General features: G+C 40.7%; 2 protein-coding genes across 4 annotated transcripts; one reads left to right on the top strand and one right to left on the bottom strand.

The window, feature by feature from the left end:
- Nucleotides 1-9,316: 9,316 nt before the first annotated feature.
- On the top strand, nt 9,317-68,890 carry LOC310914203 (neural-cadherin-like; the record flags this gene model as incomplete). Its single annotated transcript, XM_083870185.1, has 33 exons — nt 9,317-10,325; nt 23,701-23,898; nt 24,982-25,207; nt 27,651-27,855; nt 29,563-29,674; nt 30,870-31,119; nt 34,031-34,173; nt 36,441-36,613; nt 37,612-37,780; nt 38,623-38,793; nt 39,324-39,496; nt 40,490-40,657; nt 40,850-41,099; nt 41,192-41,319; nt 42,162-42,348; nt 43,117-43,260; nt 44,350-44,633; nt 45,154-46,768; nt 47,831-47,924; nt 49,102-49,286; nt 49,499-49,728; nt 52,616-52,887; nt 53,703-53,917; nt 54,918-55,045; nt 55,586-55,713; nt 57,433-57,556; nt 58,120-58,300; nt 59,171-59,337; nt 60,000-60,264; nt 62,593-62,773; nt 63,717-63,961; nt 65,484-65,638; nt 68,546-68,890. 33 exons carry the CDS (start codon nt 9,317-9,319, stop codon nt 68,888-68,890), a joined length of 8,520 nt encoding a protein of 2,839 aa, XP_083726311.1.
- A 3,750-nt stretch (nt 68,891-72,640) lies between these two features.
- On the bottom strand, nt 72,641-108,686 carry DPY19L3 (dpy-19 like C-mannosyltransferase 3). Of its 3 annotated transcripts, none has more exons than XM_083870095.1 (19): nt 108,098-108,686; nt 106,282-106,424; nt 104,667-104,800; nt 98,051-98,141; nt 97,074-97,195; nt 96,725-96,870; nt 94,934-95,057; nt 94,339-94,473; nt 92,555-92,686; nt 91,510-91,611; nt 90,981-91,054; nt 90,602-90,760; nt 89,015-89,137; nt 88,547-88,658; nt 87,979-88,035; nt 83,700-83,782; nt 76,977-77,109; nt 76,166-76,324; nt 72,641-75,558 (listed from the first exon to the last, which is right to left on the bottom strand). In XM_083870095.1, the coding sequence occupies exons 2-19, from the start codon at nt 106,382-106,384 to the stop codon at nt 75,397-75,399; spliced, it is 2,151 nt and encodes a 716-aa protein (XP_083726221.1). In that variant the 5' UTR covers nt 106,385-106,424; nt 108,098-108,686; the 3' UTR covers nt 72,641-75,396. The 3 variants fall into 3 exon arrangements, with proteins under 3 accessions (XP_083726221.1, XP_083726220.1, XP_083726222.1); XM_083870094.1 differs by lacking the exon at nt 108,098-108,686 and adding an exon at nt 107,724-107,844; XM_083870096.1 differs by lacking the exons at nt 72,641-75,558; nt 76,166-76,324; nt 76,977-77,109; nt 108,098-108,686 and adding exons at nt 80,778-81,579; nt 107,724-107,844.
- Nucleotides 108,687-111,022: the final 2,336 nt, after the last annotated feature.

Genomic DNA, 111,022 nt, shown 5'->3' with positions numbered 1-111,022 from the left:
GTTAATTTGCTTTGGCTCTTCCCCCGTCGCAGGCTCCAGATGGATCACAGGAGCCCGTCCTTCGTGCCTGAAAACCTCGCATCCATCCCCCTGTCCTGGGGGGCGCGTCCAGACCCGTTGACAGTCAGGGCTGTTCGGGGATGGCGTTTTTGGCGGCTCAGAAGGCAGGATTTGGGCTGTCCTTCCCCGCGGGCAGCAGAGGGAGCCCTCGTTCTACACAAGAGTTTTCCTGCTCATCCTTAAACCAGAAAACAAAACAAAACAAAATATTGTTTTGTTGGGGGGTTTTTGTTTGTTTGTTGGGGTGTTATTTTTTTTTTTTTCCGTGCAGTATGTTCTCCCAGATGAAGCTTTAATCTATATCGTACATCTCTGCTGCTGTAAATTCATGCTCCATTATACCACCATATGCTTGGCTTCGCTCAGAGAAAGCTGCAGTAATCCTAATACTTCATCTCGCTTTATAGATATTTCTGTGGCGGCTTTCGCTGCATATTGTTTGCTCACACACTTAAAGGTTATGTCTTAATAAGTTGTTCTGGATGAGTTTATTAGCAGGGAGCTGGCAGTTGATGGGTTTTTGTGTTTTGAGAAGGTGCTGTAATTATTGTCAATTATGATACGAAGCTCAGGAAGCAAAAAGGGAGAGTTTGGTTCATTAAAGAAATCTGGAGGCAACTGTGCTTTATGTTGTATATAATTTTTGGCTCATCAGCCACCTGGTTTCTTTTTCAGCTGCTCCCAGGTATAGATCATTTCCTCTGCAAACTGGGCAGCTGTTAATGCAAAAGCATGAAAGGATGGACCAAGATTTTTCAGAATCCTGAAAAGCCTTGGTCCATCCTTTCATGCTTTTGCATTTCATGCTTTTGCATTGTTGTTTATACTGTTCAGAACCTTTAGCTGTGATGCAGAAATAGTGAATTCCTGAAAGCTCAAGAACCTTTTGATATATCCACAGAATTCTGTGTCTCGTTTATATTGATGAAGGATGGTAAACAGAAAAGAGATGCTTTAAAAAGACTGTTTTTTTCTATTCTTTAAACTTATCATCTGTATTCTTTAGGAATCAGCTATCAAAAATGCTGAGTATGAGTTAGTCTGCAAGTAATAATGCACTTTGTGTACATTAGGAATTCAGCAGAGTTCTCAGGACTATTTGAGATATATAAAAATCTCCAGGAGATCCCTTTCAATATCCTTCACAAGCCCTTTGAGACTCAACTTCAAACACTAGAGGGCTCAAGAAAAGCTGCTGATTTTTTCCCCCAAGGTTCTAATCACTATAAATGGTGTCTTTCTTTAAGTCATGCTCACATTGACCTCACAACCATCCTCAGAATGACACCTTATTAGAGTCATAACAGAATGCATGGAAAAACTCACAAACAAAACATCTCATTCCTCAAACAATTGTAAATAAAGCAAAATACTGATGGTTGTGACAACACTGCAAACTCTGTGTTTAGCACTTCTGCTTGGAAGATACTGGAAATCCTCACTTGATGAAATCCTCACTTGATGAAATCCTTGCTTAGTCATCTCTGGCATAAATTAAAATTTTAATAGAAGTTAATCACAGAAACATTGCTATAAAAATTGGCAAACATTGCAACATTGCCTTCAAAATAAGCATTGCAAGATTTTTCCACCTTACAGAAGCCGAAGTAAGAAACTTTAAGATAAGTAACATTGAAAAAAGAAAAAAGAAAACTGGATTGTGTTTGGTGAGAAAGAAATGAAGAAAAATTTACTGCAAGAGGGGAAATTACAACCTTCAATAATTAACATTTAATTTTAGGCATCTAATTAGTAATTATACAATAACATTGTGCCTGTTCCAAAGCTTACTGAAGCCATAGATTTTCCCTTTAATTTCCATTGTGCCATAAACAAACACACCAATGCAGACAAGGATTATTTGCAATGCAACACTCTGAAGGATGCCTCAGCAGTGGGCACTAATAAATAAATAAATGTGTCATGACAAACACTGTCAGGCTGGATCATGGCTTTACAATGATTTGCGTGCAATAATAGCAAAATGCAGTAGAACAGATTTGGAAAGGGAACAATGTTCATGTGTGAGAGGATCTCAGATTGTAAAAGACAGGAGTGAGAAAAGGAAAAATATTACTCTTTACAGTTTTGTTGATAGACCTTTTAATTGCATTAAATTCCAAAGACTAAGCAGCAGATGTTTTATAGGAACACAATCCATATAATGCCATCAGATGTGAGGAGCACATTCAGGTGTTTCCTTATGTTATATACATGTATTTAAAGTGGGATACAGAAGCTGTGATAGTATCTTACAGATCTCAGTAGGAACTGAATTGGGGTTTAAGTCCAACCTGTAAACTACTTGAGTTCATGTGTAATTTTCAGTCCATTGAAATGACTATACATACATATGCATATTTCCTATTTTTTATTTATTTTCCATCACTCATGGATTTGCTCTGCTACACAGGTGTCCATAGTTATTTTAACCTGGCTGAAGCCATTAATGGGATTTTTTATTACTATATATATGCCCTTATGCCTTAATTAAAAAAAAAAATCTGTGTTAAATTTTTTCCCCCATTATTAAGAAGTAGAGCATGCAAGTCTTTGAGTTTTCTGGCTAAAATCTTGTACTTCAGGTTGTTCATTCTCCTTCTGGGTATTGTACTTGTGCCCATGGGAAGCAGCTGTGTGTAATGAGCTGGAGCACAGCAAAGCCAATAAAACAGGAACTCTGCATTATCAGCACATATATGGAGTGAGGGTGGACTGGGGCTTAAACCAATTCCTATTTTTCTTTTGGAATTGGAATATTTTCCTCTAATATTTACTGTATTGTTAAATTTCTACAAGATTAAACACTTAGTCACTCATTTGTTGGTTAATGAGGAATGCTGACTGTACTGTTTTACTGTCCCTTCTTAAAGATTTTTTTCATATTTCAGGTCCAAAATAGGAATTAACTTGAATGGAACAACTCTATTGACAGTTCAGAGCCATTGCATTCAGCTGAGCAGGTTAAGCAGTGCCTGTAAGAGAAGATCAGGATTGTCCTTCTTCCTTAGCTCTCCTTGCAGCTTGTTCTGAAACCTTCCCCAGCTCCCAAAAAAATCTGAACTATGAAGTTACAGGGAGTAGACAATTTAGAAATATCCCTCTAAGTAAAAGGTAAGCTGTTGCAGTTGCCAGTAGTATTGTTTTATTTAGTAAAATTAGATACTCTCACTTTTATAGAAGTGTTCATTTAGGAGTTTTATAAATGTTGCTACATAAGTTTCCCCTTGTTGTCCACCAGAATTACTTTTCCTTTAAAAAAAATCAAAACATAAAACCTGAAATGAACCCTTCCATATTCTTTGAATTTCATACATTTGAAGCATGGCTCTATTAAATATAACACTGTATAAAAAAGAGATGCATTAAGCCAGCAGTTCTCTCCTGAGTATGTACTTGCTTTAGTAACAGACATGAGCTAGTGCTGGTTTTTTACTTATTTTAGGAAATGACACAGGTATGAGATACAATAGATTTTTTTTTTCATTGTTAAGTATTTATTGCATTTCAACTATTAAATTTTGCAGTAGCCTATGGAATAATGTCTACTTTAAATGGTCTGGAATACTATTGGTTCTAATTATTTATTTAAGAGCCCATGGAATAAAAAAATGCAAATTAAAAATACTGAAGTTCCCCACTTTACCTCACTGTCTGTTCCCCCTTTTGGCCACTGTTTCACCGAGATGAAAAGAGAGACAGGAACAAATGGAGGGCAGATTGCACAGTAAGCTAGAGGGGGGTGATTGAAACACTAGAGCTGAGGAAGGTGAGATTGGGGTAAAAAATAGTGCTTGCTTATGTTTTACTTCTGTCATTTCCCTTTGCTCAGGTCAAGGTGTGCTGAGGAGGCCTGAGCTGACCCCACAGAGCTTTGGCTGTTCCACACCCCTGTGAGCTGTTCTAGGAGAGGGGAGAGGAGCAGGACAAAAGTGAATATCCCAACAGAATGATGAGGAAAGCAGGGGATCTGCTGCCTGAGCAGTGCTTTACCTGCAGTTATTTCCAACAGAATTAAACAAGAGCTAGACTGACTGCCTTCAGCTTGTCTCACCACACTTTCATATCAGATGAAAGATGAATCCTTCACAGAGGTATAATTCCTCACTGATTCCTTGGGCGTACAAACAATATTTTCTCTGTATCCCCTGCACAGCAGCCATAAGCTTTGGTTTCCAAATTTCCAGCATTAACATGCTTGAGTATTTTTAACATGTAAGAGCACAAAATGTAAGTTAGATAAATCAGAATATTAATTTAGGTTTGTATCACTGTTGAATTTCTTTAATTTTCAAAGATGAAGATGAGATAAAGAATAATATACCACCAACAAGGGCAGAAATCACCTTTAAAGTAATTATCACTGACTAAACCAGAATATTTCTTATAATAACTGTTCTGATTGACACCCTTGCTAATTGTGATGTACAGTATAAGATACCTCAAATGAACCAGGCACCAGTGCATGGTACTGTCACACTGTTTGGAGTTATTTAAACAAAGGTTATTTTCCAAGGATTGTTTATAGAAATCTCCTGGAAGTACCTTTCTGTTAAATGTGCTGATGTGTGAGACTTCAAAGTTTGCTTCCTTCTACCTGGGAGCAAACCCCTGTCAGACCAGGAGGTCTCTGCAGAGGAGTGTTGCCCTGGACACTGGATCTAGGTCAGTCCATCTGTGGCTTTCAGAGCTCCTGACCTTGGCAGATGTGGGCTCGCTGATTTTGTGGCAGTTTTCTGCTCCAAAGCCTGGGAGCCTTCACATCCCAAGCCACAGGGCTGCAGTCCAGTGATGTCCTTCCCAAAACTGGGCAATCTGGAAGACCAGGGTTGTCAGCAGCCCTTTAGGCCAGATGCTGGGCAGCTCACCAGGAGCCTGCCTGGCTTCTGCTGGAAGCTGGGCACAATGGAATCAGATACATTTTCTTTGCCAGATCTGCACATTCTGACAATGTAATTTGTTCTTCTGATTAGTTCTGCTGAGGTAAAAATAGTTTGGGTTTCACACACAGAGAAATGTGACAACTAAAACAAAAGATACCGAAGTTATGGAGAATTACACTCCATAAAAGAAATAGAAAAGGAATAGGAAAGACAAGCAAGAATGAGTGGTTTCTTTATGTTTTTTGAGCATATACAAATAATTGAAAAAAATTGGGAAAAGGTTTACTAAGATTTAGTGTTGGACATATGTATTTGTCGTGTTTTGTGTACTGAATGTGAAAACAGCAGTCTGCTTCTCACAGATATTTTATTATTAAGGCAGTATGAGGATGGAACATAGTTTTGAGAAAAGTGAGTGTTTAGAGAGTAGTTTAAAGTCATGCAAAAATCTTTATTTAAAAAAACCTTAAATTAACGTGTCAGTCACATGTCAAAAAACTTGATCATGTGAAGACTTAGGGGCTTAAGAGAAGCTTTTCTGTAAAGGTTTTCAAACTGTTTAGGGACTTTATTAAAAATGTGTTCCTATTGGTAAGCAGGAAGGCACCAGCCAGGGAAAACAGAGTATACCTTTAGAGTGTGATTCAGTGACAATTGATCGTGACTGTGTTGTCTGATTTCAGCACACCTCAGGTTTAACTCTCTGATATGGCTGTGTAGCTGATTTAATTTGGTTATAAGTGATGTAGGAGGAGGTGTTTCCAGCTGCATAGGTATGTCCATTTAGGTACATATTTATAATTAAAACATTTGCTCTAACATTCTAGGACTTGTATATAGCACACCATGCTTAACAGCAGAAAGGGTCTTCCAGCTGGTTGAAATAATCTGGAAAGTAATTGTTATAAAATAATGAAAGATACTGAAAATGTCACTAGCTTTTCCCTTTCGGAGGAAGAATTATTCTTTTACGATGACAGAAGGTGTTTCTTGCACTTATTTCAGTGCTACATCCCAAGAAAAATTTGTGGCTTATAGAGAGAAAGCTGCATAAAGAACTAGCAAGGATTAGACAACAGCAGCTGTACTTCTGAATAATTTAGGTTTAATTTGCAAAATTATACAGGAAAGGATTATCACTTGTACTTGCATTTGAGAAAATGGAGCTACAAGTGTTGTTATGAAAAGTGACAATGTACAAACCATCCCAAATCTCATGGGGGCTGTTGTGTCACTCTGGGCTGGATCCTGCAGAGCTGCTTGCCCAGACACTTGTAGAATCCTGAGTGAGGAGAAAATAGTGTAGGAAGAGCTTCCTTTGTCTGGATATGCAGCAGAGCAGAGCCCTTCTGGAAGGTTTAAACTTGTGCTTGAGAGGAATGCCAAGTGCACCTGGTGACACATACAACATCTTGCTCCAGAGGGGTCAATTAATTCTGTTATGATTATATATTTACAGTTATTTATAGTAAAAGATCTTAGGGGACTTCCAGCCCCTTTCTCCTCCTGGAAAGCCAGCTATTGAGTATGTGGCAGTCAAGAGCACTCGCTGCTTCAGGCATATTTGCCTTTTGATCAAAAGCAAAGTTGATTGTCCCACTTTTCCCTAAGCCATCCTGCTCTTCAGCTACAAGGTATATGCAAACCAGGAAGAATGTCTTGTTCTTCTCTCCTGCCTCGATATTGACATTGCACTCCCATAAGGTTAAGGCAAGATTCTCCTCAGAATGTTCCCTGCTCGTATTTCAGAGGAATTCTAATTTGTACACTGCAAATTTTGCATCAAATACTTGCCAAGATGTTTCTGTAAAAAATGACGTTTATATATAAATCACTAAGTTACAGACTGTTACAATTCAGTAATTTCCAAACATGAGTTCACAGCACTGACAGAGATTCTGATTTTATCTTGGCCTTGCCATCACCTGGTTGCACAGGTGAACATCAGTAACCAGCAGGTTGGTTGAGCCTGATGCTGTGTGTGACCAGGAGATATCTGTGGTCACGTGAGATCTCTGGAAATGATGCTCACCTGCACTTCATGTTTGCAAAACTGTGTGCAGACTGTGAGTCTGGGCAGGAAATTACTCTCTTGGTTTTAAATCCTGGATTTTCCAGAGAAAAGAGGGAAACTTCAAGTTACTGTAAGAAAAGATGTGCACTTGTAATTCAAGGCAGGACAAAAAAAAAAAAAAAAAAAAAAAAAAAAAAAAAAAAAAAAAAAAAAATCTTCCTTTAGTGACAAATCCAAATTTAGAGGTAACAGAAAGAAAAGTTTTTGTAAATGGGAGAATGGTCTGGACATTCAGAGAAGCCTGATGAGACCTCAGAGAGTGTTGTTCAACAGTCAGAAAAAGGAAGGAAATTATGTGTAAAGTTTATTATATTCTATATCTCAACAAACCTGTGAAATAGAAGACCTGAGGAGTTTGTACTGTAAAGCCATCATGATCAGGATTTCTGGAGGTGGGCTGAAGTCAGAAGGATTCTGACTATACAATATCCAGGGCACCAATTCAGATTCCCACTGATTTGCAGAGTTGCTAATAGGATTAGAGAGTCTCAAGTATTTCTCTATGATTACCATAGGGCAGTGAACTAGAAAACAATATCCTTTTATTTTTTAAATAATCAATAGTATAAGGTCTCTATTTTTGTCTAAAAAACCCCTTGTACAATCTCCCAGTTTCCTGTCTACATGCTGATTAGGATAATGTAGGTTGAATTCTGCATTTGAAATCAAGAATGAGGCTGCTCTTTAGTCTGTTAAAACCACATGTGTGTTTAAATTACTTATCTGTTGAATTGCTGATGCAGAAGTGAAAGATAGTATTGTTCCTCGTTCCTTGCAAGATATAATATAGTTCTTGGTATGTTTTTACAGAGGGAAATCCTAGTGGAGGTAGAAAACAGAACTCACTAAAATGCTCTCACAAAATGGTTTGATCAAAATTTGACCAAATACTAATTGTAAATTCCTTGTAGTATCCTACTAATTAGGAATCTCTTGGGGAAAAAAATCCTTTTATCTTGAAGCCATGTAAATCTCTGTGACCAAATTATGGGTTCTTCCCATCCTATTCCATTCTTTATTGCCCTTGCTCTGTACATATCTACAGACCTCACAAATTTTCTATTTTAAGGCCAAAAAAAAAAAAAAATCCCCACAAAAGCACTGAAGAAAACATCCCAACAGAAGGCTGCTTTTATAGAGACATTTCAATGTGAGGTGTAAATGGAGAGAATAGATTCATGTGTGAAGTTGACAATTTGTATCCCCTCAATTGCTCACAGGATAAAATGGAGACGGTCACTCCCCTCTAGTAATAGTAGAGCACTTGGATTTTTCATTCTGAGTCTCCCATAGGCTTCCTACTTCATCCTTTCCCCAAAAAGATAACCAGTTTCTCTAAAAGGAAGGCACAATTTTGTGTCTATGAACTTTTTCACAGCCTAGGGTGGCACACATAAAGGAAATACACTGTTTTATATGAAATGTAAATATTATTCAGTCTCATGAAGTTTGAGTAATGTGACCAATAAGGAGTATCTTTTATTATTTTGCTGTTCTTTAATCTTAAACGATTCATGTACTACATAAACACAGCCAATTCCCATTTTATATTGTGTTGGACTTTATTCTTGAAAGCGCTGATCTGTTTTGAAGAGGAATTGCATAATCTAGTAACTTTTTCTACAATATCCCTGATTTATGTAGTCATAACATGGCAAAATTTAGTTTTATTGGGTTTTTAGTTTTACTTCAAAAATCCAAACAGGCAAATAAATGTTGGATTATATTTCTCTCTGGTTATCACCAGAAACATTCTTGAGTCAAACTACATTTCGTCAAGAATTTTTTTACCTTCAGAAATCGGGAGGTAAAAGGGAGCTTATTAATTGTGACCAAAGATGGGATTTTAGGTCAGTGACAGCGCCCAAGGGCGAGCTGAGAGCAAGACTGGCATTTTAGACTAGTCAGCTGTCTAGAAACCAACGATTGGATGTTTTCAGGGGACACCGGGGCGCTGCGGGAGCCCGTTTGACAGGCGGCAGACGCAGGACATCCCTGTGCGCTGGTGCCCGCGGGGCGGGGACGAGGAGCTCCCTGTGCGGCTGGGGCGGGCCGGGCCGGGCCGGGGGAGGCACAGCGCTGTCCCACCAGCGGGATCGCCCGGCGAGGAGCTCCCGAAGCAGCGCACGGGACGGTCCGCCCGGCGTGCCCTGGACCTGGGGAGAGCAGGGCGGGGCGGGAGCGGCCCCGTGTGCCCCGGCCCCTCCCCGCCCGCCCACTGCGGGCAGGGCCGTGCCGTGCCGGGCTGTACCGTACCGTGCTGTGCCGTGCCGGGCCGGGCACCCGCCCGCAGCCGGCAATGGGCCCCCGCGGAGCCGCGGGCTGCCTGCTGCTGTGCTGGGCTCTGGCCGCCGCCCGCGCCGCCCCGCGCAGGACACCCTCGTTCGACGGGCACGTCGCGGAGAACCGGCCGGCGGGCACGCGGGTGCGCGGGCTCAGCATCCCCCTGACGCGGCTGGGGCCCGAGCCCTGGTGCGCCAAGGTGCAGGGGCGCCGCTGGCACCTGCAGCTGCTGGGCGAGGGGCACTCGCACTTCCAGGCGGCGCTGGAGGCGCGCACGGCCCGCGTGTGGCTGCGCACCCGCCGCCCGCTGGACCGCGAGGCGCGGGCGCTCTACTCGCTCCGCCTGGCGCTGTGCTGCAAGCGCTGCGCGCCCCGGGGCGCCCCGCCCGCGGAGCTGGCCGCGCTCACCGTGCGCGTCCTGGACGACAACGACAACGCGCCGCGCTTCGTGGGGCCCGGCTCCGCGCAGCTCCGCGTGGAGGAGACGCTGGCGCTCAAGTCGCAGGTGTGGCAGGCGCGGGCCGAGGACGCGGACGAGGGCGCCAACGCGGAGCTGCGCTACTTCGCCCTCCCGCGCAGCGCGCACTTCTTCGTGGTGCCGCGCAGCGGGCGCGTTGTGCTGGTGCGCTCCCTGCTCCACCTGCGCGCCCCCATCCCGCTGCGCCTCTACGCGCGGGACCGCGGCCGCCCCGCGCTGCTCAGCGAGCCCCTGGAGCTGGAGGTGCTGCCGCAGCCCCGCCGCCTCCCGCCGCCCCCGCCCCTCCGCCGCCGCCGCCGCCGGGCCGCGCTGCCGCCCCCCGCGCCCCTGGCGCTGGCCCTGCCCGAGGACGCCCGGCCGGGCACCCGCCTGGCCGCCCTGGCCCCCGCGCCCTTCGCCTCCGCCTGCTTCGAGCTGCTGTCGCCGCCCGCCCAGGAGTCGCCGGTGAGCGTGGGGCGGGAGAGCGGAGAGGTGACCCTGCGCGCCGCCCTGGACAGGGAGGCGGTGGCCGCCTGGGAGATCGTGGTCCGCGTCCAGCAGCGCCCAGGTGCGTGTCGGCCAAAGGCTGAGACCAGGCAAAGGCTGAGACCAAGTCACAGGGACAAGGTCTTGTCCTGTCAGGGAGTCGGAGGACAGTTTCCAGCACCTCACACTGGTTTAGCATCAGGTGTCACCTGCGGTGTTGTGGAACGTTCTTTTGGTCTTTTAAATCTGTAAATTATTAGTATTAAAACCACTGGAAGTGAGGAGAGGCAGCAGGTAGTGTAGGAAGAGTGGACTGTACAGTGAAAATGCTCGGAGCACTAAGGTGTTCAGCAGCATTTAAGTGTTTCACCAGTCAGAATTGTTAGTTGTCAGTGAGTGGTGAAGGCACAGTGTGTTAGATACAGCACGCTTCTTACACACAGGTGTTTGTTATAAAAATGTTCTCTATAGTTCCCATCCTGTAAGTGCCTAACTTGGAGCTGAAGCCATTGAGTTTTGAGTCATTATTAAAGGTGAGCGTGTTTGACTCACAAACATGATGTGGGGTTTTGGGGGACTGGAGCCTCTGTGTTTAGGTAGCTGTTCTTTTCTAAAAACATCTCAGGAATTCAATGTGCACCATTAAAATGGCACGCCTGTGACTAAAGTTGTCAGTTTTCACAAGCACTTACTGAAGTTAAATGGAATAGCTGATTTCATTTACTGCTTTTTTAAAATTCTCTTTTCCTTTTCAGTTGTCATCTTGGTTAATATTTTTCACTTACAAAAATACAGATTAGTTTAAGCATATTTTTAATTTATGAATGGTGGATATCTCTGCACATTCACTATGTTGCTTTTTAAAATATTTTTATGTTACTTGCGATTGTAACAAGGTTCCAAAGATTGCCCAGAATGAGTATTCTGAAGAATATCTTATCAGAAGAAATGAGCTGGTTGGCCTGATTTCACCTTGGAAAGGTTCAGGAAGGGTTTGGTGTGATGGGACCCGTGGTGGTTGTGGGAACGATGAAGCGCTCAGCGGTGCAGTGCGGGGGGTGGTTTCCCTCCGCCACAGAGCAGCGCGGGCGGGAGAGATGAAAAGCTTCCCACGCCTTTGCTCTCCCTTATCTCGCCTGTTTTCTGAGGGGCAGCCCACAGGAGTGAGAGGCAGTTTATTCCTCGGTGTCTGTGCGATCCCTGAGGATGCCTGCAGGGCTCTAATTAGCGCTGACAGTTCCAGTGACACGGGCACTTCCCCCTGTGAAGCGCCAGCAGCTCCTGAGGAGCAGCTCTCAGATCTCCTCTCCATCCTCTGGGGTTTTGTCGTGCTGTCGCTGTCTCGTGTTGGTGCCACTTGCACTGGCTCTGTGCTGTTCCAGCCTGAGCTTTGGCTGCAGACTGAGGGTTTGACAGACCAAATTCCAAACCCCACAGCATTGTAGCAGGGCATTTCCACACCCAGGCAAATGATTCTATTTGAAGAAATAAGCTTCGGTTTACCTCTGGACATATAAAAAAACCAAGCTAGAAAGTTCTGTGCCCCTCTCACTGGCACTGGCTCAGTGCCAGCACAAGGACACTGGTTGAGCTTTAGAAATGTTCCTCAAAACCTGCAGCTGTTTCTACTGACAGCAAACCAAATTGTCCCTCCCTGATCGCTGTATACTTAAGGATGTGCTCAGTGCTTTTTGGGGGTGTCTTAGTCAGGTGTCAGATGCTTCTCTGGCACCTGCACACAGCTTTTGTTCTTTTGTTTCTGTATCATTTATTATTTTCCCTTTTATTAAAACCTTTGCTTTACAAAACACACCCAAGGAGCTGTCTCACAATATTATTAAGCCACTCTGGGAGGTTGCAAGGTCAACCCTCAGGCCTGATACATCTTCACGGAGCTCCTGACACCCTGGCCATGTGTAAGACTGTATCCCAGCACTCTGGGTGTCCTGCCCTCCCTCCTGGGTGTTGAGCAAGGCTCCCTGCCGAGGGGAATGTCACAGCTCCGGGGCGGTGACAGGATCCATCGGCTCAGTCTGGCCCTGCTGCCGGGATGTTCACACACACTGGTGTGTAGCTCCAGCCCTTTGCTGGTGTCACAGTTCCCTCTGTCAGGATCAAGAGGATGTTGTTAGAGAAGTGGTAGCTAACCTTGCCCCTGGTTACTGTGGTCTCACCTTTGTGATCATTTTCCCCCTTACCTTGTCTGAATGTAGAAGTCTGAGATTGCCTGGAACAAAACTTGTCATTCTGTCATGCCCGAGATCTCACTTCCAAGGCAATACTTGCTAATGCAGCTCAAAAAATCCTGAAACAAGTTTTAACTTAATTTCAGGGACTTTTTTTTTACCATCATGTACTTTCACTAAGTAGTTTGGAGCATTTTCCACTAGCCTAATGTATTACTGCTGGCAGCATGTAGTAGTAAGAAAATCAGTCTAAAAATATGTAGGACTAAGTTCTGACTCTGAGATTACGTAGACAGCAATTAATTGTGGACAGTCCAAATGCCATACTTTAGACAGTGGTGATTTTAAGTCTCTTGGTTTAAAGGGGACTAAATTCAGAATACATCTTATTAATACTATTGTTTTTCATCAGTAAAGGTTAATAATGACTTGTTACTTTCAAAACTCTTTCAAGTTGCAGAATGCTTTCACACTCCTTTTATAGGAGTTAAATACATTTAACATAATGCTTTGAAAGAGATGTAGAAAGTTCTGTCTGTCTCCTTACTTACAATCCAAGCTGCAGTAATCTGAGAAAAGAAAACCAAAAGGAAGGGGTAGGAGAAAGATGCTTAGCATAACTATGTGTTTTTCTTAGTCTGAAATAGATGCCAAATATTGTAAAAGCTCCAGGAGAAAACACAGTATTGACAGAAGTGAACTTTCAGGATCAATTAAAGTATGGAGATGGGTACACTTAATTTTGTTCTGAATAAAAGTGAAAGTTCAGATACTTTCTCCAGTTTATTTACTTTGCTTTTAACATTTGTGGTCACTTATTTTACATTACACATAACCATAAGCATTTCAGTAGCTGTGGGTTTCTAGTATTAGAGCTTATTATATCAGATATGTATTCATTTTCAAGTGGTATAAAGTTGTATTAATTACTTCATTTTTTTTTTTCTTCACTTTCCACTATTCTTGCTGCCTGGTAACTGAGAACTGAAAATGAACCAATAATTAATTCTGTCATTACTCTCTTCTTCAACCCAGGCAATGATGTCAAGAATAAGACAAGGTGTTTAAATACTTTAGCCTATAAAGTCTACTCTCTTTTCCTTTATCTTTTCAGTGTAGTTTATTGTGGTTCATTTGTAAGGTGCACTTCATTACCTTTATAGCAGTAAAAAGTGCTTAAAAGCATTGTGCCACAGGTGGTCCTAATGCATCTCTGGGCACAATAACTGATTTTTTTTTTTTTAACTGATGGAGCATTCTCAAAATAGTAACAAGAAGATGAGTATATGGTAATAAAGCAACATCGAGTAGTTTCTTCCTAGTTTGTGACAGCCCTCACTCTTTACTTCATTAATGGGATTGTGTAAGAGATGTCCTTTGCCTGAATTAACTTTTCTTCAAGTGGCATGTAACAGGCTGTATATTTATTAGGTGTTTTTTTCCCCCCTTAAGCTAAAATAGAATTTTGAATATTTTCCTGTTTACTTCCTCTCAATTCTGTCCTGGATAATCAGCACAGCAGTTTGTGCAGGGCTGGTGTTCCAGATGCAACCAAGACCTTCAGCATCTCAATGTCCAGGTATCTCCCTTGTTGATGACAAGGAAGGGTTTTCTCTCTCTGAGTTGAAGAGGGTTTTCTCTCATTTTGTTGAAGGTGTGAGTTAAGTGAGCTCACTCCACTTGGCCTGGCAAGTACCTGCCAATGTCACACACCCACTCATCTCTGCCTGGAGTGTTTCTTAGTAGCCCACAGGCTTTGTGCTGGGGTATGTTTTACTGTGTCAGAGGTAGATTTGAGGGGCTTTTGCAGAATGAAGAACTTTTCAGCATTCAGGGTAGAGGTTTTTTAGCAAAGCTGCAGTGGAGCTCCAAGATTTTTGGTAGTGATGTGCAGAAATCACTAGTATAATTATTATTATTATTATTATTATTATTATTATTATTACCAGTGCATAACATGCTGTGGTTGCTTTGTGACTGGACATGTTTTGGTTATTGATGTTACAGTTTTATTTTAATGTAGATGCCAAAACCAATCCTTTTTTTATCCTTTGAAATAACAACTTGGTCTCTTTTGCTGCTACAGGAAAATTAACTGCAATCTGTAGAGGAAATAGCATGTTACTAGTTCTCTTTATTTGTTGTGTATCTTTCTGGTTTTATGACACTTTGTAGACTTAGTTTATCACGCGTTCTGTTTTCTGGAGGCAGTAATTAGTCACCAGAAAGTAGCAACATTAGAATCTGGACCTGCTCAGTGTTTTTTAATGGAATGGATTCTCCTGTGTGTGTGGAGGAGTTTCAGGGCCTGGACAAGAGAGGACACAGTGCCTTGGTTGGTATTTCGGCTTCAGGTGAGCTCTTACCCAACCTGGGCTGGAACACTGCCAGGCTGGGATCATCCACAACCTCCCTGAGACATCTGTTCCAGTCTCTCACCACCCTCACAGTAAAAGGTTTCTTCCTCACACCCTAACCTAAATTTCCCCTCTTTCTCTTTGTGCCCATTACTCCTTTTCTTGTCACTGCAATTCCTGACAAAGGGTGTCCCTCTGGCTTCCCTTCAGGCTCCTTCAGGTACTGGAAGGTGCTGTGAGGTTCTGCCTTGAACACTGGATAGAAAGATCAATCTTGAGAGCTGAAAACACTTGAAATTGAAGTATGGCCTGGCAATCTTTACATTTTTTCTTAATTAGCAAACATTTTATCCAAAAGAAGAGAAACAAAACCACAAACTTTACAACACCAAACCAAAGGGAAACACCAGGAAAACCTTATGAATTTCTTTGTGCCATGAAATGCTAAAGAGAATGCCAGAATTTCAGGGTTTAACATGTTTTTTGGCACATGGTCCTTGAGGAGGAGTTTCCTCTAGTGACCCCACTGATCACTCAGCCCTGGGTTATATTCTTCAGTTAACTCTGCCTGGAAGGACTGACATGGTTATGCTCATGGGGTTTTTTTGTGGCATTTCAGGATTTTATGCCATTCAATTCATTGGGACACAATTTATTCTTCATGAAAGCATAATGCTATTTTAAGTTTTTACCCAGTGAGCAGAAGGTACGTTTTCTTAGACTGTCATACACATTAATATTTCAACATGGGGTAGCATTTAATTTGAGAAGGAGCCATTATTATTCCATTAGTGCTTGGGGGAAGTGCATTAAAGATCCCTCCTCTCTAATCCTGCTGTCTCAAGCTCCCTTGACCTTACTTGATCCATGGGCATCAGCTTTGTAATCTCCTGTCGTTCGTTTTTTTTCTTTCCAGGGGATTCACTGAGGGTGATGTTTGACTTGCCTTCCAACAGTTAACAGCGTCACTTGTATTTTAAATATATTTATAGTGTTTAAATCAATATAGAGAGTGGAGATACCAATTCTAGTAATATTTTCACCTTGAAGGATTTCATGCTTGGAAGTCAAGGATGATCTGTTTTAATTTTATCTGAGGCCTTAGTCCCTTACTGGCTGTATTGATTCTGGGGGGATCATCCCTAAGAATTAAGTAGCTTCTGCGTGGTGTTTTTGCCTTTTACATTCCTTATTACCTCTTTCATGAATTACAGCTGTCAACAGTTACACTTGAAGCTGAGCTTAAGTTGAAATTGTCATCTATTTTCCAGCAGATGGATTTCATTAAACTGCAGTGGGTTTCATGCAATTAAGTTTAAAAAAGAAAAAAAAAAGAAGCGTGTTCTGTTTGCATTCAAGACAGCGATGGGTGTTTACAGACTTGGAATGTTACTGATTTGTGGTAGAAAGAAATGTCTGAGGAAGCTGTGGAGCACCATCTTGATGTTTGATCAGTCTGAATATTTTGAAATTTTCTACTTTCTATTCCAAGCAGATTAAAAATATCTTTCTGAGACTGCTATGACTTGAACACCAAAGCTGTTTAGATCTTCTGGCTGTTTATCATCTCAAACATTCAGTTTCTGCAAAAGAAATGAACTTCTTTTTTTTTTCTCAAGATCTAACTAAATTTCAGCACAGATTTGACAATTTGCTAGAACTAATAAATTATAGAACATACAGGCCAGGTTGGATGGGGCCTGGAGCAGCCTGGTCTAGTGGGAGGTGTCCCTGCCTATGGTAGGAGGTTGGAAAGAGATGAGCTCCAAGGTCTTTCCAACCCAAACCATTCTATGATTCCATAATAATCCAAGGAAATACAGCAGGCTCACAATCAGTGAGGCTACTGATTGTGGTGGCATTTTTACATTTTTTTGACTCCTTGCACTTGAAAGACTACAGAGAAACAAGCTGGATGTTCCCCAAGAAATTCTAAGGAAAATTTCAAGAGAACTTCCCATCTCACAGTGGCACAGTAGCAGCTCCTGCTTTAGCCAAGTTCTTTACTTATGATAATGTTTTTTGGCAATCAGTAGTAATTCATTAAGACACACGTTTTGTTATTTAAGGATGTCTGTTGTGATTATTAATTTGCAGTCATTATTTCACATCTGGGCATGCTTGGTTTCCCTCACTGCCACCCTCAGAAGATTGATGCCACACTGGGAAGTCCCTGATAACGTGATCATCACCCTAATGTCTTTTAATTGGTTATTTATACTAATGTCCTTTCTGCCACGACCATTCAGCTCCTCTGATGCTCTCTTTACTTTTGTTTTCTGGTTTGCTTTAACTTCTGTTTTAAAAGCAGTATGATGGTAAAGAGCAGAGACATGCCAGGCTGTCATTATTCTGTCTGCAAAAAAGATGAGGCATATTAGGAGAGAACATGGGCTGTCCCCAGCTTGAGCCCATCAAAGTTATCTCTTTAGAAGGTTTATGTTTTATGAATGAGAAAACTACTGTACTTAAAAGTAGCCCATCATATACCTCAGGAAATTTCAGAAATGACAGTAGAGAAATGTTTGTGCATAATTGTCCTATTTTTTTGAAGGATATACAGTAGGACTGGATACAATAACCAGTAGCTTTTATCTCATGGTATGAAAATGGGAAAAGAGATTTCTCCTGATTGCAGCTTAGGGCATTAAGTTTTTTTTTTTTTCTGAAAATGTATCTTCCCAAACCCTATGTCAGTAGGTATTTTGCATGAAGACATATTATAGAGTGGGGTTTTAAAATAGCACAGTATGATATTTGGAGACAGTCTTCAAAACTTCTATATCCTCTCAACCAACTCCAAACATTTAACTTGGAGTAACCCAAACAAAAACCCCCTGAGTTTTCCAGAAAATTTGTCTATTTAAGGTAAGAAGTGGGAGCAACCTAAAAAAAAACCCACAAGGCATAAACAAAAATACCAGCTTGGATACTTAATTTGCTGATGGATGTAGGGCAGTATGTAATAGCAATAGTAACCTCAAGGCTTGCAAGACTTTTAACACTCTCATAATCTCCTTTTAAAAATAAATTGTAATGACCTGAAAATGCCAGGAGCAATGCCTAGCTTCTCACCCATTATTGTTTAATCATGATAATATAATACCTCTTCCCTCAGTACATTCAAGGAATGTATAATGTTTGTCCACAATTGCAGAGACATGTTCAGTCAACTACATATACTCTATTGTCAGTTTTTTTAAATCAGAATGTCTGGCATTGTCAGTTTTATCAATTACACTGATGCAGAGAAGCCTACATTTGTAATGAATATAAGGATTTTATTTTCAAGTCTCATCTTATAGAATTATCCATTGGATTTTTGAGAGAAAAGACAGTCATGTAATCCTAATGCAATCAGAAGTCTGAGAATATGTTGGATTTCACAGATTGACAGCATCTTTTAAAATTTGACATGGTGAAAAGAGATGGATTTAGAGGCAGCTCTGACCTCCAGTGTTGGAAACTGCAGTCAGATTGTTTCAGCAGGCAGGATTTTCAAAGCTTGGTTTAACCAGAAGAGCCTTCAAAAGTTGCTGTTAACTGAATGATTAATATTAAATCCTTTGCCTTCTTCCTGCCACCTTTGGTGTAACTTTATTGGTAGGTGGGGGAATATTTTTTTTCTAGTTGCTGTATGAAGTGACAGGATTTATCAGTTTGCAATATCTCTCTGCAAGCCAATGAACTTTTACAACCAGCTGCAATAGCAGGTTGGAGGAACTGGTTCATGTTACTTTATGTCAAAATCCCTTCCCAGAAAATTAATGGTGACCGTCACAGAAGAGATTTTTCAGATAAACCTGAATTCAGTAAAACTGTAAAGAACCTAAAGAGAACCATTGTCCCATCAAGATTCCTGATTGCTTTTTATAATTTTCAGTATGTTCTTCAGTTTTGACAAGCCTTTAACTTGAACTGTCCCAAGAAGTTCATGATTTTTAGAGGTCTTTCCCTTTCTAAGTTCCTCTATATATCTTAAATTTGATGTGAGAAGTGTAATCCAGTTTTCTAGTATATGAGTATTAAGGCTTTTTTCCCATTTTGTTTGTTTAGTTGTTGCTATTGCTGTTTAAATGTTTTAGAGTCTTTAGCTATTTTTTTACTGACTCATTAACATTTCCATTTTTTCTATGATTAAACTTCCCTGCAAGTTACTTAATTTTTTTGTTTGTGTTTATTTTTTTTTCCAAAGGATGAAGATTCTGAGTGATGACATACCATACATTTCCTGTGAGCAGAAACGTGGCCAGCTCATGTATTACCTTACCTAACGTGGCTGGATTTCAGAGCAAGGCAGTATAATAAATCCTTCAGTTTATCAGTTTTCAACCCCAGATAGGCATGAAAAATAAGCAATTATAGATAGATACCTATGATGAGGTTTCAGCAGTGGATTATGAAGATCGATTTTGGTGATAGGGAATGAATTTCAGTGCTGCAGCTTTTGTCAGTAATATTAAGCTAAAAGGAAGTAATTTCAACTGGAGGGAATATCAGAGAGAAAAAAAGCAGACTTCAGGATGAGCTGCCCTAAGAAGGATTTTTGATGATACACGAGTTGACTCTAATAGGGAATTAAGCAGCTAAAGTAGGAAAAACCTCTGGACTAGAGTTTATAATTTTAGTTTTAGTTTTCTGTATAAATTGAAAAGAGAGCTGTAGAGGGGGCTTAGATTTGATACTGCAAAGAGCAAATAAGTGGTGTTTGCAAATATGTGGGAAAAGCAATCTGCTTACAGAACCTGTTTCCATTAGTTTCCGTACTGAAGAAAAATAAGAGGAAAGATACTTTCTGATTAAATAAAAAAGATGATTTTACCCTTTGGAATGTGAAGTACTATTTTCTCTATGACTCCTAAAAGTAGAAATTTTTGACATAAAATGTTCCAGTGTTATGTTACTGTCATGTTCATGATCAGCAAGGGCCATTTTGTGTTTTATCTCTTCTTGCTCTGTATCTGTGAGAAAGCAATTTAAATTTTTCTGTTGTCTGAAGCTAGGGAAGAAAATCTGTCAAATGCAAAATCCATGTGTGTGCCAACAATCTAATTAGTAGAACCATTCTTTGAGTAGGATTTCTTTTGAATGGATGTCATTATGTAAGGTATCTGTGGTGTGCCTGCCTTGAAAGTCAAACATCTGGCACTTAATATTGAGGCAGCTGTAATTGGCATTGTGCTACACAACAGGTTGAAAATTCTTTTTGGGAAAATGAAGTCTGGGTCAGATTCCTGACTTAGGGTGTCAGTAGTGCTTGGCTTGCACTGCTGGATGTAGTGGCAGTATCTCCACTGCTTGTCAGGGCTTGGTATTGGGAACAGATAATTTCAGTAGGACCTCTCTGTGTGTTTGTAGGACTTAACCCAAATCCACAGAGGATTATCAGTTTTAAGCTGTTTCTGCTAAGATTTGAGTGGAATTGTAACATATTATTTTCTTCCATAATGTAGCAATATTACTGCACATATACTACTAATAAACTACTATTAATCATCATTATGAATGCAGATTCATGATGATGTACTGTTACTGTTAATATACTGATGTACATACATAATTAATATATCTGTAAGGTACCTGTGGGGGATATTTTGATGGACAGAGACACTGAGACACCTGAACTATAGAGAGGTGTATATTTCTAAAATTTCTATCCATCCACTGTCTTAAAGCACAAAAATTTTCATAAGTAAAGGAGAAAATTAATTTTATGTACCTTATTTAAAATGAGCTGAAAATCTGGTTTAAGGTTTGTTCTGCAGGCAAGCAGCTGTGTCAGTTCCAAAACACAAGAGATTGCCTTTTGTGTGTGTCGTGGTAATTACAGTAAAGCAAAAACTTGGAAATACTTCCTGTGCTAATTAGAATGTGGAGTTATGTTAAAAAAAAAAAAATCATGTTCAGGAACATGTCCTTTGAAATCCTTAATGCATTGTCCTGCTAGACATGCACATATTACACAGACATTATTGTTGCTGTCAGTCTCTTCATCACATTCGTTGTCCTCTGGCAAGTCCTTGTCCAGTCATGCTTCGCTGGACACCCTGATGTTGTTTCCACAAGTTGTCAGGTCACATTTGTAGGTCCCTGCAGAGAAGTCCAGTCCTGTTTGGTGTTTCTGCTGTAGTTTTTCCTTTGATATATGGGATGCAGTCAAGGGAGAACTTACTTGCACTCATTTTCCTCCAGACTGCCTTTATCTGGGAGATCATGATGATTTATTCAGCATTTTTTTCCTACGAATCAGATTGTCTGGGGTTGATGGAAGGAGATAATGCAACAATAAGATCTGTAGAGTCATATGCAGTGGAAATGGATGCCGGTCAAGAGAGGCACTTTAAATCCTGTGTTTTCCCTTACCTGCACTGCAGTTCCTGCTTACTGTCCTGACAAAATTCTTAGGATTATTCCCATGTTTAAGAAGTGACCAACATATTGCTGAAAGCTTTGGTCTTGCCAAGATGTCAGAATGACACTAAAGTCTCTTAAATGCTAAAATACAAGTACCTGGAGGAATGTGCCCAAGTCCTTTGAGTTTTTGAGCTATAAAATTTGCTAGAGCATGTGAGGATTGAGCTTGGTCCTTATGCACTTCTGCACAGTTTTCTTACAACTGTTTCTCAGTTACAATTATGTTCTAAGTATCAGCATATTAATTTTCAGTGAATTTGCACTGGTTAAGTGATAAAAGTGGGATTTGTAACCAGATTTATTAGTACTTCTTCAATTAAAATGAATTCTTCTTAAATTGAGACTTACTTTTTGACAGATCTAGATGCATGTTAGGAACTCTAGCAGGACTTGAACCAGAGTGATTTCAGGGGTTGATTAGGAGAGTGATTTCCAGACTCCAGAGAGACAAACATCAGTAACCTTTCTCCTCCCAGCAGGGTTACCAAGGTAGCATTCAAATCCTCAATACGTCTTGCTATTATAGGGGCAGATTTTGAAAGGTTCTTAGCCCAGCTTCTAATTTAGTGCTGCTACTTTAAGCCCACAGTATGCCCAGGCAAACTAGGCTAATAGTGGGTATTTACAAACCTGGGGCAGCTTCCACCAGAGCTGCTCTTTTGAGAAGAGACAGGCAGCTTTGACATTAACTTCTCCCTTTTGCAACTGCTCTGTTTGGACACCTTTTAATTAAAATCAAGAAGTCACTGGTTGTGTTTGGCACTTCTCATTCAGAACTCACCCTGGTGTGTGCTGCTGTGGTGTGTTTGAACTTTGCATCAATGTCCAGCATGTTCCTTCCTCTGCTATTTCTTCAGGTGTCTTGGACTGGCTGAGCTGAGACTTTTGGGACACACATTCTGACATGAGAACACCTCTATTTAAAACGCATCTGGTACTCCTTAGCATAGTAGTGAGAAGTAATACATGCTGCTGCTTTTGACATATTTGGGATTTTTTAAAAGGTTTTTTCAGTTTCTTGTGCCTTTTTTATTTTTTTATTTTTTTTTTATTTTTTTATTTTTTTTTCTGCTACACAGAGGAGAAAGCAAAGCAGCTGCTTTCAGACTCTGGCTGAATGCTGAAGGGAATTATACCTAGGTGACTACAAAGGAAGTGCAACAGCAGAGTTGGGGAGCTGTGCTCTCACCTCAGTGTCAGCTGTATTTTGTGGTCAGGCAGTTTGAGTTTGGCTTTGGAAACTTTGGCTTTACAAGCACTGTTTTAAAAAGAACACCTGTCTGCAGAGGCTGAATGGAGCATCATTGCACTGTCTCCCAACCCTTCTGCCTGCAGAGGTGCAGTAATACATAACACACAGGGGGTCTCAGTCAGTAAGGCTTTGTAAGACCTGGATGTACATAGTAACTGGGAATTTTGCCGTGAAAATGTCAGAACACATGTTGTATGTATCCATGTTTAATGGGCAAACCCAATACAGGTTCACTCCTGTAATTTACTGTTTGATAAATTAGATGGTTTTGCTGTAGGCACTGTTTTTTTGTATGTGCTACTGTAAGCTGATACTATATTCTCTGGAATGTTAAATTCTGGGTACAGGGTATAAATACAAAGAAATTAATTTGGATTTAAAAAGTTACTGTCATACACTTCTTGTTGCTCTTTAGAGGAATTAAAAGAGGCCACGTACTCACAGGTTTAAAATACAGATGAATTAATACAATTTTACAAGGTGAACTCAAGAGAGCCTCAGTACTTATCCTGGGTGACTGCTGATTTTTTCTGTTAAGAGAATTTTCTGGGTAAAAATAGAATGTACTCAAAGGTCATGATGGATTAAGTCTCAGGAATCTAAACTAAGAAACTTATATTTGACTTTGCTAGTCACAACACCAAGGAGTTTTCTTTACATACCTGGCTGATACTTATTACTTGTTAAGAGCTCTGCTATTTTGTGGGTTAATTTAATAATGTTAAAAGTATAATAAATATTTTTTCTTCAATTTTTAGAGATCTTATGCTGTTAATTTTTGGAAAAATGGATAGTTCCATTTTGTGGTGATTTGTTCTTCTGGACTTTGACTGTATGTATTTAATAATATTTAATAATATTTAATAATATTTAAACTTAACTAGGAGTGCAAACTATAGGATTTCAGAACTTTATAGAAGGGCAAATCACTGGTTAGGGTTGATTAGAATTTTTTTGGCAACAAGTATTTAATTTTCAAAAATTTTGATTTTTCCTAATAAGAGATCTCAGAAGAATGTGATACTGGTGGCCCCAGTCTTGCAGTTCAGCAGTGCTTGTGCTGGTTATTTTTCCTCATATTGTGTCTGGACTCTGTTCATTCCAGAAGAAGTTTAGACTCCAGGTTTTTCTGGATTATGTGCCAGCAGTATTGCAGGCAGTGCACACTCAGGCTGTGATGGGTTTCTGTTACTCTCAGTGCCATGGAGCAGCTGTCTGATGATTCCTCCCTTCTCCTGTGACCTGCAGGGAAGGATTGGTACTTGGTGCACATGTCCCTGACTGTGACAGACGTGAATGACAACGTCCCTGAGTGGGCCATGGAGCCCTTCCCCTTCCTGGCTGTGGTTTCCCCCGAGGCTGCAGGAGGAACTGAAGTGTACAAGCTGCTTGCTGTGGATGCAGATGAAGGGATCCATGGAACTGTAGAATATTTTCTCTTGGAAGGTAATTTTTAACCCTCCCATTCCATGAGTTATGCCTCACTATTGTGACTTTTTTATCCTCAGCTTTATTCGCCCTTCTTCCTGCGAAAGGTTCATAAACCTTCAGCTCTGTGTGTGAGAAAAATCAACTTCTATTGGTGTATGGACAGATTTCTTTGCAAAGTTGAGTTCTTGCCCATATATATCCCTGGGGGTGATGGGGACTGGAGCAGTCAGTAATCCCAAGGCTTTGGCAAGGGGTGGCAATGGGGGCTGTATTTATGAGACATTCTCTGGAGGAGTTTGTTGGGTGGAGAGGAGGGTTAATGTTCCTATCCCTTGTGGGAGTGAGTCATGCTTCTGCTTCATTTGTAACAAACTTCTAATGGGCCGGGTTGTGCAAAGCTTGTACAAACTCAGTGATAATATTTTGTGTGTCTCCTTTTAAGAAACTTTAGTAATAGTTCAGAAGTGTCTGAGCAGATGGGGAGCAACAATACCTCTCCAGTGGAGAATTTTCTGGTAAGGGATACTTGGGTCAAGCAACAGCAAAGTTTTGGAGGATAAAAGAAAGATGGAGAAGAGACCATTCAGAAGAGCCTGGAGTGACAGGACAAGGAGGAATGGTTTTAAACTGACAGAGAGTAGGTTTAGGTGGGATATTGAGAGGAAATTCTTCCCTGTGAGGGTGAGCAGGCCCTGCACAGGGTGCCCAGAGAAGCTGTGGCTGCCCCTGGATCCCTGGCAGTGCCCAAGGCCAGATTGGACAGGGCTTGGAGCAAGCTGGTCTTGTAGGAGGTGTCCCTGCCCATGGCAGGGGGTGGAATGGGATGAACTTTAAGATCCCTTCCAATCCAAACCATTTTATAATTCAATTATAAAGAAGAATGATAATTGTCCAGAGAGTGAAATGGAATTTTGAAATGCAATCATGAATGATGAATGTAATGCCTGATTTCCAAGTTCTACACAAACTTTTGAACCTTAGTGTGCATGCTGATTCTAAGCCAAAGCCAACTTGGGAATTGACACTGTATTCTCCTCCTAATTTTAATCAAGTGAAAATGTTCTTGCTGATGAGAATTTGTGGATGTGTTCCTTTTAGGTGGTGAAGACAGATTTGAAGTTGAGAAGGACACTGGCTGGATTAGAACAACAGGTTTGCCATTGGTGAGGGACAAGGAGTATTTGCTGACTGTCCTGGCAGCAGATAAACTTGGAAGCAGAGGGTCCCCAGCCTCTGTGTCTGTCATTGCTGGGTTTCGGCCACCACAGTTCACCAACATGTCATACCTGGTGCATGTTCCTGAGAGCATCCTGCAGGGAGAGCCGTAAGTAACAGCTCCACATAATGCCCTGAGGTTGTGGTCCTGGTTTTGACTCGTGTTTGATCTCCACAGAGCCTTGGTATTGTCAGTGAATCATAAATAAAAGCTGTGAGAAGCAACTTAGGTCTCTTAAAAGAAGTGATCCAGACACAGTTTGATGATGTGTGGTTTTAGTCATCCTTTTATGGGGAACAGTGATACTGAATAGGTGTGCTTTCCTACTTTTTGACATGATATGGAAAGGATTAGATGTTGATTGTTTCTTGATTTTCAAACAAAGTGTAGAATACAATTTATACTGTTACACCATGATGAAAGATATCTTGTGTGAAAGAATACATTAATATTACGTGTCAGATTTGGAGAAGTGCCTTCTCCTCCAAGTGAAAATTGGAAAAACCAAAATTCTTTTTCCTGTCTTCATCACAATGACAAACCGAGCTAAAATGAAGATAACACAGAACTTGTCATTTTATTTCTTCATCCTTTGTAAAACCATGTCAATTGAAACATCACAGGAAATGTTAGTAACATAACTCCACCTGAATACTCAGTCCCTCCTTTTCCAAACTGTTTTGTTCTTACAACAAATATTTTCTCTTCCACTTGAATGGAGAATACTTCTGTCCAGTCAATGTGTTCCTTCTGTGGCAGTTCAACTGTTATTCATATTATATTATCTGTGGCGTTAATGTTCAGTCTGCAACATTTAGTTTTACAGTATTTAAATACCTAAGGACTGTTAAGATTTAAAAAAAAAATAGTAGATAATAAAGTTTTTCTTTAAAATGGCAATAAAATTAAATTGCACAGGCATAGAAGAAATGGAATAACTGCAAAATACTATAATGGCTAACAGGTGCCCTCTGTCTTGTGTTCAGTATTGTTTAGAATTAAAAATAAAATTATTCATAACTTTTTATTACTGTTAAAAATAGGTCTGCACACCTTAGATGACAGTAGATTAGTCAGTTGATCAAGTAATTTGGTAATATCCAAAAGGATTGAAGTATTTTGTGTGGTTATTACGTCTAAAAGGGTTTGAATATGCACAAGGAAAGTGTGCAAGTTGTGTCTGTAATGTGTTGGCCACAACAGCCATGAAAATCCATTTAGAATCCTAAAGTTCTCATATTTGAATTAGACCAATTACCCAGGAAGGCAAATCTAGTTGTTTTGGTTTGCCAAACCAGGAGAGAGTTGGTGTCATGCACTGCGTTTCTGTGTTTAGGATTTCCTAATCAAAGCCAGATTTAAGGCTGCTGCTCCTCTCTAATGCAGAGGAGCATTCCCACAACTTTCCCTTCCTTTGGTCTGCCTGTGACACCAATGAGCTACTGCTGAGCCCAGGAGATGCAAAGACAAAAAAGGCAAAAAAAGTTTTCAGCTGGGTTGTTAAACACGCTCCCAGCATGGCCTTGGGATTTTTCAGTGCTGGCAGGAGGGGAGAGGTGGCTTGAACGTGCAGCCAGGGCAGGGAGCTGGAAGGGAGAGCAAAAGCATTCCTGTTGGCAGGAATGCACTGGCTGGAACTGCCTGTGAGACCTCAGCGCAGGAAAATACAGCAGAAAACTGAAGTGAGATCCTGACCTACAGCAGGGCTGTCCATTGGGCTCAGCAGTGCACCAGAGGGAAGAGGGACACAGCAGCAGGGGGATGCAGAGTGGGGGAAAAAGGAATTTGCACAAAATGAGTTTGTGTTTTTTTGACTCCAATTGCCATAGGATCGTGTTGGTGTGCTCTCCTGGGAGATGGAATTCTTTTTCCTAAGAAACCTGCATGTTAAAGCAAGAGAACTTGAGGAATTAGTTTTCTGGTTTAAATCCTTTAAAAATATTTAGTTTTAAATTTCTTCTTTTACTTCTTGCTGTGGGTGTTTCCACTTGAAGGCTTTAAACACATTGTGGACTTCAGTGGAAAAAAGATAGTGCCAGATAAGCTAAAAATGTATGTCCAGTGTAAGCTGTAACAATGTCTGCTGTTAGGGCCTGGCTTTTATCCTTTTGCAGTTATCTATTGGAACTTTAGGATGGTATGACTGCAGCAAACTTACTGTGCTGTTATTAAAACAAATCTTTTTCATCTTGCTTTATCTTTTTAGTTTCCTGCCTGAAAACCATCACTACCATAGAAGGAGGTTGAAGTAGGCAAATTCAGTTGCAGCAAAAATTAAATCCTCTGTTCCTGCATTTTTAATCCTTACTGTGTTCTGCTTCCAAGAATCCTGTCTTTATCTGTTTAACCCCAAGGTGATAGAACCACTGTGTAACAAAATGCTTGAATTTAGAGTTTAGATACAGCTGTCACTGACTTCACTGAGGATACCTCTGAGCAGACCTGCAGGGTTGCACCATCATTTCTGATATGCATCGCTTTTGTCATATTTTTCAGACTGTCGTATTATGTCCTTGAGTCCTCTTTTTTTAAATTTTTTTTTTAAATGCAGCTTTCTTACAGTCACTGCTGTGTCATATCAAAAGAAATCCCTGAGCTACAGTTTGCTCACTAATCCTGGGGGTCTGTTCAGCATTGATGGGGCAACAGGAGAGATCAGTCTGACTCGGAGTGTGGATTACGAGGGTGACCCCCACCAATACCTCCTCTTGGTCAGGGCAGAGGAGGATGAGGAGCAGTCCAGCACTGCTGCTGAGGTAGGTGTTCCCCACTGGCAGCCTGAGTGCATTTCCATTTCCCTTCATCTTTTTGAATTCTGTACAGATTCACCGGGAGCTCCCATTTCCCCATGCTGGCCATTCTGCTGACCATTTTAAAAGTCTTTCTGTCTATGGGGAGATGTTAAGGAGTGGTTTAGGTACTCTTAGATTTCACTCTTGCAGATGCTCTAAAGGCAGTTTCTGAGGGATCAATATGCCATCCCATCATAGATCCCAAACCTTATCTGGTAACATATGGAAATGGATGTGGCCAAGCCAGACATGAGGTTTTGTCTCAACTCTGCTTTCATCAAGTATGGGGTACATTTGAGATTATTCCACTCTAAAACAAAGACAGGACAAAGAATTATTTGTTTTGCATCGAGAACACAAAGTGAACTCATAAAACAAGAAAGTAATAAAAATTCACTGGTATTAAAAGCTGATGATTCGTGGTATTTTAGAAAGATGTTTGACAGCAAAAATATTTCTTAATATAGTTATTATAGTTATTTGGATTCAGAGATTCACTGAGCTGGGAAAAGCACACTATATGAGTTTGTTCCTGCTGCAGGAAATAGGACAGGGAGGGAACTGGAGACAGAATTATTAGGATCAAGTGTGAGGACACAGAGACAGGAAGCAGTATGCTATGGCAGTGTAACAAACACTGGCTGGAGCACACCAGAGCCTGATGGTTTCTGTTCACCCTTGAGTACTACAAGATGAAGAATCGTAAAATATGACTAAAAAGAGGATTATGAGATGATTTTACAAATATGCTTAGCCTAGAGGTAGTTTAACTTGTACCTGCTTTACACTGATATAACCTCAATAGTTGAGAGAGCAGCTCTAGTTCATGCATATCTGCTCTGCAAGGCTCATGGAATACACCTCTGCCTGCTCTGTGATGCAGAATGCCTCAGCTCAGTGCATGAGGTACAACAGGATGAGCCACCAGAAAGGCTCCTTTACACACTCCTTACTGTTGGGAGTGTAAACAATGCAACTGTAGGCTCACAGTTGACACAGGGATGTAAAAGCATTTGTAAAGATGTTAGAGGCAAAATTGTCTCTTACTTGGTTTAGCAGAACCACAGAATATTCTGAGTTGGGAGGGACCCACAAGGATCAAGTCCAGCTCCTGGCCCTGCACAGACACCCCAACAATCCCACCCTGAGCTTCAGAGCATTGTCCAGGCACTCCTTGAGCTCTGTCAGGCTTGGGGCTGTGAGCACTTCCCTGGAGATCAGTTCCACTTATGTCTGATTTGTGCTGCTGTAATTGAATTCAGAACTTGGTCTTAGAGATTTATACTGCTGAAATGTAATATGCTGGGCAGTAGAGTTTTTAGTGTTACAAATCACAGAAGTGTTGCAAGATAAGATAATGGAAAAAGGGTGCTTGGCAAGCAGATGGTCCATTTTCCTTTAAATTAGTAATAAGGAATAATCAATGGAGATGAAGGGTGAGTGGAAAACATTGCTGCAGGGTCAGGGACTTGGCAGTTGCTAGTATCTTGGAATGTCATATTTCAATGGCACTCGGCAGAAAAAGAGCAATCTAAGAAAAATGTCTGATCCTACAGCTGCTGAAGACTTTGAGGATGTTTTTGGGAAGTTCTTCCATGTAATGTTTCCAGAGCAGTGAGGTTGTTCCCTTGATTCACTTTGCAGTGTAACATTTCCCTCTTCTCCATTAAGGTTTTGGTTGTAATCACAGATGTGAATGATTGTGCCCCCGAATTTCATCAGTCGATTTACAGCAAAGTCGGTGTTCCTGAGACAGTTCCTATGACAACTGCACTTCTCCAAGGTTAGTGCTCCTGAAGCCATTTATTACCCTCACTGTATTTTTCTCCCTTGCACTATTTAGAATTCAGTTCAGAAAGCAAAATTACCTGTTCCAGCGTGGGTAGTTGCAGCTCTCTGAAGGCAAATGGCACCTTGTCGATTCATGTCAGAGTTATTTACTACTGCCACAGCCCAAACAATCATTGGGGGACAGGAAGGCAAAGGAAACAGATTTTATTTTCTTTGTGGAATTTTGCAGTAACAGAACTTAGTTGTGGCTGGTATTACAGCAGCAGGCTCGTAGTATAAGTCTTGCTACATTTCTTGAAGGATCAAGAGTTATGGACACCTCAGCTCACCTTCTCTGCGTGTCCTGAGAGTCCTGTGTGGGCTTGCTGTAGGAATTCTGCTCTCTTGCATTAAAAGCCTCTTGTACAGTTTGACTATTCTGTGTGAGGTTTTGTTTGGATGCTTGACCAGAAGACTTTGCTTCTTCCTAGTGAGACCAAGAACTTGAGCTTCAGGTGATGGTGCTCTGAAGTGCAGCAATAAAACAAATTTGTGTCAATTAAGCAGTTGTATGAGGGGCTTATATTAGTCTTTAACCCTTACATAAACTTCCTCTAAGTCTTGAGGGGGAAAAGGAAAATTCAACTTCAGGAAAATTGCTTTTCTCTAGTAAATAGGATTTTATAACCTCCTACTGTTCTATGTAGTGATTTATCCTGTACTAATGGTAGTTTGTCAGTTACTGGTCTGGTAACTGTGCTTTTAGCATAGATTTTTGTAGGTTATGAATAGGATCTGACAAACACATAATGGGCATCAGTTGGATAATACATGTAAATATTCTCTCTTTAATTGCACAATGTGTGATCTGAGTGATTTTAAGTCAGCAGTGTAGGTCAGGTGGACATGAGAATACACTTCTCTGTGTGGGAATATATTCTTGATAGTACAGGATTCTTTAACAAAGTCAAGATCTAGCAGCTAAATTCTCCCAGGGACTCCACTTTTTTAGAAAAAAATGAATTATTTTTGAGTAAGGATTAGTTCACAACTAACCCTTACTAAAAAGCACAAGAGGCAGCAGAGTTCCCTGACTGATTTCAACACCACGTGCCAAGGCAAGTCCTGCTACAGTAGTAGTAAATGTATTTACCATTCCCTTTCACTGACTTTGATCTACACAATGTCTTTCTCTTCTTTCCTACCAGTGACAGCCACTGACTGTGATTCAAAGGAGAATGCCCAGTTGCTGTATTACACTCTGAGCCAAGACTTCAGCATTACTTCTCATGGCACTATTTTTCCTGCAACACGGCTGGACTATGAGCGCCCCAACCACCTCTATGAGTTCATCATCATGGCTGTAGATCAAGGGGAGGAGCCCAGGACTGGGACAGCAACTGTGAGGATCCATGTCTCCAATGTGAATGATGAGGCCCCTGAGTTTTCTCAGACAGTGTAAATACATATTCTTCAGACTCTGTTATCTTTTACTGTTGCTTTTTGTGTTTTGGTTGGAAGGCTGCTCACAGGATGGTAACTGGCTCTGGTTCAGTCAGAACTGAGAACCTGACTGACAAATGCGGGCTGATATTTTGACTCTGAGACTCCCAGTAAAAAAACAAAACAAACAACAACAACAACAAAAAAACAAACAACAAAAAAACCCAAACCCACCAACCAACCAACCAAAAAACCACACAAACAAACAAACAAACAGACAAAAACCCACCAACAAAAACCAACCAACCAACCAAACAAACAAAAACACAAAAAAAGGAGGGGTGTTATATAGACAATCTCTTTTGATGCATCTTGCACTTTTATTTTTTTCCAGTATGTACTGAAATATGTGGTGCAGTAATTTCAGGTTGTACAGTTCAGGAGCACCTCTCCACCAGCAAAGGAAATCAAGCAGAAAAAAACAGGCAAGAGAGTTGTTGCCATCAGCCCTCATGCAGAGACATGGGGGATTTTTGCCTTTTAATTAAGCAGTTTAAACTTAGTGTCAGCAATCTGCATCCTTGGTTAATAGCTGCCAAAGAAAAATGCTTAGATGACACAATCCTAAATGGCAACTGAATTACAAAACCCACAAGATAAATGCCCTTAAGTGGAGTTCACTTAATTTCACTTAGTCCCATCCCTACAAACTGTATGTATTTTTTTTTCCTTCTAAAATACATGTGAGCACTTTTCTTCCATAGCTCTGACTCAGAAGCCTCTGAAGCAATCCCAGAAGTATTGTAACCTTGCACTGATGTTAGAGACTTAGTAATGGAATTTCCAGTCAGCTTCTGCACCAGCCTTCTACTCTTCACAGTAGGAGTTGCTCAGAACAAAACTGAGGCAAAGATTTCAGCTTGGGGCTTAGCTGAACAAAACATCAAAGCTTTCTGACAGTCCTTGTTTTATGTGCAGATAACCTCTGGCTTCAAAATCTTGTGCCGTCCTTTCTTTTCTAAACATTGCTGAGGAGATATGGCTTGGAAAATTTGATCTTTTGTAATTTATTATTGGATCTTTCTATATTTTCAAATATTAAACCAGGTTTCTCACTCTTCTGCTGATTCCCATTTTTCATTTATTTATTTCTTATACTATTCAGAGATATTGAATATTTATCTGCATCTGTTCCTAATATTTTAATCAGAAGCAAGTGATACTATTTAAAATGCTATAAACATCTCTAACAAATTGGAAACAGAAAACATAGTTAAAAAAAATCCCTGCCAGCTCTTTTACTTAAGATTTACTGAGAAATGTGATTAAAATTAATATTATTTTAAAATTCCAAGCCTTCACAAGCAGCTTCTCTGTTCTCTGTGCAATAGTAGGGAAATTACTGTTGTGTGTACATGTAGATGGGCATTGGGATTGAATTCATCTCCTGGAATACAAATTATCTCAAGTTTTTGGTTAACTAGGCTTTGATTTTGCTTTCTCTTTCCTGTTATGAAAAGAATCTCAAGCCCAGAGGTAAATTTCAGACAGAAGTTAATTGCAGTTTTCCATGAAATAAAACTATTGTGAACACATGTAAATTGGGGCCTATTGAGAGACCGTTTGCAGTTAATGTTGTGCTCTGTGGCAGTCTCATACAAATCCAGGTGATGATGTTGTCCTTCCAGCCCTTTATTTAAACAGATTTACAGCCCAGTATAAACTCATGATTCCTTGCCATGAGCTCTCTTTCATCACAGTTATTCTTTATCTCAGTTATGAAGTGCTTAGGGCTACCACTCTGTTTCATGTTGTCAGTTTTTACTTCCTCTTTTTTAAGAGATCTCTTCTGAACTCCTCTCTCCCTGTATTTCATGTAAAAATTTATCAGAATTACTCTTCATTTGCCTTTGAGATGCAGAGTTAAGACAGTGTCTTGAGGGTTGTGACTGAGCTAAACCAGAATGATTTACTTCTCTTACTTCATTGCATATGAAACTGGGAGAAGGAAAGCAGCTGTTTCTATGGAGGTTTCGTAGAAAACACTCATACCTCGACAACAAAAGTGAAGGAAAAGGTTTTCTGTGCATCCATTCTCTTTTCCTTTCAATGTTTTGCTGTTCTCAGCATGTGGGCAGTGTGTCCATAAGCACTGTAGCCCAGTGGGGCATCTGTGTGAGGCTAGATGCAGCCAGCTGCAGTTCACTCTTCCAGCTGAGCTTTGGGATGTCTGCTGTGGACAGCCCTGGTGGATGCTTAGTCTGACACACGCTCAATCCACTCAGATAAAATAATAAATATTTGGGACTTTGCTAAAGCAGGGGGCTTTTCTCCTCCAGAGAGCATTAAGCTTAGGCTGATAATGCCTCTTAAGAGCTTACAATGTCAGTGATGTGTCTGGACTTGAGCAGAGATTTCTGTAAAACTGACATTATGCACATATCCCTCCACATCTCACTCATCTTAGTCCTGCCGGGGCCAAGACTGCACTGGAAGTCTTTTGAGGGCTTGTGTCAGAAAGTGCTGCAACGAGAACTGCTTTAACTTAGCAAGTGTTTGCTTGGAGGCTGTGAATCAGGAAACTGTTTTTTTTTTTTTAATAGAAAAAACAAACCCAAGTGAATTCTGCATTTAGCACAAGTCTTTTTGCCCAGCTCATCATAAAGGCTGTGATGCTGGTGGAAGTTTGGAGTGGAAATGTGTGGGGGTAACAACAGAAAGATGTGGATGGTTGGATAGATCATCAGTGCTATTATTTCACTGCTTAACAAAAAAAGCATCATGTCAGTGTAATTGTATTAGAAAATTAAAAAATTCCTGCAGTGCCCTCTGAACAGGTAGTTGGTAGGTGTTGTAAAGCTGAGTTCTCTATATAAGATATCCTGGTTGAATTAATGAATGTGCTGTTGTCTGGGTTTTTTAACAGCTACAGGAGCTTTGTTTCTGAAGATGCAGGTCCAAACACTCTGATTGCCACAGTTAATGCTGTTGATCCTGATGGAGATGGTGTCACATATGACATTCTGTCTGGGAATCAGAAAGGGAACTTTGTTATTGACCCTAAGAAAGGTAATAATATATAAACTCTTTGCTACTGTGGTCATAATGTTGGTTGTGTTGTGATGCACCTTGAATTTGGTCTTATTATCAAACTGAATAGCATACATTATCTTGGAAGCTTAATTTTAAAAAGTGCATGAAAAGAATGCATATACTCATTTATAATACTTTAAAAATGGAATAATTTCTTAGAATCTGTGTATAATTGACCTCTCTTACCTGTTCTGTGTTTGCTTTCAGTCAGGAACTTAATAGAGGGCTTATTTGTAGATAACAGGTAGCTTAAGAGGCAGTAACTTACTTGAGAATGTTATTATTGATAACAGGGTGACATTCCAAAATGTCAGACAAGTATCTGAATAGAATTTAATATAAGAAACTGGACATCTGGGATTTTAAATGAGGCTTTTCCCACCCCAAGCTTGTGTCAATGTCCTGATTATGCTGGTGAGAGCAAATGTGTCTTGGCTGAACTTATCTGTGTGGTGTGACACAAAGTGATGTATTTGTAGGTGGAATGAGACTACCTGTTTTATTTCAATGGAGGTAAAATATATAAAATCTCAACTAAAGTAGTATATTTTTCATTTAAGGCTAAAATCATTTACATGACCAGTGTTGTTTAGCCAAGAATACTGCATGGATGAGAAAAAAAAAGATGTGTGGAGAATACTTTGCAGTTAAGGCATTTGTTCTGAAATGCCAATTTTTACATCTTTTTAAGTTCTTTTCAATAGTCACATATTTTCAAAATGTGAAAAGAAAAAGGTTCCCATTACACTTGTGTCCTTATTAGAAAAATAAATAAATAAGTGCACAAAGACCAACATCTGAGTAGGCTGGCATATCCCTTTAAATTAATAGGATTTTTTTGCTGTTGGTTGCTTGAAAAAACAGAAGAGGATGTTTTGAGATTGAAACAGGCAAACAAATTGAAATCCCATTGAAGGATTGAAGTAACTTAATTAACTTCAGTTAAACTACTTTGTATTTTGAATCTGAACTTAGATTTTCCAAAGCAGAAGCATTGAATACATAGGAAGGAGTAAGCTGCCCTTAGTTATTCCTTCACTTTATTTCATAGAGTTCACTTAACATGAAATTTTAATTTCAATGCAATCATGGTTTTGCAATATTAATGTCAGATTCTGAAATGTTCCCAAAAATACTGCAGGTAACTTGCAAGCATTGAATCATGACTCTGAGTTTACTATGAGCTCCTTTAATTCCTTTCTGACTTAAATTTCTACAGATGCTTTGGCACCTGTAGGGGAAGAAAGATTTTGAAAGTGTCTAAATGCTACAGCATTAATATACCTGACACTTCTGAAAACCCTTTTTGGAAGAAACAGATTTTTTTGGTCAAAGCATATTAACATTTGATTGATAGATACCTCTTGGGATTAGTTCCACAGTTTTAATATAGAAAATCATGTATAGGTACATTTGCACTTTTTGCCAATTAATTTTATAGTATTTGAAACTTAACTTAAGGAGCATTAGCTTTTTTCCCAAATCAATCTTAGGCTTTTTTCTTTTTTTCTGAATAAAGCAGTACAAGTTTCTATAGTGACTTTCAGCAGTTTCTTTCCAGGGATGATGTCAGGGGAATAGTCTATATCTCTTGTGGTAGAAATATGCAGGTAAAGTGGAGAAGTGTCAAAGATAATTGCTGCAGCTGAAACAATACATTTTCAAGCAAATTGAGTGACACTGATGCAGTGAAAGTACTCTGTTGTGATGACAATTGTGATTATTCCTGATGAATAACACATGTGGTGGATGGTGGAGGAAAAGAATGACAGCCCTTTTCTGCAGGATCTCAGGCAGCTGTGCTGCCTTTTGCATTTGTAGCACCTCTCCTTCTGCCAGTGCCTGTGTCCCACCCAGCAGGGTGTGTCCTGTGGGGAGTTCTGAGGGTGGCAGGAGGGTTTCTCAGCCTCTGTGGCTCAGTGCTGCTGTCACTGAGCTGCAGGAAGGTCAACTTGGTGTAGTTTCAGCTGAGCTGTCCATGGCAGCTGCAGATGGATGAAAGCCATTGTGTGCAGGTCAGAGTTGTGGCTGTTGGCTCAGTTTGCTCTGGAGACAATCCTGTTGTGATGTCTTAATTTTGTTTTAACGTGGGACTGCAGTAAAAACACCACAGTTAAACAGCACAGCCCAAGGGTTTATTGGTGAACAGGCAAACCAGAATGCTTTGTTGTCATGCTTACTAGTGAGGAGAATAATGGGAATGGGTTAATGCAGCAAAACCCCACAACCTGTTGTCTTTACAGGGCTGGTTAGACTCCGTGCAAGCCCATTTCCTAAGCTGCAGGGGACAGAATATGTTCTGAATGTCACAGCTACTGATGATAATGCCTCTGGAGGGCCCCACCCTCTCACGAGTACTGCCCAGGTTGTTGTGAAAATTGATGATGTCAACAATAACAAACCTGTCTTTCAGAAGGTAAATACATGAGCCTCTGTCTTTTGTCCTGGACTGTGTAAAAATGTTTTAACACCGTTGGCACTGCAGGTGTGCAGCAGATGTGATGGTCAAGAGCTGCTCTGCTTCCCTCTGAGTCCTGTCTCATTCTTTTCCATCCCTCCCTAAGGCTTTCAGGGTTTGTTCTGCTCTTGAGGCAGAGCAGCTCTGTGAGCTCCTATCTGTTCCCTGAACCACCCCTCATCTCTGGCATTCAGAGGGTGAGGCCAGTGAAAGCCTTTTGGAGAAGGCACATGTGGGCAGGAATCCATGGGGACAGCTGTCTGTGCAGTGGGCTTGTTCCAGAATACTCCAGAATGCCTCTCTAAATTACATGGGCCTCCTTTGATGATTGCATGGCTGCAACTATTGAAAGAGAAGAATGAGTGTATTAGCTTAAATAGTGAAGTACTGTAAAAAATAAATGCTTGCATTTGGTTTTAGAATGTTAATTCATATTAAAGATCTGTTATCTAAAAATTTCGGGCATGGTACTGATGGCTCAGATGTTGATGGACAGTGTTGCATGTTTGGAAAAGTCAGCAACTATTCATGTCAGTCATAGAAATTCTCAGTAACCTCTTCTTGACAAAGTTACTTTGTGTAGAAATCCCTTTTTGATCAAAGCAATTTGGTGGTTTGGGCAAGTGTATGCCCTCTTTTTTATTAGACCTTTGCTACTACAGAAAAATATTTCCATTTGGAAGCAACTTGAACTTTTTCTCCAAATATTTGCATTAGCTGGAGATGCTCAGTGGCCTCATGTTGTGTGTTGTTTGTGTAACCACAGAATAGCAAGGGAAATTTAAATTAATCATGGTACAGATAAAGCTTTAACAGCAGAGCATGCCAATGCAAGTGTAGCTAAATAATTCTTCTTTTTCCCCTGCTAGTGTATCTTTAAATCAAATGGCAAGAGAAGTCCTTGCTTTTTTCTCTTTTTTAAATTTTTCTTTCTTTGTTTTCCTCCCCTCTCTCAGTGCCAGTATTATCGGGAACATGCTTCTGTCCTGGAAAATCAGCCTTCAGGGACCGTTGTTCTGCAGGTTGAAGCCACTGATGCTGATGAAGGGGCTAATGGTGTAGTGAAATATGGCCTGATGCACAGAGATGGTGTCCTACCAGCATTTAGCATTCATCCTGACACAGGTAAACCAAATGTCACAACTGATAATGGTGTAGAGAAACCACCTTGTAACACTATTGGAAAAAAGGCTTAGATAAAATCAGACTTTCTGCTTTTTCATTTAGTGTTTTGACAGCAGACCAAATTTAAACTGTAGTAACTGCATGAACAAGTCCTTCATGAAACTAAGTTTCAGACATGTCCAGTACTGGAACTAAAGCTGATGTTTTCCTTCAAATGTGGAAGTTCTGCTTTGTGAAGTAACTGGTGTGCTTTTGTAACTGGATTTTAAAAACACAAACAAACCTATTTTAAGTGCACATTATCTTACAACATTTGCTAATGGCAAATAAGGGATTTATCCAAATGACAGCAGTCTCACAAACAGCAAAGGAACTAAATCTTAGAAGGCCAAAGCTAAGGTCAGGCTGAATTTCTGGAGGATAAAAGATATGAAAAATTCCTTTACCCTGTACTTAAAGCTTTCCAAAAGAAATAATTTTTTGAGAAACTCATTCTCTTAGTTTGTACTTACTTCCATTTTCTAAACTTTAATTGTAATTGAAGTTTATTTATTTATTTAATTAAATTAATTTCATTAGAAAATCAATTAAATTTCTAATTCAAATTCCTATTGTGTGTAGATATAAGTGTAACTAAAGTTTGGGTCTGCCCGAGCAGTACAATGTCAGCTGTTGCAGTTGTTAAATCTCGGGGTTGGATCCTTGAACCTGAAGCTAATATTATAGTTATACTTAACCTACTGCATTGTACCCCAATGGATTGACAGGGAAATAAACATCTGCATGTAGAACATTGCCAGATACACAGAATGTTAACTCTTTGCTGTTTAATTTGTTTTCAGGAGTTCTGACAACTGTTCAGGTATTTGATCGAGAAAAGCAGAGGGAATATCCCATCACTGTGACAGCAACAGATCAGGCATTGGAGCCACTCATTGGAATATGTCAGATCAATGTTGTCATCCTGGACCAAAATGACAATGACCCCAGATTCGAAAACACCCACTATGAATGTAATTGAGAGTCATTGGATAGAGTTTCAGTGCTCTGAGTGTGAGCGTACCCCATGTCTCAGATTTTTGGGTTTTTGCCTATCCTGGCAGTAGAATATGTGACAAATTTTGATGCATCCAGAGATGCACTTTGCTTATTTATTGCAGAGCTGTTACTCTGTGTAAGGTGTGATGTAACATGTACAGCCTTGGCTCACGGGCCTGCCTTACAGGAATGTTCCTTGGAACAATAGCCATGTCATTCCTTCAGAGCAATTATTCTCTGAGTTAAAATACAGTTAAAAGAAGTATCTTATAAGAAATAAGAATTCTAGGTTATGAATGGGGTAATATGATGTTCAGATATCATCTGTATCTCTGGAGTGATAGCAGCCCTTTAAAATACTCAGTGTGTATGGCCATTGTTCCAAGGAAGAGAAAATTCTACTAAAGCAATACTGTATGGCAGTTATTTCTTTATGACTTACTAAAATGTCCATGGTAGTTTAGCAAATTAACAATCAATTTGAAATATCCTTTCCTCACATTAGATTTCCTCAGAGAGGACACAAGAGTTGGGACCAGCTTCCTGCGTGTTGCAGCCCGTGATGATGACTATGGCTCAAATGCTGCCATTACATATTCCATAGCAAGTGATGAACCAAATTATTTACAGATTAATCCTACCACAGGCTGGGTGTTTGTGAACCAGCCCATATCTCAGGTATGGTGCTTGCTTTCCTTTTTAAGTTGATTATTTCAATATATCGTAGGAGGGACTGAGGTCATGAGTTTGGGTTACCCCCTCAGGTTAAAGGATCAATACATCTATTTGAATTAAACATGAGTCTAAAGCTTTTAGCTGTTGGGTTCATGGACTGTGAATTGCATAAGAGCTTTCAGCTGGGAAGCAGCAGCCATAGCACTGCCTCTGAGACTTGCCATTTCCCTGGCTTTGGCACGCTGATCCCAAGGGCTGGAGGGCTGAGCTCACAAGCAGGGAGCAAGAACCCAAGTTAGGACTTCATTGTGCTAACAGGCAATGAGTCAAGGTACAAACCTGAATGGGAACAAGTGTGAAATTGTGGTCCTCACACAGATTCCCAACTTGATCCGTGTCAGTTGTGGTGCATTAAGCATATCTGTCCCTCAGGAAAGTGAAGGCATAATTCGTGTATTCATCTAAAATTGATCAGTTTCAGCTATTTCTAAATACCTACACAAGCAGTTTGATATTTTCAGATTTTAAAGTAATTTGTTTTGAAATGAAATTATTGCTGTAGATGTGGGTCTTTACATAGATATTTTTAATACTGACATTTAACTTCTAAGTAACTGATGCACAAAAGTTTGGTGAAGGTGTATTCTTTTGATGTATTTTCTTTAATGAATCTAAGAACCCTACAGGCCAAATAACAAGAACTGTTAATAGGAAAGCTTAAGAACTCAGGGCCTGCACAAAGTTGTTTTTTTGTTTGGTTTTAAATTTTGTGTGACATTTGCTTAGGTTTATTGAGCCATATAGCAAAATTTGCCAACCATCTTCACTAAGAAAAATATAAAATTTTCATCAAATTTACACCTAGTTCATATTTTGAGTTCAGCTTCAGATATTTTTCTGAAGGTTATTTTAAAGTGTACCTTTAATTTTATGTATTAATTTATTTTGGAGGCCTGCTCAAAACCTTCTGTAATGAAACCATTTTGTATTGTTCAGAAGTCATCTATAATTCGAGAGATTACTGCTACAGATGGAGGCAACAGGAGCAGTAAAGTTGAACTTGCTGTAACTGTAACCAGTGCAAAAAACCAGCCTCCACAGTGGGAAAGAGACAGCTATGAAGTTGTTATTCCAGAGAACACGACACGGGATGCCTCAATTTTGGTAAGGTTGTTTGTCTGTCTGTAGCTCTCAGGCTGCAGAGGAACTGAACACTGTTTGCTTAAATATAGTGAGCTTTTATAAGAGTTTTGTGTTCTGTAGCTGAATAGCTGAGAGATTCAAAACACAGAAGCTTTTAGAAACGTTGCTGTACTTACAGAAGGGTTGATTACACACACTTTTTGAACTGTGCAGACAATCAAAGCCACTTCTCCCCTTGGAGATCCCCGTGTCACTTACAATCTGGAAGAGGGGCTTGTCCCAGAGACCAACATGCCAGTTCGTTTCTACCTGACTCCAAACAGACATGATGGTTCTGCTTCAATCCTGGTAGCTGAGCCACTGGATTATGAAACAACAAAGAGCTTCCTGCTGCGGGTGCGAGCACAGAACGTGGCTGCAGTTCCTCTGGCAGCATTCACCACAGTCTTCGTTAATGTCACAGGTGTGTGAGCTGTGCAGTGATGTCACATCCTTTCACTTCTCCCCTTTAAAGTTTTATAGTTTTCTCTCTGTGTGCTCTGTTTGATGTTCTAGATGTCAATGACAATGTCCCATTCTTCACTTCATCCATTTATGAAGCCTCAGTAACAGAGGGAGCTGATGTGGGGACATTTGTCACTCAGGTGTCTGCCACTGACCTTGACCTTGGTCAGCATGGTGAGGTAAGGTTGTGGGGACCTTCATCTCCCCTGATGAAAGCTGTGGAATAACTTCTGCATGAGCAATGGCTAAATAGTCTTCAACCTAGAAAAGGGATGACTAACAGAGGAATGCAGAATGAAATAAAGTAGTTAATTACATACTTCTCTGTCTTGCCATGTGAAAAATGCAAGTAAAATGAGTAGGTGTGAGGCAGAAAACAAAGATGAAATATTTGCACAGCCTGTAGCTTAGTTGAAATGCTTGCTGTAAAATTCTCTTGTTTGGAAAGTTCTACACGGACCCAAAATGATTGGATAAATGAATGGAAGAAAAGCTGTGTTAAAAGCTTCTGTGTGTTGGAAATCATTGGCAGTACTGCAAACTGAATATAAAATATGGCAGGTTAATGGCCAAAGAGGATGTATTCCTTGCAGATTAAAAAAATTGAAAATAGATATATCCTTAGAACACGAGTGCAAGCTGAAGTCAAGTCACAAAACTATGCATATAATAGAGGGTAGAACATGGTCTGTGATCCTGAGCAGGTTCAAGTGCAGCTCACCTGTGGCTGTTGTAGAAATACTTGGGATCTTTAGCTGAGTTTCAGTGCTGCAGCACTGTACAAATGTGTGCTAGTGAAATCAGGAGCTGATTAGGCAAATTATTTTCCTTTACAGATCAGCAGTCAAGGAAGTTAATTGGCTTTAGACCAGATTACTGGAGCTGCAGTTTTGCCCAGCTTCCTTGGCCCGATCAAGTACTCAGACATGGGACAGTTCTTCCTCTCTTTAAGTACTCTTCTAGTTGTGAACTATTCAACCAAAGGAAAGTATATATTAACAACTTGTTTTTAATCCTGTAGATAACTTACTCCCTGTTACATGACAGTGGCAGGGACTACACCCGTTTCCGCTTGGACCCACAGACAGGCGCCATTTACACCAGCTCAGTGTTTGACAGGGAGGAGAAGGGCTCCTACCTGCTGGAAGTCAAGTCAGTGGATGGCTCTGAATCAGCTCGACCTGGAAAGCACGGGAAGCCCAACTCTGGTAAGAGACAGATGGCTCTGCTAAGTGTGATATTACTTGGATTGTGTCTGAAAACACAAGCTCTGAAATACAAGATTAAATGGTAATTTTCTTTTGTTTTCATGCCTTGTGAAAGAGTATCTGTTCTTCTGGTTTCGTGGTGGCTTTTTTTACCATTCATCTGTGCAACAGTTGTGTCAGAGCTGGAAGATAAACTTTACATGATGATCAAGGAAGTTGTTTGTTCTGAAATAAAAAAAAAACAAAAAACAACCAAACCAGCCCTATAGACCTTCATATTTAGTGTTTAGAGAGTGTTTTCTACTTAGCAAAGATGTGCCTATTATCTGTAGGATGCAAACCTTTAGGCAGTGCAAGTGTTTCTTAGAGCAGTGCATATGGCACAGTATTCAGTCAAAGTAATTATGAAGCAGGAATGTGCAAGATAGAAAATTCTTTTCTCAATTGATCACCCTGCTTAAATAAAAACTTAAAATTTTGTGGCTTCAGGACAAAAAGTTATGACTAAACACTGCACAACTGCCATATTAGGCATCAATTATTCAGTTATTCATGTAGTATGTGTTTAAACAAATTGGATGTGACATTTATTTGACACCCAAGTGCTTTTGAGTAATGTTGGTGTATATACAGTCCACATCCCCTAAGGGTTTGTTTCTGTGTTGTCTGCACATTTGTCTTCATTGAGCGTGGGGCAGACAGGTGAAGGGATTGTGGCTGACAGCAGAGGCACAGCTGGGCTTTGTCTGTGGCTCCTTGTCTCTGCAGACACGGCCTACGTACGCATCTCCATCAGCGACATCAACGACAACCAGCCCGTCTTCGCCCGGGGCGTCTACGAGGTGAACGTGGCTGAGGACCAGGATGTGGGATCCACCATCCTCACAGTCACTGCCAACGATGAGGATGAAGGTAAAGCACTGCACTCCCACACTGCTCTGTCCAAAGTATGAACCGGTTGATCTCAGCACACCAAGACGTATTGGGTGGTGTGAGAATGGGAAATGTCGTTCTGTCTCTAGATTTTAAAACTTCTTTAAGTGTGCACTGATCAGGCATGAGCATTAGTTCATAACGGAGCTGTGAGGCACAGTGTCTTATTTCAGGAGACAGTGTACTAATGTGGGATGATAGGAGATAATTTCTGTGCCTGCAGATACAAATTTTTTATAGATCAGATCATTTTCTTACAAATGGGTGCCAATAAAAATGTCCTGGTTAACTAGAATAAGTCAGACTTGATTTCAGTGAGATTAATTTGCTTTCTCTATGATGGACAGTATAGTTGTGTGTTTGGTTTGTTTATTTGTTTTATTTGAATCTAGACTTTCTAATGCCTATGTTGAATTTTATCTACACTGTTTTATCCACAAATCAGCCAGAAATTCAGCCACTGATCATGTAAAAATACATAACCAGTGCTCATAAAAGAGAGAGGGATCAGTACATGCTTGCATCTTCTGACCATGGACTACTGCTAATTCAGCTTCACTGTATGGTGAAATACTGCTTTTTTTGTTGCACATGTCCCAAGGACTGTTCTCTGTGTGTTTGTGATGTGCAAGGAAATCCTGACTGCACTGGACTCCTCCCACTCTGTAGGAGGCTGAGGCAGATGTGGTGAAGATGTACTGCAGAAGGATTTACCTACTCAAGGAACTTTTAGTTTGGTACTTAGGCTGCCTGTAAATCTGCTCTTTAGTGTTGGACAGGGCACTTGATGTGATGCATATGTGGCACTTCATTTCTGCCCTCTCAATAAAGTAAAACCAGAATTATTACTTCATTGCATAGACACATTTTGTAGAGACAAGCTACAATTGGACACACCAGAATTGAAAATGCTGCAAGTAATCTGATATAGCTGCGTGTTTCAAAAGACCACAAAAATGATAAAATAAAAATAATACCACTAATCAGTTATTGTATGATTTGTACTTCATCTCACCATCAGTCTACTTCAAGAAATGTGTGTTTTCTGACACTGTTGGTAATTGACAGGAACAAATGCCAAACTACGGTATCAGATCACAGCTGGGAACACAGGAGGAGTGCTGGATGTAGATCCAGAAACAGGAGCCATTTTCATTGCCCAACCACTGGACTATGAAGAAACAAAAATGTATGAGATACACTTGTTGGCCTCCGATGGGAAATGGGAAGATTATGCAGTTGTCATCATCAACATTATGAATAAAAATGATGAGGCTCCAGTTTTTTCTATCAACGAATACTATGGAAGTATAATTGAGGAACTGGATGCCTTACCAGTCTTTGTACTTCAGGTAGTGTATGCAGTTTCACAGCTTATAGTATTCCAATGAAAGAACACAGATTGCTGAGGTGCAATTGTGTTAAAAATGACTCAGCACATGTATGTTAATGAAGTTCAGTTTGATTAAGTTTTTTTGTCACTGAAGAGAAGAAATGGACTTTTGTGGCAAAAATATAAATTACAGAGATAGTATGCAGGATAAACATGATGGATCATTTGTTGATCCTAAAAAGCAAATAATTGACAATTTAAAGTAGCTGTCAGAATGTCATATATAAATTACCTGTATGAATATGAAAAATACAATATTATTTTAGTACTAAATTGTTAACTTGTTAACATTATTAAAAATGCATATTTGCCTGCTCTAAGTTGTCCCTGGAATTGCTGTTCCCTGGCATGCACATGTTAATACCATGTGATATGCTTTTGCTTGGACTCCTTTAGACTGGAGCAGCACATAGGATATGATGCAGTCACTGCTTAGTTCATACTTTCTATGTTTGGTTTTTTTTCCAAAACCTACGTAGGTTATGGCCAGTGATCCTGATAGTGGTGTTGATGGAGGAGATTTGAGATACTCCTTGCATGGGTATGGTGCAGCTGATATTTTCACAATAGATGAGAAGACAGGCAGCATTTACTCACACAAGAGGCTGGACCGGGAAGAGAGGGCACTGTGGAGATTCATCGTGTTGGCTACTGATGAAGGTGGAGGAGGCCTCACAGGGTTTGCTGATGTGATCATCAATGTGTGGGATATAAATGACAATGCACCCACGTTCACGTGCATGCCTGATGAGTGCAATGGGAATGTCTTTGAAAACTCTCCTGCAGACACCTTGGTCATGGAAATGGCTGCGGTTGATCGTGATGATCCCAACGTTGGTCTGAATGCTGTCCTGACCTACAGGATAACCGAGAACGTGAAGAATGAGTTTGGTACTGACATGTTTAATATCAATCCCAATACCGGGACCATTCACGTGGCAGGGGGACTGCTGGACAGGGAGAGGACTGAAAGTTATTTTCTCACTGTTGAGGCAAGAGATGGGGGAGGACTAACAGGAACTGGCACTGCCACTGTCTGGGTTGCAGATGTCAATGACAACGTTCCGAAATTCACCAAGACGCTGTGGCAGGCAGCAGTTCCTGAGAACAGTGCCATTGACTCAGAAGTCCTGCAAGTGTGTGCTACGGATGCAGATGTTGGGGAGAATGCAGACTTAATGTTCAGTATCATTGGAGGAGACCCAGATGAGAAGTTTTATATTGAGAATGACAAAGAATGGCAATGTGGCACTGTTCGGCTGAAAAAAAAGTTGGATTTTGAGAATGCCCGTGAAAGACAGTTTAATCTCACTATTACCGTGGAAGATCTGGATTTTTCTAGTGTTGCAGTGTGCCTGATTGAAGTTGAAGACTCCAATGATCACAGCCCAGCTTTCCTTTCTCAGTTTATTCAGGCAAACCCTATATTTGAAGATGTGCCTGTAGGTACTACAGTAACCACAGTGAGGGCTACAGACAAGGACTCTGATTTGAATGGGAAGATTGTCTATTCTATAAAGTCAGACTCAGATCCTCTGAGACAGTTTGTGGTTGACCAGTTTGGCCATGTGGTTGTGGCAAACGCCCTCGATCGTGAAGCCATTCAGAAATACGCTTTAATTGTACAAGCTTCAGATCAGGGGACTCCTGCCCGTACTGGGAGTGTTACAGTTTTGATTAACTTGCTTGATATTAATGACAATGGACCAAGGTTTGAGGCACCATACATGCCTGTAGTTTGGGAAAACACATTGAAGCCTGAAATAGTGCTTATGAACCATACATCAAAGCTGCTCCATGCGTTTGATCCGGACAGTGAGGAAAATGGGCCACCCTTTACCTATTCATTGCCACCAGATTATCAGAATTCCTTGGATTTTTCTCTTACTGATAACAGAAATAACACAGCAACTATAACAGCTTTGAGGTCCTTTGACAGAGAAAAGCAGAAGGTGTTTCACCTGCCAATAGTTATAACAGACAGTGGGATTCCAGCTATGAGCTCCACAACCACCTTGACTATAACAGTTGGGGATGAGAATGACAACTGCCACGAGTCTGGTCACAAGGAGGTCTATGTGTACAGCTACAAAGGTAAGTGCTAGCTGGATGTTAGATCAGATCCTGGATATTTTATCAGATTCATGAAATAGCAGAGCTTTACACTTTCTTTCTTGCAGTCTGTTAATCTATTTCTTTAATGATTTACATACTTCAAAACTGCAGCTCGTGTTCTGTAAACTACTAAGTAAAGCGGAATAAATGAAATATATTTGTAAAACTCAGACCTTAGTGTGTAAAAGGTTATCTACCAAAAAAACCTGTTAGCTGCAAGCAGGTATATATTGAACTTGCAGAAAAAGCAGTATTTTTATAAACCTGTGAAATCTATTTTCCATTAATGAGTGTTCACTTACAGAAGGTATTTTGCAGTTACAATTTCTGAATTTGGTATGCCTAAACTAGAAAAAGATGCGACCAGATCATACTGTAGAAATGAGAGAATGAAGCATCTAGATTGCCTTGGCTCCAGATTCGAACCTTAAAAATTTCCCATGTTGCTGAACCTGGAGTGTGAATTTCAAAAGTCTCCTTCCCTGGATTTGTTCCTCTTATTGTTTTAGAAAAATTGATTGAATGTTCCACTTCTGTGCCAGCCCCCAAAGGCCTGGAAAAATCACCAAGACCTGGCCCAACTTGGTGTCTTCTTGCCCTTTTCCTTTTCCCAGTCATGTCCTTCTGTCCCAGCTGTGCCCCATAAGATGCTCTCCCTCTTTTGCTGGGTTCCACTTGTGTGTGCTCTTCAAAATAATAGAGTAGTAATAAAATATTTGCAATTAACTCATGATATGGTGATTTTAATTTTTTCTTTTGTGTGAGAGTTTTTAGAGAGTTGTATTTCTGTATGATTCTGGTGGTGTTTTGTGCTGTTTCCAGCTTTTCTTCTTTCATGCGACATCTCCAGTGTACTCACATTGCCAGAACTGCCAGAAAACATATAACAGGCTATGCATTGTTTTAAGAATCTTGGATCATAATCATCACTAAATTGAGCAGGAGTCTGAAAATAATAAATGCAGTAATGAATGTGACAGAATATAAAGTGCACTGAAAAGCAAAAATTAAATGCAGATTTATTATAATTTATCTCAACAGGAAAATGGTCAACAACAGTGCTTGGGGATGTGTTTGCACCAGATCAGGATGACTGGGACAATAAAACATTTCTCTCTGAAGGAAAACTGCTCAAGTGAGGATTGTATTTCTGTCAAAATGAGTAATATTTATGCTTCCATAATTATTTTTCTCACCATGTATTTCTCTGTGTTCAGGATGTGCATAAAGCCAGGGTTATTGAGTGTATTAAGGGATGTACCTTTTGAATGCTCTTTTTCTTTTTCACTAGGGCTACTAGGTATTAAGAAATTATTGCATAAAATATTTTTTCCAAAACAATGCAGGATCACACCATGATGTTGATTTTTAGTCAGATGTCATAGTTAATTTACTTAGAAATGTGCATTCTGTAGGCTCCAGTTTAAAAATAGGCAGTTTCCAACGCTTGCTCTCAGATGTTAGGGTTCATGGGAATACAGATCCTGAATTTAAAAGCAAAGAATGGAGTAATTTCATCAAAAGTGGAAAGGAATTTGGTGCTTTCCTTTGATGGCTAAATTTACAATTGCATGTGAAAACCATGACTCAGATTAGTGAAGTTTTTTTCTGTTAATTGAAATGTTAAATTGGACCCTTAATTCCTTAATTCCTACTTAGTCATTATATGTTCATATCATAAGGTGAGATGGTTTATAGCATAACTGTATGCTGTCTGAAAGGGAAAAAATAGATGTGAATGTGAATTTTAGTCTGTGCTGTGACTAAAAGTTTAAAAGGTTTTTGTAGCCCAGAATTAAAGACTTTCTGTGCATCAGCAGCCTCTGGGCCAGTTTCCATACCAAGAGGTCACTGTTCCATAATAATGGTCATGGAATATTTCCATAATCGCTGATTAATGGCCCTTTGAGGTGTCCAATGAAGATCCTGTGAGAGATTTTTTACAGACTTACCCTGTTGCAGATAGAGATGTGAGAACCTGGAATGATCACTGTGGGTTTGTCAATCCCTGTTACTGACCTCAGAGGTTTGCCCATGATGACTGTGCTGAACCACCTGGTTCAGCTGCACATTGCTTTTGTTCACATCTGGGAAAGGCTGAGTGGCAGGAACATCTCTTTATGAGCTCTGCAGGTTGTCATTTCCCAGTCAAGGTGGCTGAGGTGCCTTTCTGAGGCTGTTGGAAGATTCCCATAAGCTTTGGCCCTAAAACCTTCACAGTAACATTTAAGGCCTTCTGAATGGTGTTAATGAATAAAGTGAGTCCTCAACTTTGATTTGTTAAGATTTCCTAATTGAAGGTTTCTGTCTAGATCTTTCAGATTAAATCAGAGGACTGGGTCTTTGCTGATGGTGGATAACACTCCTCAGGGAATATACAACTTAAGAGTTAGAGTTTCTGATGGAGTTTGTCCTGATGTTATATCTACAGTACAAATCCATGTCAGAGACCTGGAAAACGAAGCCATACAAAACTCAGCCACTGTGCGTTTCTCAGGTTGGTTTGATTTGCTGGTGAGAGTTTAGATCAGCTGCTTCTCTAATTGAATGTTTATGGGGTGTAGGTATTATTACATCAAGACTTGATTTGCTTGTCACAGTAGGGCACTTTCTGGTATGTTTCCATATTGTTAAATAAGAAATAAATGGAGAAATTAACTGTGAGCTCCCAGGTGTTCACGTTCATCTGTTTCTGAATCCCCTGAGCAGATGTGACAGCAGAGGAGTTCATAAGGAGAGATGAACATGGCAAAACGAGACATGGCGAGTTCAAGGAGTTCCTTGCAAAACTGCTCCCTGCAAGGCTGAGTGATGTGATTGTCTTCAGTGTGATGAACAGGGATGGAAAACAGACAGATGTGAGATTTGCAGTCCATGCTGGCTCGGGCTATTACAGACCTGAGAAGCTGCACGCAGAGATGGCAGCGTTTAAAACTGAGGTTTGTTCTCTGGGGTCACCTGTGGGACTCACCCAAACACTGAGTTTGCAGCGTGTAAATCCCAAACCTCAGTGGAAAAAAACCTACACTGCATCTACAGATAGGGGTTTTATTGCTTCACTCAGGACAAGACAAAAACACCTGTAAAACAAGTGTTTAATTCAAGCTTTCTCCCTTCTTTTTAGTGCCACACACACTGGTATTGTATGGTTGTACTAACTTCTGGTTCAGTGAATACTCACTGGAGAGCTGCAGACAAATAAATGGGTCTGCATTGCTGTTGTGGGGTAGACACCTGTGTTTTCTCCAGTCAGTGTTTCATTGTGTAATCCCCAAATCCCCACATCAGCTTGTGTTTAGACATTTAACAGTGGAGGCTGGATGTCACCCCAACAGAAATTCTACAGTACAAAGAGGTGACACTTCAGAGGAAAAGTCCTGCTGGAAGGAATGTGTGAGTTAGGGAACAGTTGCAATGGGTGAGATGAAGACAACCAGTCTTGTGGTTGCATTTATCTCACCAAAGGACAGCTCCAAACACAAAGTGACACTGTCCCCCAATTTCTTTTACTGTTGTAAGGGGAAAAGATTTTTTGGATGGAAGATGTTTTCCTCCCCTTCCTGGTGTCCCCTAACTGTCTTCCCTCTAACCCAGTTCCATGGACACAATCTTTCTTGGCCACGCCTGGTTTTCTCTGTTGCCCTGCTCAGCTTTTCACTTGCCCTGGCCACATTTGGGTTTAGTGCATGGTACATCCTATGGATGACTTTTCCGAAGAGAAATCAGCACTTCCCATTTGTGTGAATATGGTGGGATCTGCCTGAGTCTGGGAACCAAACAGGGCTGTCTGAACTCACTACCTGCCTCCTTCTTGGTTTATCTTGAATGGCTCTGTAGATTATGAGAGTCTTCACAGTGACCAAATTGGGAATGCCATAGACAGAGGATATTCATGCAGGGTAATGACTGCTTCCTTTGCATATTTATTGAATTACTGCAACAGTAATATAGAAAATCCTATAGATTTCAAATATTCTCTGCCATAATACATGACACCTGAATTCATCAAAGTGGTAACAAGGGGATTGCTTCACGTATTTTAATGAAAAAATATGGTTTTATTAATTATATACCACCTTTCAATATTTAATGATCAGCTCTAGTGAGTAATCACCAATAGTTAACAGAAAACCAATCAGAGCTGGAGAATTCCTCCAGTAGTTTTTCTATGTGTATAACTATAAATATAGAAAATAAGTAATTAGCACTGGAATTATTCATTGAATTACTACATAAATAATATGTTTACATTAGCTCCTGGGGATACAGTTTTACAACAGCAATTTTTATTTAGCAGAAAAATAATCCATCCTAATATTTTAAAGGAGCCAAGATTGTTTATATACAGTTTTTCAATAACAGTATTACACAGATGTCTAAATGTGCATTACAGACTCTCCACTGATGGTGATAAACATGGGCAGCAGACACAGACCTGCACTGACAGGATGCATCATGTCATTATAAAATATACTCTATGCCTTTGGGGGCATGGGCATCAATGCACGTTATGATATTTGAAAATATAGAGACAAAGGATTATAAAGATCAAAGTTCTTACAGTGGTGAACTGAGATGCCTACACAAATGAAGAAAAAAATAGAAGCACTTTAGTATTTATGTATTTGTTTTGATCTTTTCAAAGCTTGTTTTTAAGATATTTGCCATATGTTTTAACATTTGGAAAAAAAAAACATATTAAATACGTAAAGCTCTAGCGCTGTTAGTTTTGCATTTGTATACCTTGTTCATTTGTGTATCACTGTGAGAATCGTGAGGTCTTTTGCCTCACTCACCCAAACTCAGATTTGGGTTCTAAATACACATTTCAGTGTGTTTGAATCACCAGATACAGATCAAGATCAAAATCTGAAGCTTTGTAACAGACACTTGTGCAAACTTCCCAAGTAAGTGGAAGAAACAAACTGATAATTCAGGTGTGCAGGCTGAAGGACAGAAAGCCAGGACTAATGGCACCTCTGTTCCTGCCTCACACTGTGAACACCTCCCTTCCCTCCTTCTCTGCCAGTGCTTCCTTGCTCCATTTGCAATGGAAGTTGTGATCTCAGAGTCACTATTCCTTCATTACCAGACCTGTGGTTACAGTGAGGCTTTTTTATATTTCATATTTGGGCTTTCAGGTGCAACCCCAATTAATAATAAAAACAATGAACTAGTAAAGATCAATGGGACATAGACTACAGTATGCAGTATGCTGAACTGACTGTGCTTTACTGCAGACAGCTTGGTATGAAATGTAAATTTATGGGGCACAAATCATTAGACTGAATCCAAGTTGCTACAAAGTTGTCTTGTCAGGTCACTGTCTGTGGACATGATTATTGAAAGCAGCTCAGCTCTGCATTTTTCTGTCCTTTTGTGTGAGAGAATGTAAGAAGTAATACCTGAGTGCTACTGCTGAGGAAGGATTTATCCTGGCTTGAGCTGAAACACTCCTGTTGCTGTTGAAGTGCTGAGAGGTGTGATGCAGATGCTGCAGCTCAGAAGGTGGAGGGTCACTGCTCTCAGAGTTTTGGTCCTTGGAAATAATGCTATCAGGCCAGTACAGATTCAACATGCTCACAATCAGTCATGTCAATGATTAAGTTTTTAGGAAATGCTGCTGCTGTGATTTTTAAATGAAATATTTCCTGGATTTTTCAAATTACTTTTTTTGCCTGTATAATCAGGGATGTTACTAAGTAATGCTCAAGGAGCTAAACACTGCATTAAGTCTCTCTGATGGCTTTGGTTTGTCAGAATCGAGGTGATGAAAGCCTTTGTTAGGATGAGAGTGGTGACGTGTCAAACTGGCTTTTCTCTTAGCTGCAGTCAGCTCTACAGCTGAACGTTTCCCAGATCGATGTTGACGAGTGCAGGAGTGCCAACTGCAGTGAGGGCTGCACAGACCACCTCGTTGTGAGTGACATCCCCACGGTGATGGACACGGGCAGCGTGTCCTTGGTGTCCCTCACCACCTCCAGCCACGGGATCTGCGGCTGCTCCGCCCGCGAGCGCCTGCACCAGCCCTGCTCCTCCTACCCTGGGAGCCCCTGCCTCAACGGGGGGGTTTGTATGGACACTCTCAATGGCTACAGGTGAGGAAACCTCTTTGCACATTAGTTCCCCTCTCTTTTCAAGTGTTGAGTGATGCTTACAAGGTACTGGTCTGAAATAACCATAATTGTATTTCTGACCGGAGAAGAAACAAACAAACAAAAAAAACCCCACAAGTGCACTGGGGTGTAAACCTAATGGCAACAGGGGCTTTCCTGATGACCCTGACGGGGCTGTGGTCCCAAAAAATGCATGAGTAGCAAAGAAAACCCTGGGGAACACATAATTAACACTTGTCATTTTTTAAGGGCGTCTAATTCAGGATGAAGGCACGTGTGGCCTGGTTTTTTTCTCTTTTCCAGGAGAGTAATAATAAATGTGAATATCAGTGGTAGCAGCAGGGATGTAGGAGTGAAATGTAGTTCAAACAATGGGTAATAAGGAGCCTAAAAAGCCTTAGATAGTAAACTTGCTTTATTATAGCATCACCTGGCATGCAGCAGTATTCCCTTAGTCAAATTAATTCCAAATAGGAATTAACCTCCCAGAGTTTACTCTATAATAAATTGGTGTTTGGTGTTCTGTGTTATTTAGGAAAAAAAAGTTCATTGTTCTCAAAAACTTGGCTTCAAAAATACTTTTTTTTTTTGAGGGAATTAGTATAAGGAATAAAAATATTTTGTACTCTTAGGGCATTTTAATAATTGCCAAACACCCCTAAGATTCTGCTAAAATCTTTGTTTTGCTGATTTCTTAACCACGATTTAAATTTTGCATTTGCTGCATGTAAAACAAACAAAAAAAAAACCTGAACAAGGGGGAATTTTGACTATTTCTTTTGTTTATGGTCTTTCAGATGTCTCTGTCCTGCTTCCTTTCATGGACCAGACTGCCAGCAGACTAAGCACAGTTTCCATGGAAATGGTTATGCATGGTTTCGTCCCATCAGACCTTGTTTTGAAAGCTCACTCTCTCTAGAGTTTATTACTGTGGTTCCAGATGGACTTTTACTATATAGTGGCCCTTTATCAAATCCAGAACCTGGGACTACAGAAAGCTTCATTGCAATAGGTACTTCTGCAAAAGGGTGTGGAAAAATTAAATGCCTTTTGGGAATGGATTGTTTGTGAACAGTGTAACAATTAGACTACGAATTCTGTCTTTCTATTTTATGAGGTAACTTATTTTCTGGTGTAAAAATATTTTGAAGCATTTCCTAACAAGTCTGTCTCCTTTGATGTCTATTTTTGTAGCCTGCACCTCTGGCTTCGGGTTCATCACAGAGTTGTAGAAATGAAGGGGAAGGCAAAACAGACAGATTGATATATATATATAAAAAATAATCTGCCTAGAAAAACTGTAGTTAAATAAAGGAATTTAGGTGCTTTGAAGATAGGTATTACATGAATTGTGCAGTCTTAGTTGCATGTCATTCTTATCTAGTTTGGTGAGAAAAGAAATCCATTTCAACTCCCTTTGGTCTTGGGGCAATTTTGAACATTTTTTTGAACAGGCAATGATATGGTGAGTGAATCCAGCCCCATGTGCCATTGTGGGAAGATTCATCCACAAGCAGAACTCAATGCTTTATGTTGACACATATTTAAGGTCACTACTGCTTATTTTTTGTGAATTAACATAGAATATGCACAGTATGGTTGGCATTTTATATTCTCCTGATTAATTGAAAGGTAATGTGGTTGAATAGTTAATTATTTACCTCTCTTTTTGCCTTGCTTTGCAGTTACTTGTAAATTTGAGTAGAAGATGGGAAGGAAGAAACCTGCATGTATTAATCGTTTTAGAGCATCATAAAACTGCAGATTGCTTCTCAGGAATTAGTTTCAGTGTTTTGACAGAGAAGTGGAATAATCTAAAGTATATAAGTAAATAATACACTGAATGAATACTTCTGCTTAATAGAAGACATAGGGTATAATTCTAGTTATTTCTGTAGTGTACCCCTGTATGCGATAGCAATAACCATTAAATCAGTGCAGTCACTAACTGCTGAGATATCCAAAAGTGACATTTTGTAGCTGAATTTAATTGCTTGTTCATGTTGTATTAGAACTCTCTAGTGGTGTTCCTGTGCTGAAGATGAGCCACGGCTCAGGTTCTGTGGTGCTGCAGTTTCCAAGTCATCTGAATGTAGCAGACAAGAAGTGGCATCGACTGGAAGTCAGAACCAATGGTCAGGTCAGTTAATGGATTATTTTTTTCCCCATATCAGGATATTAATATTTCTAAAAATATTTCCCTGTGCAGAGATGGGAGGGTAGAAAGAACAGTCTTTCAATAAAGAACAGACAATATGTATTGTCCTAACTGATCAAGTAGGTTTGATGAGTAATAGAAATTCTGGGACAACCTCATTATGAATTCCAAATCCACTGATGTTTTAATGCATATTCTGCGATCTTTATCTTTTATAAGCTCTGCTGCAGCCCATGTAGAATGTGGCCACTGGAATCCATCACTTATGAACAAAAAGCAGATACTTACTTACTTGCAGATGCAGTTACAGGTCTTATGTATGTGGTCAAAATACTCAGAAGCACAAATAAAGTTGAGAAATGCCTACTTTTGCTAAATGGTTCCATTTTAGCTGTACGGGTTATTGCAAGATAAACAGAACACGGAAGAGCCCAGCCCTTTTTGCCCGTTAGTGTGGCAGAGGTAAAGCCGAGGCTGTGCTGTAGCAGAGCTGCCAGCTGAGCAGGGCTGTGCTCTGTGCAGGAGGTGCGCATCACTCTGGACCAGTGCGGAGCCGCCGTGGTGTCCGAGATCGAGGGCGTCGGCCGGTGGCTCTCCACTGAGGATCGCACAAACTGTGAAGTCCTGGGCTCTGTTCCACGGAGAGCAAGGTACATTCCTGCAGATTCCCTGGCAGGCAGTTGGTTCTAAGGCCTGTGACATTGAAGCCATCAATAGATGGCTAGGAGTTTAAAAAGCATTTCCTCTTTTCTCAGGCTGCCTAGGCCAAGCCTGGACCTTACAGAACTAAACAAATTTTAAGGAACCAGTCTTCCTCTGAGTAGTGTTGATGCCTTGGGAAGGCTGACCTGGAACTGAAACTAGGCAGAGCTAAGAGAATAAAGTAGATATTTATTAAAGGCCTTTAGGATACATCTTGGGCAGGACAGAGCCTGGCCAGGGCTACACCCAGGGTGGACCCAAAATGGTCACAGAATGGCTGATCAGTCATGAGGCCTCACACTTTTCTAAGTTTTGGTTCATTTGCATATTGGGGTTTAATTGTCCAATTACAGCTTCAGATGATGAAGTTCCATCCTTCTTGTTCCTCCCTTCACTCCCTATTTATGCTTTTGGGCTTGAAAACTTGTAACAGTTGTCCTTGGTTTCCAGCACGAAAACGATTTGTTTTGTCTACTTACTCCATGAAAAGACCTGATTGACACTTAATATGAGGCTCAGAACTGCACCCCTAGTCAGCACAGAATCTGGAAAACATGAAAGCAAAAACTTAAGGCATCAGTGTTGCAGTACTAAGTGACAGCCCCAAAACTCTGGCTATTACTGGAGATTTTGTGGGTCCTGTGTAGCACCCTCCACCCACAGGATTTCTCTCTGTTTATCAAGTCACTGTGAGCCTCCTCTTTAAAACCTCATGAATTTAGACCAGTTGACATTGGAGTCTTGGGTCCAGTTTGTGCCCCACAGGGCAGGGTGGGCAAGGAGCAGCTGGGTACAGTCCAGAGAGGAGCAATGACTGATCAGCTCAACCTGAGAGTAAAAATCAAGAACGAAGGAATTGAGGTCAGCTGGTGGAAAGAAGGGAGAATTAAGGAGAGATATGATAAGTCTCAGTGTGTATGAAAGAATGGTACAAAGAGGATTTAGACAATCTCTTCTGTACAGGGTCTAAACTTACAGTGAGGAATATTCAGGTTGTATTTTAGGCAAATCTTTGTACTAACAAAGGTACTTCAGCTGTGGAATAGATAGTCCGAGCAAGCATTCTGATGAGCACTGAGATTAAGCCTTGTCCACAGCGGCTTGGAGCTCTCCTGGTCATGAAATGAGCACAAACAAAGGGCAAGATATAAGGACAAATGGAAACAAAATAAATTAATTGATAACTCTGGGAAAAAGAAAGTATAAGGACTGAAATACATGGAGTTCTTTGGCTTGGAGAGATGGTTGGGAGACATGTTTACCATGCCTTTTAGACCATATGGACCCAAATTTTTTACTTTTGTCATACACAGAACAGCCTTTGTTGTAGTATTCCTACAGCATAGGATGTCTGTCTACACACAGAGAGCACCTGAAGGAGAATATGAGGTGTCTAGACTATCACAGCTGTTTCTGACTTGAACACAAACATATCCAAGTTGTAATAGTGTCCCACAGTTAAACTTCCAGCAGGTTTCACTGTCATGTTTAAAAAATACCCTTTAATTTAAAGGGCTTTATTTCAGAGAGAGAAGATAAAGTAATTGCATTTTACTGTTCTGTTATAAAGCCTGTGTTATTTGGAAATGCAGTGTATTTATTTATTTATCCACCTATGTTTGAAGGTAGATGCACATCTATTTTTATTATTTATATGATTTTTGAAGGTATTTGAATGTGAACCATGTTCTGCAACTGGGTGGTGTGAAAGAGTCATTACCATATTCCTACCCACAACTGGTGCACAAACATTTTTCTGGTTGCTTGCGCAATTTCATCTTGGATACTCAGGTAAGAGCAGAGAAATGTTTGCTTTAGCAGAGAAGAAAACTTCTTTATTTAATTTTTTGGAGATTTGTATTAGACATGAAGCTTCTGCTTCTGTCAATGTATTCAATGCCCATGTGCATCAGTATAAAATACAAGAGAATTCTAGGGTTTTTTGTGATAATTGCAATAAGTACCTTGAAAAGTTATTTCTCAATAGAAGGAGGTGTATTAATGAGGCAGGAACTGTGTGTTTGCTTATCCCCTGCTTCATGCAGCTGTTTTCCAAGCTTCTTTGTGCATTCAGGGAACTTCTGAATGGCAATTGTATAACAATTTATTTATGCCAGCTGTCTGCTTTGTTAGGAAGTACTAGGAGTTTTTTTGCTTTCATAGTCAGTTGAGTTTATTCAAAGGCAAAATATGCTCTTGATAAAATCAGCTGAAGTCTGAATGTCAGAAAGCAAACTTAGTAACTGAAGCAATGCAGATGAGGAGCAGCCAGTGAAATGGTGCAGCTATTTCTGTTTAAATAATGAAATTTGTTTCTCAAATAGTATTTTTGTGTCATGAACTGTCTCTTGAAGGTGTACGACCTTCAGTCTCCTGCAGAGTCCCTGAACAGCTTCCCTGGCTGCACGCTGACGGACGGGAGCTGTGAGACCATGGGCTCCTCCTCCTGTGGTATCCACGGGAGGTGCCTGGGGGACTGGGGCTCCTTTGCCTGTCACTGCTTGCCAGGTTACCACGGCTATCGATGTGATAAAGGTGAACCCTCCTTTTCTGTTTCATTAGTGTAGGCTGCTCAATTTTACAGTACAGAAAACTTCAAATATTTGCAGGTAATCATTGCTGAGGTGATTTTACATTACATTATGTAAAGCCATGTTGCAGTGTAGTTGCCTGTGATTGTTAACAATTTCTTTTCTAATTCCCTTCGAGAAATTGCTTTCTCAGTACAGGATCATTTCTTAAATCCTGAGGGTGTTTGTGCAGTGACTGTATAATGACATGTCTGCATGACAAAAAAATTGTGAAAAAAGTATTTTATTTTATTGCAGTTGTTTGATTTGCATCTGTTTACACTTTCAGAAATATCTTATAACCTAAAAAATGTGAGTGTGCCAGTACCACTTTCTGCACAGAATTAGAACCATACAGCTAGAATTAGAAATCACTGCTCCATTGGTGTCAGGAGGAGACTGCTGGCTTAAGGAGCTATGCTTTGAGAATAATAGGAGCTTTAGCTCTCATGGAGCCAAAAGTTTGCAGCAGAAAGACAACTATAAAATAGCAGGTTGTGAAATTTGATTGTGGTACTTACTACTTGGTCTGCAGTCTCTTGTCTTGGTCAGAGGTGCTGCTTCCCTGCTGTCACCCCATGTGAGCATTGCAAGGAGGAGCATTAGCAGGATCGAGCTGGGTGGGAGAACACCTCTTTACAGAGGAATCTGAAGTGTGAGAGTGACTGGAGAAGCTGTGGGAATAAATACCAGGAGTATGTCCCAAAGGCCAAATTGTCTCACAGATCCATGCTGTGTATCACAATTGTTTCCTTTTACTTTCAGCTCTTATTAAGGGCAATAATGACGTTTCCCTCTCCTCAGGAGATGTCTGACAGGTGTCTCTCCCTTGCAGTGGCCAAGGAGTACAGGTTTGAGGCAGGCAGCCACCTCCGTTACCAGCTGCCTGTCAGTGTGTCAGCCCGCAGGACGCTGCTGCAGGCGCTGGTGCGCACACGGCAGCCCGACAGTGTCATCGCCACCATGCGCTCCCGGGGCAGGGACGAGCACATCACCCTGCAGGTGAGGGCACCTCACAGCTCACACAAATGGAAATGGAACTAAAACCTTCTGCTGAGCACCCAGACTCTGGGATTTGTTTGATGAGTAGATACATCTGATCCTTTGCTTGAGATATTGACCACTCGGCTGTGGGATGCCACTGGATTTCGATACCAGCTGCAGAGAAATCAGGTTCTATACAGAATAGGATGAATAGGGTGTGTGCCTGATGTCCTTTTGAACCATGTGGCAAATTCTGCTTAGTTCAGACTCTGCCAAGCAAGGTGCCTGTGGCAGTTCTAATGATGTCAGGCTCTCAAAGTGACAGCCTTCTTTTTTTATACATACCACTGAACAAGTCACCTCTTCAGCCAAGCTGGTTTGAGCTGTCACTGCAGCTGTGATACACCAGACTCTCAACTATTTGAAGAACCCCATAAATTTGTGCAAGAGGGATCAGGGTAAAATTATTCCTAAGGTGACTTAGATACTGCTGTGAGTATATTGCTACCACATTTAGGTTGCCTAGTTCAGTAGCACCTGAAGTATTTTTATATTACACCTAAATGTGCAGTGTAAACATACCCTAAATTTAAACAAATGCTTTAAGATTGAAGTTGCAGGTCAATACAAAATGCCAGGCAATGACTTTTCTTTCTTGCTATTTGTTAATTGTCTACAAGGTTGTTCAGGGACTCTTAGTGGTCTCATACAATCTGGGTGATGGAAACTATTCTGTAAGCCTTCCCTCCTACCACATTGATAATGGTGAATGGCATCCCATCACACTGGAGAGAAATGAAAATGAATTTACTCTTCGCCTTTATGAAGGAGGTGGGAAGAGAGAGATTACTAAAGCAGCAGGAGTCTACAAAGAGATTGTCATTGACCCCAGCAGCTTGGTCCTTGGAAACACCTACCCATTCAATCAAAACAAGAGTTTTCAAGGTAGGAATTCTCCATCTAACTGTTCATAATATGGACCTGTAAAAATAAAGGCATATTGCAGGAAGCTTTCTTGTTTATGTAGAGCCCAAAGTACACAGATTTCCTGCATGACACTTTGCAGCAGGGACAGATCAGCTGTTATGACCAGGAGAAGGTACAGCAGGGCATTGCCTGCAGATACACTTGGCTACTGGACCTGACTGGAACAATGATGGTCACCCCTTGCCTTGGCTGCAGAGTTTGTACCTGGAGATCCAGAGGCTTCTCCCAGCTGGACTGTGCATGGCTCCCTGCCTTGGATAGACAGAGCTGGTCCAGTGCCTGGTTCTGTCCAGTTTGTTTGGCAGCTCTCCTTCCCTCCCAAACACATCTGTTCCTATGCTAAAGGGAATTTTTCCATTTTATATGTGCATTGCATAGCAGCCACCAAACCCTGGTTTATTACCTCGGTATTACTGGATTTTACACTCAGTCAAAGCATTAACTAAAATTAGAAATGGTTTATTGAATTAGAGCTAAAAATCTGAATTTTTAGCAACTAAAGTGGATAAGGTCACAGTGTCTGTTAAAAGCAAATCAGTTTCCAGCCTGGAAATTGAGTAGTTCCACATAGGAGAAATATAAAGAACTGGAAGTTTGGGATATCCATGGCAGCTCTTTACTCTGAGCTCAGCTGGAAGTTTGGCCTTTGCCTAAACCCTCAGTGTAAGTAAAGCAAATCAGCAGAGCTTTTATTGCCAAGGAACACACATCACTGCTGGTTAAACCTCCCCAGTGTCTATAGGTCACTTCTCTCCCATGTCCTTCACCTCTACCAGGCCCTAGAAAATCCATTCAAAGGAAGATGGTCATCTTTTCACTACATAAAAATCCTTAAAAGGAAGGTGGTCATCTTTTCACCACATAAAAATACTTCAATGAGTAATTGCTTAGAGAGAAATTAAATAGAGTAATAATTTACAACTTAAGTGTATCACAAATTATTTAGAAAAAGATTGTTTTCTGTTGCTTTACTAGAAGTATTCCAATAAATAAAGTTTATTATGTGAATTAGGGAGCATATTTTGAATTTTTTATTTATGGGAGTAATAGTGTTTATTTTTAAGTAAATAAAGAAGTCAAATGGTTGCATGAAGATCATTTTAATTAGGACTATTAATGTTGCTGCTAAGTAGCTGAAACTTTAAGGACTTCAAAGTCATAAAATGTACTTAATTAATCAAAGTATATGTTTTCATGCTGAGGCATCTCGTGCATACAAAGTTAATTTTATGCATCTTCAGTACAAATTTTCTATCCCTAATTGAAGATTCTCTCACCATTATTTGTGGTTTGCTGTTCATACTATAAAGGTAAGCCATAAGCTACAATTTAAAATCAGGTAAACACAATTTTTACTGGTACTTTGAAGAATAGAACAGGTTATCCACATGTAATGTTTCTCCACAATATTTGGACTATTCTGTGGAAATCACAGTGAAGGGTTATATATTCCACTGACTACTTTAGGCAAATAGAGGCCTTGTCATGGCTTAACCCCAGCCACCCTCCAGCCCCTCACAGCTGCTCACTCACTCCCTGCCAGCAGGATCAGGGAGGGAATCATGAGGGTAAAAGCTGGAAAACCCCTGGGTTGAGATAAAGACAGTTTAATAGTGAAGCAAAAGCCAGGGACACAAGCACAGCAAAACATGGAATGAATTCCCTGCTTCCCAGGGGCAGGCAGGAGTTCAGTTATCTCCAGGAGAGCAGGGCCACATCCCCTGGAATGGTTACCTGGGATGACAAACACCTTCTCTCCGAACACCTCCCCTTCCTCCTTCTTCCCCTCCCTGCATGTCCTGAGCACGACATCCCATGGTCTGGAACATCCCTTGGGTCACTCGGGGTCACCTGTCCTGGCTGTGTCCCTTCCCAGCCCCTCCCCAGCACGGCCCTACAAAGAGCAGGAAAGGCCTTGGCTCTGTGTGACCTGCTCAGCAATGACAGAAACATCTCCACCTCACCAACCCTGTGTTCAGCACAGACCCAAAACAGCCCCACTCCAGCCCCTGGAAAGGGAATTAAGTCTGCCCCAGCCAAAACCAGCACAGGTCTGCAGCAGCACTTGATTCTTGTGGAAAACACTGGGAATCTTGATCTAGAACTTTAGCAAATTCAGTCCAAAAATGAAGGACAATGCTATGAAAGTTTAAGTGAATTCAGTACTTTGATTTAAACTTTGATAGCCTGTGTCCTTTGTTAAGCATAAACTGCCAAATCTTACAGCTGGTTTAAATGATTCTTGCTGAATGTTTTTTGAAACTGTCTCTTTGTGCCTTGCTGTAGGATGCATGAAGGATGTCAGATTTAACAACTACAGAATCCCTCTGGACACTCACGGGAAGGAGCTGGTGTCAGTATTGAGTGCCCAAGGCATCAAAGAAGGTTGTTCTTCAGAGGCCTGTCGGAATAACCCTTGCAACCAGGAATTTATTTGTATTGATTTGTGGATGATGCATGAATGCAGGTAATTGGTAGAAATGGAAGCACAAAACCCTTCAAAATGAGGTGGGAAAGGGTGGATGTTGAAGTGTGCAGCTTGAAAGCTGGCACTGGCAATCTCATCAAATCCCTGGAACCACAGTGGCACACAAAGCTGGAAACGTGCAGGGAGCAGGTTACTGTGACCTTAGAGACCACCACAGCTGATGTAAATCAGCCTGGCTCCAGGGATTTTGGAGCAAGTTCAGCTGCCTGTCTAGTGGAAAACATTTAAAGAGCAGCAGCAATCCAGAATGCTTGTAAACCCTGGAAGCAGGACAGGAGTGTGAGCTGGAGTGACACAGTTCCCTGGCTGTGCTGTGAAGCTTGTGCTGTGCAGTGTCAGTACTTTCTCTTGTGAGAGTCTGATTTCTTACACTGCCCCAGGCTGTCACCTCTGTTCCCTCCCCAGCTTCTCCAGCTGCTTTAGGAACACCACACTATAGAGCTTTGGTACTTGTGTTTGTGGCTGGGGTCAGGACAGCACTAATTCCTGTTGGCTGTGCTGCAAAGTGAGCACTTTACTACTTACACACACTTTAATGTTTGCACACACTGCCACTGTCCACACAAATGGAGTTCTCTAACTCTGGAAACTCAGAACATAGCACAGCTTGTCCTGCCTAGCCAGAACTGCAGATGCCAGCCCAGCTGGTTCTCACAAGGATAATCTTGCAGAAGGCAGTGGAGCTATCCAAGTTCTGAAAGCCCTAGACACAAGGGTATAAAGTTGTAGAGCTCATGCTATGCCTGCCTCAGGAAAGGCTACGACCTGTCATGATTTCACATGACTTAATTTCAGTAGCTGCTTTGGGAACCATGCAAAAAATGACACCAAAGTGTGTTTTAAAATCATCAGTGCTGCCTGTCGTGGCTGTTTCCTCGCAGTCTAACAGTCCTGTTCTGCCCTGGTGTGTGTGTGTGTGCAGCTGCCCTGCGGGACACTTGCTCCTGGAGAACGCCTCGGGCCGGCAGTGCGTGTACACGGCGTGCGCGGAGCAGCCCTGCCACTACGGCACCTGCGTGGCCCTGTCCCCCAGCGCCTTCCAGTGCCACTGCCCCGACGGCTACGCTGGGCGCCGCTGCGAGGTCACCCTGGCCATCTTCCACAGGGACACGGGCCTCAGCTTCACCTCCCTCTTCGCCATCTGTGTCTGCTTCCTGGCGCTCCTAGGTAGCTACGGCAACTACGTCTTGTATTACCTGTGGTGAGCACGAGTGTCCGCCTGTCCTGAGCAACCATCGCCTCATCTCCTGCCCAACACTCCTCAGGGAGACTCAGCTCTGCCTTCGTTCCTTTGCCATGGTCCCATCACTGATTTCTCATCCCTCTGTGCATCCATCGCTCAGTGAATCAACATTTGTGAGCTGTGGGAGGTCTCTGCAGCTTTGTTTTCTTCGCATTTTCACGTCATTGCTGAGGAAATGTTCAGATGCATAAATGGAAGCAAATGCAATTGAAGAGCAAGAGTGGAAATTGCTAACAGACAAGCATTGTTTAAAATACTACTGAGCATGAAATAGATTTTTCAGTCTAGGAGAAACTTTCTGTCTGATAGGGATACACTGGCCGGGCAGGAGCAGACTTTGCATCAGACTTTGCATCTTGCTAGTTGTGTCCCAGCTCCCAAACAGCTGATTTTGTCTTCCTCAGCCATTTTCAGGCTTAGGCATTGGATCTCAAAGAGGAAAACCAGAAGGATCTTACTAGTGAGGAAGGATCATATTTTGGAGTCTTGTTTATTCAAATGTCATGGAAGTTTGCCTGAGTAAAGACACAGGATTTTTCTCCTGGCTGTAAATGTAGTTTCCTTCAGAAGTTGTAGTAAGAGTATGGAAATACCATAATTTTCCCCAACTCTGCTAGATACTATATTTGCCATGCAAATATGAGCAACAAATTCATGGGAAGCTAAGTGGTATCACAGCTCTTGGAATCCCAGATAGCTGAGGTTGATAATAGATCTTTGCATTAGAGTGCAGGGCATGACCTCTGTGTACCCCAGTTTCAGTCCCAAGGTCATTTAGATGCCGCTCCACAGAACTGCTGCCATGTAGATAATTCTGTAAGAGATTCAGGTTTCTTTAGTTCATTGCACTGGTAATTTATGGTATACAGTGCTTTGAGGTCTTACTCTGAGCTTTGATTTTTATAGAGTTGGTAGCACAGTGACACACAAGTTTCTATTTATAGAATGTTCAGTATCTGATGCTGAAGCTTGTCAGTTGTGTAAATGCACTTTAGCATTTAAAAAAAAATGTTTAAATTAATGAATGCTAAGGCAAAATGTGCCTGATTCTTGTTTTCTAGTAAAACATCTAAAAGTAATTTCCTCTTCTGTCCTGTGTCTTCTTGTGTTTCATTTGTGTGTAATTGTGTCTTGTTACTGTCAACATGTTACTACTTCTTTGTCTTTATCCCTCTCTGAAATGCATTTTCTGTGACAAAGTTCAACTCCCCACAGGACAGAGACGGGTCAGGGACACCACTTGGTCTTTAACCAACTTCGAGTTGGGCTTTAAAGGGTGTCGCAAAATGCCCTTTAAAGGCTTTTCTCCTTCTGTGTTTGATGTTCACCACAGTGGAGAGTGCAAACCCCAGAGATTTGCTGAGAAGTGCAGCCGTGGTGGCCCTGCTGTGCCCCGGGGTTGTCTGGTGGCTGCATCACCTGTGCTGTGCTCCTGTGTCCCCACAGCTCTGCTGAGCGCTGGCCTCCTCTGGGCTCACTGCAGGACGCGCAAGGCTCTGCACGGAGGCGTCTGCCACGGGGCTGCTCATCCTGAGGACCTGGAGGACGTCAGGGAAAACATCCTCAACTACAACGAAGAAGGGGGTGGGGAGCAAGATGAAGTAAGGATCACTGTTATGTTACAGTTAAAAGGTGACTTGTGCCTCACCATGCTAAAGAAAAATGCATTTTGTGCTTTGTCCTCAGCCTTCCTTCTGCTGATTCAGCCCTGCAATTGGCAGATGAATTACTTGGAAGGGTCTGTACATGAGGGTGCATGTTTCCTAAGCAGAGATAAGTGCCTATCCATTTTTAATTTGTCCTAGAGCCAGTGATCCTGAGTGCATGTTGGAAGGAGCCTGTAGGGTGAGTTTAGCAGTAGGGAACTAACAGCTGCTGGGTTTGGTTTCAGGGCTCAGGGGACACTGAGGTTCTCAGGGTTCATTTCTGCTGGAGCTCCAGGGGCTTGGAAGAGCCTGGTGTGAGTGTTCCTCACGGCCAGGCTTTTCCAGAGACTTTCCCAGCAAGTGTTCACACCTCCCTTGTTGGGAAGGGGAGGTGCTGAATTGGCTCCTCTGAAGCCCTGGGGCATGTGGTGGGTGTGGAAGAACCTCTCTGCATTTTTGTGTTTTGGAGATAAATATACCAGTGAACACAAGCTGTTTATACTTAGAGCAGAGCAGATCATACCCAAGGCAGGTATTACTAACATTCCTGCTGGCTGTTCTAAGGTTTTCACGTGTAGGCAAGGCAGAGCTTTGAAGGAAAACTGTGCATATTATAAACAAGTACTGTTAACGGATTATTTACTGACCTCTAGATCCTTTCTATGTTTATAAGAGGTAAGAAACTTCATTGCCAACTATTCATTTCATGGATTGAAGGGGTGGTGTCACTGCTAGGGTAATAATAGTCATGGTGCCAGTGTGATGGGCCAAAAAAAAAGCCAGTGATTTTAAAATATTCTTACTTGTAGAGTATCCTTATTTTCTTGGTGAATTAGTGGGAATGTAATAAACACAGACATTTCCCATGTGATAACATAGACAGCTATAAATCCTGTTTTCCTTAATCAGATTAACTTCCTCTGCAGTATTTTGCAATTTTACACCCAGAAGGTCTCTTTGAGGAAATCTACAGTTACTGTATGACATGTTTAATTACTTTTGGAGAGTTCTTAAAATACACTCCTTGTTTTAAGCAGTGGAATCAAATTAGTGACTTGATGATCTCCATCTGAAGCTATTACTCTGCCTGAAGAAACAGTGCTTGGAGTGAAGCCTCTCTGGGTTCTGTGTACTCTTAAATTACTCAGATTTAACAGTTGCTGGGATTGCAGCTGAAACTTTTTAAGCTAAAATCTAGTCGTTTGTCTAGATTAAAAAAAAACTCAAACAAACAAACCAGCCCCCAAAATACCTAGAATTACACACCTTAATTGTGTCCTAATGTTACCTCAACAAAAGGATCATGAGGCTGCTTGGGTAAGAGAGTTTGATTTTTGTAATGTTTGTAGGTGGTAGGGCTGTGGGGACAAGAAGTTGCCATATGAAAGAGTTTCTGCATCTGAAATAAATAAAATTTTCCCTCAGAGAAATCAGGAGCTCATAAAAATGGCAGGAGGTCAGTGCATTGTTGAGTACACACTGAATTCACTCAGCTGACCACCAGATGTTAAAAGCCAACTCTGGACTAGAAGGCAGGGCTTGAGTTGGGTTTGTGGATGGTCAGCCAAGAAGGGTTTATTATCAGAAGAAATGTGTCATTTTAATGAACAATTAGTAGCAGAGAAGGATGCTTTTAATATCACCCAGTTCTGTGAAGGGATGATTCTCAAGTCTGTATTGGAACAAGCTCTTATTTAACTTGTGTCTGATGAAAGGTTGCTCCATGTCACAGATTCTCTTGGTGTTCATGCTCAGAGTGGGGCTGGACCGGGGCTTGCACTAATTTAGGATGTGCCTAAGGCAGGGATCTGGGCTGCAGGTCTTGGTGTTCATCACTGACACTCCTCACTCTCTGGAGGAATGGGAATAAGCAGCTCCTGTCCTAACCCCCCTTCCTGCCACTTAGGCAGCTTCTTGATTGCAGGTGGGGGAATTTAAATTGTTCTCTGCCTCCAGGGGAAATACAGCAAAGCTCACTGAGAGGACCTCAGTTAATCTCTTACAACATGGTTATGCACAATGCCACATGCTGGAGAACTAAAGAAATCTTTCGGAAAGTACTGATTCTACACCTCTGTCACTGATGGCTCCTGTTCCCACAAACAGTATCAGCAATTCAAAGAATTATTTGTGTGCTCCTAATGAACTCTGTCTCTCACCACCTGTCAACATTCTTCTTTGCCCTGTAAATCACTGTACATCAGTCCAGGGACACAACCTTTGGGTTGCAGGGAGGTGAAGGATGCTGGGGACAGGACTTCTTCATTGCAGGTGGCACAAACATTCTGATCGGTGTTTAACTGTTGGCAGTGGCAGCTTTGTGCCGAGGCTGTGGCAGTTCCCAGACAGCCTTTACTGCGGCTGAGCTGGGAGGGCATTAGTGACTTCTTTGGGAGTCGGTAGTTTTACTTGGCTTTTGCAATTGTGCCACTGCCATGTAACATAATTACGCCATTATTGCAGAAACTGGCAAAATTTTATCAGAAATCACAATAGATTTTTGAACTACTCCTGCAGTAAAGTTTAACATGCTGTTTGTGACTAGCAAAGAAACCTCTTCTGCCACGCTTGTGCCGTCAGTGTCCAGTGGTGACAAGACACTCAGATCTGAATTTCAGAACAACGATTGGGGCATTTCTGTCAGGTTTATTTAGCTTTGGGTGTGAAATCAGGCTGGATTCTGATCGCACAGTGCAGAGGTGTTCATTCCTCGCGGGCTTTCCCGCTGCATTGCCGGCGGCACAACACCAACCTTCCTGTGCTCACAGACCGACTCGGGATCGCTCCTTCTTTATTCCCAGCAGAAGGCGAACCGCCGGGACCCACAGAGAATTAATTCCGTGTGCCGATTTCTCCCCGCAGGACGCGTACGACATGGCGGAGCTGCAGGTGTCGGTGCAGGGCAGCCCGGCCCGTTGCGCGGCCCGGCGGCAGGAGGGCGCGGCGCTGAGGGCGGGCCCGGGCCGGGCGCTGCCCGCGCTGCTGCTGAGGGAGGCCGAGCGCCGCGGGCCCGCCCCGCCGCTGGACTCGCTGCGCGTCTTCTGCACCGAGGGCGGCGGCTCCAGCGCCGGCTCCCTCAGCTCCCTGAGCTCCCTCAGCTCCGCGGGGCCGGGCGGCGGCAGCGCCTGCGAGGACATGCAGCAGTGGGGACCCAAGTTCGACAAGCTGCGGGAGCTGTACTCGCACAGAGAGGCAGCGGGCCTGTAGCTCCCCAGGAGTGCTCTTGGCAGTTCGGGGAGCAGAGGTGAAGCAGGTTTTTATACTCCCGCTCACTATTAGCCTCACCCCGCCTGTTTTGCTCCAGGGATTCAGAATCCCGCTGAGGAGGCACACTTGGCAGCGAGCTGAAAGATGAGTGGGAGCTCGTCTTGGGATATTGGGAAAAACAAAGAGAGAATCCGGGCACACAGTCCTTCACATGCTGTGGTTAAGGAGCGCAGGTGTGTTTTATCACTGAAGTGATGCAGGGCACACGGCCTGAGGTGTGCTGAACCACGCCGGGTGTGCTCTTTGTGGTGCTTTAACAGTTACTTGAAGAAAAAACCCAAAACACCTTGTCTTTTTCTCATGTAAATGAAGTCCGTGGTGTATTTTACCCCTGTTGTTTCCCACAGTGGCCCAGCCCTGCTCACCGATCAGTGCAGGTGCCAGTCCAGGGTAAAGGAAAAGCAGAAGGATGAACGGGAACATCACTAAAACTGTGATGAAATTCCTTTATGCTGCCATACAAGGGCAGAAACTGGATTTAGGCATAACACTTGAACCCAGCCACTTACATCGAGGTAGTTTTCCTCAGGAAAAGGCCAGGTGCTCTGGCTACCTGCCTGGAAGGGGCTGGTCCGCAATGTCAGTAGCAAACACCACGCTTCACCACAATCTCTCATTCCTAATGAGCTGCTAAAATGAGCCTAAACCAGCCTGAACTGTGCCGTTTGCATCTACAACTCTGTCGCTCGTGTTTTGTTAAATCTCCTTTGATAGAAGCATTGCAGGACTTATCTGAGGACAGAGAAACACGGGGAAAAACTAATAGCAGTGGCAGGGGGTGGAATATTATGCTCTAAATTAATCAGTCACTTTTCCGAACCATTTAATATCCAGTTACTATGCTGGATCTTCCTTAAACTTGACAGTATTTGGAAGAGAGAAGGTGCCACTAAATTAATTTTGATTTTTTTTTAATTGAGACCACTTGTACAGATAAATGGAGTACAGTGCAGCAACCCCAACATTCTAAGCTGTGCTGTTTCTTCTGTGTATCATATGTAATTATATCTATTATAATATGTAAACTATATGCAATATGTACATTATATATTATGAGCTAATAATATGAATATCTCCTAGTTTCTGGTAATTTGTTTCATTAAAACAAAGCATGGAGCCATGTATTGTAACAGACGTTAAAACTGCTCTGCCCACAGTAGCTTGTTTTGGGAGGTCTGGCTTTTATTTTTATACATCTATTAAAATCGTTAACTAGGTGTCTGCAGGCCAGCTCAGTTTGCACGTTTCCCAAATGAGAAATGTTCACACAGTACCTTGTTCTCACCCTCTGGAAAATCTTGAGAGCACCATTAAGCACTGGTTACACACTGCAGGTGTTGGGTATTGTCCTCTGGTGGTTTTGGTTCACAGACACTAGAGTCTGTGGGTTTGTAATTTTACTGACCTTTATTTGCCTGGGAGAAAACCTTGGCTGAAACAGCTTGCAGTGTTCACTACGCCAGTGTGCCAGCTCCTGTATTCCATGATTTCAGCAGTCACAGACAGGATATGGAAAATGAACTAAATATATATTATGCACAAAAATCTATTCCTTCCTGAAACAGCAATAATTTTGTCTACATCCCTTGTGTTCTTCCCATACCTATGGACATGCTGTTGCTTTGGCTGGTTTTAATTTAATTTAGCCTGTAAGCTCCTTGGGGCCAACACTGTCTTTAGTTGCCTGTGAAGTGTCCTGCCTCTCTCAGGCACCATATAAATAATAAACCAGCCTTCTGTCCCGGGTGTCTGTGCCTTGTTTGTGTTTAAGGATGACTGAAGGGTGGACTCTGTTGAATTATTTCTCTCAGTTTTGATCAGATGCTTCCAGAGATGTGAGTCAAGGGTGCTGTGCTGCCTGAAAAGCTTCTGCTGGTGGGCTCAGGATCCAGTTACCCACCTCAAGAACACTCTGGGGTTTCCCCAGGGGAACAAGGCCTTGTCAAAGCTCTTCCTCCACCCCTGAGGAGCTGGACTGGTCCCTGGGTGAGAGTGACAACAAGCAGAAGTGGTGCCCAGGAACCCTGTGGGTGACAAACATGGGTCACACAGAGCAGTCACAGAGCTGCTGCTGTTCAGATGTCTCAGCGCTGTTCCAAATGTTGCTGCCCTGCTGCTGCTCCCTTCCTGTTACAGCTGTGGCCCTGCTTTGTAACCAAACATGAACACAACAGCCCCAGAGCTGCCTCTCCCTCACAGTGAGCCCCACCTTGTACAGAACAGACAGAATACAACCAAAGGGCAGGAAACATCTCCAAACTGCTCCTGGAGCTTGTGTCGATACAATCTCAGTAATAGGACACACTCATTTGCAGCTGTCATGCCCTATTAAAGCCTACTCTTCCTCTTTCCAGAGATTACTAATTAGTTCACTTAATTTATCTGTTTTAATTTGCATGCTACTCTTTAATTACTGTGGAGTTGCTGAAATCATATCCTCACTTGTTCAGCATTCACACAGAAATATTTCAGTGCCTCTACAGAAAGGCTTATCCCAGCACTGCCATGGCTCCCAGGGAGAACAGCTGGCTTTCCACAGAAAGCTGTGCCATGGGTCGGGGGGGGAAGAAAAAATACTGAATAAAAAAACCCATTGGGTCCCTAGGTAGTGGGATTTTCAGTAATCTAGTACTTTTATTAATCTTCTTCCATGTTCTTTACAGACTTTAAACATATAGTAAGAACATTTTATTCAGCATAAAATGTTTGTAAAGGTCTGGAATTTAAATAATCGTGTGGATATTAGTATTTAATCTGGCTGCCTGTCAACTACATTAATCTTTGTGGTCTTCCCCTGTTAAAATAACATTCCAAGTACATAACATGGAGCCAAGCCATAGGAAAGCTGATTGTCCTTAGGTCTGACCTACCGACCAGCAGGTTTAGGAGGGAAAACAGGGCTGTAAAGAAGCAGGATTAGGTGGGCAGAAGAAAGTTGAGCATTTTCTTAATTACAAGAATGCTAAAACCCATGGCCATCTCCTGAGGATTTAAAAGAGGAGGTTCCCTGGAGCCCAGAATCCCCTCTATGCAAAAACATGTGGCTCACATCCCATCAATTACATTAATCCCTAATTAATGCTGGTGACAAACTCCTCCCAGCGCCCATTAGACCAGTCCTACACAGGGGCAGTTTTATCTCCAGCTCTGCACATCCTGCAGCTCCTGCCACAAGAGTCACATCAGGACATCCCCCTACACATACAGCCCTTGAAATGAGCTTCTTCACTCCCAAAGAATGCACCTTTCTGTTCACTAAAAATACTAAACTTGAGCTACAATGTGGAAACAAGCAGGTCCCTGTTGGTCAAAGCATTTAATATATGATTTTATATATATAAAATACACTTAATAAGTAAACAATATTTATTTAAATGGGTATACTGTCTCAGTCTATTGGCCTTACTGGAGCTGACATGCATGGGGTGATGACTGATAAAAATCATGGCTGGTACCTTTAGTTTCTAACAAGGGGAGCCCAGCCAGCTCTTTAAAACACTAAAGTCAAAGTGACTCTAAAAGTCATTCCAAAAATCAGTGCTATACACAATATAATGAGCTAGAAAAGCCAAAACTTCCTCATGAAAAGTATTTTCCTTTCCCCCATATGGACTGAAACAAAACTGATTCCCTAACCAGATCTTTCTCAACCCATCCCAAAGTAAAAACGAGCAAAAGAAGTGACTTTCAAATTACACAATTTATTTAGTATACAATAGTCATTACATCTCTTTACAACATATTATAAAATAACTATGTTAGATCCCACCAGCAGAACACTGAAACAAGAAATGAAAATACACTTATGGATCCCAAAGGCTTTTCTCTCCTAAAAAAGTCCTGGCTCCTTGATACCAGTTTGTCTCTGCAATCTAAAAAAAAAGTGATTTATTTCACAATCCCACTGCTGAAAGCAGCACCAAGTCCTTGTGGCACACAGGAGGAGCCCTGTCCTTGCCATTCCCAGTGCTGGTCACCAGTGAGGGTTGGTACCTCAGCAATGGGAGGTGCAGCCCCTCTCCCCCAGCCCCTCCAGGCCTGCTCTCAAACAGGGCAGGGAGGAGCTGCTCCTCTGAGCTGGGAGCTGCTTGTGGCCCTCAGCACTTGGACTGACTGTCTGAAGCAAGCTGGTGTCTGAACACTGCACTGCAGTCCTTGGAATATCCCTCAGTGTTAAACCTTTCTGATAATCTCTCATAATGCATCTTTCTGTGTAAAAAAGCGCAAATAAACCAGCTTGCACTTGGTAGTTTCAAAGGTTAAATGTCTCCTTTGGCAATACCAGAGACTGCATTTTTGAAATAAGTCTGTTTAAAAATAGTTACTTTTCCAGTCAGGATTTCTTAGTCTCAGCTGTTACCTACAAGTAAATCCTGAAGACATAAGGCTATCACTGGGTCTGGGAATCCCTCCCCTCCACCAAAGGGAAGTTACTGCACCTTTCCAGCAAGATCCAATTGCATTCTGGAACAAGCCATACAGCCCAGACATCTTTACCTTTTGTGTGCTTGTTTTCAATTACTGAAGGCACTCACTGAGGGATTCACTGACCCAGGCTTGCAGCAAGAACCACCATGCATCATTACAGGCCTAATTAAAGTTTTAATACTGATTAAAATGTTTTATTATTGTATTACGTTAAACTGCAGTGGTCTCCAACCTCATTAAAGGATACAGGCTAGGAATTACTCAGGAGTTTCAGCTGCTCAGTGTAACAACCCAGCTCCTGTCAGCATGTGATTTAACACAGCCTGCCTACAGCACAGCCTTCTGTGCCAGGGAGAAAGGCAGAAGGATGTTGAACATTGTTTAATGAGTATTTACTGAATATAAAATTGTTTGAGCATGTGACATAACCATCTCCATCTCCTCGGTAATTTACCTTCGTGCAACTGAAAGGGAAAACACTTAAATCATTTGGAATTGGAGCCCAGCTCAGTTGTGACAGCTAATCTCATTACACATCTTGATTAAATTAAATGTGGAGTTTACTATCTGCAGCACTTTAAGTTTCCCATCATTAGAAATTAATTGCAGTGGTAATTACTATAACTGAGTTATTTGCATAGGCCACAAACACTCTTAGAGGTGTTCAAATGTTAATTCAACCTGGGCCTAGAGGCACTTGATTATTACAATTCTTAAGAAACACATGAGCCTAGTGGATGTCTAATTCAAGATGGAGAGTACTGTGAGGCTTCCAAATTTGATTTTTGATTTCAGTCTAAAACCAAAGCAGTGCTAAAAACATAGCAAAAGCCATGTGGTACCTTCATAATGTTTAGAAATCCGATACAAATCACAAAGTTCAGGCTGGTAAAAAGACAAAGGGTACAAACAAATCACAAAATTCTCAGCATTCAGGTCTGGCTTCACTTAATCTTCCACATCATTTTAAAATACTGGTAGTTACTGTTTTAGTCTAAAGAACAAGGACGCGATTTTGTGCTAAAATATAGAGCTTTGTGTCTCAAATAATACAAACCAAAGCTCCACAGTCTGAATGTATTTGAAATACTGGTTTCCTGCTGATTTAGAGATGAGTTTTTCTTTTGTCCAATTTTGCTATCCTAGTGGGATTCAAACAAGGAGAAAAAGGATCCCCTCTAGTTCAGAAAGTATATACAGAAAAATGTGAGAATCCAAACTGAGAAATTTGGATTTTTGTTTGTTCTGAGCATTTTACAAGGATACAAACATGCAACATGTATCAAGCATGCTCCAGCCTTTTTTCTCACTAGAAATACATTACACTCCATCATTAAACACTTAATGTTATAAACCAGTTCATTTCTGATCACTAAAAATGCTGGACCAAAGATTAAAGTTTTTTCTTCAAAATTATTTGCTTAATCCACACTCACTGATTCTGCAATCACACTCACAAGATTGGAAACTCATATCCACATACATTCCCGAAGAATTGAAAAAAGAGGCACTGAAAGAGCACAAGGATCTGTCAAAAAGGATCAGACTGTAAGACAAAACTTCATTTTGTGACCGTTTTTAGGATTCACAAAGGCAATGCTTGCTAAGGGCAGGAGCAGCATGGGCTGCTTCCACTGAATTTCAACCATTTGAGAGGAAAATCTGAACTGCTGAGCAAAATCACAGGCTGGCACTCGGCAGTGCTCCCACAGGCTGCTGCCTCTGTCTTCCAATCAGTTGAAACTGGAAAACAATTACAACCTAAGTATTCTGAGGGTCAGAATTTATCATCAAAATGGTCCCTGCTAGCATTTATTTATGAATTTATGAAAATTTTGGCAACATCAATAATGTTATCAAAATTAAACTGTCTAAGAAAAAAGAATCACAGTAATTAAACAAGAAACCATCAGTGTAAAATGTCTTACAAATGTAACCTGTTTTGTAAACTTCATCTGCATTTCCTAATGTGGGTCCTAGCAGTGAAATACTGAACTGTGAAGTCACGGTTGGAAACGTTATTTATGCTTGGCAAGTTTGTAAACATGGAATGTTTTGTTTTGAAACACCCTGGTGAAGTGTGTGGTATAAGAAGGAAGGTTTTTTTTAATTTCCTCACAGAAGCGAGGATACACTGAAGGTTTCAAATCAGGTTCATTCTCTCCCAAGCCATCCATGATCTGCAATGAAATGGAACAGATGTGTGAGATTTCTTTAGCCAATTCCCAGTTACAGGCAATAACAAGTTCATAACAACCTCCACAATACATTTGCTGGGTCAGGCTGGCCAGGTTCATTCACAGTATGAAACAAATGGGAGGAAGAAAACAGTTTTAAACCAGTAAGACTTAGAGTATTGTCTCTAAATGGATGAAGTGCTTTGCCAGAGGTCCATATCTCCTTGGGCTTGTGCAGCCTGCTCTGGCTCCACCTCAGCCCTAGAAATGCCTGAAAACTCCTCTGACACAGAGTGGTAACAGAACCACACTGCACCTGAGGAACTGAAGCTCTGAAGTGATTCACACCTGGGAGGGAACTCTGCTTGTGTCCTCCTAACCTGGAGCTCGTCAGCCAGTGATTACTTATCCTGCCCAGGCTGAAATTCCCCCTTTTTTATTCTCAAATACCCTTAAAAGCAAGCAGTGTTAATTTGGTCATTTTGAGAATGTCTAAAGGCTCCAGTAGGTTCTCCTTCCCACAGTGCAAATATGCTGAGCTACCTCAGCTCTCAGTAACTGGGTTTCAGAGTGAACACAGTACGTTTTGTATCCTGTGTGTGACACTCACGTGGCCGTTGGCTACATCGAGCAGGTCCCGCAGGCGGCAGCCCCGGCTGTGCCTCCTCTCATAGCAGATGCTGTCCTCCAGGATCACATAGTCCGTGCCAAAGGAGCGCAGGATCCCGTGCACATCACCCGGAGAGCGCTTGGCATAGATCTGGTAAATCTGGAGAGCAAGGAAACTGAGCCCCAACACACACCACAGCACCACTCATTGCTGCTGCGTCTGCTCTGTCAGGACTCCTCTACTTCTGGAGTCTGACACTGAGAAACCATGTGAATTCAGTATTATAGAAACAATCTATAAATGCTTTATTCAGTAGCCATGTGCAGATGTGTGTTATGGTGAGGATGCTGCTGGCCACACAACACCACATGGTGCTGTCAGGCTTTGAGAATGTCTCAAGTCAAGAGAAGGTTAAGTGAAAACAGCCTCCCCCCAGCTCTTGTGTGCAGTTTCTCAGGGTGGGTTCTGTATCAAATGCTGTGTGCTGCTCTGGGAACTGAAGGAAGTATCAGGGAATGCTCCATGTGGGTTTAACAGCCCTAATGGGCACCAGGATTTAATGAAGCCACAGTAGCCAAAGCAGTGCCCTTGGGACTAGCTGGGTACCCAGGCACTGAGCTGCTCAGACACTCACCAGATGCCCCAGGTGAGTCAGGAGATCCCAAAGCAGTTACATCTTGGGTCTGTGCAATTACCGAGTTACTCCTTGAGTAAAGCACGTGATGCCTTTTGCAGTGCCATTAGGACATTACTGTTTTCTGGAGTCAGGGACACGGGCAAGGATTACTTCAAAAAATCAGAAATCTCTTACCTGCTTTGTTCTCTCTCTCAGGTTCTTATCCTCATAGTGGGGATGGTTGGTCAAGGTCCGTCCAGTGCACAGTTTGACTCCTGCCAACAGCTGCATGCTCCCAGCAAACACTGCTGTGCTTGGAGTGTTTGACCTAAACAAATGTTGATAGTCTGAGGAAGTCTCTGCAGAGGCATTTTTGCAATGCTTGTGACAGATCAGAAGGAAAAAAAAGACTGCAAAAGTATTTTTCTGCTTCTCCTCTATTTAGGGAGCAAACTGTTCAAGCAACTGTGTTTTCTTCAAATGGCAAGTGGATAAATTATGATAATACTCAACTGCAAATAAAAAATTTACTAAGCACTATGAGGAAATCTAAGGAAAACACAATCCTGACAATTTCAAACTATTTCTATATTTCATCTATTTTTCAGGTTCATAAAGCCTCTGAATATTTATAGGTTTCTATAATCTAATTCTTTTAATATTTCAAGAAACTTACTGTGACTTAGGTTAGTGTCTGATACATATAAGGTACTTAATATAAAATGAATTATTTAATCTGAATGGTAAAACTTCCTGTTCCTGTCCTGGCATTTGCCACACATTTGGAACAAAAACTTTATTCCCTGAGACAATAATCTTCCTATTCTGACAACTGTGGGAGAGAATCTATGAAAAAAGACACCCCAGTTGCAAAAAGCTGGGGCAGGGGGATGCAGAAGATGCTGGAATAATGCTGTCACTTATTGTTACTGTGATCTTTGAAATTCCACATAACAGTCCTGGTATCTCAGGATCACTCAAATATCACTAATAAAAAAATTATTTTTGCTCACCTTCTTCCCAACATATTTACAATCTAAGATATTTGCCAAGACACAACAGAAGGGCAGAGCAAAAAGAAAAAAATGAAAATGTCAGGCAATGGACACTCCCATAATGAGGCTAATTGAAACTGGCCATATTATGCTGAAGTGTTTCCTAGTGCTTAGTAGGCACATAACCATGGAAGGGTCTGTGAAGACTAAACCAACAGAAAGCAGCATACATTAAATCAACTAAAGTGAAATTAGAATGTGAATAGTGCCTAACATCCCCATGCATGCACTGAAGTACTCCAGCAGCTGTGACACTTTGAGGTGCACTTTAGGGAACCTTTGGAAACTGCAGCTACACTCTCAGTCATCTTTAAGCTCCATGATCAGCTTGAAAATGTTGAGACGAGTATTAAATTTTACTATCGCCTTTCAAGAGATTATGCTTAGCAAATGAATTAATAATTACAAACCCTTCCTAAAAAATCTTGCACTGGTACATTAATCTCATCTAGGAAGGCCAGAGATAGTATTTTTAGAAGGCCAGTTTAACTTTATTGATAGACTAGTCCTTCAGCACTTTATAAAACCAGTTTCTTTTTAAAGTTTGAAAATATTTAATCTCTTAAGAAATTATTTATTACTTAAAATATTCAAAGGCACAAGTGTCCTGAAGTACATGTTCCATTAAAAGAAATTAATTCCTGTTAGAATTTAGTACTATGCAAATGGGATGGCCCTGACAGGCTGTCACTCAGGACTTATCCCTGGAGCTGTGGGAAAGCACAAGTCTGTAGGACTAAGCTGTAAAGGGCATGGGCTGGACTCACAGAGGGACTGGGGAGGACTTAGACACCCAAATAAAAATGATGACTCTTAAAGCATCTTCAGCATCCTTCTGTGTTTATGCCTGGGCCAGGCAACTTTTAATGTGACAAGTAGGTTTCTGTGCTTGTTCAAGATTAGTTCAAATTTTAAAACCTGGCTGGTCTTACCAAGGCAACCCTGGTCTTCTGACTGCAGATTTGCATTATAATGGGCTCTGTAGCAGACTCAAACTTGCTCAAACCCACTCACACAGCCCCTCCCAACAAGTACCAAAGGCAAAACCAGAAGGAAAAAAGCAAACAAACAAAAATTCCAAACCAGCCTGCAGGCTCTTTCCTTTAAAAAGAAAGCTGAAGGGAGATAGTGCCCTTTATCAAGTAACCTACTGGTAAAAATGCTTGTCAAAAATGTAGAATCACAGGATACACTGAGTTGGAAGGAACCTCACAGGGCTCATCCAGCCCAGCCCCTGTCCCTGCTCAAACCCTCCAGCAATCTGCCCCCCTGGCAGTGCTGTCCAAAGGCTCCTGGAGCTCTGGGAGCCTCGGGGCTGTGCCCATTCCCTGGGGAGCCTGGGCAGTGCCTGAACCCTCTGGAGAAGCAGAACCTTTCCCTGATCTCCAGCCTAACCCTGCTCTGGTCACAGGGAGCAGAGGTAGGAGCTGCAGCCCCCACTGATTCTCCCCTCAGCAAATGGATCATGCAGAAGATTCAGGATTCCATTCCTCCCCTTTCCAAAAGCATTCACTCCTGCCCAGAAGAGGTGAAGTACAGCTGAGCTCCATTCTTTACTGGATAGAAAGAGTTTCGCCAGCACTTCCTGCTCTCCCTATTCCTTAAGACAATCTAGTGACCATTGCTTGCTTTTCAAACAACTGCCTTAAATGCTTTGGTCCAGGTGGAGTTTAAGATCTGGTGCTCCAGGTAAAGGCTGATGTTTCCCTGAGATTTACAGGTTTCAAGTCCTGGGAAATGTGTCCTTCAGACACATCACTGCTCATATTTCACTGGCCAGCTCACATGTTCCCAGACCAGCAGGAGCTACTGGAATCCCTCTTTCCCTGTGTGGCACTGGCAGTGCCAGGAGCACAAGTGCTGGATTCCAGTGCCCTGGGCAGAGAGCTGGGAGGTGACACTGGGAGGTGACACTGGGAGGTGACACAGAGCCCCAGGCAGTGTCGACCCTCTCCAATTCCCTCCCCAGGAGCTGTTGTGGGTGCCACTGCTGAGCTCTGGGGACACAGGAGCATGGAGGAGCATTCCCAGGCCAGGATGGTTCCTGCATGCCAGGGATGCTCCTCCCCAGGCTCTGCAGCCAGGGCACCTCCTGTGCTGCAAACCCTGAATGACACTTCTCTATTACACAAAAAACAAGCCATTTTTACAACTGTCTCAGCAAATGATGGATAAAATGAAAGGATAATTTGTTTTTATAGCTCTCTGCCAGGCTCCATACCACACTGCCCAACCTGCAAACAATTTATTCTCTAGGAAATGTCACTAAATAATGACAAGGACTTGCAGGTCAAACTGATTTACATTATATAATTTAAATGCCATTCCAAGCAGACCTGATGGCATTTTGAACAAATAATCTCATTTATTTTTGAAGCTCTAAGCTTTCAACAAGTTAATTACAGCTGAGCTAATGGGTAAACTAAGCACTATATTACAGTGTAGGAACCTTTTCTTTACCTTACACTTAAGAATTTAGAGAATTATATAAATAGTAAAGAATAACTCATTAAAAATAAAAGGGTTTTACAGGAAGTACTTGCACAGACTCTGAAAGGGGTAGTAATTCTTTCTCTTAAACTGCCAAAGAATTATTGTGAGCTGGTTTTAGGAAGCACTACGGAAGAAATGGCCAACATTGCAATTACAGATTACATCATTAGAAATAAAATGGCTATTTCTAGTAAAAGTCCTCCAGAGTTGAACCCTGTAGTTGGCTTTCAAAGCCATAAAATCTGACAACTCTCACATTATTCCTTTACTAGTGCCTGAGTATGGTATGAATCAACAAAGCAAAAGGATTTGAGAAAAGGAGATTCTGAGGAATATGCCACGATAGATTTTTTTTCTTTAAAAGAAAATCTTTTTATTTGCAGAATGCAACATTAAAATATCACCCATTTAGCTGCAGATGATAGGCAGTAAAGCATATTCAGTCACACTGTCATGGTTCTTTTTTTTCCCTCTGGTTTGGAAAGACTGAAAATTGCAAAAATGGAAAACGACAGCCACAGAGAAAGAACAACAAGATGCGTTTTTGTGAGTCCCAGCTTCAATTTTATGCATGCAGATTATGCTGACATGGAGTGCACCTATTGGTATAAACCTACTTCTCAGGCACGCTCAAGTTCATGCCTGAAATTTACTCACATGTCTGTCCAACAAAAGCCCAAGAATTTAAGAACATCAATTAAAAAAAAAAAAAAAAAAGTGTAATATTGCCTTTAAAGTCTGGAACATGTGCTGATTTCAGTGTGATTACCCTTGAAAATCAGGAATGTAAGTAATAAACTTTAAAGCTAGCTTGAAATTAAAATATAGCCATTAATATAAATTACTAAAGGAAAGAACCACCACTGAAACATGGGTGCTTCATTTGCATAATCTTAGGAGGTTTTTGGAAATTTGTGGGGTTTCCACTAATGTACAAATTTGCCTGCTTGTCCCCACACCTGGTTCAGGTACAGTTGACATCCAACAATGCTGTGCTGAATCTCAGTCTCAGTGAACTTTTCCATTGTTTTGGCTGTTGCCAAAGAATTCTAAGAACTTTCTTTTGTGAGTTTTGGCAACTGGTATTGAAATATTCCACAACTGTAGACAGATTTCCCCTTTAAAGGCAGAAGACATTGCTTCTTTAACACTTACCAGGAGTAAACAGAGTAGGGAAGTTCACGCTATTGATTTGCTCATTCTACTGATATTCTTCCCCATCTCACAAATGAGCATGTTGTTCCTGTTGTCTTAGGGAGAAAGACCAAAACTAAGAATTTTAATGTACCTCCTAGCTGGGAACAGAGCTGTGAACTATCCCTGGAGCACTGGATTCTTGACTTTTTTGTTGGAAAAAAGCTAAGAAAATGAGATGGTGGCTAGGAAAAAAAGCAGAAGACTGGGATATGCAAGGCCATTATGTAAAAAATTGTGCTCTGCAATTGTAAAGATACAAACCAGCAGATCTTCCTGAAAATGCTATGGCAATTTTAGTGAGGGGAAGTGTAAGAAATGCATCTGCAGACACTTCACAGGGGACAGACTAATAGTTGGCCATTATTCAGATTGTATATTTGGACAAGTTAATATGCATTTAGAGCTAAGCGGACAGAAGGGTTTTCTTGTTGTGGAGAGATTGCAAGACAGATGAGTTATTCGTAATTCACTGCTATACATGACAAATTAGAGCTTTTCATACTGAGTTTTAATAATGAATGATTAGTTCCTGACACCAGCCTTGACAGGTCATTAACTACAGCACAACCACCAAGTGTTAGTATAGTAAAAGTGTTCTCTTACACATCAAACTTAAGAAAATCTGTCCCACTTTGAGAAACTTACCATAAATTTTGTTGACTGGTATTTAAAGCATAGATAATTAACTCTTCTTCACAGGAATAATATTTCTAAATACAATAAATTCTAAGTAAAAAAAATGCCCCTCTGTAATTGTCTGTCATGACTTGGAATGAAGAGATGACAAGCACCAGTTTAGCATTCTCAGCACTAAGAACACATGAAAAATTATTCTCATTGGAGCCAGTCAAATCCAGTTCATGGCTGGGAATAACTCCACATGCATATTTTATGTATAAATCTATATATAACTCTATATATTGCACACAGGAGACCTGAACTATCAGACATTTACCATCTTTTAATAAAACAGTAGTGCTAAATGGAACTGGCTGGTAAACATTAGTCACAAAAACATGTCAATAAGGCTGCAGAGATTCTAAATGATGGAAAAAATCATGGCCTGCTTTCAAAATAAGTCAGTGAAGGCTTGTAATATATTTTACTTCTAAATTACTCCTTCTGCTTTATGGATTAAAGAAATACAACATTATGGAGTGCAAATATGTTGCTATGGGGAGAACAGGCTGGGTGACTGGTTTCACTGAAGTTCATTGCATATGAAGGAAATACTCCAAGGAAATACTTCAAACAGTTCAATATTTAATGTTGTATATTCAGATTTACTTTCAGAATGTTTTCCTCCATAACATTGAAACCAATTTTCCTTTTTTTTGAAATCATTGCCAGAGTTGCAAATAAATACAAGTCCCAGGAATCTCCCTGTTCAGAAACTTAACCTGAAAGTTTTTTAGTGGTTTTCTATGTTAACAGAGAATGTATCCCTTCAATTCACAGCCCTACAGAGAACATCCTACCTGGCCTTTTTCTCAGCATCTTCTGCATGTAGTATTCCAAACAGTTTCCACCTAAAAAATACCCTCCTATGCTCTGTGAGAAGGCAGAAGTGATGAGGTGAGGTTGGAATGATTAACTCACACTCCTGAAAGACTGCACCTGTGCTTAGCTGTGACAAGTTCAAGTTCAATTAAAAATATTTTGCTTGCACTTTGGAACACGTGTTGGGATTAATTCTAACAAGCAGAAACAACTTAGAGTGTTTTAAAGTCCAACAAAGAGACTGCAGAGTATGAATTTTCCAGAACTACATCCAAGCTTTTTAATGTTATAGAGCTGGGAAGGACATTAGATTTGGGGGAAGGAAATAAAATCATTTCACTGCAGAGGTCTATTAATGTAAAGTAGTAGCTAGAATATGATAAGAGAAGCTTGACACCTCCAAGTCTACCTCTTTTGTCTGGGAAAACTGTGTCCTTATGGGAGCAAAGAGATCAGCTGGCTCCCTAATGCACATGGAACAACATAGCAGGGATACTGAACCTGGGCATGGAGCTGCTCATACCCAACCTCCTGATAACCCACCCACCCTAATTCTCCTCAGGGGTCACCAGAGTTCATTGCTGAGCTGTGACAAATAAGGAGAACACTATAACTAAGAACATTACATCTACACAAATAGCATTTAACTGAAATAGAGAAAAAATCCTCTTACTTAATCCAGTTCATCAGCTCCACAGTGTCTGGGTCATAGAATTCTCTCAGCTCAGATAGTTCATCCATTATTCCTGGCCAGAACTAAAATGAAAACAAAACAGAACAACCTGAGGATGGAACGAACAAAACAAGTTCTCGATGCTGAAATGTATGACTTCCTCTTGTCCAGCTCATGGGTAAATTACAAGACACAAGTTTATTTATCTACCCTTCCTAGGAGGGACAGGTCACTGCAGGATGAACTCACAGTTTCAGAGTTTGAGATCTGCAGCTCCTGCCAGATGACCAGCAGGACCAGAACCCATTGTCAATGGTGACATGAGAAGGGAAGGCCTCAGGAATTAACATTAAGTTTGGGAAGGAAACATAAAACTAAATTCGAAAAGGTAGGAAATCTGTATTACAAGCAAAGATTATTAGATGTGCTGCAGATGCTGTTAATGGTATTTCAGAAGTTTGAATTACAAGGGAGCCACTAAAAGCAAAAATAAGACTTTTGTGACTGAATGACAACAACCAACAGACCATCAGGAGAAAGCATTTCAAAATTTACTACAGACAAAGAATACATAAATCAAATCTGGAGGAGAGAAAAAAGGATTGAAACCAATTCTGAAAAGCTTAACCCTCCTGTCCAAAAAGCTAAGGGAACAATGATTTATTTAAGGGTTTATTGTTTAAGCCAGTGAATATTCCAGGGCAGAAGGAAGCAATTAAGGAAGATAATGATGATGCTAATGACAGATTGCTGTGCATCAGTCTTTACCACAGAGGATGTTATGGTGAAACCTAATTCAAACCTGCTTTCTTTAGATAATGAGGACTGCTGGTTTGAAAATTGAAATGCTACAGGAAAAAGTGTAAGAAAACCCACCTGATAATCTAAAAAGCCATTAATCATCCCATTTATACAATGCTCACTCAAGAGTTCAGAAGGAATTTGAATGTGGTGCTGCTGAGGCCCTCAGCAAACACAGGCATTCCTTCACTCAAACTGTAATTACGTGGCAGGGCTGGGGGCAGGAGGTGTAACTGGGCCAAAGAAGATTCTCACCAGGGTAGCTGCTCACTTAAACACTTGTTCAAGTACTCCTGGCATCTCCCAGGTGGAGCCATGGCAGTATCACAACCCTGGGGAAGCTCTGGGAAGTACAGCAGTACAACAGATTTATTTCTGCTCTTCTGAAGCTCTCCCAGAGATCAGTAAACTCAGCTGTTGTGAAAGGAGATTGTGCAGTCTCATAATGAACCAAAATTCCCTCTCTTAATTGCTAAACTGCCCTGGATAGCTTCACATTCTGAGAGCTTGGAGCCCCTCAGGGTGGAGACAGAAGGAACAGGCTCTGCTTTGCTTTTCAGGCAGTGCAGCCTCCCTGTAACCTCCTGAGGAAGCAGTGGCACAGCTCCCTGCTCAGTGCTGGGGCTGTCCATGGCATTCACTCTCTAAAGGTTTTTTAAGCCACAGTACTGCAAGTTTTCAGTGAGTACAAGCAGTTTCCACTGGAGGAAAATTTTGGTCATGGGGCTTGCTATTACTGAATTGAAAAATTTCCAGGCAGCACTGCACTTCAGTACTAGAACCAAGACAAAAGTAAGGTACTTCAGGAGTTCCAAATACAAGAGAATGACAAATAAAAATGAAAACATATGAAAATATGGACCAATAACACTGACAAAACTATGTCTTGTAAATATGTCAGATTGAGAAAAAGTCTGGTGACACCAGGAGAGGATAAAAAGACCAGATGGAGCACATCAGAGATGTAACAAACTGCTGAGAGGAGTGAGGAAAATGTGAAAAGAGGTTTCCAACTTGTAACAGTGCTTGTCTCTGGGGGCAAAGTCTACAGAAAAAAACCCAGTTGTCAAGTGGCTTAAATCAGCCCTGAACTGAAGTTGTTCAGTACAGCAAAAGACTGCTCAGTTCATGAGTATATGTTGCAATAAGTGCTGTAATAAATGTCCGCGTTTGGAGCCAAAGGACTTGGCCATGATGAAGACAAAAATGCAGCTGGAGAAATAATAGCAATAGAGAGTTTACTATCAGAGAGAAATCAAGATTATTTGGCAATCCTTGGAATTAGAATGCTCAAGCTCAGGAACTCACCTTAAGTACCAACAATTTATTCAGGAATTATTGACATGCAAACACAAATTGATGAGCATTATTGTGAAATTAAAATACAATGAACACATAAAAAGGTGAAATCTACCTACAAAGTATAAGAAGTGACACATAAATACTACTTGCTACTGCTTTATGTATGTGTTGTGTTATCTGCAGAGGCTAAAGTAGGCACAGAAATAGTTCAGCAATTTCACTTTATCTGAAAGATGTTTGCTTGCACTGTAGTAATGAAGAACACATGTTAACAGGAACACAGATGTCCTACAGGTCTCAAAATCCTGCACCTGAAATCTGAAAGCAAGCCAGCATTGCAGCTGAATCTGCATCTCAATAAATTATTGTTCAAGTGATGTGTTTGGGGCGGTAGTAACCACATGCCTCAAAAGAGGCTTTCATTAGCTTATTCAGGATTAGGTTAATAATCCCATAAAAGTCCTATTTTGAGGGACTGCACTGAAGAATAGTTCTGAGAAATGTAACAGATAATGAAACACCAAACTGCCCTCCTACAAATCCAAGCAAACCAGCCCTGATGGCAAGTTAACTTTATGGTGTACAGAGAAACTCCTCTGCAATCTGAGCAGTCAGTGACTGAACAGATAAATTCTTGCCTGGGAAAGAGCAAGGTAAGGAAGTCTCTGCTCCAAAAATCTCCTTCCACTGTATGTTTATAAGGTTTTAGAGGGAAAACATTAAACCACATTCTCACAGAAGAAATGGGTGCTTTCTGGATCTCTCTTTATGAGTCCTCATCTGACCACTGCCAGGGCAAGAGCATTGTGGGTCCCTTCCAGCTCAGAATGTTTTGTAATTCCCTTAGGCTTCTCATCAACTCTTTGAGCTTTGCAGAAACGACCCACAGAGAGATCCACTCTCCTGGTAGCTCAACTGCAAGAGCTGACTCAGGACAAAGAACCACTGAGAGGTGATGAATTTCTCATTCCTACTGAGAGATTTGAAAAATAGTATTTTTAATGTCAATAAAAATTATTTCCTCTATTCAGAAAAAAAACCATGAAAATGATGCTTTTCAGGCAGACTGAGCAAAACTAATGACTGCTCTAAAGCCCATGAAATCAGTGGTTTCTGTTGACTTTGGAATTGAATCTGACAGGATTTAGGAACTTTACATCTGCTCATGAAGAGTGGGAGGAAAATTATTCCAGTGATCTGTCACATTAGACTATCAGAATGTCATGCTGTTGGTATCCCCCATGTCAAAAGAAATGGCATTGTCTCTGTCATATTCAGAGATGATGAAAATGGTAAATGAATTCCTAAACATCACATCAGTGGACAAAAAAGTCCTCTAACAGAACAATAAGACAATTTAAGTGGAAAACAGTATTTTTTTGCTTTTTGTTTCAGTTTTAGAGGGGGGAAACACAATACTAGAGTGAACTCTATTAGCAGCTTTCTTAACTGCTTCACTACTGCTTTTTGAACTGTAACAATGAAATTAATTTTGTGTTTTTCAGTAGACGAGTATTTAACAAACATATTTTCATCTCAGACTAGTTATTGCAGAAACAACTTCTCCATCAAAGCAGGCTCTGAATTGTCTTTGTGACTACAGATTAAATGAATGGTTTGCCCATTAAATCAGTGTTCTAAATCTCATGCTATGACAGACTGATAATCTTGTACATGCTATTGATTCAGGTATGTTTTACGCATTTACACTGAAGTGTTTGACAATAATAACAATACTCTGTTTCTGGAACAGACAGAACTTGACCATTTAATAATTCTGTACTTTAAAACATATGAGATGAGGCACAGCAGTAGAGATTATGATTATTTCTTCTACAATAAATCATTACATAATGTGACAATCTGCATATTATCCACAACTTAGTTAAAAAAAAAATAGGCAACTCCCATTTCCATAAAAATATGCATTTAAATAACACCTGCTACTTACACATACAATCAGATAAACATTTTTATCTCTGAACAATTACTTTAGCTCAAATAAGCCCAACTGATCTTTCACAGACAATTGCATAGGCACAGCTATCCTCAGTTTTAAAATTCAGTTACAATCCTTGTATGTAATTGCTAACAAGACAACAACTTTCTAAGAGAAAAGAAAAATTTCATGCAACTAAAAAAATGCCAAAACTTTGAGGAAAAAAAAAAATCTTACCTTAAATGAAATGTACAGTAATGTAATTATTGGTATAGAATACTTAATCACCTGTGTCTATGAGAAATTGAAAAAAAAGTGGTTAGTTTGATGAAACATTTAATAGATTTAATTTTAAATTTATTGATATCTGAAATATTTAACATATAGTGGAATTTTAGAGATTGAATTTTAAGCCCATATTCTGATTTTACTTTCAAGTAAAACCCTAATTACAGACCCATCACAAAAGATGGATTTATATCTTTAAATCTATATTCTGCAAGGTGGAAAACACTGTCATTCAATATAATTGACTACAAAGGTCTACTCAGATTGCTGATGATTTCTTAATATGGAGACTTTTAGTAAAATTGTGGTTATTTTTCACAGCCACATCTATATTGCCATCTAGTGTACTCCAATGGAATTGTTTAATATAGAAACCACCAGAAAATCCATTTCACTTACTAAATTTATACAAATGTACAGCAGAGATACCTGGTTTGAGAGAACTACAAACAATACCCTGGTTTAGACACAGCCCAAAGGGCAGGGGATGATGAAATGCTGAGAGTGCAGTGCTCACCCTCTGGGGTGTGTAGAGATGGAGACACTTGAGGAGGAGTTTCCAAACCTCTGCACTGCACAGGCCAAAGGATGCAAACACACACATGTGGGATGTCCAGAGGTACTTCATCCTGCAAGAACACAAGTTTTTCAGGATCATCTGGGACTCTGCAAAGCTGCTTGTCAGACCAGTTAATGCCTAGAGAAATTCTGAACACAGTTTTCTTGGAATTTCAGGCCTCTGAGATAACTGAGCACAGGACTGACACTGCACTTTGCTATGTGCTCTTGAGAACATCTCTGTTCCCAAACTCCCATTCTTTATGGCAGAATTTTGGGAAATGCTTCAGTGTAAAAGTAGAGACATGCCAGGGAGAGAAAGAAGGTTCATGACCCTATCAGTTTGTGGTCAACATATTTTATACTCTTATAAAAAAAATTCTCAATCATCTAAACAAGCCCTTAACAGAATCAAAAAAAAATATACCTCATTGTGCTTAATGCCAGGCATCCAAAAAGAACTGTGTGAACTAAGCTGTAGGCAGCATCGGGCCTCAGTGTCACTGTGTATTCTTCCATTTTTCCCTTTAACTGGGCTTGATTTGAACCACTAATAGAAGAAAAAAAGCAGAGCTATATTAAGTTCTGTACCATATTTCATATAATTATCTGCATTTTAAAAAGCACTGCATCTTTCTGAGGCTAGAACCAACCACCAGTGCTATGAGTCCACAATCTCCTATTGCATCTATGATATAATTTAGCCTGATGCCACCAACTTGATGCAGCATCAGTATTTCCTTTCATGTGCAGTTTTCTGGAAATGCAATGGGTTTAAATCAGCTGGATTAGAATGAGATAAAATTGTTTACAGCAAGGCAAGCTTGGTTTCTTGTCTGAAGCAGCTATTCCCATGTTCAGAGGGCTTTTGATGAGAGTGAAGAATTGAACTGGGATTTGCTGGGTTGTGCTGATCTATCTGGATGTTACTGGAGCCACAGATTGGAAGCAGAGTTAGGGAAAATGAGCTCTGAAAGGAGTGGTTATTGCTTGAGGTGTCCAGCCTTGTGAATATGTGGAGGGCCCTTCAAAAAACCAGAAGCAGCTGCTTCAGTGTCTGGGGTTTTCCCATTTCTTTCAGGGCAGGGGATAAGTGAGATAAATGTATTAAAAATTAGGGACATGTTTATGATGACATCTAGGGTTGCAGAAAATAAGAGCTGCAGAATCTTTATTTTTAAAATTAATGCAGTTAAGTTTATAAAGAGGCTGGTTGAATAGTACCAAAATTATTTACAGATGACTGACATTTGCCAATTACTACTGTAATATGTAATTGTCATAACATAGTTTTGGAATGTCTTGGATACTCTCCCTTTCTCTTGCTGTCTCTCCTTTTTATCCAGTCTTCCCTAAAATCTATGATAGCAACACTGATCAGGTGACACTCCTTGAATTTTTGCTTAATCAAGTTTTATATGATCCCTTCTACCTTTTGCCCAGGTTGTACATGTAAAACTGGGCCATAATGAACCATTTTGTGTGAATAGCAGTTCTGTCTGATTGTCTTCTGTGTCCTGTAGACACCTCAGAATCCCCCAGATTAGCTCTGGGAACTGCCAGCAGTGATGCACAGTTCCAGCTCCTGCTCCTTCACACAGATCACAGAGTTCAGCACAGACTATTTCAGTCTGAGGATAACTAACACCTGGCAAATCTGTGATTTGGAGTGCTTTGCACAGCGAAAATGGGATGAACTAAAGAAACTAACATTGTTTTAGATTAAGACATCCTTCCCCTGCTTTTCCTCATTCCAAAAACCCCAACCAACATTATACATACAGCAAAACTTCAACAGCAAAGAGCTTGACTGAATCGAGGGAAAGATGTTTCTTTGTTCACATTTTTAGCTTCAATAGGAAATTACTTATTCTGCCTGATTTCTCTATCATACACACCACTCCTCAGCAGCTGTGCAAAGCAATCCTGTATTTCCTGCTGTGTTCACCTGTCAGTTCCTCAGCCAGCTGAAGAAAATTGATAAAAATGTGAACTATGTTAAAATTGTATTTACCTGAGGTTCCGAAAGGCAACAATTACAGCTGCTACTGTCAGGAGGAAGAGAACAAATCCATAGACATAAAAAAGTAACGTGCTGGAGAGTCTTGAAAAAGTATTTAAAGGTAGTAAACCAAAGGCTTCTTCACAAAGATACAGGTTAGCATCAAAATCTCTAAAAAAAAAATAAAACCAATTTCATGTCAAAAAGGATCAAAGTTTACTTTTTCCCCAAGTCACATTTGTGCAGATTATTCTTAGGGCAAGTATGACATAATTATAAAAATCACAGAGGTAAAACTCTGTGATTTACCACACATATTTGAAATAAGAACAACCTGAAGGCTTCAATTAAAGAAGTCAATCAAAAAAGCAAAACTGCAGCTAAATCATACCTTGTTGCTCCAAATCCAAATTTTGCTTTCAGGAATTTAAATATATGCTCATCTGACTCAAGATTAAGAATTTTCTACAAAGTGGGGAAAGAGAAAGGAAATTATATTTTAAATATGAAAAATGTTGCACAGGAAACAGCTTTTTTGTCATTTAAATGTAACTTAAAAGCAACACAGGCTTACTAAGATGGGTGCTTTGCAATCAAAGAAGCATTCACTTTTAACTGCATTCACTGAAAAGAAAATTCAGTGAAAAACTTTGCAAATGCTCAACAGTATAGATCTACAACTGATATAAAATTACAGGTGAGCTTCAAGTTAGCACCAATTATTTGGTGTTAATTTATGAAGTTTTCAAATCCATATATCAAAGATTAACAAAATGATCTTTAATTTCTAAAATGCAGTTTCTGAGACGCAGAGAAATCTCACTGCAGTTTTTATTTAATGATATTTCTGTAGATGGTTAACAAATAGCTTTTAACATAACACAATGTGTAAATTTTGACATTAAAATTTTTTTGCCTACCTTAATGAATTTATTTATCAGGATAGTTAAGCATAAGACTAGTAGAACATGGAGGATAAGTTTCCCAAGCCTATTAAGCAAGCCACCCTTTTTCAGGTTTTTCTACAAAGAAGAAAATATTAGCATTTCAGTCCTTTTTTACGTATTTGGAACAAAAGCATCACAGGCTATTTGAAACAGCTGATCTGCTAGTCCTGAGCAGCACCAAATCTGTATTAGGGTCATGTAAGCAAAAATGGATACAGAACCAAGCACCCAGAATAAAGATCTACTTCTTGCACAAACCTGAAGGGACAATAATATAAAAGCTTTGCTCTGGCAGAGTTTTGGCAGCAGTCCTATTATACCTACAGAACTTATTCCCTAATTTCCATAATTCTGTGTGCCTTTTGAAATTACCTCCTCATTACACCTTCCACCTAAACATGGCAAAGGGATCCTCTGCCTCTGACACTTGACAGGATTTTGAGCAATTTCCCAGTTCCAGATGAGCTGCTCTGCTCACAGGCAACTGGGAATAGGTGTAGAAATAAGGAATGGCCCTGTAAACTCCTTTATTGTGGTCAGAGGCTGTCACAATGCCACAATCAGAAAAAAGAGAACTGTAACTACACCAAAAAACCCTAATCCTTGCAAGAAACAATGGATTTCAGGAAGCTGAACTTGACATGAGCTTAGTTGTCCTAGTCGTTACAGATTATCTTGTTGGAGGCAGATCCATAAATTCAGGCCAAGTCCTGCTGAACCAGGTGTAAAGTCCATTTAAGCTTTTTTTTTTTTCAGGATCCAAACTGCAGCTTGCACAACCATTAATGTTAATAGCAATCATGGAATTATGATGTCTGATGTGTTTGGTTAAGCTGCAGTTAGAGTGATGGAATTCATTATTTGATCAGGCAATATCTGAGTTGCTGTATGCTATAGTAATTCCTCTAATTAGTATTAGTAAATTAAAATTATAATGAATCTAAATTAGTCATTCACACACACACACATATATATAAATAATCTTTATTTAGTACTAGAGACATATTTTGGTACCTACCTGGATTGTTCTTGCTATTAAGACAGAAACATTAAAACTTATAAGTAATGATCCAAGAATCATAGAATTGAAGAACTGTAGGACACAGACCAGCAGTAATCCAGAAATCTGAATGATATAGAGCCATGTAACCTGTAACAACAATGAGATTTTTATGTCTACAAAACTTTACAGTCATAGCTGCTTTTCTCTGAATATGCTTTATAATTTATTTCAACATCACTTATTTTTGCAAAGAACTTATAATCTTGCAGTAAATCATTACATTTAAAGCTATTTCTGTATCTTTTTTATATTTATGTCCTGAACTACTTAGGTCAATATTTTATGCCCGTTTTATACTTAAGGAAGCCTGATCCTATAATCAAGCAGATAACTGCAGTGTGAAGAAAATATTAAATACTTAATATTTGGAAGATGTTTTTATTTTCTTTAGTCCAAGAAGTGCTTCTGTAGCCTTGGTGACGTCTTTATGACTAAAGAATTATGGCTCAGTGCAGTGCAGCAACCAAACATCCCCAAAACTGTTCACTAAGAGTTCAGTATAATCCCTTTTGGGTTATGCTAAACTATAATCAGTGTTCAGCTCAATGTAAGCACTAAACCCCAGCTGATTTTCCGACACTGGCATAAAAAAAGATACATTCTACCTTACACAAAGATTGCAGGTTCAGTCTTGTATTGCAGTGCTGGTGTAAATCAGTATCAGAGAGCCCAACAAACTCCAAGAGTTCTAAGTGGTGCTTTTTTGAAAATGAGTACAGACACAGTGGTCTGGTGAGTCTGTTTTGGAGTAACTCAGGATGAAGCTGGTAATTTGCTGAATTTTAAGACAGCTGACCAATCACATTAAATGTTGACTTCAGCTTGCAGTTGCAGATATAATGACGAGTTCAGAAACTTAAGTAAGCCACATTTATCTTGAGAGGCAGGCACCATACTAATTTTCAGTTAAATTAACACAATCAGTAAAGTTCAAGTCTGCTTCAAATTTAAAATGAATTTACTTCAATCTCTCTTCATCATCCTGTAACCTTTCCTAAAGTTAGACCCTTTTTCAACCAATGCAAGCTTCCACCATGCCTAAAATGATCTTGGTAGAATTTCAAAGCAATGTTAATGTCAAAGATAGTGTTTTCATCTTCTAGAGTACATTTCTGTTTTGTAAGATTGACTATCAATGATCCCTGACCTTCTTAGTAAGACTGGTTTTATTTTCTGGCTTATCCAGCTCAGCCACACAGCAGGGGCAGTGCTGTTATTTTGTGGTGAATGTCAGTGCAGGCAAGACAACTGCTTCTCCCCAGCAACCTGGTGCTCTGCATCCTCCTCCTGTCTGCAGAGCTTGGCTCTGACTGCCAGATGAGAGGATTCACAATGCCTGAGGCAAAATTCATACACTGCTTTGACTTCAGCTCACACAAAGATTTCCTGTGGTATTTTTTTCTTCTGGCTACTTTGAGAGGCCATGCTAAAGCTGTGGTATCAGATCAACTGTTGGGATGGTGTTTGGAAGTGTCAAACAATATCTAAACGAAAGTATACAAAAATTAAATAGACATGAACTATGTTAAAAGTGAACAAAACCCAGACATGGTGTTGTTTTCATCATTCACTTTTCCTCTTGCAGGGTATAGACACACTGTTACTTCAAAGCACAAGGCACACTGGATAATCTGAATTACTCTGGGCATCCAGGCCACTGGTCAGGAAAACATCTTCCCAACTGTTGGCCTGATGAAGGCAAAGAAACAAAAGAAGGTTATTTCCAAAGAAGAAGTTACCTTTGCTGTGGGAAGCATGTCCAAGCAGTCCAGTATGAATAATGCCAATGCTTGTATCAGCATCATAAACTGGTTAAATTGCCAAGTCAGGCTAAAGAGAAACGTTGCTATGAATACAGCCATGAGTGTGAGCCTCTGGAAGGAGGGAAAAAAGTTTTATTTTACTTAATAGTTTCCTTTGTTAAAACACAAAAAAGTCAAGCAAAAAGAAACCCCAAACATCCAACCAAAGCCCACCTTAACCTGGTGTTATTTTAAAACCCCTTTTAAAATACAGAATTTTCTAACTGCAGTAACAGCTTGGAGGATACCAAATATTTTATTAGAGTTACAAATTCTTGACTTATTGCCTGTGTTTTATCACTGTGATACCATTTGCAAGAAAACAGTGAGATCTCATACAGTTTCAGCCCCCAGATTAAAATGCAGTTTCTGTTTTACCTTGGTATAAATACCAGTTATTTGATCAAAAGGATGAGTAGTAACTTAAGAACTGCTGGTTGTTGTACCACCCACTTGCTTTAATTCTTGCAGACCAAGAGAGTTTTCTGTTACTAAGTTTATTTATTGTATCACACTTGTCAGAAATACTCACTTGTTGAGCAGGCTGTAAATGAGTTCTGAGCAGGTATGTGATGGCTGCTATCTGAACAGCAAAGAATGGCAGTGCCCAGTTCTCCCTTAAAGGAATGGTGAATTCTACCCTTGTAGTATCTACTCTGTACAAAACAGAGAGTTGCACAAATTTAAAATCAAGCAAATGCTTGGTGACAGAGAGCTTGCAATGACAGGCATCGTTGTGCTATTTTAATTCCTTATCTGTAAAAATGGAGGCTCTACACTCCCGTTTCTTCAACACACCTGGCTCTGAAAATAAATCACTATGAAGGTTTTGCAAGTTATCCATTGTTTCTGCATCTCAAATGATGTACTTCAGCTTCACTAACTGTAAAAAAAATATACTCTGGATTACATATTACTTATGAAGCACAGCTTGGGTAATTTAGAAATGACAAATACACCCCAAAGTAAAAGCACTCCCAAAATCCAGCTTGTGGATTTCCACACCACAGGTCATTTAACCTTTTTTTTGTTTGTTTGAAAATGCACATATAAGAATATAAACACATTATAATTTTCACTGCGATCCCAATGACTTGAGCTTGAACACTGTTTAATTGCTTATGACCTTTTGGTCATTGTTTGAAGCTTTTGAACATAAGAAGCATGTGATGGAAGAATTCCTCAAGAACGACCATTTGCAAAACCTGATTTAAAAGTTAAAAACAAAGAATAATTCTCGTTTTCCTGGTGTAGAGAAAGTATTTGCTAAAAAGGCAAGTAAGCAACAGATCTGAGACATGTTTAGCTGGAGTGTCTAAATGGAGTTACTCAGTAGCCTCAGAAGTAATTCATCTGGACAGAAAGTCTTTATCCAAATCCAGTCCATGCACTTATTATATTGCACAAAGGAAACAAGCTCTCATTGTTCAACAATTATTAAAAGGATGGACAAATTTTCTCCAAATATTCTGTAAACGGAAGAGATGACCTCATGAAAGAAATGTGTGAAATACTGTACACTGCATGTGGCTTTTAATTACTTTTGTATTTGGAGAAAGGAACATCTTGTCTCCATACACCTGTAATTATTCTGTAGTGCATGTGCTTGCAGATAAATTCCTTTAGAGCTGCTCATTAACATATCAAACATTTCTGGTAGAACCAAGACTGTACTTGTATTTTCTTGAGTAATTTACAGGTAACAGTCAATGTCACCAGTCTTAGCTTCATGCTAGCAGCTTAATTCTGGCATAAAGCCAGTTCTTAGGCTTTTATCTCCAAACTGATAATTCTTCAAGTGATAAAGCACTAGAACAGCTCAATTATGTTGTTTCTCTGAGGCTTAGTGCAGGAGATGGCTACAGGAATAAGGGGAGAGAAGAGCTGAACTTCAGATGAGCTGAGGTTGTGGAAGGAACCCCTGGAGGCAGGTGTGGGGCAGTGAGGAGACACCTGAAGGGTGTCTTTAGGTCATGCAGCTGTCTCTAACACCTGAGAGATCCTAGGCTGGAGAAGACAGGGTACATCACCTGGAGCTCCAGACACATCTGAAAGATGCAGTCCACTTTCAGATACCAATTTAAGACAAATTTTTCTGCTCACAATTCCTGAACCTTTAAAAACTCACTCTGATACGTCAGCTCATTTGTGATTATTTTCTAATTATTTTTTGTTATTTAAACATTTTTCTATTTTCTGTCTAATTGGAGAGAGGCCTTATAGTTCTATGTTTTGTCCAATTAATCACACAGTTAGAGCTTCAATGCCTTACCTTTGAAACTAGGTACAATTTTAGAAAGATTGAATGTTTAATTTCACTTACCTGTTTGTAATATACCAGCAAGCTGCCAACAACCCTGAAAGCCATGTTCCACTAAGAAGCCAGCTTGTTATATACAGAGCAATGACATAAACTGCCTGAAGTCCAAACAAAGTGTAGATATAAAAATAAACAGGCTCTAGGTATTGCTGTAAAACACAAGAATACTGATGTTGACATTAAAACACTCACAGGGAGGGGATTATATTTAGCATGAATTAGGTTTTACTTTTACAAATTAAAAAGGCATCAGGAATATTTCTAATTAGAAAATATCTACAAAGGGGAGCTATGATTCACTGCGCAATCTTCATAATGCACTTATAATCTAAAGCCATAAATAAATGCCTACCTGAATTGGAAGAATCCTATACAGAATGCTGAGAAACACCTCCTGGTAAACATTCATTCTTTCAAGTATGTTAATTGTCCTCACAGATTCAGTTTTATTGTCATATACTAAACCATGTAAACCTTAATGATAAAGAGAAATTGAAATAGGAGATTGTCATTTTCCCCCTCCATCTTCATTTGAACAGTGAATAACTTTTTCAAAGGTATTTTAGGATCTCTCATCAGAAACTGCAAACTTTGAGTCAACGATTCAGAACATATTACCTCTGAATCAACATGACCTTCTGAGCTCTTCAGCTTCCCTGCTTCAAATGTGACTCACAGTGCTAATTCAAGTACTATATATTTAGTAGTGTATAAAACATTTATTTTTATACTTCCATCCCCAGCATAGAATCCGTGGTACATTCTGGATCCTGAGAACTGTTCTTGGCACTACTTTAATCACAGGTGAAGTTAATATTGAAGAATGTGTAGTATAAGCAAAATTACTAGGGAGCAACAGTGAAATAGCTAGAAAACATGACACTGTCTGAGAAAGTCCCATCACTGTACATGATTTCCTTGGAAGCTGCTCCTTATGTCACTTACTGTCCAGGAACACAGCAAAAACCATTGCCCCTTCTCAGAAATAGCTCGTAGCTCAAATTAAACAAGAGAAGAATAAAAATGAAAGTAATAAACTGAATAAACCACAAGCTGAAACCTTAACAGATAGGAAAGTTGTCACTCAAAGTGATTGCCTTCATCAGCATGTGAAGGTGTGGCACAGAAACCAATGCATCATTGTAAAATTTATTATGTCCATAACTCAGTGGCTCCCTGGCATAGGAACAGAATAAATCTGTCTCCAGTACAATTGTTACACTATCTTTCAACGTTATGGTATGCCTTGTTCTCAATTATATTTGAAAAAAAACCCCAACCAAGCCTACAAATAGTCAGCTGCAAAACTTACTTTACAGTTTACAATACCTTGCTGTATGGAGGCAGCCTGAATCATCTGTTTGTAGTAGGAATAATAAAGTCCACACTCTGTTCGGAATGAAATTTCTCTTTCGACCTCCTGCAAGGGAAGTTCAACAGTAAATTCCCTTTCATTTGCTTTTCACCATCATTCAAAGCTGCCTTCAACTCCAACTCCTGCTGCACCAGGGAAACTGAGCTCCAGAGAGGCTCCAGTCTTTGGGTTTCATATTTTAAGCAACTTAGTTCAACTCAAGATGAACATACATGGACAAATTAGGGTGAGAGGCAAATGGCTGGGGTGCAAATGACTCTTTTAACCAGGGAAATGTACATGCTTTTTGTAATTCTGATATGCTGCTTGGAAACATTTTGAGTATTTCACTATTTTTTTGTAATATAACAAGCTTAAATTGGCACAGTGGCCACAGCTGGACTGAAAAGCTGCAAATCCCTGCTTTGTGCACTTAACCTTTTCTCCCAGATGCAGTTATCCCATCGTGTTCCATGGCTTTGCCAGCTCAAGGCTCCATTAATTCTGTGTGCTGTGTGGGGGCTGCACCATAATGCCAGGGATATTTCAGCTGGCAGGGCATGCTGCTGCCCACTTGTTCAACACTGCTTCTTGCAGGAAGCCAGCTGTCATCACTCTCATTCCTAAATTACAGGTGAAAGGAAAAGGGACTCTTTATTTGGCTTTAGGGCTAGGTGTACTTCTTATTTCTAATTAGAAATGTTCAAATTATTTGAACTAGGTACACTTTAAACCAGGCACATTTCAAACTCTGCCTTTTTCCTGGCTGATATTGCAGCAGATGGAGTCTAGTAAGACCTGAAATCTCTTTGCTTTGCAATGCATTTCCTTTTGTTACCTCATTAGTTGTGAAGAAGACCTAATGAAATTTAACAAATTCACTGCTTTGGGCAAGCCCATTAAAACAAAGATGGCATGAACAACCAATCTGATGAGAACTAGCAACTGTCTTTACAGAATTGTTCTATTAGTGATATTTTTAGCAGTTTGTATAACATCCCACCAAATATATCTCCTAAGCAGTAAGTTAGAAAAGGTCTCTATCCAGTTAGGAAAAGTTTATACTGAGATCTGAAAATCCAGTGAAATTCCTGTATGTGGTACATGCAAGTCACTAAAAAAATGGTGTGATTTATAAAAATAGCCTTACGAATTCATCTTTCTGTACAAAAGAATGTTACTGAAATAACAGAACATTACTTTTTCCAAGACATTTATGAATTATGAATGCCATTCTTGTTAATGCAACCTTGCACAGAACCCCAAGACTTTCAACTTTCTTATACAGTCCCAACTCCTATGCTGGAGCAGAATCAATTCTATTTCAGAGCTAACATAAAGCTCAACAAAAAATCATGTTCTTCTCTCCTCTACTGCCCAGGAGAGGTTCTTATCTCAAACCATGTGTTTCATTGAAGTCAATTGTTGACAAACCAATATTAGTTCTGGTCTGAGAAAAGTCAATTGATAAAACCACAAGTGATTCAATCTAAGTTCACAATTAAACTCTCCAGGTGCCCTGTGAGATATAAACCATCATCATTATACCAAAAGCCACACACTTAACAAAATGAGAGAGCTGGATTTTGAACAAGCTCTAGTTTCAAACTGAAGTTTTCTAATACAAAAACTGGCTGACTCTTAAATGCTCATTAAAAAAAAAAGGGACTGCTAACATTTGCAATTTATTAAGGGGGAGAGAGGAGTCACAGAGGGGGATCTAATTAGCAAAAATGCATTCAAACATGATTAATTTGTAATCCTGGCACCAGCTGTATTCAACCAAATGCTATACTTTATGAGACAAACACTAGTGAGTTTTACATCTGTTTCATGCTAAGATAACATCTGTTTTATTCACTCCAAATACTTTTCCAGTTCTACAGCAATTTATACTTTTCCTAGCATTCCATGTCAATAAAAACATACAGACTTATGGGTAAACATTGTGAGAGCACATGCTTATCTGCCTGTATATTCACTTTGTGGGGTCGGAACAAAGAAGTTATCACTGTTGCAAGGGAAAAATAAAGAACACTGTCCTCTGGGACACACAGAGAGCTGCTTATTATTTCAATTTATGCAATTGTGCCCTGATAATATTAAGCATTCACAACCAAATACAAAGGACTTTCTCTCAAGGGCAGTGCAAAATTTTAGAGCCTATGATTCCTCAAACTCTTTAAGCAACTCCTTCAGAATGCTGAGCAAGCAGCCAAAGTCTGAGTTGAGTTTTTCTATAAATAAGCATAAATAAAGCTCCAACTACTTCTCTTTTTTTGAGATAGCTAAAACAAAATTTATGTAATGGAAACTATTTATTATTTTTTCGATTTAAGACCAGGAAGATTTGAAATTTTTCTCAAGTCTGCAAGTGGAAACTCAACACACACAGCTGCTGTCAATGTTTCCAGTTAGGAGCCTTCAGCAAAGTTATTTAATCCTTGGACAGCTCTCCTGGCTGGTCAACCTCAAGCCCATCTGTTTGGGGTGTGTTCCAGATCAGATCTGACCCAAAATCAAAGCACCCCATATACCTCGACAGGCACTTCTGTGGAGAAGCCCTGCCAAAGTCCTGGATGGCCTCCTTCCCTTCCTGCCTGAGCATTCACTCTGTGCAGCTCTCATTTACCTGTTTCTCTACTTTTCATCACAGAATCATTGAATGTTTGGGGCTGGAAGAGACCTTAAAGCCCACCCAGTGTCACCCCAGCCATGGGCAGGGACACCTCCCACTGTCCCAGGCTGCTCCAAGCCCCAATGTCCAACCTGGCCTTGGGCACTGCCAGGGATCCAGGGGCAGCCACAGCTTCTCTGGGCAATTATCCCCTTGTTTTGGATTCAAAATGTAAAAAAGGGAAAATATGAGCATTTCACAGACTAAATCCTGGCATTCTTATCCTGAAAGACTTACAATCTTACATCTTCATTCCTGACTTCCTGCAAGCAGCAATTTTATTAAAGGAAAAATCAATAACAGGATCTAAATGCTTACTCAGAAGGAGTGAAGAAGAAATGAATGCTCTGAAGTTTATTTGTTTTTCTTACAGTATTAATTTGCTACATGGCCTTGGCTCATTCCTGTTCAAAGTTTCTTCAGAATTTGCAGTTGAACAAGCAATGCTGACAGGAGAGGTGGCCCCCATTTTGTTATTTGCATAGCAGATTCTGTTCCCAAAAAATGCTGCACTAGAGGGGCAGCCACTAAACTGCTACTGAAAATCACTGAAAATAGACAAGCCATTTGAGATGTGTTATGCCAGAACATTTACAGAAAACTGAGAAAGGATTTTTGGATAAGAAATCTGTTTTGACTTCCACTATCACAAACAGAAATGTTTGTTGGTTTAATGTATATCAGAAGGGATTAAATTTTTTTTTGTTCAAAGTTATTTGATCAAGATAAGTGATTATAACCTGTGATCCCTGCTGGAAGGTGACACAAACACAGATTCTGACTAGGTGTCATTATATGCTCAATCCTTTCTGTTGCTTTTTTTTTTTTGGTCATTCAGGAAGTCTTAAAATAAAATTTAAAAAAAGGAGCAATTGTGTACCTCCTTCATTGTATAAGCCACTCCTCAAGATGTGCTTTTTCAGTTTTTCTGGTAAGAAAACAATTGTACCTCTTTCTCCTGTGACCATGGCTAATTGATAATAGCAGCACATTTACCAGCAAACAAGAACAAGCCTCACACACAGAGCAGCAGCTGAAATCAATGCACTGTTGAAAGCCATATTCAAAATACAGCAAAACAGTTTAACAACGACCAGACAGTTTTTCTACTTGGGTGAACCATTGCTGGAAGACACCCAAAACTGAACTGGCTTTCAATGAATTGCAATTGAAATTACAGAAAGGCAATCACTGCAAGTGTGTGTGCAAGTCCTGACTCCAATTATTTAGGAGTTAGGAGTCATGACTTTGCATAATAAACTCTTTTTACTTCCAATTTTTAGAGTTGAGTACAACTGCATACTTTTTAAATATGCAGTTGTGGTGTTCATGTATCAGTAGGGTCTTCAGAACAATAATTCCACCTTTTGCACCTAAAAGGTGCAGGTACAAACACCTGCCTGGTGCAAAAGTGTCAGAAAAACACTGCAGACCTTCTTCAAATAGAAGAGAACCTTCATATTAAAAAAAAAAAAAAAAAAAAAAAAAAGATGACAAAACAGGTCTCCCATTACATTTCTGTATTCATTAAGTTGCTACACAGACCCTTCAGGGCATGAATTCCTATCAACTGACTAATTGTAGCTTATTGGATGAAAGGAATGAAGTTCAGGAGAATAATGCACTGTTACGTAATTTTTGTATCAGATTTCAGCAACACAAATCCTCTAATATGCCCCATTTAGAGCCAATTCAGGGTGACTGAAGTCAGTAGTTCAAAACATATGGAAATAGAACTGATTTAGAATTTTTCTTTTCTATGTTGCAGAGCAGTGGTGATGCTCTACTGCATTTCACAGGCATGGGGGTTAATAAAACATTGCATGTGCATTTGTAATGCATCCACTTATTCTATGTTAGGTTCAATGAAAATATCATGAAGTGAGATCACCTTTGCATTTCACTAAGCATGGCATGCCCCATAATTGTGGGGCAAGGATTACACTACAGTTCTCCCTTCTGAGAATCTGGGCAGGGGTATGAACTAAAACAAAACTTCATCTTTACAAACTTTTGGAAAGTTCAGTTAACACCTGCAAAAATATATGCTTTGGCCAAACTATAAAATGTTAGTGAAAAAACCGCAAAATTTCCACTTGTTTTCCATGTAATTTTTGAGGGTTTTATCTTTCTTAGTATATAGCATGTACTGTAATGAAAAGATTAGCAAATTCAGAAGGGCTGGAAAACATGTACATACCCCTGGAGAGACCACACTCCTACACACAGGCACAGAGACATCTGTGGATTGTTTTACAGACACTGGGATGAGCCTTCCTGCCTCAGCTTTGCAGGAATTTTCAGACCCTTCATATGCAGTCTTCTCCTCCCATACCACTCCTAAAGCAGTATTTTGTTTAAAATGAGCACCACATGCATGCTCTGGTGCAGATCACATCCCACTGAAGAAGGGACACTGTGAGACCAGAGAGTGTCTGCAGCTCTTTCTCTTTTACCCAGCTTGTGGACGAACTTAATGCTTTTTAGAATCTTTCCATCAAATTGGCTCTTGCTGCAGTGTCACCAGCCATCCACCACCTCCATGGCATGAAATAACAGCTACAGAGAGAACAGAATCCAGACTACAAAAAACTAGAGGGATTTATTTCAGTTTTGATATCTGGTGGCATTCCAGTGTACTTAAAATGAAAACAATAATTATCAAATAAAACGACTGTTTCACCCACTGAGAGGACAACTTAATTACAACTACAGAACTGCTTAATTCAGTGAACTCTGTGCTCCTCTGGGCCAGTCTGACAGAATAAAAAGATGTATCCATGATGTTCATACATTGCCACAAGCCCATGCCTGCTTGTACTTCAAAATATAAAACACCCTGAAGTTATTCACTCCTTGCTTTTGGGAGGAAAAGGCAAACCCAAGGTCTACCTTCAATATATTGTGTAAAATCTCCCTATATAATCAAGAGAAAGTAAGAGTGGGTACAACACAGTATTATACATATAATACAATACATATAATACAACAGCAATTGTTGCAGTAAATGCAAATTATTTGTATTAGTGGAATATAAATGTTTCTGGGCCACAAAAAGTGTGTAGCATAGAAAAAATATATTGTATGGCAAGTATTCCCATTAAATATATGTACCCTTTGAACAACACAATACACAGACCTGGCAGAATGGATTTTAGGCATTTGAAAGGGAAATGACTCACCTGTTCTTTTCTCTGGTTAAATTTAGCTGTGGGTACAGCTGCATTATTTTCCCTGCAGTGATTCTATGAAAAAACTAGTCAGTCCTGGGTTGTGGGAATGGTTTGGTTTACATTGGTGAATGGCAGAAATATGTTTTGAAGTTTGCACATTTAGAATTACATTCTATAAAATCAGTATTGAATACCAAGAGACTGTCCCTAAACTGTATTACAGTATCACGGTGTAAATACAATTCAAGAACTGTGTGCCAGGATTTTTCATATTGTTTCTTTTAACTGTTGATTTTTATTTTAATTTTAGGTAGCTTTGGATAAAAGTAAGATGATTATAGAAAAACATATAGTAAAATACTGGAATTCTACCTGTAGATAAAGACAGAATTTCAATATTTGACTATAAAGATGTAATTGTAGATACAGACAGAATCTATCTGTAGATAAAGAAATTTATCTGTAGATAAAGATAAATTTTTGGAAGAACCATAGCTACAACTCAGACAGGAGCTCCCTAGCAATATTTTTACAGAAAAAAATTGGGGACAGGTATTTATAGAACTGATGAAGTACTGTGGGAAGGAAAGCACAGCTTTTTTAAAATTGAATTTTAAAAGATGAAATACTCTGGTGTTGAGCAGGTTATAAGACAAATACACACAAAAAAATGAAATTTCAACTAATGGTCATATTAATGCTCCACAAAACTACTGATGAAACTAGGAAAATGACTGTTACCTTGATATTGGAAAACCACAGGTCATTTTCATGCAGTGTAGCCACATAAACAGAAGTAAGAAGTCCAAGAGAGATGGCAACAATTCCACCAACAGTTACTAAGAGTATGTTCCACAGCTTTCCACCTGGAGGATCTTGGAAGAAAAATATTTCAGTCTGTAATTGTGAAATGTATTATTGAACCTACAGGGATTTTTGGAAAGACATTTATCCATTGCCTATGCCAGTAGAGTTTACACTCCGCAGGTAACAGGACACCTGGTTTTAACACATCTTCATGGAGACGTGGTTTTTATTTTCTTATATAGGAAAATCAGAGTATTTTATTTACATACAAAGTGAAATAAAGCGTGCCTTAATTGGCCTACTTTAAATTTAAGAACACCATGGTCCTATGCAAGTTTAGCTCAATGCCATAACTAATCTGTAAATCTGAATTGGAACATCTTCCAGAACTTTCTAAACTCAAGCAATACAGGATGACTGATAGCAAAGTAAGAAATTCACAACTCCTTCACAGGTCTAAAAACAGCTGCCTTTTTTGGGGGGGTTGCTCAGTTTTTGTAAAAAACAACAGTGAAGGTTCAGAAGCCTCACTAAATACCCACAAAGAGACTGAACAGCAGCCAAAGCAGCCTTTGATGGTGGTGTCATGCTTTGAATTGCAGATGGGCTCCTGCTGACAGCAGAGCAAGGTCAGGGAGGGGATGATGGCAAAGGAAGGATGTGTTCTGGGTACCTCCAGGCCTCCACTGTGCACTGACATTCCTGGGGCTTTGTTGGGCTTTTTGTATTTCCAGTGTCAATGTAAGGTTTAATATGGATTAGTGATCTGGAACTGTGTCTTTGAAATGGCTATTTCATACTGTGTGTGACATCTACTTATGGGTTCCAACAATGCCATTCCATGGAACTGAGGGCTGGGCTGCAGGAGAACTATGATCACTTGCCTTTTTGTACATAGCCTAAGTGTGTTTGTGCAGAAACAACAATGCAGCTTTCCTTTCCTCTGCCCAAATGCAGAGAAACAGTTAGAATTTAAAGCAAAGTATCTCTTAAAATAAGTTAATCTAAAAATCTCCCAAAAAACAAGGAACTTTTTCAGCTCTAAAGCTGTAATTCCATATAAAAATGTTGTCAGAATTTCATTACAGATCCCGAAATTAAGACACTTAATGACTCTCTTTTAAATTTACCTAATCAATGTCCTATAGAATAAAAAGCAGAAGTTTGCAGTTAAATTCAGATTTTATTTGCAACCTGCCTATTTTTAAATACATTTCATCAGTTGTCTTCAAATCCTTTTATGGTACCAGTGACTTGACTGGGATTCTTTCAAGACCTTTGGATGGCTACATACAATCTGATAGTGTGTCACCAATAATAAATTGAAAAAACTGTTGTCACCAATTCAAATTAGGATTTTAAAACAGAGATAAGATTGACATGCACCAATCTGCATGACACCCTCTGTCTCATCCAATTAATTTTGGTGATATTCAAGGATAGAAATGCATTTGGTACATACCTAGTTCTGAGCTGTGCTTAGGACAGATCAAAACCAAAACACTACTAAGAAGCCACAATGTCACTTTGCTTTTTTTTCATTACCTACCAGGTGGAATTTTCCCATCAGGCTTCACATTTGTCTCCTCTGAAGGCTGATCTTCAGCTGCTTCTGTGCCTTTTCCAACCCTTCTCTGTCTTATGGTTGTCATGGTGTCAGTCACTTTAATTCATTATTCTTCAGCCTGACTCCTAAATGGACACACACAAGCAATGCATCTTCCTACCCAAACAGTCACTTGATACTGTATGAAATATGTGAAAATAAAACTACATCTTACTGACATCACAGACTTTGACTTTGAGAACTCTACTGTACATAAAGTCTACCTTATCTAAATACACTGTTTTTCTTTAAATCTGTGTCACTCAGCAAAGGATAGAAAACATCATCTTGGAATTATGAAGACTAATGTTCACCATTTTACATCTATACATGAGAACAGGTTTTCAGCATGATTCATTATTTTTACTGCCCTCATTTTTTAGTCTTTGACTCAAAATGCACATCAGGCTCCCCTTTTTAAAAAAGTCTAAGCCCTTTGAAGAAAAATTAGTCTTATCTGTATTTTAGTTGGGTGCCTAAAATATGAAGCCAGTAATTTAAATCCTGGCTTTCAGAAAATCCCCAGAAAGAGAGTCAAAAGATGCAAAAATGATGCCAGAGAACACTTGTGCTATAAAAAAAAAAATGAGACAGCATTAAAAGAATACTCTATGTTTTACACACCATAGAATTTGAGAACATCACAAGACAAAAAGCTCAGCCAGTCTTTGCCCTGTCAGTTGCCAGGTGCTCTGGGCTCTGTGAGCACGGTCCATACAGAGCACTGCCCACAGAGCACTGCTCCTACCCTGCAGCTCTGCACCTGGCAGGCAGTGCCATCCCACCCGGAGGCAAAACCCGCTCCAGCCTAGCCTGGAGAACTAACCCAAATCTGCTCCATCCCAGCCTGGAGAACAAACCTGCCCCATCCCAGCCTGGGAAACAAACCCAAACCCGCTCCATCCCAGCCTAGAGAACAAACCCAAAGCTGCTCCATCCCAGCCTGGAGAACAGACCCAAACCCGCTCCAGCCCAGCCTGGAGAACAACCCAAACCTGCTCCATCCCAGCCTAGAGAACAGACCCAAACCCGCTCCATCCCAGCCCGAGGCACAATCCCAAACCCGCTCCATCCCAGCCTGAGGCACAATCCCAAACCCGCTCCATCCCAGCCCGAGGCACAATCCCAAACCCGCTCCATCCCAGCCTGAGGCACAATCCCAAACCCGCTCCATCCCAGCCTGGAGAACAATCCCAAACCCGCTCCATCCCACCCTGAGGCACAATCCCAAACCCGCTCCATCCCAGCAGCAACAGCTGCTCCCTGAGCTCCACTGGTGGAACTGGCGGCTGCTGCTGCTGGCAACGCTGCAGGGAACGCGCCTCAATCACACAACTTTGTTTAAAGCTTTTGCAGCGGATTAGCCTCGCCTCCTCCTCACACACCTGGGGAAACACACGGGGAGCCAGGCGAGCTCACGCTTCGGCAGCAGAGCCGGTCTGCAGCACACCTGACAATTAATTAACAAAGGCAAGACGCTCATCCCCGCCCCGCTGGCGGTGCCGGCCGCTCCTCACACGCTCCTCCGGTGCCGCAGGGCTCGGCTCCCCTGGAGCGGGCGGGTCCCAGCCCGGCCGGGCAGCCGCGGAGAGCCGGGCCCGGGGCAGGGGCTGGGGAAGGGGCTGGGCAGGGCTGGGGCTGGGGCTGGGGCAGGGCCAGGGGCAGGGGCAGGGGCAGGGCAGGGCCGGGGCTCCCCGGGGCTCCCCGCGGCCTGCGGGCCCCGCCGCGGCTCCCCCCGCCCGCCTCCCCGGCCCGGTACCTGCGGCCGCTGCTCCGGCGCTGCTGAGGGAGCCGCCCGGGCCCCGCCGCGGGCAGGGACGGGGGAAGCGAAGGGAAAGGGAAAGGGGAAGGGGCGGGCGCGGCGGCGGGTGCTCGGCCCTGCCGGGCGGAGACCGGGAACCGGGGCGGGCACTGCCGCCCGTCACAGGCCCGGCCCCCGCCCCGGCCGCCTCTCCATCGCCCGTTCGAGCTCGGCAGGGCGGGCGTGCGGCGGAAATCCGGCACTTGGAGGCACCGCCGGGGCTGCCATCCATCCCTTCCTCCCTCCCGTGTGGGGAAGGGGGCTGCGGGGCCCGGAGCGGGGCCCGGTCCCCCCGAGGGTCGCGCTGTCCCGCCGGGCTCCGGCCTCCGGCCGCCGGGAGGATGCTGTGCTAAAACAGCGCCCCAGATTTTTTTTTTTTTTTTTTTTTTTTTTTTTTTTTTTAATGTATTACTCACCGCCCCACGGATACAGTACCATATATGTGGGGTTTTAAAATTGAAATTAGAGCTGCGTGTCCTGTTCAGCGCCTGACAAGCTCCCCTGTATTTCTTGCTTAACTGCACCATAAAGGTTTAAAGGGGGAGAAGACCTTTTGTAGCTGGAAGATAACGGCAATACCAGACTTTGTTCTACTTAATGGGTACAACCTACCCCTCCAATAAGTCTTTATTGTAAGTTTTATTTGCACCTTTAGTCTTTAGTAATTGCAGAAAAAGCCATGCCCCGTGAAGCCGTAACCAACAGACCCACTGCAGCTCCTATCACGGGAGCCTGATTTCCCAATAATCCACACAAAGTCTGTGGAATTGTCAGGGAGAGAGTTCACTTCTTCAGGAAAATATTTGGTTGATTTTCCATCACTATTTTATAGTACAGCAATACTTTTCCCCCTCTCATTCCACAACCTTGGTTCATTGAAAAACTTAGTATTTTGAGCAGGAAGAGCCATGAAATTCATAGAGAGCATGCTCAGAGACACCAAGGAAACGATGTAGTAATCATCCTGGTCACTCTGAACTTCAAAGCCATTGACACTAGAAATCAGGAAATTCTTCAGCATCTGCTCTGCATGTTTATTTTGTTTTGTAAGTATTTTTTAAAACCAACAGAATTATTTACTTCCTCTGATCAAGCCCTCCAAATAGTTAAACATTTCCACTGGGAGCCAATTTACAGCCATACTTCTTTTGGTTTGAGGTTTAGGTTTTTTGAGCAATAGGGCAGGTCATACATTTGTGGGGAATGCTTAAACTAAGAATGAAAACTAAATAAATATGGGCCTTACCACAGGCATTAGGTTTACCTTCCTTTTCCCACGGCCACATGGGAGATGTCGTGTGTTTGTTGAAATGAATTGTGCACACACAAGAAATTTTACAGTGCAGATAAACACCTTGAGTGCATGCAGGTTTTTGTGTAAAGCAGATAATGTACTTAGGTTTCTAAGAAAAGGGATGCTGTGGAAGATACTTCCTGGAATAAAAGTTCTACTTATCCACTGCTTGTAAAGAGGCCAATGCAAAAAAAGTAAATTCTACAAGAAGGAGCAGTTACAGAAATGGTTTAGAAAACATAATCAGTGAAGGGCTTTAGAAATCCCTGAGAAGGGGAGAGTTGTCTTAATCCTCCTGTGTTTTATGACCCCGTGCATGGATGCAATGGATTTGTATGTGATAAGTCACTGTGCTGAGCTGAAGTTTTCCATTTTGTGGGGAATGATTGCACAGGACCAGCAGTACAAATCTGACATTCCTGAAGTACTAACACAACCTACACTGCAGAACTGTGTTATTGGAATGAAAAAGTTTCCGTAATATAAAAGTGCTACACAGCCTTACACAGTTGTTGATGTATCTAAATGCTCATCTATCACCTTCTTCTGCAATACTCACACTTACTATTCAAGTTTCACATAGCAGAAGATTAGATAGTAGGGCAAATAAAAAATGCATTTTTCCTCAAGTCTGTATATTTTAACAAGTCATTTCCTGTTGTAACAAGTGTTTAAGTACAGCAGTAGGAAAAAAAATGGAGTTATTTTTTAACATATTCTCACTGAAACAATTTTATTATTTAGGCCACATGTCTGTTGGTAAAAATTTAATGTTTCAAGTTATGAGAACGCAGAAGAACTAAAGAGCTTCCAGATGGATATTAATATCTGACAATTGTATTATGAAATGTAAATTAAAAGTCACCAAACTGTAGCTTGCAATCAGTAACACTGATGATTATATCATTACTGCATTGTTATAATACTGTTGCAATGCTGGCTTCTTACTTGCCAAAAAACAAAAGGATATTTAACAATATTCTGTTTGCTCATTCTGTTCCAACTAGATTGAAGTAGCAGAGTGTTCAGGTTACTACCAAGTTACCCATAACCCAGCAAATGCCAAATATCTACAAACTATTGCATACATGAAATGGTTGGAAGAAACTTTAAATTCCATTTATTTGTATTTTCTCTTGGATTGTCCCAGTCAGCACTGTAGAAAGAGCTACCATGAACTAGAAAAGCTGGAGGACTCAAGTTCTACCCCAGTTAATTTTAAGTCTAATCTGCTATGTTTTGAGTTGCTGTTCAGCAGCCTTGAGGTAGATGGCAAACATGCCAAATTTCTGGGTTCTCACTTTTTTTTTAAAGCTTTTCAGGGTCCTGAAGCTTTTGCTTTTGGGCAAAAAACCCCCTTGGTTTTACCAATTGTGAATTTCATTACCTAGCTAATCTTAGGTCAGTTCTAATGGTGTCTCCCTTCCCTGAGCGGCTCCTTGTGACAGCTCTTCTCCAAACAGGCCTCGAAGGGATGCAAAACAGCAGCTCACTGTGGTGCACCAGCTTTCTGCAGCAACTCCAACCCTAAACATTTGCCAAAGACAGAGGACAGAGTGATTGAATCCCAGTGCTGTGTGTGGCAGGGC

The sequence above is a fragment of the Zosterops lateralis genome (assembly GCF_965231275.1).
Source record: "Zosterops lateralis genome assembly, chromosome: 12".
NCBI classification, from domain to species: Eukaryota; Metazoa; Chordata; class Aves; order Passeriformes; family Zosteropidae; genus Zosterops; species Zosterops lateralis.
This window is presented reverse-complemented; position numbering and strand designations above follow the sequence as displayed.

What these genes read in the sequence shown, in the direction of transcription:
- DPY19L3 (XM_083870095.1), bottom strand. Translation starts at nt 106,384, where the DNA reads ATGACAACCATAAGACAGAGAAGGGTTGGAAAAGGCACAGAAGCAGCT. An exon ending in TGATAAATAAATTCATTAAG is followed by an intron (nt 91,055 to 91,509) that starts GTAGGCAAAAAA and finishes CCCACTTTGTAG; the next exon opens with AAAATTCTTAATCTTGAGTC. An exon ending in GTTGCCTTTCGGAACCTCAG is followed by an intron (nt 89,138 to 90,601) that starts GTAAATACAATT and finishes TTCTTCTATTAG; the next exon opens with TGGTTCAAATCAAGCCCAGT.